Here is a 144,179-nt window from a genome sequence, read left to right as displayed (position 1 = left end):
AGCAAAAGAAAGTGGTCAGGACACTTTTGGGAGCATAGTGGGTGTTGGCAAAAACACTAGTGCTCTCTCTTTCTAATAGACATTGATCCCAAAAAAGGCTAAAACCAACGTAAGCAGTTCTAGGTTACGAGCAGTGTTCTTGCTCCCTTTACAACATTTATTATCAGAGTGCATATTGTCACTCCATGGAAATCCTCCAGCAATATTCAGATTAGTAAACAGTTTAATAAAGGATGAGCTCTCCTTCCTAGAAGGCAATGTGTTAGCAGTAGCAATTTTACTGATAGCAAATATTTTGAAAATTTAAATTCATGCAAACACATGGAGCAGGTAAAAACAAGTTATTAAATGTTTTTTCATGTGCTGTTCTTTGTACAGGAAAAACTATACATGAAAACTTCTGACATTCTTTCACTTTTTTAAAGCTTTTTTTAAAAGGAGAGGAAATAGAGTCTTTTTTCCCCCTGGATTTCTACCCTAAACATTTTGATGTGCTGTTTACTATAGCTTAAACCACACTAGCTACCCTTTGTGTGAACTTTCACTGGACTCAGATACAATCAGGAGGAACAATTAAATTCCTCTGAACTACAGATTAATTCTTATTGATTGCTCTAGTTTGAGAGCCCCTAAGGATTTACAGTCTTATCCTACAGACAATTATGTCCATGTATATCTTCACCTTCTGTGTGAAGTCATTTCGTCCTGTGGCTGGAAACAATGGTGATGCTCCTTACCAGCTGTGGCAGTGGCCCCTGTGGCTTCATTTTATCTATATATATTTTATCTGTATATTTAGCAGAGTGTAGGTTCTGCTCTCTGTTCTGGCAAAGGAAGCAGGGGAGGAAAGGTTTAAGAAATGAGCTTTAACCAGGCCACATACATGCTGTAGGCATTCACACCTCCCCGTTAGTTAGTTAGTTAGTCTGATCCAGATAGTGGAGAGACAGGGAGAGGTGTCAGCCTCTGCCAGGGTTAAACCACAAAATCCTCCCAGGCTCTTGTTGACAGGCTTCAAAGGTGGCTGAGATGCCCAAGCCAAGGAAACACAGAGGAGAGACAACCTGCAGACCTAGACTGGGCATGTTGGAGGAAATTTAAGACGAAGCTAAGGCTAGGCTTATTTAGATTAAGACCCGTGGAGCAGAATAAAGTGTTTTGGGTGTACTGAGGCAGAGCTTCTTAGTTGGTATTTCTTCATTACCTTCTTTCAATGGTTATAATATTGCAAGGTGATAAAGTAGCAAAAATGTAACCATCTGCGTTAAAGCAAATCATCTTAATTACTCGTCCCTTTTTCAGCATGATACACCTGCAGATTGCTGCTAGTGGTGGCTGCAGTATGATTAGCTGGCAAATTGGCTGTCCATATGCTGTTATGTTTGGCTGCATGCTAGTCACTGAAGAAATGCTACCATGGACTCCTCGTGTGTCACAGGAAAATATATATGTTTAATGGAAAGTTTTCAGAGTTACAGAATTTTGTCTTAATAATATGTAAGGAGATTTTGAATCCCTCACAAGGTTTGCAACTGTTACTTCCCTGAAAGTTTTAGTTGCAGTTCAAGTCATGACATATATAAACCGAGGAGAGAAAATAAAGAAACAGGTGAGGGGAAGGTAGGAATTCTTGAAGTAAGGGAAAAATTGCCTTTTTGTGTGTACAAACTCTTTATTTTGTTTTATTGCTAGTCATTTTTGTGACAAGCAGTTTTATAAGAAGCTCATCAGTGACGTGTTGTGCTGTAGGAATTGAGATGCTCAAGATGTTAGTAAGTAATGAAACACAGTGCAGCCCTGCAGCTGAAATCTTACTGGCCAGGTAAAAAACTGAGCTGGAAGTAGCTGTGTATGTTCAGATGCTTTACCTGGACTGGCCAGGTGGATGGTTTGGTGGTTATTAACACCAGCCTAGTGATCAGATAGGACATGCCACATAGCTTGTTATTTGTTTATAATGCTTTTCTCCATCAAACAAAGTCTGTAGTGTGAATAATGACTTCCAAATTAATCTCACTGGCCAGTTTGTCCAGATGTTTATCTGAAAAAAGGGCCAACACTTCAGTAATTTTTCTGTTACTAAAGCAGAACATGGACTGGTTCCAGCCGCACCCCCTGGTTTACTCAGCGTTGGGCTGCTTGCAGAATTTTCCATGCAGAAAGAACTCAAAGGAAGCAATGCTTTTTTTTCTTTTTCTAACGCCTGTCTTAATAGCCTTTTACGCTTAGGAACCACATATTAATCAAATATACGCTAGGGACAAATCTAAGTTTAAGACTGTTTTCAATAATACTTTTGCAGATATTGAGAATAAATACAAATTCTCCCCGAAAGAGTTTTCAATCTTCATATTATATTACTTGGGAAATCTAATTGCTGTAAATGTGTGACTGCAGTTGGCTGTGCAATCTGCAACTGATTGACAGTGCATTTAAAGGGGCTCTAAAAACGGTAAGGGCCACATGCACTTCTTTATGCATGTAAAAGAGGTGTATAATTATGAACAGTTAGTGCGAACACTGGGTTTCTTGCTTTCTGAGAGGACCTGAGAATAAATTTTGTGGTAAACATGTGATGTTACTATGAATTTTTCCAGTAATTGTTAACAGGAGATACCACAAATTAAATAATGTTTGAAATATTAAAACTAGTAATGTGTAAATCCTTCAATACAAATTTTTATACTCCTAGTTTTTGTACTTAGGTGGTACGCATGTTCTCGGTTTCCTTCTTAATTCCTTTACCTTCATGGGTTGATTGATTGTGTGTCAGATGATGACACATGGAAACTAACTTTTATGCAGGTTTCTTTCAGAGAAGTCCTACAGAAACTGGTTTTTTGAATGAAATCATTATAATGGGGTTGACATTTAGTAGGAATGTCATATGAATTTAGAATAAGTGTTGTTCTCTCCTAGAAATTTTAAACTTTTCTGAAGAAAATGCATTCATGCAACAGAATCCTATTACATTCTATAGAATAGTTTTGAAGTAATGCATAAAAACTATTATACTATTTTTTATTAAGTTTTGATAGCATACAACCCTCCAGGGTTTTGTACTGAAAAATTAAGAAAATTCAAAATTAACCATGTGTGTGATTGTCTTTTGAGTTCAATTTAGTATCTAATGTCTTTCTTGCCTTTTAGTGAAAGTAGCAGTACAGGAGCATGTTGCTTCAGCTTTAATTTTAACTAATATTAACAGAAAGGAAGGATTCTGTAAATATCTGTGCACTTGAGTCCCACTGGAAATTCATTTGTGGAGAATTCCTCAGGTAATGTTACTGTATGAAAAATTCAATGGAAGGGGAAAACAAATTAACTCCAGTCAGCAATTGTGCCAACAGCGCGCGCTTTTTTTTTTTTTTAACAGCGCATGGTGAACTTAAAAATTGTGGGTATATAGTTACATGACATAGTTTACTTATTTAAATATATTTTTAAAGGAATCTTGTAAATCTTTGTTTTTATGCTGTGGACTTTTTAATTTGCTTATACAAATGTTGAAAGTTTAGGCTCAGTTCAACTCAGTTCATCTGAAGGTGATGAAAGTTGTGGGTCTCTTGTAAAGCGCTTCCTTAATGGCCTCTTTTTTTATATGAAGTAGATATCTTTAAATTATTTAAGAATTCAATTTAAAGTGTTTCTTTAAAAAATTGGGAATGATATACTGTGGCACTGATTGTCTAATCTGGGATGCTATTGATTGTACCCTGATGCTGACAGAACTGTTTTTCTTCCCTTTGTGGCTTTTTCACCTTCAGAACTTGCACAAGGTGACTCTGATATCCACAGCCACATTCAGTGATATGTAAAATAGATGAATTAAAAATCTCCAAGCAGAGTCTTAAGTTATAATTAAAAAGAAATGTTTTTTTCACCCAAAGTTTGTAGATATTCATAGGTAGTCAAACATGTAGAAATTAAGTTCTCTGAGGTTTGCAATCCAAAGGTCTGTCTGTGCCGTGGTTCAGAGTCCACAAAGTAGGATCTCTTCTTTTATTATTAAGATACAAAATGAATATTAAAAAATCCAATCACATTTTGCTTAGTTGCAGGTGAACCCAATTTTCCCCTGACTCCCTCTTCTTCTTTTGTCCAAAACAACCACCTTAAACTGGTTCCTAATTTTATAGCAGGACCTTGCAATTCATGTTACTCACCACCATCTTGGTTTGAATAATCCCATGAATTTTCTTGTCTTTAAAGAATAAGCAAGGAAGTAAGCAAATGCTCAAACTTTTTCTTAGCCTGGGAGCAGTTAGAGATACTGTTCCCTGAAAAGTCCTCATTTGGATTTCTTAATATGTCAAAAGTGAGAAGAGTTATTTTTACCATTCCCATGTAGCTGCATGTTCTTTATTTCCATGATTCCTGCACTATTAAAGGTACTGTTTGAGCAGGTGTTTCACCCATCAAAATGGCTTATGTCTGTCAGGCCATTTCTGTGCCATCGACACAGTGTCAGCAGCGTCTCCTGACTCTAGCTTCGAGTGGCCCCTCCAAAGAGATGGGGAAGCAGGACGTGCTCCTGGACTCGATGAGTATCGCTTCCAGCCCTGGAGGAGCGTGGTGCAGAGCTGGACCTGGCTGGGCTCACGTTGGCCCTTGTGAGGTGGCCGGAGATGCCGCTCCTCTGATGCACCCTTGCAGCCCAGCATGGAAATGGGAGCTGCTGCCATCACTGTCGCTGTAGGTAACCAACCCTGCTGCCCTATTTGAGAACTTTGTCTCATATAGGAAGGTTATGCCACCAGTTTAGCTGTGTGCTTGGACCGTCTTATTAACTGCCTTTCAAGGCACTAACTCATTCTAAAGATTTGTTTTATTTGGTGTTTTTTTTCTATTTTTTAATCTGTCTTAGATTTTACAGGAACTTGCAATTCACAGAAATGCTAGGTATGGCATAATATAGAGTATACATAACTTAAAAAAACCCCAACTTCTGATGTTTATTTTGAGGCTTATGCCAATTACTATATGACATAAATGTATGCACTGTAACTAGCACAGACTGCAAATACACAACTGAAAATCCCTTATCTAGTTGTACTTTTGTGCTTGGGTAGGAATTGGTCCAAACTTGAAAACAACAAGCAAGTGGAAGAAGTAAACAAGAAAATGATCCAAACTCCTACAGCCATCTGCTTGGAATACTATATTTGAAGTCTGTGTAATGGGAACCACCGGTATTTGCTTTTCTGACTAAAATGCCATTGTAACACAGTGAATAAATTAGTAGTTGTGAATTAGTGAATTAGTTGTGGCTTTTTTATCTTTCTTTCTGCCCATTGTTCTCAAGCGATTGTGGGGAACTTCTTGTTTATTTTGGTTTTTGTTTGTTATTCACAGGTTATTTCAGCAAATCACTGCTAGTTGGCAAATCATTTGAGTCCTTGGCTGTGAAAACGTGCTATTCGTTTTATGATGGTTTGGGATTCTGTTCCACAATATGTTTCATACGTATAGGGTCTTCTTTAGTGTGATGCTCTTACCTGAAAACTTAGGAAGAGTCATATAGTGAAGTGAGAGTAGAAACAGAAATTAACATCTCAAAACTGTCAGAATCGAGGTATATTTTAATGTATGTTATGGGACCTTATATACGTATATATATACACCTACGTATAGTTCTTCAGAGAACTATAGTTCATGTAGCCTGTACAAAATCAGAGACAGAAGTTGTTAGGGCAAAGGAACTGATGCAATAAATTTTCCTATGTATTATTTTCATTCACTTATAGTCTGAACTACTTTGGAATCATAGGTTATTTTTAAACTGCAGAAATAAATTACACAAGTGAAAACGCAGAAATCTTGCCACACAACTTTTTTCTGATAATATTCTATTTAGAAATAGCAAGGGAAACTGCATCGCTGTGGCATGGATTTTACCCAGTATGTCAGCAAAGAGTGGGGCAGTTGGTACTCCAGGTGTTGTAACATAATGCTCCTTATTTCATAGTTACTGCTGCAGATTTGGGGATTTGGAGGGGGAAGGAAAGAGTTTGTACAGCTTGATGGAGCCTTAATAAGCATTACAATCTATGTTTTGTACTGTACTTATAATCAATAGATTTCTTTTTTTCTATAGCAGATGGGGCAGATGATCAATGGTCTTTACCTCTTTCAGGAATTTGTATTTTATGTTTTGATTTGCATTCTGCTTGCATGAAGCGGAGGAGTTTCTTTCGTTCACTTTTTAGATAGAAAAATGATTTAAATACTGTGGTGTTTTTTTTCCTTCTTTGCAGGAGGTGCAATTAAGACGTAGCTTGCTTTTTTCTGTTTAAGGTTTTTGCCAACTTATTGCCACCACTTTCAAAAGCCACCTGGAGAATAAAAAAGTGACCTCTCTTTAGTGCTTAGACGAAGTCTCTTAAATTAGTGGAGGTATTATAATCCACCCACTGGAGATGGTAGGAAAACACCATGGTAGTGGTACACTGCAGTGGGACTTGACATAGGGCTTATTGATTATACATGAAACGTCAAATGAAAAAAAGGATTACATCAGTCTTGCACTGACTTGGATGTCTCACTGCTTTGAAACTATTTTTAGACTTTTCCATCCTATACTCAGAGATTGGCCGATATAGAGCATTTTACTGACAGCATGTTTTCATGGCAGCTGTGTAACTTGCTTTTAATTGTACTCTGATTATGCTCTGCAGAGCTGGCGTGCTATTTCTTTTACTGCCTGAGCTGTCATAGAGCTAAATCCTGTGTTTGCCTTTCTGAACTAACCAGTGGTAAGATATCCTTTGCTTGGTATCTTCTCTTGCGTAGCTATTCTAGGTTTCACGCTCTTACCTGGGGTGTAACTGGTAGTGGAGTTTGCGTGCAAACTATGAAAATGTTTACATTTCTGAGGACTGAAAAAACTGCTTAAGACTAAGTGGCAGGAAAAGAAACTGGTTAATGCCTCTGCAAAGAGTCCTACGTTTTCTAAACATTTGAGAAATCAGGATTGTCAGCACTCGCACAGATGTTAAATAACATGTATGATTCACTGGCAGCTCACTATCGGAGGCAAAGCAGAAACTCACGTTGTTCAGCTAGTCTTTTGCTCTGCCCTTTCGACTCATCTGTTTGGACAGAGCAGCCATTGAATCCTTCACCTCTGATACTCCCACTTGCTTACAATTATGAAATTTATTTCCTTAAGATGAAACATCATGGTAATGTTTTAGAATATTATCTTGTTACATAGAGTCTTAGTGGTCAGTAGTTAACAGTTAGTACTACTGCTTATTAGTATTTAGTCTTACAGTCTTAGTGTATGTGTGCTGTTTTTTATAGTGTGGATATTTAATACATGATCCAGAAATAACATTTATTAAGTGTATTTACACTGGCGAGTAGCTTCTCTGGAGAGTAACAAACAGTCACTAATTTTCCATTCCACATAGAACTGCAGTAGCATCAGGTTGTAAGAAATACTTCTGGAGTAAAAGTAATCCTCTTTCTATGTCTGTCTTGATATTATGGAAATTAGCTTACTCAGAGCTTGCTTTGCATTAAAAAAGCCAAAACCTTTGGTCTGCTAGAAATGCCTGTTATTTGCATATGCTATTGATTTAAAATCTCTCAGTAGAATAACATGGATAGATTCTTGAGGAAACACAAATACTTGCCTGTGACAAGTTCACAAAGTCATGATGGTGAAGGTGAAACATTTGTCAATAGTATCTGCAAATGCTTCCCTCGTCTGAAGGTTATGTTACCATCACCAGGTGTGGCCAAATATGGTGAAACTTCTTTGGTTTCTCCTCTTTTGGTGTTGATATGGTATCAGTCCCATGTGTGAGGAGTGTCTGTCAGCAGTAAGTGTGGCACACAGAGGCCTCATTTACTTCTCAAGTAAACTAGATTGCCAGGTCTAACCTACTTGTGACTTTTATTTGATATGTCAGTTGTACATGTTATAGTCTCAGAAACTCTTGTGTGATTATGTGTTCTTGAGCGGAGGGTTAGATGAAGATTAGGGAGAACATCAAAGCTGCAGTTAAAATGAAGAAAGATGAGTTAAAGCCAAGTCATTAGAGATCCCTTTGAAGTGTTTACAGATTAAGCCCTGTCTCTTTTAAGTGGGATACTTATCTGCCTTTCAATACTTAAATAATAAGACATGACAGGCAGTGCTTTTCTGAAGGATTATTGTATGCCTATGCTGTGTTGTAAGGCATCAGGCCAAAGGCAAGTGACTTCAGTTGCGGAAAAACTGTAGTAATCCTTTAAATTCGCTGCTGGAGTATCTTTCTGCCAATGTTAAGCAGACATTTCGAAGGTGAGAAGACCACACAGTAATGCACTTTCAGATAAGTGTTGTAGATGATAATATGACACTGGCATTGGCTGGAGTTGGCTTTGAATGTGATGTTTATGTTTTAGGATAGATAATAGATCTTCCTGTAAGATGTTTTAATGACATTTTACAAGAAACAAATTTATGATCCCTAGATCAAATTGAAACACTGCCTATTCCTGCTACCTGTGCTAATCCATTTTGGCCTGCCAATCTTAATACAATTGTTAGAACAAGCACAGAAGACCTGGTGGACTGTAACCATGTATATGTTAATGCAAATGAAGGCAAACTGAGTCTGAGTGCTTTTCTGCATAGAAAGTGACAGGTGGCTTGTCATGTGTGTATCTACATGTTCAGAAAACTGTTAACATTTCCACTAATTCTACATATTCATAGCCATAGCCAGTATTATTATTTTTATAGTGTGAAATAAAAAGTAGCTTTTTGGTTTGGTCTCTGTACAAAGTGCTTTTTCCTCAGAGAACCTGTGGTACAAAAGTTCATGGAATCATAGAATAATTTATGTTGGAAGGAACTTCTGCAGGTCATCTGGTCTAGCTTCCCGAGATGAAATATAACAAGAAAGACAAATGGGAGGCAGGGATGGAATAATCAATATAAATACAGAAAGTATGCAATTCTCATCCAGGTCCGAATAGGTCCAGTCACTGCCTGTGAGCCAGTGGATGCAGTTATCCGTGTATTAACAAGTAGTGGTGAGTTTTAACAAGTCCTCTGAGGGACAGCTTGATTGGTAGGTGCACTGATAAATGAATGGCACTGATGGAGAAGGGGAGGGAAAGGTAGGCCTGTTTCTGCTTTCCACTGTAAAAAAACTATTCACTATTTTATAAAATTAAATTTACATTCTATTGAAAGGTTTCTGTGCTTGGTTTTAAAAGCGAGATACTACCTGTATGTCCTGGAATGAGACACACAGTTCTGTCAAGTAATGACATTTATTGGGAAAAAATAATCATAATAATGGCTTTGCATAATTGCAACTACATTTCATGTAAACATGGTACCCTAGACAAATATCTTCTGTGCAGTCTTATTACGGCGTGTGTATTCATCCTTTCCCTTGAGAGCTGTTGCCTATAATTTCTATTGAGTCACCTCATAGACTGTTGTAGATGGGAGTGTATTAATGGCTGGTAGTAGTTGGTCTGTCAGCAGGAGGTTGGCATTAGATAGGATGTTAACTTAATCTGAGGTGGAGGGAACACGTTTCAAAAATAGTAAAGTAAAGCTTCCTCTGTTTGAAAGAATCTTGAATACGTACGTGTGCCTATGATGGATACGAATCCATCCTGGCTGCTTGTCAGCAGAAACTTGATTTCATGAGAATCTCCTTTCCTAAGGATCAAAACATCTTTTTCCTGATGATGCAAAGACCAAGACCTGATAACAGAGATGTTGCTAAGCAGCTGGCATGCTTGCTTGGTTCCAGAAGTCTTTTTCAAGAGGATGAATACTACAAAATTATTACCTGTAGGTCTTCAGGACTCATTGGTTAGTCCCAGGCCTGCTAATGTGAGCTCAATATGTGTCTTGTTTTTTGTGGGTCACTTTCCATAAAAAACTCTGTATTCCACACCTTCATCTTCCTATTTAATTTTTTAGTGCCTTTTAAAGTACAAAAAGGCATTTTGGCTTTTAAGGAAGGAAAATATTTATTTTTAACATGGTGCCATTCAGTCCTGATGCCTTTTTAGTGTTTAAAATTTTACCATTAGAGCTACAGATCATTCATCTGCACTGATAATGATAGGAATATCAAACAACATTTATTAAGGTTGTCATTGCTGGAACTGAAGGTGTCTAATTGTAGTGCTTTTAGTATGATGAAGACTGGCTACCCCCTTCCGTGCTACATCACTGCCATTTTCTACAAAGATACCTGTGGAGTTATTGTCAGGGCTTGTTGAAGCAGCCTGCTAAATTCTGAGAAGCTGAATATTTTCCTTGCTTGACATTTTGTTCTGATACAAAGAAAAAGAAAAACTAAAAAAAAAAAAAGAGGTTACACAGCAATGTGACTAGCAAATTTGTATTAAATTTAATATGTATCTCTGATAATGCTAGAGCTGTCTAGGAAAAAGTGGTTTTTGATTTCCCAAACTTCACAGTCCAGTCAGAGCAACAGCCCCTGTCACCTAAAGGAGTACGTGAAATGTGTGGGCAGTGCCCGCTGCACATGCACAGGCTGAGTCAGTCGTGCTGAAGCAGGACCAGTGGTACCAGTCCCACCCTGGGAATCTCTCCCTAGGGATGCGTCGGTCTCCCTGTGCGTGTGGAAGCTGTTACATAGCATGTGTGTGCGTTTCCGCTTGTGCCAGAGCTCTGAGCCTGTGTGGCTGTAGTGATGGCAGTGTGGGTGTGTTTCCTTTTTGGGGGATATTTCAGTTTTGCTTAGAAGTAATATTTTTCAGTTTAGCAAATACTCTTTGCTGAAAGGTTCAAGTTAAATTTCAAACAAAATTGCTGTATCACAATGGAATCCCCTGTGGTTTATCCTGGCATAACTGTAGCTGCGCAACTGGCAAATACTTTCCTCTGCGCAGGTGGTCATTTTTTGGTAATGTGCACATGACACAATTTTCAAGTTAATGCAGTTTTCTACTTACAACAATTAAAGGCACAATATTTGGCAGCATTCCTGCTAAGAAATACAACCTTAGAAGGTTCCTTTTTAATGTTGTTGTTTTTTTTTTTTAAATTCAAAGATGTATTTGGATCACAAGTTAAAAAAATGGTAACTTTGTAACATACCTTTGGAAACTATACCCCGACACAAACTTCTGGCTTCTCCCTGTCAAACACAAAGGTGCAATGCAAGAGGTTCTGTTACGTGAGGGAAATAGATACAAGGAAATTACAGAATTCTCACAGATTTTTGAAGGGGAATTGAAAAGTCTCTGCTGTTTCAGACCCTTATGGGTATTGGATGTTGTATCATATCTTGTGTAAAATGTTTTCCCCTAACGTGGAGATAACCATCAGCATCACATAATATGAAATCTTATTAATCATTCATGAATCTTGTATTGACTATTTCTAAATGTACCTTAATATATTATCAAGAAGACACAGGCAAAATAATTCTGAAGAAGGCAGTCATTTATGGTGAGAATTCCTATTTTTGTCTGCTGCAGGTTTTAAGATTGCTATAAGCTCTCCTTGCTTGGGGGACAGCTGAGTGTCTCTCAAGCAGTTTCCTGACAAGTAGCATTTTCAGTTTCCATTCTTTTTGCCACTTCTCTCCAAAATTGTCAATTTATTATTACTATTATTATTTATTATTATTCAGTGGAAAGCAGGAAAGTGCTTGTATTTCATTACTAGGTTAGGTGGATTGGTAGATGAGTTGCTTATTATGTGTCAGGTGAGAAAAGTCCACACACCGTCTTCCTGGGCAACAAACCTGGAGAAGGAGCCTCCTGCTCTCGGGTCGGCGGCAGGGACTAATAGCTCAGGCCGAGAAGAGAAGGAAATAATTGCTTGATGAGTAGCTGTACTGCAGGGTGGGACAAGAGGGGCTTCCAAGTTGGTCTGCCCAAGGTGTTTGGGTGGGAGACCACTTCCTTGGAACGGTTATTAAAAGCTGGGGCTGTTGAGTTGGCTTCAACACAGAGTTTCTATTTTAACTTGCTCTGTTTTACTGTTCAGCTCTGTAACAGGATGTAAGTGAGGAATGCTGTCTGTCTGTATTCCAGTTCGCAATCTGTTTGGGATTTAGCTGTTCGGGGAATGTACAGTAGATGATGTTATTTAAATAGAAAGTTTTCCTCTTTTGGTGCCTTGTGTTACTCTCGTTGTTTTGGAACTAATGGAGGATGCCGCTTGCCTGTCTGGAGCTTTCTCTTCCAATTATATTTCTAAAAATGAGTTTCACAAACATGTCAGACTTCTTATATACACAGTAAAACTGTTCCCTCAAATTATAACTCATACTACTAAAATATGTGGCTCCCTCAGATATATTTCATCTGCCTGCCCTTTTTGTTTCACTTGGCAGACAGAAGGTGGTAAGAAAAGTCTTTAGGATAAATCTTTAGATTGGAGTTGTCAGAGCAGCCTAAGGGAATTCAGGTGTCCAAATCCCTGCCCCAGCCAGAGGCTTTAAAACAGTATTTTATTCCTGCCTATCAGCTCATCAGCAATGATGGGGCCAGATTAAGTCTTGCCATTCAATCAGTTTTTGTGGGCTAATGTTTACTAAGTGTTTGACACTGAGCCACTGGCTTTTTTCTACAGCACCTGCTGTTCCACCCCAGGGGTTTCCCTTTCAACCCGAGGGCTCTTCAGGCCCACGCTGGCTTCGCTGTAAGGTCAGGTATGTCCAGCCCAGTATGCGACTGTGTGTCTGTAAAATATCATTCGCCATAAATACTCTTTTTTTGTAAGATTGAATTTGCCACTATTGATTTTTCTTGTAATGAGGGATTATAGTATCTAACCAAAAACTGGTAGTGGTTAAAATAAACTAATTTTCATCTTGTTTCTGTCACTGAGGATTGTGCCTACAAAGATTTTTATTGGCTACAGCATTGTGGATGTCTCATTAAAAACATTCGTCATTGCATGCTGGCATCTTTGATTATGTCATAAAACTGCAATGCTACATAATGTCTGATTTTTCACCCTACCGTGGTGTAAAGCTAAATCCTCCTTTCCTTTCAAGAGGTAGATAGGTAGTTTTATACTAGCAAGATTAGTGTTAAATGTTACCAACCTCAGGCATATTCCTCAGGGGAGGATGAAACAAAATTCAGTGCGATGGTTTTGAGGTGGAATTCTTCTTTTTAATCATAGTCTCTACCATCCGATAGGTAGTGTAAGGCAGGAAGTCTGTTAACTGACTTAAAGAAAAAGAGCTGCCTGATTTAAATTTAAATTGTATTGTTCAACTATGTTGTGTAATTAGATGGGAAAGCAGGAAAGTCCTTTTATTAGAGATGTCTTTGTAGACAGTAGCCATGAAAGCCACAGTGGTTAATGCTAATTACCATATTTTGTTTAAACTTCCATCTAAATGAAAGGATCATTCAATTCAGAAGCTGCAGCCATACAAAAACCACAAGTGCAGTTGAATTGCTGCTGCCAAGCAGATGGGGCTTTGATCAGAGTAAGTTATGTGCAGCTTTATTGTCTGGCTGCCAGGGTGGGGCTTGTATTGAACCACCTCGCTCAGAAGACGGGGAAGGGGAGAAATGGGTCTTGCTGATCTGAGATAAATTCATGGGAGAATTTTCCCATTCTTAGATTATTTTTGCAGATGAAAATCCAGGCTTGAAAAGAACAGCAGTAAGGTACTCGATATTGGGCTACTCTAACATGTAAGATGGTTTTGGTAGGAATACGCTGGTATGTTTATTCTAGTTTTAGTATGACGGAAGAGGGGGAACAGAGAATGTTGAGCACAGCTGACTGCATATTTTTCCAAGGTCAACTCTGTCTAAAGCATATGAGTTAAAACTTGCACTACTATACCTTTTCGCTGATGTATTTCATACCATATGGGACGGACAAAAACTTAGCAGCTTCACACATCTGAGATGCTTTCTGCAAAGACAGTGTTGGAAACTGGTCGATTTACAGAGCCATCAAGAGAGTAGGATTGGGGTAAGTGAGAAAGAATGCAGGAGAAGGGACAACAGCGTGCTAAAAGTTTAGAGGTTTTTGAGGGGTTTGGTTTTTTCCAGTTATATAGCATTCCTGGGATGTATAAGGGGATCTTCTGTATCAGTAAATTGCTGTAATCAAAACTGATTTCCAACAATGAGTGGAGAAGGTAGGAAACATTACCTGGCACTGTGTGGATATGAGGTGGGAAATCTGTATAGATGCAGTATACTAAAGTATAAAAGTAGAAACGACCACTGTAGAACAGGACTATCCTGAGCAATACATGGCGAACCTATTTTCTATTTTTAAATTATATTTATTGTCCTTAGTCTTGTCTTCCAGTGAAAGTGAAAGCCTAAAAGTGAGAATTAACTATTGCTTCTGTGATCTTGTTAGTCAAAAAGGATAGCTATGAACATGGTCTTATTTTGACCTGTACCATAAACATCTACATTCAGGCATTGAAGCTTTCTCAAGCATAGAAAGTCTTTCACATGCAAAGACAGGAAGGAGAGGAGTGGGGGGTGGGGGAGAAGCCAAACCCAAAGCTGATAACTGAATTTCTTCAGTGTTGCACTGCAAATACTGTGGCAGAACAGTATCATTTCCAGGCAGTTACAATTGGGAATATTTGGAGGCCACTTCAGAATTATGGTTTTTTACTTTTTTTCTGAGATGATAATCCTGTTTGTGTGCATGTTAGTACATGCTGGTGCTCAGGGTGTTTGGGATTTGGCCTTCACCATGCATATGAAGCTTGATAATGGTTTACCCCCAAATAACAGCACATGGTCTTAAATTGGTCTAGATGTTGAGGTCTGTGTGATTAGTACGGTTGATGTGGATTCAAGATAAAGCTGTAGACTTGCTGAGTCTGACTTCCATTTTCACTTAGTCGATACAGAAACAAAACAAAAACCACAAAAAAACTCCAAAACCTGCAAACCCAATCATTTTGATATATTTTGCTTTTTTTTGTAAAGTCCTTTCTCTTTCTTTTACAATTTCACTTCTTGCCACCTCTCTGAAAACAGATCTCCATGGTGCTTTACACATAAGAGGGTTTCAAAAGAAAATGTTATAACAATCTAGTCTTTGTGTCAGACTGTCTTAAAAAAAGCATGAGAAAGTTTGAAGTCAAAGGGTAGTTCTTAGCACTTAGAAATTTTAATCACATTTTATAAGTCAGGCTTTGTTTTAGAAGCACAGCAACACAGATGTCTTTGTTCCAAGTAAATTGAGTGCTCCTCCTAAAATGAATAAATATGAAAACTATTTTTGTAGTAAAAAAGAAACCCAAATTTGAGATGCTGTGTTAAATCAAGCAGATTTTGGATGCAAATTCCTAAGCTTGTTTCAGAATTTTTACTCCCCCCTTGTCTCCCAAATGAAACCATAGTAGAGAATATGTTTCGGTAGCTTATGTGGTAGTGTTACATTAACATTAGCAATCTGCTTTTCTAAGTGTAGTGAACATAGAGTTAAAGGAATTTAAAAGGACGTCCCACTGTCATAAGTGGTATGGTAACACATGAATGAGACGCCCAACAAATCTCCAGCTCTTCTGCAGAGGTGACATGCCATAACTATACGCTTCTGAGTAAGGCATTCAAATACGTGTTCCAAGATTGCATTAATCTGATTTTCTGAAAGATCTTAGAGGAATTTGAAACCTCCCAGGACATAATTTTTGGAAAGTCTGTTAAACTGTAGGCCAGGCTTTTCCCTGCCCCCCCCCCCCCCCCCCCAGTGGTACTGGATAAGCAAAACCTTTTTGTCATATTTTTGGCAGTAACATAACTTTAAAGAAAAAAGGGGGGGAAATCCTTTAAAACCTACTTTCTCTAAGTTTTGGCTTTTCTCCAGGTACAGAAGGCATCGGTGGTGGTGGAGAAAGAAGGCATTGGTGGCAGGCAGAGAGCAGAGACTTTGGGGTTTTGGGTTGTTTTTTTTCATTGTGATGGGAGAGTTTTGATTTCACTCAGCTGTAGAATTTGGTCTAATGAGAAGGTATGGGTAAAAGGCTCATGTTTTGATCATACACAGCTCGAATTCAGTGTGCTGCCAGCGTAACGAAAGAGTTGTGTTGTCTTGCTCTTGAGAAATGTATGGTGGAGTACATGGATAAGCAGAGTCTGCTGAACACTCATGCTCAGGGTTGGATAGTAGGACACATTTGAATTGCTCCAAGAGATGAGCCTGCTGCTTCCCTCTCTGTTACTGCCTCATACCAGTGAAATAATTGGTATAGACTGGGGTATATGCAGGCAATCATGGCTGTTGGCTCTTGAGGATTTCACCACAATGTCAGAGAGCATTTCTTTGATCAGTAAAAACTTTTTATCAGTAAAATGTTCAGATCAGTCCTCAAACTGAATTTGCAGGTTACATGTTACTGCATAATTGAAATACTTTTTGCTATTGAAATAATCCTTGACATATAGTAAGATGCAGTTCTGAACTTTTCAAAAATGAGATCGAAATTTTTTTAATGTTGAACTTGTTGTGGTAAAGAATAGTATGTCTCCATATACTTTATTGTTTAAAGACCTGTGCAGATGGCTAGTCCTTCCATTGATCCTGTGCATGAAGCTAAGGGCAGATGTTGCAATTTGTTATCTTGACAGTACAATGAGTGTTGCAGTCTAATTTGCAGTTTTAAGAATTAATGGTGAAGTGATAAGAGGTGATAAAGATCATAATCGGTGTGAAGTAACGAGGACCAGGACAGAGTTGTGTCATTTACTTTGATGCAAATAAAGTATTTGTTCGGCATTGCTCTGGTAGATCAAATGAGGTGAAACAAATGCAGAAAATCTGGGAAAGCATGTTTATAAACAAGAGTATTTACCATAGATGTCCATTTCTCACCAAGTTATGCTAGAGACCAGTATATCTTTCTTGGCTGGTTTATATCTTTATATTTGGGTATTTTTATAAGAATAAAATAAGAAATTATTAGCTAAAGAGCACTACACTTACGTAACTTGTTTTCTTTTGGCTTTCTTTTTTGAAACTTCAAGGTATTTCATGAATCATTATCATAATGACCTTTTGATTCACAAGTTTCTGTTTTTATTAGTGGTTAATTAAAAAATACAAGGTGACAGCTTTGTGGCTGCTATAGTGATGGTTTGAAAATAAGAAATGCAGCCTTTTTTTAACCAGGAAGGAGTAAAAAGCAAACCAAATTCCTGATCATGTGTAAATAATCTAAAACTGGCTGCAATTCGGACAAGAACTTCCCAAATTGTTAAGCATGGATTACAGCCATTTGGCATGTTTTTCTCAGTTGTGCAATGTCATGTAATACAGTAGCTGGATGATTTTACCATATTTTGGGAGACTATGTAAGTACTTGAAAGCTTTCATGTAGTGACTTCAGTCTTTTCAGCCTCTCAGGAAATAGTTCTATTTTTGAGTATTCGGGTTTAATCGGTGTCTGTGAAAAGCATTAATGATTACTAAAGCAAAAAGCTCTCTGGGTTATGGATTTCTGTTCCTTAGTATCTGCAAAGCTGGTGGTGCATTTTGGGACATTTTCTGATTTATTTGGGGAAATGAGTGTTCCATAGGTTGAGGGTGAAATTACAGTGTATTCATGCTGTTGTACAGAGCTTCTATCTTTAGACTCCTAATCGAGGCTCAGAGGATTCCTGTATAGCTAAAAGTAAGATGTAGGTACCCCCAGCAGGTGATTTGTAACATAAGTCTAATTATAACATAACTCTAATTGCTCTCTGGAGGAGTACGCCCATATCCATGTAGGAGACACCCTACATGCGTCTTGGTATGGAGTTGTGAGGAGAAGAGACTCCTAACTTAGGTACATAAACATCTGAAGTAAGTACTACTATCCCCCTTTGTGTCTAGTGGGTATGACTGTACAGGGGCTCACAAATCAAGTTGCACACTGTAAATTCACACTGTTGCCTATTATGCGCTGTCTTCCATGGGCGAGCACTCAGTAAAAGGACGGAGCGCTGACTGTCCTGGTTTTGAACATGCTCAAACATTGTGGGCTCTTGACTTTCAGCCACACCTCGGCAGTTACGCTTCTTCAGACTTTCAGAGCTTTTGATGATCTCATTTTATAAACATACTTGTTAATGCCTCTGAATCACGACAATCTGAGAACCTGTTGATGTGCAAAGGTCGCTCCATACAAGATTTTAATCTCAATGACGTGCTTTAATGTAGATTTTGTTTATTCGATGGCTGTCAGTTGCCCTATGTGTAGTGAGTTATGATTACCTTCTGTTTTCTGCGTAGTAGAATCTTCATTACATAATGTTTGAAGAACAATACTTGTGCAAACAAATGTTCCTCATATTCATGGCAAATCTGCCACTCATTTCAAAGTGAGCCTACTTACAAAACAAGTCTAGGTGTAATTAAGGAAATAGTTTTAAAAATACCTGTCCTGACAGTTCGTCATAGTCTTGTAAACTTTCACCAAAACTTGAAAATTTTACAGGGAAAATTTGAGTAGGGCATCAGTAGAGCATTTGATCTGGATGTATGGTTGTGGGATAGATGTGCGAAAATGCATGTTAATCTAATTTAAAAATAAGAAATAAAACGTGAAATAACAGATCCTAATCTAAGAGGAAGGTTTTCCTGCATATTACTGAAATTAATGTATTTCAGAGTAGATTCGCTAGAACACTGAATAGTTTTAGTAAATTGATCCTTTTTGCTCTGCTATAAGAAAATCCACGTGGCGAGTTGCTTAAAGAATTGTAGTTAACTCATACATTGAGAATTACTTTCTTCTAGATAGAACCTGATTGTGCATTTAACCAATTTCAGGACAATTTCCTTATTTAGAGCAGAACTTTACTTTTGCAGAAGAGGCCTGGGGGGACAGACTGCAAAGGAAATGGGGAGAGCTTCCTCCGGGTTGTTTTGTTAAGATGGTTTTTCCCTTACAAGACTTTCTCCTCGCTATTGGCTCAAGGTCAGCAGTGACTTTCCTGGCTCGCTTGAAGCACAGCAGTAATGAGAACACACTTCTGGAAATGTCTTTGTTGTCTGTTGCCCTTGGAACTAGTCCTTAAAAAGGGTTTTGTCCTTAAAAGTGTGGAGGAGCAAAATTCAGCTAAATTACTTTTCATTAGATTCCTAGTTTGTAGGATGGGAGACTGCATATGTTACTTATGCTCCCTGAAGATTTCTTCCTCCTCTGTCCCCTCCCTTGCGGACGTTGGGGAGGTATTTGGCTGGAGCCAGAGCTGCAGTGGTGCTGGCTGACACGTGGGAATGGGAGAGGGGGAGATCCAAGCCTGAACTGCCCAACTATTAAAGCTGCTCTTCAGTGTTTGCCAACCATAATTCCACTGGAGTTTTACATTAATTAAGACTTGGGTACATTGTCTTGAAGATTAGTTAATCCTCTCATTGTTCTAGTGCTGTGTACTAATACAATTAACAGGTATTAATCCCTATGCTTTTTAAGAAATGAACAATAATAGAATTTCTGTATCAGCTCGTTTTTCGCAAGCATCTTTCCTGAGCTATACCTTTATGGCAAGATAGTACTAAATGTAGCTATCTGCAGTTCCACTAGGTTTAAAAAGTCCACCGTTTAATTTGAAATGGCTTAAGAGGCCCTAAAAATACATTTGAGTTATAGTCAGCTTCTTAACATATTTCAGGTACCTGTATGAAATATTGATTTTTAAATTTTTTTTTTAAATTTCCATATTCTCAAAGCAACACTACTTCAAATTACAAGTCAGTTGTCAGCAGCATGAATTAATGTTATCAATCTTCCTTCCTCCAGACAGTAATTTTCTAAAGCCTGCATTTTGCTATGTTGTAATGAAAATAAAGTTGATGCCTTATTTGGCTAAATGATGGTTGAGATTTTGTTATGTATATGGTTTGGCTATTTTTCTATTTCTTGTGGCTCAAATTGTTTTGAGCCTACACTTAATGTTTTTTAATTATTTCCCATCAACATTTTAAGCTACGTGTCTCGTGGTCTCCATGTTATATAACTAAATCAGATCTTAATAATAAATGGAATCTTAAAATTATTTAATTCAATTTTTAATATGTTTAGCATCTTCATTTTAGTAATCTCACAAAGAGATTATCTTTTACTGAGGAATCAAAAATGTTTCTGTTATTTTGTTCGTAAAAGTCTGGAGATTTGAATTGGGCTTTTTCTTAGCTGGAATTTTTGAGGGTGTCATTTTTTGTTCTTAGGATAATTTTTTTTTTTTTTAATGAGGACAAATATCAACCCTTTTTTTGTGTAGTGAACAAACTTTTTTTCTGTAGTGAAAATCTGTAAATATATGTAGTTGAACTAACATTTTGAAATGTTGGTTGAATTGTATTTAATTTTTTCAATTATCTGGATCCACATTGAGGAAAAAAACTGAAAACATTCTCAACAGTTCCTTATTCAAAGTAGAGTGTAACTATCTAGCAGTCCAGAGAGAGAAACACATTCACATGGAACCATGTCTCAATAGCAAGATTTCAAATGTTTCAAAAGCAAACAAGCAATTATTTAAATAATAAAACAAACACCTGCTCCTTAAAAGCCAAAAGAAAAGAAAATCCAACACCCCACACCCCCCCCCGCAAAACCCCAAATCCGGAAGCATACTCTTTGGAAGAAAATGAGTTACTGCCTTAGGAGTTTGCTGATGTGAAAGATGATTCCAAACTCAGCAGTTGAACAATATAGTCATGTTTATAGCATTCGCTTTAAATAAATGTTCTTTGGTGACTGCCTCTTTTACTGAACATGCTTTTTGTTGTTTTTAGGTTTTTTTGTAGCATCCTCCTCCTTTCATCTTCTAGATTTTGAATACATTTTTGACAAAGTGTGATTTACTTAAAAAAAGAAAAGAAAAAAGCTTTATGCATCTTGTATGTGGTACTTTTTTTTTTTAACCTAAGAAAATCGTAAGGGATCTTGTCAAAGTTGATTTCTTTGTGTTGATCTAAAGAACTCGAGTTAAAGGCTTTTTGAAGTGTGTAGCAACTGCAGCAGCAATTTATATAGATGGGAGATCAGAGCTATATAATAAATAGCTAGCTGCATATATGTAACTTCTAAAAGCCTGCTATCTTGTCCATTAAATAACTTTTTTTTTTTAATTAAAAAAAGTCTCTAACCATGTGGTAATATTGTGGTATGATTAAGGGAAGTTTTATTTGAACTAGAATTCATTTATTTGCCAGCGCGAACACAGTCTGGCAACATACTATTTAACTCCATCTCTGAATCGAGCTTTCTGCATTGTGGTAATATTACGTTTTAATGATAGAGCTGCTGACTTACAATTTAACTAGCAAGCAATTAGAAAGCTTCTTGAGCAGCCTGTTCTCATCCCCAGCTCCACTGTTAGAGACTTCCATGGATGACTGCCCCAGAGATGGGTGACACTCTCTGGTCATGGTTCACTTCAGCATCCCACGGCAAAATATTTGGGGGAGAGAGGCTTGTGCTCCTGAATTATTTCTGGAGGGGAGGATTGAATATTCCACCCCTACTCTATTGTATCAGGTTTTAACAGGGAACACTGAAGTTCTAAAACTAACAGGCAACAGTGAAATCTTCCTCCACACTCTCCACGATTGCCTCCTGTGACTGCGTGCTCAAACTTTGCTTTGCTTTCCTCCTGCGTAGCTTAGGGAAAGGGTATCCATGTTAAGATCATTCCCTGTCTAGGAATAGGTGGGTTGGTTTTCCTTCCTGCTTCACTTTCTCTGGGCCAGTGGGATGGAGGAGCTGCACTGACTCGCTAAAGCCCACTGGAAGTTAGTGTCTCATCAGAAGCATGTGTCCAGTTGTGCCTGCTCCTGCTGGAGGCACCTGGATGTTCCAGGGGAGCTCATGCCCAGCCAGTACCAAAAATATTGAGGATATGCTGCTAGGACAATCCCTCACACTGTCTCTGATGTCTAATGATATGCTGCTGAACACGAGTATTTCAAGTCATACTAAAACATGATTTTGTGATAAAGTACCCATTTAGTGTAGTAGACCTCTGAGCGTCATCTGAAACTTAGAAGTCACAGAAATTCTCTCACCGTGTGTTTTGGGATTGGACTGATTGCTGCAGGATGAGAGGGGGAACAAAATTCATTTGAACCTTTCTTCCAGAAAGTTTAATGCTAAACTTTAGTTTTCTAACCCGTGATTGAAATAGTTGTCTTTAATGCTCTCATGTGAAAAATCTATGGCAAAAGTAGTTAAGAATATGATCTCCAGTAACATAGAGGATATATAATTTTGATTTGGCTCATGATGATGGTGTTGATCTACTGTGTGAAAACAAGGAGAGGTGACAAGATGACAATCTTTCCTTCCCTTTTTCTGAACAAAGAGGATAGTTTTTCCATATATGTTTCATAATAAACATTTTAGGTCCCATGTCTTTTCTCATCAAATGTTCACTCCTGCTTTTTTTGTACATCTGAAATAGACTGCGTTTTTCATTTGTAAGGAGTGCAACTGACTGTACAGAAGAAGTAAGAAAATGTCTTTCTGGCAAAAATGTCCTAGAAATTGGGCTTACAACAGGAAAGTGCAGTTTTATATGTCTGTGTGTATATATATATATATATTTCGGTATCATCAGTGATGTATGTATGCTTTGAAAGGTCTGCTGTTTTGTTTTGCAAGTGTACGATATGGTGGGTAGCTAATGTAAGAGTTGAACGTGGTCTCGCTGGCCAAGAGGGCTGTCTCGGACGATGGCAGGAGAGGGCAGAGCCAGGTAAGTCAGCACCTTCTGTGGCACTGAATTGTAACTTGCTCTGTTTAGATCAAAACTCAGCAAACAAGCGTTTGGGAGTGTATTAGCATTTTTGGTGCCGAGTTTTTTTTCTAAATGGTACTTCATAAGCTTCTAATAAAACAGAAAGAGAGCCTGTTAAGTAGTATCAATTATCCCCAAATATGTTGCAGAGTTTGCTTTTTTGGAAGGTGATTCTGATGAGTTTTAGTATTCTGCGTGTATTCAAGACAGGTTTTATTGTTCTGGCAAACTATCAGCATGTCTGACCACTTGAATATGCTATCAGTTAACTTTCTGAACTCAGGCACTGAACAACACGAGATTGCTGTTACATTTTCTTTTTCTTTCTTGGCCAAATTGTTCTTCTACCATATGACAGAATTGGGAAGAAGTTACTGTTCAAACATACCCATTTTTCTTGACAGAACAATCCGCAAATGTAGATATTAAATGTTCCATCTCATAACATGTATATAGAATGCATAAGATATTCTATAATATATTTTGGAGTATAGCCTGAGGATATAGTTTATTAATAGAGCTAAATAATGACTAATTTGTTTCCATTAAAGATGTCTTTTGCTAAGTTTCTGATTAAAATAAAGAAAAAAAAGTAGCTTTAAAAAAGTGAAAACAGCTGAAATGCATACAATTCAGCATTACAAAATGCATAATACCATGCAATTATTATTTTAGATAGATACAAACCAGTTAATCTTTCAAAGGAAAGGAGTTCTTGGCATATCCAATTTCATGTACTGGCTGTGCTTCCCGGTGACACCAAGCGAGGTGCATGACAGCACTTCTTCCAAACAAGCAGTCCTCCTGTTAAAATGTTTGGATCATGGCATCCACGAAGAAATCAATTAGAGGTGAATAGCTTGTAGGTAGGAATGCTGTGTTGCAGACAATGTGTTGATCCAATTAACTGGGGGGGGGGGGAGAAGAAAATTAAAGTTTATGAAGTCCTTGTTTAACTTCCAGAACAGAAAAATGTTAATTTTTCCTCTCTCGCTCTCCACAGTTTCCATTAAATGTCCTTTCCTCCCAGTGAATTCAAGGAAACTCGGGCTGTTAACTAGCTTATTGGATGGTGTTTGTAGCATGTTGGAGTTTGTCTCAAGCTAAATGCAGGCTAAAATTTGGGAAGCAGGCTCACCTTAGAGATGAAATATACAGTAGTGTTAAATCCTAAGAAGAATAGGCTGATATAATGGAAATTCTGCCTAGCTCTTAGCTACGTCAGTATGAACAGGACCATTTGATTTATGACTTCATGTATAACTCCAAAGGTGGAAAAACAAAGCACATCTCCAACTGCACACACACTTCATTTTTACTTTTGAGGGTTGGAGCTCTGCTGTGATAGAGATACAAAAGAAATCCTGGGTCACAAGGTTGAGGGGCTTTTACACCAAAATTGCAGATAACAAAGGGGACTCTATATTAGTCCTGAATAGCTTTTCCTTCTTTCCCTAAATAAATTAACATAGTCTTGTTTGATTTCTTTTTTACATCTTAAAACTTGCATTGCGTCTTCTCTGTGCTGATATGGCAGTGACACATTTCTATATTTGCTCATCTTGATCTCATTGAAAATTCACATGCTTCCTGATTATTAGCTCTTCTCGCTTTACTCCTCATCCTTATTCTTCTGTGACCTGCTGTACTTGTCGGAGCAGCTGTTACTACGATACTACCTTTTCCCCCATCTGGAAGGCAGATGGGCTAATCCACAAAGAGCTACTATTTGTTCATGGATCAATTTTCAGAGCGTCTGAAGTGAACAACTGACAACCTTCCCAAAGATGCTGAACATGTCCACGCCTGGGCAATGTTCCACAAAACAAGAAAAGTCTTTCAAGATTTTTATATATTCCTCTCTCTCTATAGGAATAGGAAGAAAGACAGATCATGGTAATTTTTTTTTTAAATTAGGACATTGTTTTGCGCACCCCCTTATGCAAGTGCCTCTGCATTTTTTTATTTCATTCTATTTTTTAAGAGAGAAAATATTACAAAAGGAAAAAGGAAGGACTTATTCTCCTCTCCTAGACAACAGCAAGTGCAATAGTTTAAGTATTTTACAAATTCAGCAAGGATTGTGTCATATCGGAAGACTAATGCTTGTTTGTATTGACCTATGATCTCTTAGATTTTTCAGTTTTCCTGCTGGCATCCTGCTCTTTATTTAAATATTTGGGCTTTGTTGCCTGGAGAGTCACTATATCCTTGCTGTTTAAATATGATGTAAAACTATTTATCCTCTGTTTTCGGAAATTTTGGAGAAGTACAAGATGGGCTAGAAGTACACTTAATCTTTCAGAGTTTAGTTAGCAGGAGGATGTATGCCATAGTATATCTGACATCACGTAAACTGCATATACATTACCATAAGAAAAAGCTCTGTTGGAGGGCAACTTGTTACTGTATGAATCCTATTTTTAAATCAATCATAACAGATGGAAAAATAAGTGAATAATGGTTTTCAGGTGTATTTTTGGGGTGAGTTAAATGATGAGATTGTTTTCATTGCCTCAGACCTTGAGTTTCTATTCTAAAAGACAATCAGTGAGATGCATTCCCCTTGACAAACAATTATGCCAGACCAGTATCTCTACTGCAGTCAACTGTTTTCCTTCACAGAGATTGTGTCTCTCTTGTGAGCCCTGTGCGTTGTCCCAGGTAGGGTAGGCAATACTTCAGAGAAAATATTAACAGAGTCTGCATATACTGTAAGTTGCTGGAAAGTGGCCCTATAGGTGTGACAGTCCCATAAAGAAAACGATACATTTTCACTTCACAACATAGGATGTCACAAAAGTTGTAACACATTTTAATTGAGGAGTGGAACTGCTTTCTTGTATAAGCTGGCTCACGTGTATTGTGTGCTTTTCACCTTTGTTCACCATCTGTCCTTGCTGGAGCTGACGTCTGCCATCTGAGGCTGCCTCCCTGATGCTTAATTCTCTGATTAGATGCTTATGGCACCCTCAAAAAAAACCCAGAAAACCAAAGACAGTCGGGTGTCTTTGTATGGTACACACTTCCATATCCCCATGGTGCTTTTGTGCGTACGCCCTTACGAACAGCCTTTTGTGTGTCCAGACCCCAGATGGTTGCCTGCAGTCACAGCCTTTAGTAGAAGAATCATATTCAAATTGTCTAATGGATAATAAACTGTACTGACTTTGCTTTTGATGTGAATGGATGTTTTCAAGTTGAAGAAACAAAAGATCTCCTGGGGAAAATTGCCGAAGATATGTATCATTGTAAATCTTGAAGGGGGGGGCAAGCTGAATAAATTACAACTACTTACTGGGTTTGCTGAGGAAACAAGCGCTGCAGAAGTTGAAGATTAAAACCCAGAAAATATGGCAGAATTAGTAGAATACCTTTTAAATCCTGTTGTCTAGATTATTGCAGCTAAGCAACTAACACAGACTTCTTCATATGTTCTGAATTCACACAGGCCGTATTCGATACTTGGAATACTTAGCAGTTTAATTTTACTGAAACAAAATGCTTTCAAGAAGACGCCTTTACAGTTGCTAGAGTGTTCCCAGAAATTTGCAATGGCAATAACTGAAAACCTTTGAGGCTCTCTCCCCTCCCCTCTGCCCTTCAAATCAGGGAACAGAAAAATGTGACACATCCTGAGAGTTTCAGATGGAGTTTCCTGGAGTTTCAGATGTTGGTAATCAGTCTGAGCAAAAAAAGAGTCCACACGGATATTAATCAGGCTTGAGTGGTATTTTTCAGTAAGTATTTCAGGGCTAGGAAAACAAAGTTGTGGGGTTTTTTGTTTGTTTGTTTTGGTTGGTTGGTTTTTAACATGATGAAGAATGTATTAATGTAAACCTGTTTTTAGCTCTCTGAGGCATGTTGCTAAAACATGTTTTTCTAACAACTAAATAGGTTTTTTTATCTTTTTCGAAGTATTAATTAGCACCGGACTTTTTTTTAACATAGAAGGTAAGATTATGAAACAGTGAAACTCTTAGATATATCTAATATTCCTGGAATATTATGTACATATATATATATATATAAAAAAACCCCTGTAAAACAAAGGTGAATGTCTGGAATATGCTGGGTAACAGCCGTAGTGTATTTTTATAGGGAGGATTGGAATAAATCCATCTTTGGTACAGTTTCCACAAGTTTTGGAAAATGCAGGGGTTTTATTCCAGAAGCAAGGCAGAATGCAGGGTAAAATCTGCATTTTCAAAGAGAAGGATCTTTTTTGGACCTACTTCTTCATTTGTCTGATAGTTATATTTTGAAATCTCATGGAAATTATCCACTAAGCACTTTAGGAAAGCAGCTTTGAAACCAAAACCAGTCTGCTTCAGTTAAAAAATTTCTGGGCACTGTGTATGAGAGATACATTATTACTTATATTTCTAGAAATACATTGTGGGGAAATCTGGGTGACAGATCTACCCACATTAGCTCCTCATGACAGGATTTGAAAGAACAGCTAATCTATGGTTTTGCGTGCTCAAGTTGCCTGTGATCCAAAGTATGCATCTTGTGGCTTTCTACAAGTAATTATTTTGGGATGTCGTATTCACATTAAAAGATAGGAGAGAAAGATCATCGCAGTCACTTCTTGCTAACTATAAAGTCAAAACTTTTCCCATGGGAGGCCATAAAGACCTATTCTCTCACTTGACTGGCTCAATGGACAAGTACTGATATTATCAAAAGCATCAATAATATCTAATCTGAGTTTCCTTCACGTGTAGTAGCTGATGCAAGAGAATGAATACACAGTAACCTAATGATCCAGGGGGGTTGGATCATTCATGCATGATTCAGTCTAAATCAAGCTAAGATGATATTGATGCATTGAAGAGACTTAAGTGAGCTAATGAAAATCCACTTGCACCCCAAACTCATCAGTGTCACTGTCCTTTTGCAAAACAAGCACATTATGTACTGCAGCGTCAGCAGTCTTGTATACTGACTTGGTTTGAGGTGTTCCGGTAACAGCCATCGTCCCAGACTGTATCCATCTCTTCCTAGTGAAAATTTTGTATTTGATTTCTCTCCTGAAATGGACCTTCCTATAGCTGCATTTGATTGCTATAATGTACTCCGGGAAGTGCTATGTAGTAATACCGCTTGAAAATTAAAGCTAGTGCAAAATATGGTTATGTTCATTATTAGATTTCAAAGCAGAGACCACAGTGCCAGAGTCTTGTGATGTGAACTCGCTGCCAGTCAGGTTCTGATGGGATTTGTGGCATTGTAATGACTTGAAAGGGTCTAGTGTAGTTTCAAAGCAAGTTCTAAGAAAACACGTCTTTGTACTGGACTGCAGCAGCTAGTGGAGGTACGGGCTCTCTGGGCTTCCCAAACAGGAGTTACCTCCTCAGAGATCATTCTCAGACAGAGGTTTCTGTGTTGGAATTTAACCACTGGAATTTGCTCTTTAGGTTGTGCAGAACCCAAAATAAGTAAGTGGAATGAGTTTTAGATTGTTTTCAGTACTGTAATAACTATTGCCGTTGTTTATCAATTGATTCTGTTGCGTCCTCTGAGGTGTCCCTACCTTGTTTACTGCTGGCACAGGCCACGTAGTCATTACAAGCGTTTAAGAAAAAACTCTTCCCTAAAAACCTTGGTCTGTCTTGTTTCTGTGTTGGTGGAAACTTATGGCTGTCTATGTCCAACTAAATTTTGCATAAAGGAAAGACTTGAATGCCAACTCCACAGAGAAATCAGTTACTTCGGACAGTCTTTGAGACCATGAGCTCTGATGAAGATAATACACAAGCAAAACAAAAGGGGACTTGAGCTGCCGCCTTCTTACCTGAGAGTATTGTGTGTGTATAGTCTGAGTATTTATTATTTTTTCCTTATCTGGTGTGTTTGAGGAAGAGACTTGGCTATGTTATAGGATATGAAGTATATAGTAAGCTTTGGAAATACATCTGAGAGTGTGGGTAGCTCTGCTTTTGGATAGACAGACTTTTGACATTTTAAAATAAGCTACTTCTGCCATGTTAAGTATTTCTGAATGTCATCCTTATTTCTCAAATGGGGCATGAAGAATCTTTATCCTCTGTTTAGAATCCCTGAACTAATGAAACATTTATGCAAGTGCTGATTTCCTAATCTCTGTGCGTTCTCCTCGTTGTGGATATAGGGGGATGTACTCTAAGAAGGGAAATTCTAACTTCTGCCCAGTGGCCTATAGGAGCAGCTCTCAGTAGCAATTTTTCAATTCATTAAGAAATGCACGTATCCTAGCTTCCTGGTTAATGGTTTTGGTAGACTCCAGGTAGCAGTGGTAAAGTTTGAATTCACTGTTACAAGTACGTGGCCAGGTCAGAATGAAAACACTCGTGTAGAGAAGCTCTGTCACCAGATAATGCTTTGAATGGTTAGAGGACGGTGCATGCTTCAGTGTTTCTTTGGGTCCTTTGATACAAATGTTCAGCACTCATGGAAGCAGAGCTTTGGGACTGGAGCATTTTTAAGATTTAAACATCTTATGCGGGAATTTTGTGAATTTTAGACAATTATAGATAAGGTCTTGTCTTTTCATGTGGGTATCTAAAATTTGTGAAAACAAAGATTTTCGTCATAATTCTCAACTTTGATTCCTGTATAAGAATGATGATTGTAGTATTGCTGTACCTAAGACAGCTGTTATAAATAATACGGGTGGCTTAAGCACTTTAAATGGAAAATACGATGCAATGAAACATAGTTCTTACAATCCATAAATCTCAATTGTGTATTTGTGCTGTCTTGTGGACTTCAAGATGGGCTTTGTCCATACTGCCCATTCTGCTGATAACCTTATGTTTGCGGCCTCGCTCAACTCTCCCCTCTGCCCTTATCTGGAGCTTGCCCAAAACTCAGACCTGCATCCAGGCCTGCATCCAAACAGGAAGAATTCCAGGGATGTAGATACACGGGATATAGAAGCAGTGCCTAAGTGGTCTTTCGCTGTGAGCTGCCCCTGCCTGTGCTGCGAGGCAGCTCTGACCAGAAAGCTGGGCAGTTGCAGGGCAGGCAGCCTGGATGTCAGCAGAGCAGCTCAGCCTGGTACTAAAAACTAGAGTAGACGTTGCCACCTCGAGTATAGCAATGCCCGAAAACCAAGCGGGTAAAACAATAGTGAATTGATTTGTTATTTAGATGGATCGTAGGGTCAGGGCTCACTACTTTGTGTGTGTAGGAAATGTTTCCTAATTACTTTTGAGTGGAGTTGAGAGTGGATGAAGGTTCACCATGTGGTAAAAGTAGAACTTACCTTGAAGATGAGTCTGTACAAGAAGAACAAAGTGGGGCAGTTCACTCTTTTTGGTCTGTTTGCCAAGCTCAGATGCCAAGATACAACTTCAAACTATGATTCTCATGTGTGATACAAGCAGAAAGCAAGTTATTGCCTTCTTTCACCTAAATCAACTTTCTCTTTTCTCATCTCTTTTTTTCTTTACTGCGTTTACTCTTTTATGGGCAGCTTTTAGTCTCAACTGTCTGCCCAGCAATTCCAAGCAGATAGGAAAGGCAGAAGATTTCTCACCTGCCCCTTACCACCTAATAGTGGTGTTTCCCAGTTACGTAGAGAAATGTATATTATTCTTAAGATTTCCTTTCTGACTGTGATTTTTGTTTCGTGAGGTAAATCAAACCACTGGAAGATGTGGGGAATTTGAGTGATGCGCAATGCTTACGATACAGTCTGGGGTCTGCCCTTCGTGGCGCGCAGCTCCAGGAACTGTACCAAATGGTTGATTTTGCTGATTGTATGTGTCACTGAGTTTATCTTGAAAGGTTCATAATGTTTTTATACAAACATGCGCCTCTTTCTCACCTCCCCAGGTATTGTATGAGATCAGCTCGAAAGAACCAGCGGTATCTATACCATGTTCAAAGTCTGTTTTAAAATCGTGTTAATATTTTAAAATATGATTGTTTCCTATTCTTTTAATGAGCCCTGTGGAGAGGTGTATACATGCTCATCTATATACAAATAGCATGTTCTAGCTCTCATTAATCAAAATGACACTTTCTACACCCTCAAGTGTTTTCACATTTGCACATGAAGTGAGTTCCCAAAACTCTGTGCTGCCTGATTGATCTCTGCATTGTTCGATTTTCAGACCTAGGTGTCTAAAGCTGGCTGAAAAGATACAAAAGTTGACTTACAATGTGATTTCTTTAATCATCTTTTGTAGAATTAGTATTACAAACCATGTAGAAAGTCTTTCCAAGTTCGCTTTTTGCATCAAGCTTGGCACAGGCATGAAGGACCACATCCCATCTTACACTGAAAAACATACCACTTACTGCCAAAAAAAGTGCTAGGAGACACTGCTGCATGGGGAAAGTGTGTAAGAGAAATAAGTCTGTTTAAAAACTGAGGAAAAAAAAGCAAAACATCCTTCAAGGCGCAGGCTTTTCCAACTTACTCTTCAAACATTGCCCATTCTGGGGCTCCTCTCCCAAATGAGTGCCGTGGAACAGATATTAGCCAGTGCTCACATCCAAGAGGAGGATTTAAATTCAGTAACTTGTCTGCTAGTAAAGAGCACAGACGACTACTCATTTCAAGACTTCCACATGTGTATATATAAACCAGACAAAGACCGCCTGAGGGAATGGGAAGCAGTAGAAAGCCTTTTCTAGGCTTAAAGAACTGTGGAGCATATAGAAAACTGCCATTCATCCTTTGTCTTCTATTTACTGTACTTCTACTGGTTATCTCAAAGGCTGCAGGGACGGGTGTGTGTGCAGGGCCTGGAGGGGAACTTGAATTTAGTGCTGCTTTCTAAAATATTTCGGTAGGGTTCTGGAGTGTCTGACCCCTGGAGGCACCTCTAGGTCCCCCCAGAAGGGCTGCTGCCGTTATCTGATGCTTTTTTTGCCCACATGGCATGTGTGAAACACACGGCCAGTTTCAGTGCAACTTGTACTGAGGATTTCTTGACTGAAGACTCTCAAAGAATCTGTAGAATTTCCTCTCCATTTTTTTTATGGTCTAAGCGTATTTCTCTTGTCTGGCTTAGTTCTTTGCTAAAAGCTTGTCTGAAGACTTTAGTAAAAGAAATAAGAACAATGTAGAAATAAATACTGCCACGAAAGAGGGGAAAATCTTGCCCTTTCCATCCTCAGAAGTATGAAGCATAGGTAGAATGGAAGAATTTGAGGAAAAATACTTACTAATGCGAGTTCTTCACCTTTGTAAGTTTTTATTGTCTTGTCCTGCAAGGGACCGTTATTTTATGTCACCTTTACAGACTGCTCTAAAGTCTCTGAGAGGTTAATCTAGTTTTGGGGTGGGAAGTGCATAGATAGCGTGAGGAGCACCAGCATCTGTCACTTCTTGTCTTGAGCGCTGACCCAAGCGCTGTGTGTGTGAAAGGGAAACTGCAACATCTGTGTAAACCTATGCTGGTGTTCCTGGTGGTGGGGGATTTAGAGCCAGAGATTATTAAGATTAGAAAACACTGATTTTTCAGGTTGGTATTTACTGATACTAATGAGTAGTGATGGAAGCGCTCGCCTTTTGGCTGTTTTGTAACCTGCGCTGGTTTGACAGGACTTGCCTTGCCTGTAGCCTTGTAGAAGACTCGAAGCTTACCTGGAAGTGTGGGTTTGGTTTTGGCATCCAAAAGTGTAATTAGAGCTTCACCTGCATGTATATGGCCTAGAGAGATCAAATAATGCAACCCCCCCGCGAACCCAAAGAACACACACGCTTAGTTTTCATGGCAGTGCCAAGTGTGCAATACTAAGCCCGTGTGCAATCTGTGCCCAGTCCCCAGCAGGGACTCCGGCTCTCCCTTGCAGACCGTGAGGGGCCAGCAGGAACCCACTAGCAGGAATCTCGGCGTTCTCCTGTCGCTTCCTCTTCAGAGAGGCGGGCTGGAAGGCTGACTGTGGCGGCGTCTTTTCCCGGAGGTGCTAAGCAGGCTCCCGGGCCGCGCAGCGCCGCGCACCTCGCCCGCTCCCCCTGGCCCGAAGGGCTTCGGCGGCGGCGCGGAGGGCGCAGGGCGGAGGCGCCCCGCGCTGTCTTTGAGGAAAAGTTCGTAGGTGCCCGAGGGCGAGTTTCACGCGTGGGCGGCGGCGGGGGCTCGCGGGGCGGCCCGGCCGCGCTGCGGGGAGCGGGCGGGCGCTGCCCGGCTCGGCGGGCGGCGGGCGCCGGCTCGTGCGCGGCTCTGCGCCCGCGGGGGCCGGGGCGGGCCGGGGCGGGGGGAAGGGGCGTCGCCATCTGTTGTTAATTCCCCGGTCATTGGATTAGTAACCCGCGGTGATGAGATCAGCGGGATCGGCTTTCGCGAGGGGGCACGGCGCTCGCCGCGCTCCCCAGCTGCGCCGGCTCTCGCATGAGGCGGCGGCAGGCGGCCCAGGGGGAGGCAGCGCGCACAAAGCCCGGTAGCCGCCACAGGCCGCTCACCGCCGCCCCCGGGCACCGGGCACCGGGCGGGGCTGCCGGGTGGCCCGGCCCAGCCGAGCGGAGCCGAGCCGAGCGGGGCTGCGCCGCCCCGAGCCCCGGAGCCGCCCGCAGCGCCCCCCCCGCCCCGGGCGCGGCGCCCGCCTCGGTGCCGGGCCGCGGCGCCTCCCGGCTCCCCCCCGCCTCCCCGGGGCAGTGGCTCGCCCTGGCGCGGCGGCAGTTGCTGGAAGTCGGGGGCTGGGATTAGCCTCTCTCCCGGGGAGAGTACCGTGTGAAGGAGATACTCCTGCAAGTCACGGCGACTGGGGTTTTTGAGTTTGTTTACTTATGATTCGCGTCTCTTCCCCTGGATTCTCCTTCTGCTCGCATAACGGATCGATAGAGGTGCTTTGATGGGTTTTTATGGTAAGTTTGCGATGGGTGGGTTCTTCTGTTCGTGGGATTCTGTGTTTTGTTGCACAGTCTGTAGAGACGAGGGTTGTTTTTTTTTTTTTTTAAACAGTGCTGTTTTTCAAGCTGGTGTTTAAAGAAATACACTTTTGAACTGCTTTCTGGTTTATAGTGAAACGTTTTACAATATAAATTAGTTTCCTGAGCTATAAAAGAGAATTATTTCTAGATGTTAGATAGCTAGAGATTTACGTTTGTTATAAACTGAACTTACTTGACTTTGCCCTGGTGAAAGCAAAACCCCTCGCCTGATGACTGCCACAAGCTAATATTTTACAGTGGTTACTTGGTGCTTTTTCAGGCAGTAAAAGGCAGACCTCAGTTCAACTGTTTAGACATCTGAAATACTAAACTATCTTCTCAGCAAGGGTAAGAGGCAAGCTGAACCTTTGTCAAGTCAAGCCTGAATTTGCATGCGAGACTTGGGTTTCAACAAAGAAAGGTATTGACTGAATTTGCCCTCACGTTACTTCTGAAAACTCCCAGCCAGGCAGCTGGGTTTGCTGTCGTTGGTAGGTAGCTATTCCTGCAGAAGGACCCGGGGCTGGGGAGCTGAAGGCTGCCCTCGCAGTCCCATTCATTCCTGAAGAGAGGGCTTTGGTGTAAGGGCAGCGAAGGAAGTTGATGTGGCAGCGTCCATGCTGGCAGCAAATCATTTTTACTTCTTTGTCTCTAGGACTTACAGTGTAGACTGCTACGGGGGGGGAAGCGTCCTATATGGAGAGATGGCCAGCTACTGCTTCGGTCGCTGGTTTGCTTTGGCTCCAGCCCTTCGGTGCTTAAGTCATACCTGATATTTTCGCAGTGCTCTGTTTGCCTTCGGTGACAGAAGCAATCCCTGATAAGATACCTCCACGTTGCGAAAGAGCTTATCCTCCTGGGAAAAAAACAGCCCCAAAGAGTTACTCTTGATGCTTGTGGCTGAAACTGGCCTGGCTTGTGCGGCATATCTCAAAGGATGCTACATTTTTAATGTTGTTTCTGTAACTAGAGCAGCCCGTCAGGGACGTGAATATCAAATTGCCGTTAGATTATTTGGTGCTGCTGACAGAGTAATGCCAGATACCGTATGCTCTCTTAATAACAGGCGGAAGTTTTATAACTGGCCTTGGTAATGGAAGTCTGGTTTTCTTGATAGCTAATATGCCTCAGTGTCTTGCTGCAGACTCTGGATGTCCTTGGATGACCGTCCTGTGCCTCAGTGTCCCTGCCAGGGCTGCCCGGTACTTCCCTGCGTCACAAGGATGATGAAACTTCACATTTCCGTGCCTTCCTGAGGCCCTCGTGGGTGTTGCTCTGGAAGTGCATGCTGGCACTGTTAGGCTCGGAGGGCCCTGTGTTCACACGGATACCATCCTACCAACATGCTCTCTGGACTTCTGTTTGTCTTTGCAAATGTCACTTCAGACAGCTTTTGAAACACAAGCCTTCCTGTTCAACAGGCTTTGGGGCTTGGGAGTAATAAAGCAATGCCACCTTTTTGCAAGGAGCTTTTCAGAGTTCTGAGACTTTTGGTTTTTTTCATAGAAGCATTAAAAAAAACCCTAGTGAAGTACTAATTGAATATCTTGCTTCTTGAAAGGATCAGAACTTCTGGTTTTTGCTTTGACCAAATTACAGTCATCTTTATGACTCACGTTTGTGCAGCATAGGAATTTCTGAATGATGGACCATCTCTCCTGCGACTCCACAAGCAGCAGCTCAGTAACTTGTCAGGCTTCATTGTTGCTGTATAAACTTCTGTAATGGATTTTCCATGTACCAAGAAAAATCGCGCAAGCTACTTTTCTCTCTTTTTCCTTCACAATCATTCTGTGCCCCTCTTCTGTGTATAGGTCACTGTCCCCTTTTTGTGGGGAAAAAAAATAATTTTCACAGTCGCACTCGATGTCGTGTCGCAGTACTCCATGTGATAGTTACTTTGAGTTGGCTTTTTTTTAATTCAGACAGCTGGAGACTTTTCCTTTGAGGAGCTGTTTTGCCTACACATTTGAGGCATAGTGACAGCAGTCGAGGAGGAAAGCTGAGCATGGTTTTCTGAGATGTTAATTGTTAAAAATACTTGATTAAAGTGATTAGCAACATCATGTTAGATACTCAGCTGTCCCATCCCCGTAATTCTTCTTGGCCAAGAAGAGGAGGGTAGAAAGCGGGATGCCTTTACCAGATTCAAGTTCTGTAAGCCATGCTGCGTTTTAGCTGTCTTCTCTCTTTAGCCTGCTTGGCTGCTTACTACTACTGCACCGACGTCCTTTACTCGATTCTTTTTGTGCTGGGGCAACATCACTTCAGTGCAAATTTGAGGCTTTCAGAGTGCTTCCAGGCATGGTAAATCCCAGCTTGAATAATGGTAACGCAGAGCGGCCTTGATACTCACTTCCATTTCCTCCCTCGGTTAGTGAGGATAAGTGCACTCTTAACAGAGTATCTGCGTAAAGGAAATCTGGACGTATTTTCTTTTTAGCAGGTTTCCCAGGATAGAGGTTTGACGTAAATGTTGTTGGACTTCATAAATCCTGGCTTAAGGCCAAGGCAAGACTGATGGTAGAGAGGAGCAGAGGCTGGTATTGCGGGGGTGCCTACCTTCCTGACACCATCCAGGAAGCAAACCTGGGCTCGTGGCTGGAGCGGTGAAGGGCTCCATGCTGGCAAAACTCTGTTTAGATGGACGCGGCTAACTTAGTGTAGTCTCACTGAGCTATACAGTATGCAGCTTGAGGCTAGCGGAGATGTAGGCTACACATGTTGCCCTGGGGACTTAAAGTATTAAGCCAGTATAGATCCATTTTCTGTGATGAAGGCAATGCTTAAGGCTGCCCATTGAACAGTTAACCAATTTTTTGAAGTCAAAACTTAATGTAAGATTGCTATGAGTAGCTAGATATTTGCTAATAATACTAGCAGTTAGTGTTGTTGGAGTTACTGTTTGAAAATAAACATGTGCTGTGGACTGAAACTTGCCAGACCAGATAGCTACCTCGCCCACACGTATTTTTCGTGGGATTGTGTACATGCTAGTGAATCTGCGTCACTCCCTGCAGCACACACATCCTTCAGGGGTGGCTTTAAGCTGTCCTTGTAACGTGCAATTTAGGCAGCTGAGACCTGTGTGAGTTGATATACAATTGTGCTGTAGGACAAGATGTTTATGCATCACACGCTTCCTGGAAGAGTAGTCTGTGTCTTCAGACTTCTTTAACTTTACTGAACTTTTGCTGAGGTCATTTGTGGGGGTTGGTTGGTTGGGGCATTTTGCTTTGAAAAGGTGCGCGTGAATCACTAACACAGTTGGTAGACCATATCCTACAAATATGCTAGAGTGTGCCACTCCAAAAGGGCTGAATTCAGAGTTTACCGATAACGAACAATCAGCTGTTGTCCTTTGAGAAAGTTACTTTGTTACACTGTCCAAGCTACTGTTCCTTGAAGACAGCTGTGTACTTGACCTGTGCTCTCTCCAGGGTAAAAGTATTTGAAATGGTGGGTGCTATCTGAATCCCGCTTTAATGTGATGTCCGGTATGATGTCAGGAAATGCCTTTGCTTCGCCTCAGCTGCTTGTACTGCTTTACAGCTCACAGTCCTTTAGATTGTATGGTGATAAAATTGGGTTTGGGTTTTTTTTTTTGTGTTTGGAAAGCTGACAGTGTAATCGGTAGCATTCACGACCTATCAAGGAAAAATCCTTGCCCTGAAGAGATTTAATTTTAAAGCAAAGCTTAAAGAAAACAGTGTGCCCCAGTAGCCTTGGTGCATTTTTCCATGCTGCCACCAAAGAGGAGAGCAAGAAAACGTGGCTTATGTTTTGGGAGCAGTGCTGCATAAGAGACAGCAGTGCTCGTGAGGTGCCGTGACTTTGAGTTAAGAACTGCAGTTGCAATTTGACTGGCAATATTTGATTAAAACTTGATGGCTATATTTGGCTACCTCTGCTCTATTAAAGACGGCCTGCCCATCAGGAGTGCTGGGTAGAGCTCACTACTTTCCTTCCTTTGGCTCCTTTTCCAGCAAAAATGGAGTAGTGACAGGTACTAACCTATTTAAATTTATGTGTATGTATATTTATATTTTTGGGGGGGGTGTCTTTTTTTAAATGGATGTCATCTTTGCCTCAGAGGCCAATGCAGTGCAGCTCCTAACTTGTATAGCAATTGAAATGCAGAAATATAATGTAATTTGCTGTGTTTTGGCCATAGCAAAGAAACACATGAGGGAGAGTTTATATCTATTTTCTTCCTTAGTAAGAGGCGAGGTGCCTAGGCTAAACATGGGTGCTCAGCTGTGACCTAAATCTGTTCATACTGAAGTCACTTGAACTTAGACCAATGCTGAGCAGTATTTGGTATAATTTTTTGCTTCTCTCTGCTTCTTTTGTGTATCTTTGGGTTGAACATCATGGAGTAATCCTGCTCATGACTGGTGTCAGATGACAATTTTTATTGTGTTGCACTGGAGAGTGGGGGTGACTTAGCAACTTTATCTTTGAGGATTTGTCAGAGGCTGAAGTGACAAGTAAGCTTTGGTGTGCAGCACGAAGCGCAGCAGTGTATGAAATCCATCTTTGAGCTGATTGCAGACTAATTCTTTCAGAGCCGTACAGCAGACTCTTTAGTTGAGTTTGCTTTCTCGATTTAAATATGTGCATTTCCAAAAGCTCGTTCTAATACTGCCTTTCTCATTTTACCTTATCGCCAAAGTCTGGCATGCACTTGTCTTCTGTTAGACTGGGTTGTCCCTTTCTGTGTTAACAATTTGCAAAGAAGATCTCGCAAAGGGATTTTGAGAGAGAGAAAAGATTGCCCGTGTTTACGCTGTCTTGTCAGAAGGATGAGGATTTCCTTCCTGCAGAAGAGGTCCGTGCCCTGGGACCTAACCAGGGTCCAGACTGCAGCAGCTCTGTCTCCTGACACCTCCCCTTGGTGGGGTAGCTGCTGAGCTTCCTGCGGGTGGGCTGCGCAGCCTGGAACTCCTCTGTCTCCAGGCTGCGATAAAGGGCTGCAGTAAGGACTGCTGACTTGCACTTTGCTATTGTATGTCTTCAGTAGTTTTTCTACTTGGTATCTGAATATAGCAAAGCTCGGGGGGGGGGGGAGGGAGGAGGGAGGGAGGCCGTTATCTAGAGACCATTCAAGCTCCTTCTACACCTAGCAGCAGCAGCAGCTACCTCGTGGGACTTTCAGTTCTTCTTGTGATTGGACTGTGATGTTCAGTAGTCTGAGCAATGCTGTTTCCATTTTTTTTTTCTTAAATTCAGTAGCCTTTGTTAAAAATGGTGTTTCTTGAATATTTAAAAATCAGTATATTTAGACTTGCTCTTTGAAGGGGGTGTTAATCATGTGAGAGCACTTGCATGGCTTTAGGCACGGAAAATGGTGGGATTTTTCAAAACTGCTGGAAGGTTTAGGTACTCAATTGTCATTTGATTTTAACTGCTTCTCCTCCATCTCTTCTTCAATGAATACAAAACCAAATTGCTTCCAGTGGAAGGATACGTTTTTTTCATTAGATATTGAAGGTCATCATTTTAAAAGAAAGCGTTGTTGCACAAAGTATTTACATCAGTGGTACACTTCATACTGAGAATATGCTGTCCACAGAAATCCCGAAGTGGTGATTGTAGGCATAGTCATGATCTATGTGTTTGGTTTTTTGTTTTCCTTTAAGAATATTCTGAAAAATAGTTTTATTAGGGAAGGACAAAAATGGCTTGGAAGAAAGTTGCCTTTTGTTGTCTTTGAACACTGAACTAATTCCCCAAAATCTTGAGTTTATTTCCTAATTAAAGAAACTATTTTATGGTAGAAGCCACACAAAATTAAACAATAAATGCACAATGTTGTCAACGAGGACTGTATTACTTCACAGGTAAGGAAATGCTGTGACAGTCAGACCGATGTATAGCCAAGGAAATAGTTGGATTAAGTGTTGGGTAAAGGGAATTTTGAATTCGGAGCTTTGACTGTTTTGTAAGTTACTAGCTAAATTATAAAAGGTTTCTTGTTTTGAGAATTACTTTAAGGGTAGCTTGGACATACAGAATAATCTGTACTGATACTTTTGAAACTTTGTTTTCCAAGTTAAATATTTTAGACTCCTTTTCCAGAATAAGCTCTGCTACGTTCCTCGCCAAAGGCTGTCATGTGCTTTTGGCAGCAGAATCATTGTAGTGTTTTGAAGTGAATAGTTGCTTTAAAATAAAGTTCAAATATCAATTTGTTCATGCTAGTATTCCTTGCTTAGTGATGCCATTACATATAATTTTGTAGTGTATCCTGTATTTGACTTCATTTGGGTGAATTGTTGGCTCAAGTTAAAAATGATCCCAAAATTCAGAGTAGCTAACCTGGGGATTTAAGAGTTAAAACTGAAACCTGGTCTTTATGGCATTGTTTGTGTTGTATTATTTACTTTTCTGGCTGAGACACTTAGTTGAGGTTAAAATAGCCCATTAAAATTTAACTACTCCATTTGTTTGGTTATCTTAAAAGTTTATCCTTATTTAACCTGTAAAAAGATGTAGATATTTTTTCAGATTTGTGTAACATATTTGCATGGGGAATTGAGTATCTGTTCCCCATGGTTTATCACTAGTCTCCTTGGACTTAAATTGAGGATCTCGGCGTCTGATACTAGCACTTGCTGAATTTTTTCAAGGCCCTGGGAATGTTTTGGGGCTCCAGCTAGTTCATTTGGGCAGGGCCATTATTTTATCCTTTGCATAGGAAAGAAGCAGCAGCAGTATGCCCTTTGGGCACGTGTTAAACCTGAGACACTTGATAAATTAAATTCTGAGCTTTGATGGTTTCATCCCATGCTTTAGTGAAGTCCCTGTCTGTGGAGCACAGCAGCTAGGTGGTTATTTTGGGGATGTGACCCCGCAAGGAGGTTTAGGTGCATTATGTCATCTTGCTTTCATAAATTATTATGCAGCATAAAGAAACCAAAATACTATTTTCCCTATTGTTCTTGAAAACTGTTGTCAGGCATGTCAGAGATGCTAGAAGTTGTTTGAACTAAAGATGATGACATATCAAAGTGTATAAAAGACTGCAAATGTTGCCATCCTGACCTCATTTTGACTGTGTTGCTGCATATTAGTATTACACCTGGTTTGTGCCAGCGATTAACTGTGTCCCTGCACTTCAGTATTGTCAGTCTCTGATGCTGTTAACATCTAGGCAATACTTAGTGTGATATTCTTACTTCTAATTCAGAGTGTACTGATCATTCACTAAATATTTATATAGTCCTTTGGTTTTGATGTTGCAAGATAAAAAGGGTGTGTTTTCTATCATCTTTCGTATTCAAAGGCAAATAATGCATTGAGGCTGCTGATTGTTTAAAATGATTAAAACAGAAAATAAAGAGGTGCCTTTGTACTTTGGTCAGCGCTGACGTAACTGTTTCCAGTAGTCTAGAAAATCTTACACGTAGTTCATTGATGGCTTGTTTAGACTAAGATGCAGTGTTGTAAGTGCAATGATCATCTACCAAAGATGTGAGACTGTGCTCAGGAAGGATTTGTTACAACATGTATCGTATCTTATCCTTTGAGGTTTAAATATAACAAGATATATTAAACAAGCATGAGCATGAGACCTGGAATATGTACTGGTTGTTCTTCAGTTTCTTAACGTTCGTATTAATGATATTTGAAGCAAAATGTGTGGGTGGAGAGAAGGAAGAGAGGCTCGCCTGTGCAGTAACTCTCTTGGTGGCCGTGTACTGAAGCGCGGACGTAGCAGGAGGAGGGAAGGTGAGGAACGTTCAACAGCACAAGTTCTTGGAGGCGCACCTGGAGAAAAGGTGATTAATTTGTCAAAGGGACTAAGGCTCAGTATTCGTCAGGATTTAAAAATGAAATGGGGAGTGAAAAGAGACTTCATAGGCGGGGTGCACAAATGAAACTGTCAGAGTTGCTGCAATATACTTCTGTGATGCTCAGACTCCTGTGAGGAGTCAGCACTGACGTGGTAACATACCTTCCATCGCCTCAGTAAGCTGCAGTGGGATGGGAGAAAGTGCACGAGGCTGCTGCCTCGAATTCATGTCTAGGGATACAGTGGTCTTTTGGTTTAGAATTATTTTTTTTCAGTGAGCCACGTACAGCATTGATAATTGGCTTGCATTTCCTACTCTTAGACCCTGTAACAAGAATCAACAGTTTATTTTTACTCATATACACCTCTTTCTAGCAATGTTGAATGATAGTGCAAGAGAAGAAGAAATCCATATGTGCCAGGCCATCGCAGTCTGACTGCTGGAAGAAGACACCAAAGGGAAATTCAAGCTGAAACGTATCAACACTCCAGGGATGCGAGAGTGACTGATGAGCTAGCTTTTAATGCTGTATTCCATCCACATCCTGCTAATAGAGGACGTTGGAGCAGGAAGTCTTAATGAATACAGAAGCCAACCCTCTCCCTTTACTGCCTTTATTTTTAGATTTTATGTTTTCCCTGTGGTAAAATAGTTTGGAACTTGGGGGAGCTATGCCCAAGGTTGGGCAGAAATGTGACTTAGTAGTGAACTCTGCCTGGTGTGCAATTATTTGGGAGATGAAGGGAGACTATTCCTCTTTCCCTGTAGCTAGAGGTTGCTGCGATAGATTGGAATTACGTTACACCAACAACCAACCAGTGTGTGGAGGCCTGACATCCTGTTCGCTTCTGCAAATGGATGCAGATAGTGAATTAATGCAGAAGTGTTTTTCTTTTCATTTTGGGTATTGGAAAGAGTGGGAAAACCACTGCCTAACTCTGGCGTCTAAATTTAGATGTCTGAATTAGCAATGCAGGAAACATAGTAGTGAGTGTAGCAAGCAGCTCAGTTCCTCCGGAGCGCTGCTGGCAGTATAGACAACTTGGGCACTTAACTCATGCAGGCATCTAAACTGTGCAGAGCAGGCATCTCTTTACACCCATTGTGAAAAATGCGTGTGGGATGCTTCCTCTGGGTATCCTTACACCAAGGCATAACTGACATTTTAATATAACTTTCATCACAGAGTTCCCACTGAAGTGGTCTTCACAAGGGATTTTCTGCTTGTACTTTTTTTGATCTGAATATTTGCATATAGTGGGTTTTGCTTCCACAGCTGTTCTGTGTTTGGTTTCCTAAGTAGTAAGAAATGTGATATGCTGAAATCAAAGCTGAGCCTGATAGTCTATTGTATAAATATAATTGTAAGGGAAAATTCAAGCAGTTACTGTATTACAGCAAAGATGTGTGGGTTGATGGTCTTGGTAGAATTCAGTTCTTGCATTTAGGTCTCGTATGGTGCAAGAAGAATTTTTTATTATACATAATAATTGGCTTTTGAAATAAAGGGGATTATCTTTCATTTTAATCACTTTGCCTTAATAGCAGGGAAGAAAAATCATCGTTTTGTAGGAGTCCCAACTCTGTTCTCAGTGTTTACTAGAATGACATTGTAATTGAATTTTATATTTATGGGACTGATACTTAAAACTTGTCATTCTTGTGGGTTCTTACCTCTTCCCCCACTGTATATTAATCAGTTGTATTTTTAAAGAGTGTAAGCTTCTGTCCTGCTCGTCTTACCAAACAAAAATTCAGTAAACAATTTTTTGTGAAGAGAATTATTACTTCTATTGTAATTTTAAATGTGTAAATCTAATATTCAGCTATACTTCTCTTGTTAACATGAAGCATTATATAGTTGTTTCATATCCAGTATGTGAATAGCTTGTAAATAAATAACAAAAGTAGGTTTAAATTTCATGCCTGTACTTAGCAAAACTAATGGATGGTAATCAGCGTAATGGCTGATGATAGATTGTACTGTGCCAGCAGGGGAACTCGCGCCCAGAAAAAGTAACACGAGATCAGGAATGGCTAGAGACTGGTTGGTGAATGTGTTCTTCTCCAGATGCTTTCTTAATTCCTTCAATTAACTTGATTAAGCAGCTTAGCTTAAATAAGCAGAATTTGTGACTTGGAAGGTCTCCCATGTAGTATTTTCCCATTGCCTTAGGAATTAATTCCTTTAATATTTTTGTCTGTGTAAAGCAGGCAGCCTTGGTTGCTCCTGTGTCTTGCAGAGACATGAGATGGTGTATGCTTAGTATGAGAGGCACACACAGGGGTGTTTTTTTCCTCTCTGCAAGTGGATCTAGGCAGAAGTCATAAATCATAGTGATTTCCGCACAGTGCAATTGAATGGAGACTGAATACCTTATTTTTTATTAGTATTGGAAGCTCCCCCCTGCTTAGATCACTATGAATCCTTTGTCAACAGAGAAGAGCATGCCCTCTTTTCCCTTTGCCTTTTACTCTGCTTTGGAGCTGTGTTTTGTAGTGCAAGGTTAGCTCCGAATGCTGTCCTCTGATACCTGAGCTAGGTAGATGGTATATCTATGGTAGAGCCTGGCCAAAGCAGTGACTGAGAAGATTTTATACATGGGATTCTTTTTTCAAGAACGCTGTGTGCTGTGTTCCAGTTATAGCACGTTAAGGTGCATTTTCTCATTGCTCTTGGGTGTCTGTGTTGGCTGCAGCAGTGGCACAGTTCAACAAATATTTTTCCTCCTACACTCACCAGTCAAGTGGTTGCTCTCGTATTCTGACCACTGTTTTAAGGCAGCGGTTCCCAAGCAAGGGAATTCTCTTGGGGACCGCTTTAGAATATAATTACATTTCCTAATTGTACCACCAATGTCCTTACCGGGTAACCTGGTACATCCTCTTTCCTACCCAAAGGCTGTATCTTTACTGTGGTGTCATTAGATAGGGAATAGGGATAGGGATGTGTCGTGGTTTAACCGCAGCCGGCAACTAAGCACCACACAGCTGCTCGCTCACTCCCCTTGCCCCCCCCCCGCAGTGCGATGGGGGAGAGAATCAGGGGGGGGGGAAAAAAAGTAAAACTTGTGGGTTGAGATAAAGACAGTTTAATAGGACAGAAAAGGAAAGGAAAATAATAATAATAATAATAGAACATACAAAACAAGTGACGCACAATACAATTGCTTACCACCCGCTGACCGGTGCCCAGCCAATCCCTGAGCCGCAGAGTCCTCCAGCCAACCTCCCCAGTTTACATACTGGGTATGGTGTTGTATGGTATGGAATACCCCTTTGGCTTGTTTGGGTCAGCTGTCCTGACCTGTCCTGGTCACCAGCTCCCAGCTTCTGGTGCATTCCCAGCCTCCGCTGGTAGGGCAGCATGAGAAGCTGAAAAGTTCTTGACTTAGTATAAACACTGCTTAGCAACAACTAAAACATCAGTGTGTTATCAACGTTATTCTCATCCTGAATCCAAAACACAGCACTATACCAGCTACTAGGAAGAAAATTAACTTTATTCCAGCCGAAACCAGGACAAGATGTTAGGTAGGGAAGTTAGATGCACAGGGTTCCTGTCCATCTCTCTCTATTTGTTCTCCTTGAGGATGTCTTCTCCATTTCCAGTAAGGATGATGGTTATGTTGTAGTATCCTGTATTTTTCAGAGTACAGAAAAGTGGTCTCAGATGGAACCAATTTCTGTGTATCCTAGAGACCCTGATGGTTCTAGGGAACCCACCCATTAGTAACTACTGTAGCGCAAAAAGGATTGACTTCTGGGTATTGGGGTAGCCTGGAGCTCTGTGTGGCTCATCTCTCGTGTTTCCAGCTGCTGGCCCAACAAATTGTTGATTTCCAAATTATAGGTCTTTCAATCTGGTTCTGGCTTGCCCTCCAAGCAGGAATATGCCCTCAGCTCCACTGGTACATGGCCACAGGTTATTTTAAACAGTTTTCTGAATAAATACAAGTATTTCTGCAGTATTAGAATTTGCAATGTCTCACATAGATTGTCATTAAATCCATGCAGTAGCTTCAGAAATTGGGATCTATGTTTATAAGTATTTTTTTCTCACAAGGATTTCAGAGAGGACCCTGACACTACTTCTACCTTTTCTCCTTCCCTTGATAATACTGTTTTAATCAAAAGTGATGCCATGTTTTGATAATTACTGGTGAGTCTAAATTGGCATTGAACCAGGTATGTGCTACCTAATCAATGAAAGGTGGTGGTTGAGTGTGCTTCCATGATCTTTCTCTTTCCAGCAGTGCCAGGTGTGGGCTGCACTAGCCTTAAGAGCCTGTGCTGTGGAGTTGGAGGTAAATGTCTTAAAAGGATACGAAAACATGGGAAAAATATTAGAATGTTTTGGTGGTCTTCATGTATGCATTGGTTTCTTCCCCTTTCTCTATGTTGATTATGAGGGGAACATTAAAGGAGTTAGTGTGTTGGTTCTGGAAGTGTATGAGATGAATTCCTTCCTCTTCTTTCTCCTCTAATTTTGGACAAGATTCACTTTTATGTCCATTGCAAAAATGGGCATTTACTAGCCTTAATCTTATCCCAGTAATGAGCTCATCTGCATCATAGAATCTAAATTTAGTCAGGCAAATCCCACCTGTGGGGCCTGGTTAGTATTTGCAGTTGACTTTTATAATTTGGAAACAAATGGTCTTTCAGGAATCAAAGTGGACCAGTGCCTGTAGAGAAAATAGAAGCAGTGTCTACTGGTGATTAGTTGCAACAATGAGGCCTCTGGAGTGAGGTCAAGATGACTCACGTGGAAAAGAGCTCTGAAGGTGGGGAAGAGTCAAAGCCTTAATTCTTAAGAAGGGAAAACCCAACAGGGACACACAGATAAGGTCTTCCCTTCTGTTATGCAATGAGATGAGTTTGGTGTAGAATCTTGTGTGTTGATGACTAATGAAAGCTGGTTAGCTTTTATAAACCGGTCTTGCCTAACTATTTTGGGGATGTTTTGGCTTTTTGTGAATAGTTGAGTACTACTATGAGAGCGGATTTAAGTCTATGAGGAAGGCTTCATGATTAAGCAAGCCATATGTGGCTTCCAAGTGTTAAAGAAGCTAACAATGGGATGTACAGGGAAAGGAGGAATGGAAGGGGTGGAAAGGAGAGGGAGACTGGAAAGACCGGGATTGTAACAGAAAGCCCTTTACCATAAATCTGTGATGAAGATTATATGCAGGGCAATTGAAAATACCTGTTTTTCATTCCTTCCCTCACTGTGGAGGAAGATCTCTGTTCATGAGAGAGATTCTTCAGGTAGTTAGAAGCGTTAATAAACTTCTGGATTTTAACACTCCATTTAACTTCCATACTGTGTAAATTACTTTCTTCAAACTTGGCTCTATTTTTGATCTGTCTTTTCTGTAAATTGTAACAAAGTTAATGGTAAATATAAAAATGCATAACTGCTCTTGATCCCATGATTCTAGTAGCAATTTCCATGTCTGCACAATGCTTCTGGGAAATGTGTATGTCAGTTTGTCTTTGAAAGAATGGTTGGAACTTAAAATCCCTCAGATTTCTAGTATCTTTAGATACTCTGTTTTCTTAACCTGTTGGCCAAAGGGCTTGCTTTCCTCTACTGAAACTATTTGTAGTGTTTGTGCAGTATCCGATGTGGTTTTACATTCAACAGAGTGGCGTGGGTTGTATGTGACTTCCAGGTCTTTTGCAATAGTAAACCATAATTTGCTTGATAAATGCAAATTTGCATTTATGCTCATGTGGATACCTTGGTTAGATGTCAAATGATTCTGGAAGGATGTTTGTATTAATCAACTCAATTCTATCTGCCTGTGCTGTTCTTGAGGATGTGGTAACAAAAACAAGTCTAGCTCTGATAAAGTTGAAAAAAGAATAATTTTCCCAGTATTTCTTCAGGAATGCAGGACATATTGAGTGTGTTATGGTTTTATAACTCAATGGGAAAATTATTTTTTTTTTTTTTCTCCCTGGAGGTAGTCCCTTACTTTTAAAGATATTTCTAAATGTTACTTTTATTCTTTATTATGCTGGAAATCAAGGTGGTCTGTATATCCCAATGCAATCTAGCGTTTCACTTGTTTTTCCAGAATTAAAAACTCTGAAGAATTTTTTTTATATATATATTACACCTGTTGATGGAGCTCAGCTTGTGTTTACTGATGTGCTTTCTCTTTGTGTATAGGGCTGTTGATCCAAATTTAGACTGAGCATATTTTTCTTTAGGGCAAAGCAGGGGCCTGCCTGAGTTATTGGAGAATTGGCGTCTGGCAAATTTAGATGATGTCTTGAAGATTCTTTGCAATAATATCAAATATGGCTTTTTTGTGCAACGATTAATTGGAGCATGCTTTCTCAAGGCTTCCAGAATGTAATGCTAGTTATTTCAGTGACGGTACACCTTGAGGTTGAGTACCAGAATCTTTTTATTCCCATCAAAACTTGTATCCTGGTACAATTTTCTTCCAAATAATTTTCAATCTTTTTTTTTTTCCCTCTTTTCCCCCAATGCATTAAAGAATGAAATATAATTAGTAATTAATTGTTACAAATAAAATGCCGCTTGAAAGAAAATTCTCTGTGGAAGACTGCTTAGCAGTGGGAACTAAAGTGTGAAGTTATTTTGAGAAATACAGACCTTTCGTTTGAGCTTATAGATCATAGTCTGTGTTGAGACTCCTGTAGGTAGGCACAAAGCTGATTTATTTTTATCCATACCTCTATTAGGAAGTCTAGTGTGGGTTTTTAAAGTACTTCCCTGTGGTCAAAAATACCTGGAATTGTTGGCACTTGTAACATGAAATTCTTCTAGGATGTACACTGTTAGGTCAGTAGTAAAGAAATGTAAGTGCTATTCAGAGTAGCAACTTCTTTCACCGTGGCTTTTTCTAGTTGGAGGCCCTCTCTGATTTTAACACTGGAAACAGTCTGGGATACTTCTCTGTAGAACAGTATTTGTTTGAAAAGGCAGACTTTCTGCTTAATCTGGCTCTATGGCAATGAAAGATCCAGAAAGAAAATAACATTCCATGTCGCCTTCACCACTGCGAGACCCATCCTGGGTTCTCACCAAGGTGTCCCTTGTGTCTTCAGGAGGAGTCACAGACTTTTGACCTGGGGACATAACTGGCTGTAAATCTTCAACTCCTTAAAGCCCTGTGGCCTTTCCCAGCCTCTCCTGCATTACCAAGTGCCCTATTTCCTAAATTAATAGCAAACACAAACGAAAATACTACTCTTTAAAATGTGCGTAAGGAAAATCAATTTTGTTGCTTAGAGCTCAGGCGGTTTGTTTCTATGATATTACTTTCTCCATCATCTCCATTTGTCTGTGCCATTTTTCTCTACTGACAGATGGGCTTTGGCAGAGGTGTGTGTTTAAGACAGATGAAATTCATTGCTATTGCTTAAAAAATGTGTTGAGTTTTTTTGAGAAATTATTTATTTAACAGGAAGTTGATTTGTCTTTTTGTTAGCTCTCAAAAGCTGTTCGTTTGTCACCTCACCTGGGAAATACAAAATCATCTGCACAATCTGAATTTGTGATGATGCTCCCTTAACATATGTAAAGTGTGTTTAGTTTCTGTTCTTTGAAAGAAGTCACTTTAGAAACTGCAGGACTGATGAAGCATTGCTTCCTGGATTTGTGTCTTGTGGCTGACTTGACGTGAAATCTTTAGGACACTTTGCTTGCAGTTACAGCTTTGAAGTGAGCTCATTCTCTTCTGGGTTCCTTGGCAAGATGTGAACTCACAGCCCAGCCTGGTCTTCCGTGTGGTCACTTCCAAGATGTCTGTCCTCTCCCCAGCTGCCTTTCCTGTAGGAACATAGTTATCTTTGAGCCTGCTGCTGTTCCGTCAGATTTGGCTGATGGTGGCTATTGACTGAAATAGTTAGGGGGGAAGGGTTAGGAGGGATGCAGATGGTGTGATTGTGTAAGCCTATTTTCCTATTAAACAAAAGAATACGCTTTTGTTCAGGATCAAACTTGTTCTCGTGTATTCATCTCCTACATGTTTGTGCAAGTACAATGGCTGGGTTCCCTCCAACCCTGCCCTCCCCCTCTTCCAATGCAATCCTGAGTGGAGGGAATGGGCCTAAGCCCCGTGTGCGTTTGTGGCTTCCCTACAACAGATCACCCACGGTTTGTCCAAGACGGCCTTTTTGGGTGTCTATTCTGCATCAGTCTGTTCAACTCACTGTAGGGGGAAGAGTATCTTCAACTCTTGTCTGTTGTGTTTGGCCAGAGGCACTGTATGTTTTTGTCACTGGAGTTTGGCAGCACTGTTGGAAGTATTAAAGTCATCCATGTCAGATCAGCAGCTGCCTCTAATGGGCTGCTTCGGATGGAGCGTCCGATGGGTTTGCTTCTGGCCCACCAACAATGAGAGCATCGGACAGGTATTGTCTGTATGCTGCTGCTTCAATTCAAATTAGAATTAAACAAATTAAGGCTTAGAAGCAAAAGAAGACGACAAAAGTATTCTGCCCATTCCAGGAGCATTGCAAATTTTAAGCTGTTAGTGAATGTCTTTTTATAAATGGTACAGAGGCTAAGCACTAGAATCATCCACTGCAAAACTTATAGACAGGCACTGTGAGAGTGGAGCCATCTCTTGTAGAGTCTGGTAAGTCTGCAACAGCCTTGTGATGCTGTAGATGCCTGCAGAGCTGCTGTTAGTGGGTGTTTCTCCTTACCCCCATCCTCATCATGATACTGCCCCTAGAAAACCAGTGGTAGACCTAGGCTCCATCATGATTTACAGAGACTCACAAGGCTTGGAAAACGTTGACACACATAATATGCTAAGACTGAAGCTTGAGCTAAGGGGCCAGATTTTCACTAGAGCATGTTATTACAGTTTCTGCAGTTGCAATAAAACTCTGGTGAACAATTGTGTCAAGCTAGAGGAGCTCTCGTCTGTCTGATTGTCACTTTCTACCATCTTTGGACCTTCCCTCAGTCCGCTCAGGGATCATCTCTGGCATGTCCCCTGGGATGTGCTGCTGGCTAGACTGAGGGATGGTACTTTCCAAGAGTCTTTTTCTCATCTATGGCTTTCTAACTTTTCTTTCGTTTTAAAGGCCGACTGGCTCCACTGTACATTACAGCAAAAGGAACTGCAGCAAAAGAAAGGTAGTGGGAAGGTATTCGGCCACATCCAAGGTCATCGTTTAATTAATGTTCTGTTTTTGAAATTGAAGCTGTAGGGGTATTGATCCTCTACAAAGCTGTGGAAGTAAAATGTAAAATAAATTGTCTAAAAAAGTGTTAGGCTAGTGAAAAGTAGTAATGACTGGAGAGAAATTGCAATATTAAAACTTAATTATTCCTTGGGCTTTAAATCTCACATAGTCTGACACCTATTGGTATTACTTACTTGGTGAAGCATGGCTGAGTAGAAATGTAAAATGGCAAATGATCCTGTAAAATGCAAAGTGGAGCTGAAAACATAATTCTCAATTTAGTGTTAAGCCTTTTTCATGTGTTAATTTGCTCTTTTAATATAACCCTGATACTTGAATATTCAAAATGGCTACATCAGCCATTCGGGAAAGACAGGAAAGTATTCACTGTAACAGAAGGGTGGCTGAAGGATGAAAGGTGCGTGATTTTGTGCCAGAAGGGTGAGGAAGATGGAGGCAGAAGCTCATGACTGTACTGAATTTAGACATGAAGTTCAGCTGTGCCCCTTAGGGCAGCTTGAAGTGGCTGTGGAAACTTGCTCCATAGTTTGGGCTGCTGCCTAAATAGATGGTTCTGCCTTTCAGATTTTTATTTTTTTTCTCTCTCTTTCTTTATGCCAGAGCAAGTGTTTACATGACTGTCTGATGTGCCAGATCAGAGGGCTTAACCACCTGAAAATAACCTGGCAAAATAAAATACTAGATTTTGCCCACTTTAGTTTTCTGAGGCAGACCCATCTCAAAGCCATTTGAATGCCGGTGGCTGCAAGACAAAAGGGAAGAATGAATAGGAAGGGGTGGTAGAAGGGATGTAGCAGCTTGAACATCTGTAAGCTTATGGTAATTGTTGAATCACGTGGGTATTCCTGTTAAATACCCTGAAAAGAACGTAAATGTTTCCTTTCAGTAACTTTAGAAATGGAATGTTGCTGTCGTAAAAAGTACTTGCATAGTAAAAAAAGTAATTTTTATTGTATTATGTTACTATATTTGTTTTTCAAATTACATTGCTGTATTCTACCTGAGAAGTCATTATGCAAAAAACCTGTTTACAGAATTGAAGTGGTTTTTTATCATCTTCCGTGTTTCTTCAGAGTATAAGTGTTTGCATCTAAAACCAACTTTCAGTACCAGAGAGGCGAATTCCAGAAACACATGCAGAGAGACACGGAAGGCGTAAAACCAACCCAAAACCTCAAATCAGCTCTGTTCCAAAGTACAGTAGATGGAAGTATTTAAAAATATACATTCTGCTGTATTCATAGCTACTCAAGATTCTTTCTGAATTCTTCATCATATGACTAAACTGCTTCTAACTCTGGTGCTACAGATGGTGTGGTATTTCAGATTATTCTAATTCCAAGCAGCTAAATGCACAGTCTGTTTTAATAACAAGCTTATCTTGAATTTTGAAACAATTACATTTTTGTAACATTACAAAACAAGTTACTCTTTACGGAGGAATGTTCTTGGGATTTTCAGGATTTGCATTCCTTTCAGGAATTGAAGAAGTCCTGACTTACTGCTGCATTGTTCATCCCACACGTTAAATGTCATTTGCTAAGTGTGCATGCAGCGTAAAATTTTATCTGTAGCACAGGATAGTTTAGAGTATCCAAGCATTTTTGGCTCGTTACATTGTTACAGTATATTCCCAGTTTGACAAAGGAAGCCAACATTGTTGATTTATTGCCCATTTTGAACGATGTTGGATACCAGGATCTGTAGTTTAATCCAAACTGGCCAATCTTTTTAGGGTGCCAAAAATGTGCTTAATTCATTGTCACCCTCAAAACAGCGTTGTCATGGTTATGTAGCTGTTTGCACACTGGGAACATAGTTGATAGACACTGGGCCTCATGCCTTTGCATTGTCTGGGTGGAGGTAAAAGTCCGTGTTCTTGAACTTACAAACCCTTCTTCATCAACTTGCCCAGCACAGCAGAGCTGGTGTTTTTCTTCTTCCTATTCCTCCTGTAGAGACGTTAGGACCAGGGTTAGATTCAAACACTTAAGGTATCCGTTCTGTTCAGGCATTTGGGGAATGAACAATTTTGCCCATGGAGAAGAGGCCTTGGTTCAGAGCCTCCTGTTGCAACTCTCTTAGCATACAGGAGTCCTTGCTTGCTGGTGACAAAGCCCAGGTCGTCAGGGGAGGTGGCAGTGAGGTCTGGCTGCAGGAAGGAAAAAACCCAACGGGGGTCAATAGCAAAAAGGGTGGGAACTGCTGTGTAGAAGTTTGAAATGCTGGTAGATAGAGGCATCACCTTCCCAGATTTTTCTGATAGACAATTTCACTGGTCGGTATCGTCAGTTGGGACTCACCTAGCTTCTTCTCACTTTTTTGGTAAGTGTCAATTTAGCAGAATTAACTTAAGCCTTAGCACGTTCTTTCTGTAGTTTTGAATTGCGTTTATGTGGTGTCATTTCTCATGTATGTTTTTCAAGCTTTCTGCATGTCTAGTTCATAATCCAGAGGGAAATATAACTATGAATGCTGAAAGCTGACTTTGCAGAAAGCATGTTTCTTTTATCAGCAGTTATGTTCTACTGATGCCAACATACTGAATTGTTAAAAAACGCACCCTATTTAATTACAGCAAAGTGATGTCCCAGCAAGCCTTTCTCTGTTAAGTATAATTTGTGTTTTTATTGTGAATAATTTCCCTAAATATTTTGGCAGTCTGCATGAGGACACTGCTAAGCGACGTTGACACACTTTTCCTGTTTGGAGTTGGCTTGTTCTTATACAGTATGTTTAATTTAATCATCATATCCTGACAAAGCATGGCATGAATGTGAAACTGTGAGACGGAAATAATTTAGGTTACAAAAACTAACAGTCTTCTCAACCAGAAATTTCCAGTTGCTGAAGAAGTGTACTCATGTGGTGGTGGTTCTCTTCCCATGAAAATGCTACTTTATTTTCCACTTTATCACAGGAATAACAGATGAAATTTAGTGTTTCAGTTGTAGTCACTAAACAGGTATAACGGAGAGGCTATATATTAAGCCAGATTGAAATATTTTCCTATTTCCTAACTCTTGTAGTGGTCTGAAATTACTGGAAGAGCAAAGCTTTGGGAAAACCTTCAAAGGAAAACTATACAGTGAAAATGCATGTTCTTTTAATTTCAGAATATTTATGTGTCTAGTGAGAAGATACAGGCATGGAAATCTAAGTTTCTCTAAGTATTATAAGATTACACAAACTCGCAGCAGTTGAATGACAGTGCTGTGCTTTGGCAAGTTTTTGTTAATTCAGGAGATGGTAAGAAGGTTTTACAACCAAATATTTCTGTAAATGGATTGAATAGTACATAATCTGAAAGGAACAATCTTCCATCCTTTCAGGTCGACCCACAGCTTTTAGTAATCCTGTGTGGTGTAGCCATCCAGTCCTGCAGACAGGAAGCCAGTTCGGGGCACCTTTGCCAGATGAATGGATAGTCGTTCCGCTTCCCCTTGTGAGCATTGGGCTCGGCTTTCCCGACAGCCTCTGGTGTGCGGTGACTGTGCAGCTCCGTGGGGAGAAGCTGCCTGGACATCCTGACAGTAGTGGTGTGAGTGTGACGTTTCCGAGGCTTCTGCATTGGAAATGTGATGTTACCTGTGGAAGTAGGGAGGGAATGTTTGTCAGTGGAGGCGCCCTGGGCCCTGGTAAGCTGCGCTCCTCCAACAGCAGCTTCTGACGGGGTGAAGGATAAGGTGATGCCTCTGCTGCCATTCCTGGCCTCAGTGTGGGTCTCTGCCATCTGCTTGGTGTAAATGGACAGGATGCAGGCAAGAAAAGGGAATAGATGATCTTGGCTTTGAGACAGGTCGCTCCTGCAAGCAACCGACGGGACCGTTGTGAGCTGCCAGGAGGACTTTCTGCTTGAGTCGCTCCCTGTGGAGCTCACGTTAATGTTGCATGGGTTGTGAGCAGGAGGCATGCATTGCAACCCCTCGCTGCCTGCTCATATAAAGTTTTCATGTCAGCTACTACTAAGCATCAGCAATCAGAGCTGTTAGATCACAGCCAGCACGAGGTTACAGCTTTATTGCTGTACTGGTACAAATGATTAAATGTTGACTTTTTTTTTTTTTGCATTTACTTGTTTAAGTCCACTGATACTTGAATGAGATTAGTATGGCTATAGTTGGCCTTCTAGTAGAAGCTGAGAACAACTACTAGCTGCACAGAACTGAGATGCAAGAAAGTGTAATATGGTGGGTAGGAGAAAGTATTTGATGAAAAGTAGCTTTTGAGCTGTACCGCTGCTTAGGAACTGCTGCATCTTGAATGCATCAGTAACTGTAAGATTTTTACACTGTTGTTCAGTCCTATGTCCATACAAAGCTACTTGGCAAAATGTTACATTACATGATTAAATTATGTGTTGCCCATGTATGAAGAAAGACCTAATATTGTAAGATACAGTTTAAACTGAAGTAGTTACTAAGCACATCCCAGAGTAAAGGCACAGTTGTGCCTGTATCAAGGTACTTATAACGATGCATTTTACTCCTCTGAATTACTGATCTATTAGCAGTCTATTTATGTTACAGTTTGGCGCACATTAGGAGGAATGTCTGTGGCTTGCCAAGTGAGTCGCTTCAGTGTTTATAATCTCTTGGTGATTTGCCAGGTAAACGTCTGGGCCAAGTTTAGTTTCTCGTGATCAGGAAGCGATACAGGAGGATGCACTGAGGACTTCCTCGGCCGTCTCCCCTCAGCGCTCTGACAGGAATGTGGCAATTGTCTTGTGCTTTAAAGAGGAAATTTTCAAAGGCATGTAGAGCTAAATCTCATATAGAAATCACTGAGGTTCCCTTTGAATGTCTGACATTTTCCCTTTTCATATCCTTCTTTCAAGCTCAAATAATCAAGTACCTGTTTAAAAGGAACTTACCCAATCCCTGAGCATGTGTCCTCCTAGGAAAGCTTGCTTACCTGATGACATTTGTTCCCTGTTGCTTCCCTGTGTGTATATTAGCGTCACTATTTCATTTCCCCCAGGATTATTAGTGTGGAATAAAGTATTGAACTTGCGTCGGTGGGCCAAATTTGCTGTTGTACCTTTGAAACAACCTGGAAATGGCAAGCATCAACTTAAATGTAATTACTGTTTAAACTTTCAGATTCCTTTTACGTGGTTTGGAAAGAAGGAAGGAGGATCATTCAAGCTGATCTCACATGGGGAGCTCCTGTGAATCATTCTGAATCCTCCTGCAAGTGTGATACGAGTGGCTTGGGGGCTTATGTTTAATTTTGATTTTTAAAGATTAAAATCAGGTGCAAAGAGGTGGTTGTTTTCTGCTCAGGTGTGTGCATATACCCATGTGGGACCAGCCATCAGAAAATAGTATTTTTATACAGTAACTTGATTGTCAAATCCATGTGACAGTTAACTTTTTACTTTCTTTTTTTTTTGGAAAGAAAACTTTCACATAACACAAGCGTTGTTTCATTTCTGTATTTAATACATGCAGAAAACACTTTAGATGGTATTGGCCATTGTAAATAATATAAGGACTTCATTCACTTCTAAAACATGGTTGGATGGTAAATTTTACAGGTGTTCTTTTCCTAGTCTTCTCTTTTTATTTCCTTCTATTGTGAGTACGTGTTTCTTACTCATCTTCTTTCAGAAATGATCTTTGCAATGGGACAGTATATCTGGGGTGGAAGTTCTTTAAAAGGAAGAACATGGACTTGTGACTTGCCAAGTAAAGTCTTGCAAGACATTTTTTGCAAGACATTTATGCCCCTGTCTGCTGTTTGGTGCTTTATGAAAACCAACTGTCACCTAGGCTCCTCAGGCTTTTGAGAGTCTGGTGATTTTTGCTGCTGCTTGAAACACTTCATCACTCTGTCAGTAAATAAACAGAGTGGGTCTACTCAGCTATGTTCGAGCATTCCTGGACTTGGCACTTATCTTGCTAGAAGACAGAAGTATGCCTGCTGGTGCAGATACTTTATTTGATCCCATGTCAATCATCTACTTGAATTTATAGGACTTTGTCTACATTTTTATTCCTTTACTACTTTTAGAGGTTCTTGGCTTCCCTTTGCACGCTACCTGAGCTCTAAAATGTGAATGAACCTAACTTATCCAGGCTGCAAAGAATCTTTCCTGGGTGCTTTTGACCACTTCCAGCTAAATTCCCATGTTTGTCTATGGAAGCACAGAAATAATACATTTCAAAATCATGTATTCCCCTTAATGTGTCTTACTGTGTTCCAGTCCTTCTCATCAGCCTAATACTGAAATACAGAAAACATGGATTAGCCAGCTGTCCAGTAGCATGAAGAACATATCCAGTTGTAGTAGCTGCCCATAAGAAAAGTCTGCCAAAGAACTGAAACTGCCATTCTTCATTTGTCCTTCCGTGGCTCCTCTTCCCTCATTCCTTCTCTCTCTTTTCTTTTTTTTTTTTTTTAGCTCCTTTATAAAAAAACTAAAACTTGATGAATTTTTTGTTTTTCTCTTTTATTTAAGGACAGGGTATGTTAAAAGGAAACATTTACATCTTGCAGCCATTTGCTGTTGGCTGCATTTGTTTTAATAATGGCACAGAAGCTGAAGCCCTCTGTCGCCAGGGCCCAGGGAAGAGAACAGCTAGAAATAAAAGGAGATTCTGACATAGTGCGTATTTCTAAGACTACGAAACAAAAGCGTAAGTGAAAGTGAAGCTACTGCTGAACGTGAAGTTTATCACTGTTGCTGGAGGATAGTGTACGCCTGCTTCAGGACCGCTGTGAACTTGGCCAGACAAAATAGGTGGAAGGGCAGAAGGTGGGGAATGTCTGCATCCTATTATGAATTGGAGGAAATGACTGTCTGCACTCTGTACGCTGGTGGGCTCCGTATCCTGCTGGCAGGCTGGTTAGTGCTGTAGGATACTGAACAAAAAGTGGTGAATTGTCAGCTTTGGTGTTTAAAATAACTGCTAGGGATGAGAAGTTGTTCTTTAAAAATGTGCTGTGGGTTTTCTGTTGGCTTTCTTAAACTAACTGGAAACTTTCTGCTTTCTTTCAGGAGCATTTTTTCTCTGAAAACATTGCTGCTAAAAAGCTCCAAACAGGAGAAGTAAATCCAGTCAGCTTGTCAGGTCACTGGCTCAGTGTAAAAGTGCTTTCATGAGGTAACGTTGGGCCAAAGTCAACTTTTCTTTCTCCTTTGTAAATCTGCAGCCAAGCAATGGGCCAGAAAATCTCAGGGAGCATAAAGTCTGTGGATGTGAGGGAGCCCCCTTATAGACCTGTTAAACGAGAGCTGAGAGGCCCGGATTTTTGCAAGCCAGCGCGACTGGACATGCTGTTGGATATGCCCCCTGCCAAGCTGGAGGTCCAGTATAAACATGCTTGGAACAATGAAGATCGCTCCTTAAATATATTTGTAAAGGAGGATGATAAACTGACATTTCATAGACACCCAGTTGCCCAAAGCACAGATTGCATCCGGGGCAAAGTCGGCTACACGAGAGGCCTGCATGTCTGGCAAATTCACTGGCCCACGAGGCAACGGGGAACTCATGCTGTCGTGGGCGTCTCCACGGCCGAAGCTCCGCTGCATTCAGTGGGATACACGTCATTGGTTGGTAGCAATAGTGAATCGTGGGGCTGGGATCTGGGACGCAACAAACTCTACCACAATTGTAAAAACCAGCCTGGGGTCACGTATCCTGTCTTTTTGGAACCGGATGAGTCTTTTGTACTCCCAGACTCCTTACTGGTGGTTTTGGATATGGATGAAGGGACGCTTAGCTTCATGGTAGATGGACAGTATCTTGGAGTGGCCTTCAGGGGACTAAAAGGGAAAAAACTTTACCCCATAGTCAGTGCAGTTTGGGGGCACTGTGAAATTACGATGAGATACATCAACGGACTTGACCGTAAGTGTTACCATATTTCTCCATTACACTGTCTTTCTACTTTTCTCATGTAGGATTTTTTTTCTTTATCCTTTTGTTGTGAACAGAGTGTGCTGGCGGGGAGTGGACTGTCCACTGTGAGTAGATTGCATCCCATAGTTACTGCCCACAACTAATATCTGTCAGTTGTGTCTTGTAATGATGGTATGGGTTGTATCAAAATATCTTCCCTTTTGGCAAGCAGAGTGGCAAGAAGTCTGTGTCCAAAGAAAGTGAACAGGCTGAGAAAAAAGATCTTGAGAAACTTCCTGGGTATATTTAACAGTGAAACTCTTGTTTACTGGAGGATATGTTTTAAATCTGTGGTTTTCAAATGGGATTTGTGGATACTGTAAAAATTTCCTGTAGTAGTGGGAACTCTTACATGGTGTGCATAAACATACTTGAAGTCAGGCCAGTAGGCTTTCTTTCCATAGTTGCCTTTCCAGGACCCTCAGAAGCAGCTGTGGATCCCCAAGAATCCGGGAGCTCAGGTCGAATACTGCTTTCAGCAGTTTTTCTGAAAGAGAGCTCTGTTCCTTAGTTCATTTCAGAAGGTGCTCTCTCAGGGTATTTTCTTCTCCAGAAATACGGGTTTTTGGATACGCATTAGCTATTTTTAATCTAAAAGGGCAATATGAAATTAAATCGTTATGTAGTAAGGAGCAGCATGTTGCTGCTGTCACCTTGAAGTAGTAGCCCACCAGAAGATGAGTTGCAGAACTGGGTCTTGTCCAGTTCTTCTCACTGCTCAGGAAGACGTGTGCTCTGCCAGGTCCGTACACAGCACAGCATATGTTCAGTCATGCCCCGTTATCTACAGTCAGCTTATTGGCTGCTGTGAATTGGGGAATGGAAGGCTGAACAAGGTAGCAAGTGGAATTTTGTTCTTGTTTAAGGCTATATTATCTGAGCCATAGGAGGAACCATGAATATAAACATATAGATTTAACAAAAATAGATGACTGAACAAAATTTTCATGGTTTTGGGGCTTTATGAATGGAACTTGGTCTTGTGTGGTCTTGTATTATTCTAGAGAATAATAGCAAGTGTACAACACCTGCCTTTCAATTAGTAATTTCTAAAGGAATTTACTATTCTTTTCAATTAGGATGGGGTGGTCTAATTTTTTCCTGTCAAAAATTAATTCTCTGCTCATTAGCCTTACATCTGACATCCAAAGTAGAAACATAATTAAATAATTTGACCCTGTTTAAGATTGCCTTTTCATAAACATTTGTAATGAGCACTGGGGGAAAGAATCTTTGTCCACAGAAGCCCTGCAGGTTATTACAGCCAGATGCTAAATGGCAGCTTCCTGAGTGTTTTCATGCAGGGGAGCATTGGAGGATCGTAAGTATTTTGCAATTACTCTGACATTGCAAAGAGTGGTGTGCTGACAGCTTTTTTTTTTTTTTTTTTCCCCTTCTTTGGAGAGTGGTGGGGGAGAGATACTTTTGCAAACTGAATATTTGTGTGCTAAAGCAGTTTGTATAATACTGGGAATATCTGCCAAATGAAGCAAAGTACAGCTCGGCTTGGTCCACCACGTCCACACAAGAGATCGTTCTGCATTCCTTTTGTAGCCTTCACAGGGCTGCTCAAGGGAGCTCTAGAAAGATGAAAACACAGGAGGAGGATGTGAATGAGTATGGTAGAAATTATAAAATAAAAGGGGCTAAGTAGAGAAGGATAGCTGTGGTCTGTGAGATGGCAGAGGGAAAAATTCCCATCCGGTTTCTCGTGGGATAATTTTGCTGGAAGAGGCAGGATAGCTTCCTAAACTATCCCTGAGAAAGTCGAAGTAGTAGGGTTTTTTTTTAAGCGTGAACCCATGGCTAAAAGTAAACTTGTAAACAAAACTTTTATGTAGGCCTGAGTGTTAATCTGATCGTGTGAAGGGGAGGTTTAAAGCCACTTTGCTGTGGGGCAGTTTGACATCCTGGAATCACATCATTTGTTATCACATGTTCACTGATCCATTACTGTCCTGCAACAAAAACAGCATTCAAGACACCGAAGTAGCTTGTTTAGCTAGTGCTCTAAAGCAAACACCTTCTCTGCTCTGCTAAAAATTTCTATCCAGCCAGCCTTTGTGTAGCAGTGCAAGTTTGGTCGTGGCACTCTTCATGTTCACTCTCATAGCACTTAATATTACAGGTTTTTATAATTGTTTGTTCTTGGGAAAATCGGAGTAGATCTTGAAGAACAGTGAGATGCTCATGTTGCATTCACAAATTTAAATACATTTGAACATACATATGGGGGGGGAGTTTTGTTGTTTGCTTGCTGTTTAACCTTACAAATTCTCTTTTTTTTTTTTTTTTTTTTTTTTTTTCCTTCCCTAGAAGTATCTCCTACTGCTCATTGCAGCTTTTAGTAGATCTGGCAATAGTAACTTAGCTGTTCTTGAAACTGTGCTGTCAAACAGTGACTTGTAACTTGCTGTTTAGTGATTGATTGTTATGGCTCAGAATGCATACCACAGCTTGCAATGGTTGTTTATGTGGTGTCTTACAGAGCAAATGGAGACCTCAACTGCAGGGATTTCTAGTGTTTTCAATAGTTGCTGTTTAAATAGAAGATCTCTGAATACTTTAAAGGCCCGTGTATTTCAGTTGCCTGGCAAAGAGTGAAAGGCTTGCAGGAATGGAAGAGTGAAAGGATCAAATGATGGGCTTGTGCAGCTGCAATGAACTTAAACATATGTCGTAGTGGTATAGAGACGATGCAGACTTTGAAGTATGTTAATTACTGCATAGATGGCAGAATCATAGAAGGATAAGGCTGCAGGTCAAAGATCAAGAACCTGTGTGCCCCTGGGCTCTGGATATTGCTCCTAGAATAATGCTGTAATTAAAATCAATTGTAGTTCTTCCAGCTGCATCTGATACCCAGAGTATTCTGCTTCAGAAGCTACTTTGAGCATCACACGATGATGTGCTGTGACTTTCACAAGACAGTTTTTTCACTCACATTTGAGAGACTCAGAGTTGCAAATATTTGTCAGGGTTTGGGAGGGAAGGCAGGGGGACAGGATGGAGAGTGCCCATCATAAGCACATTGAGTTCTTCCCAGACAAACTTCTTTGATCAAATGCTATCAGTATTTACCACACTGATGTTTGCCCAGTGCCTAAGTTTTACAGAATTTTACATCAGACATCTGACTCATTGCCTATTGCAATAATTAAAAAACCCAAATAACATAAATGCCGTATATGTTATTTTTCAGATGCTCTTTTCATCAGGGTACGTGCATGTTTAAAAAAAGCTAGGCTATTTATATCTGTTGTCTGATGAGGAGTCCTGAAGACTATTTATAGACTGGAACAGAGAAATAGCGAAACACTTTTGTGTAAATGTACATTGCAGATCATGACTGATACATTAGTACTTGTGTGTTTAAACAAAGCGGTGGGAGGACAATGTAACAGTGCCGTGGTGGAAAACTTGGTCATTGAGTAGGTGAGTTGAATGCAGTGATTTATTTTGATCTTTAAAAATACCTGACAGAATAGTCAGTGTTTTGACTTCCAGAAGTCAAAATACTTTTTATAAGCGTGCATTACAGGTCCAGCTCTGCCCTGTTCTGAATAGGTGTGGAAGAGCAAAGCAGATGGTCTGTGTTCTGTATATAATAATAGGTGATCCATAGACATGGAATTTGATAATACAACTCATAGGTACAAAATTTAGAATTTAATATCTTCCTAGGCGGGGAGAAGGCAGGAGGAGGCTGCAGAAAGATTTTTCCAGCCATCCTTGTGTTGTGATAGCGTAGAGTTGGTTGAAATGAAATACTGAGTGCTGGCAGGAGGATTTGTGAGGCTCTGCTGGTCTTGAGAATATGCATACATGCATACATCAGCACAGCATGCTCTCGCTAGTGTCCTGAAGAAACATCTGCAGGTGTGCATCAGCACTGGCCTTCTGGCCATCTCTAAGAATGCCTGCTGGTAGTGCTTTCGAATTTCTTCATCCTGTAACATGCACTCTCACTGAAGGTGCAGGGCTGGCTGCTACAGCTGCTGCCTTAAAGTGAAGCATCTGGTTGGGATACATTGTGGGATGCAGCCTAATTAGAGACACTGTCTCCATGTGATCGTGACAATTTTAAAGAAAGCTACAACTTGCCAAACTCTTGCCTGAAGTCTTGACTGTTGTGCATTTGCATGAAGGAAGGATAAGTCAATGTTTAAATGAGCTCTAAAAGTCTTGAAATTGCATGTGAAAGAACTCTGAATTCTGTATTACGACATGTTGAGTAGACTACAATAACTGAAGATTAAAAAATCACACCCCACTGCTGCCAATTTATATGTTTCTGGTTATAAATCCCGAAGCTATCTCTTAGAGATGAGTAAATTTGGCAAGATTTTGGGGTAATGCTGCCCAACCAGCTTTTCAGTAATAATGTCTGATGTCCAGCACAGCCATGTTTTACTCTTAGAATTTCTTTTGCCTTTTTAAGTTCCAAAAAGAATAACTCCTATTTTGGTTGAAAACAGACTGTAAGACTTTTTAAGATAAACAATAGTATCCCATTAGCTTCCATATTCTCTTCCATTCAGAATTTAGCCATCTTGTCTTAAACTGATGTTTTCTTAGATCCAAGAATTACATTTATGAAACATTTGGGACACTGGCTGATCTTTATGCCTGAATCTCTTCCTCCTAAAATGAGGAATGTTGATTTCAAAATAGTAACTTTCAATTTCCCTTATATAATAGTACAACTATTTTGGAATATTCTATAACAGGCTGTTTATTTCCTTTTGTGTGGTATTTATGGTTCTTTTTGCTGTTTAGGTGCGAAAGAATGCTTCTTGAGCTTGATATTGATAGCCCATTGCTGTTCTTGTGCTAAACTTTGCATAGCCCTTGCACAATTTTGAAAATAAGCCTAATTGTCAAGTTCAAGGAGCTAGTAGCATTTGTCTCAAAAGAGAAGGCTTTACTTACAAATGTAATTTATGGAAAACATTTGTGTGTACTAGTTCATGTTTTAACCTACAGGTCCTTCTTGTAGTATTTGGTACTTATCGACAAGAGTCCTAGGCTCTCTGTCAGCTGTTACTGACCACTGCCCTGCAGCGTATAGCCTGTTTTTAACATCTGTACCTATTTACATCTCCAAATGAAACAGAAGTATTATTCAAAGTACGTGCTTCAAACTTAGCTACGATGAATGAATAGGTGGATTAAAGCAATCATCCAAACAGAAATTCTGGGGTCCTGTTTTTCTGTGCCAGCAGCCTGTTTGCTGTGCCTGCAGTGAGCTGGTGCAAACATAAAACTGAGGATGTTTGGAGAACATTGGCTCGGTTCAGGGAGCCGTATCTGCTCCTGCTTAGGGTCCCAGGAACAGTAGTTCATGTTTCTGGATCCTGTGCTGCTCCTCCGCCCGTGGGGTTGCCTGGGGGAAGAGTGATCCCTTTGGCTCCTGCCTCTCCGAGGCTGCCCATGCGCCTGCAGCCCACCGGGAAGAAGCCTTGGGGTTGTTCTGTGTCGCAGGTATGGGGAAGGAGGGAGGAGGGGGCTCAGGGCGCATCCCCTCTGTTTGCTGATACAGCTACAGAAGTTTTGGGATGTGGGGCCTGTTTGAACCTTTTGCTCTTAGCCTTGCAGAAGACCACAACTTAACCCTTGAATCACTTTCAGGCCTTAAGTTGCATGTGTCTACCATTGTGAAATAAGGATGATGTTTCTAAGCTAAAACAACAAATTTGGAGCTATGGAGCTAAGCACAACTTCTTTCCTCTTTCCTACTGTTCTCAGTTTATTTTAATTCTCATTGGTCTGTCTCTAATGTACCACAAATGCTAGTTATAAATATAGATTCTTCCCCTTGGAGGCCTTTTTACCATAAAGAAATCTTAAGTCAAAGTTGCAGAATTGTTAACTGTCAGGAGAAATATGTAATCTCTCATCAGACTCTGGGTTTTCCCCCAAATGGTTTTCAATTCAAATTTTTAAATGGATATGGTTTTTTGTTTATCTAAACCTGTTTGTTTTATATGATATTTATGTAATACATTACTCTGAAGGTTGCAATGGAAATAATGTACTCTGAAAATCCAGCATTGCTAAAATTTAGGAAGAATTTTCTCTACAGACATGCAATCAGAGGATGAAGCGGTACTAATTAAGCAGCTAATGTGGTGAAGAAGCAATCTTTAGCTTTTGAGATAATTTAACAGGAAACAACATTTTCAGTTCCTACTTCAGGAACCAGATAGCTTATTGTTGGGGGTTTTTTTGTCTTCCTCCACATGCACCCCCCTTCCCTGGGTTAAGTGTGTTTCTTGTCCTTTGATCCTAATTTGTTGACACTTTCTAATTAATTCTCAGCCTTTTCTCAGCAGGTTGAAACCAGTACATTGTCACTAGCATATGCCACTCGGTTAATTGGCTTTTTGCCCCGGCCAGCTCCTGCCCCTTCCCGGTGGTCTCTGCATTACAACTCTCTCCAAGATAGTTGTCTTTTTTTTCAGTCCTCCTGCTTCTTTCCTCTCTTCCCCAGCTGAGTTTCTCTTCTTTTATGTTACCACACTCTTATTAGTAATAAATTGTTACCAAACTTTTTTTTTCTCATCCTTAACTTCAGATAGGGTGGGTTTTGTTACTGATAACAGTAGAACATTAGGTGCACTGTCACTCTTCCAGAGGAAGGACATGTCAGATTTAAGGGTGTGACTTTAGCTGTAATGGTGAATGGTCTTTGTAATGGTCTTTTGGGGTGAATGTTGAATATGTATATTTTTTCATTTGTAAAATTAATTGTAATCATGCAGAGAATCATCTGATTACCTCAGGATGGTAGCAAATAGTTGCTTATGAAAGTACGTAGCTAGAAATTGCTTCTCAAGCTCCTACACTTGTAAGATTAGCCTTGTCCTGTTTTATACACCTTTGACCTATTAAGACCTCCAGCAACAGAGGCTCCTCAGGTAATCTAAGGCACTCATTAGCTTTACAAATAACAGGTTTTTTTCCCCTTACAAGCTAGTCTAGTTTGTTTATTTAGCAGGGAATCCAGTTATCGTTGACCTAAAACGTAAGAAGGTGCTGGCATACTTTATTTTAAGTTCAGTAGCTCCTAAGGCTAACAACAAGCATCAGTAGTCCACAGCTATGTTACGGTTTATTTGCATCCTGACATACCTGTGCTTTTTCTTCCTGCTCTGGTTCATGAAGGTGCCATGGCAACTGCGAAATCTGACAGTTTTAAGGAAAAAACGCATTTTAGTGTGTTCTGATCATGTTTCCACTAATTTCCCATGTATCGTGTTTTTAAGAACCTTGAAGAGCAACAACTACACCTCTGTTCTCAAAATTTAAGTGAATGTTGTAATCTAAAGTTACACGTTGAATATTATATTTGTTACTCTAAAATAGCAATTAGAAATTTGATAGTCTTGCTTAATCCTTTTATGAATTTGCTTGAGCTGCAATGCTGGATTTGCTCAGCAATGCGAACTAATTCTCACAGGTTTGTATTAGAAATGGAAATTTGTAAAGGGTATTTATTTTTGGATTTGCTCTATCTGTATTGCTGTTGGGCATTGTACAGCGTAAATCCAAGCTTCAGTGCAAATAATGATGCTTCTGCAATACATTATCCAGTGATATATTTACTTTATTGCCAAAAATGTGTGTGCTTTGTCCATTTCGACTATGATTTCATACAAGTTTCCTCATAAGTTTTATTTCTCCTTAAGATACTACTTTATTTGTCTCTCCAGCCATGGAAGTTTCTTCCCTTCTTTAATCACAAGCTCTTTCTGCAGACGGCCTCTTTTTCTTCCCTTAAAGACAGTGCAGCTTCTCTATTAGGAGAGGCAGATAGCAACCTAATTTCTAGGTTGGGCCCAGAGCAAATTCCACTTTAAAAAGATAAATGTGAGAAGACCCTGATCTGCTTGGAGTATATTGTGGTGAGTGGCAATTTATATACCGCTCTTCAGATTATAGCAAAACCCATATTTTTATGGTTAATCTACAGGCAATGTGCCTGAAAACGAGCACGTCCAGAAATGCTGCCATGTTCTGCAGATGTTTCCACTGCAAGTAGTGACGGTGCTGCCTACTTCCCTGTGTAAACAAGAGGAAAGCTGCCCTAGCAGTAACACTGTGTTAAAATAGTGCTGAGGCTGTGAAGTCAAACACTCAGAAGTTGGCAAGTGGCAGAACAGGATTTGGTTTTTGCAGCTGTAATTCTGAGCTCGGCAGCCTTCAACTGCACTGTGTACCACTTTCTCCCAGGTAGTGTTTCACTCTGGTAAAAGGTGGTAAGTTCGGCTGGAAGTCATCCTTTTGTGTTCCTTTTCTGCCAGCATTTTTTCCGTGACTCTTATCTCCCCAGTCCTCTGTGTCTGTGAGCTAGTGTATTTTGTAGTTTCCCCGGGATAGCCAGTGGGGAAACCTGACAGAGCACGACAGTCCCTGTGTTCTCAGATTCAGTTTTGTGTTGCCCTTTGAAGATAACAAATGAAAAGTCCTGCTAGCGAGGACAGGACTGGATCAAAGCTCCCCCTCATCTTGTTTGATTCATGCATATACAGAGAATTTAAATAACTTTAGTCTTACACATTAAACTGTTTTGGGGTGGGATTGATGATCAGATCTGTCTTCAGGCCTGTTATCAAACCTGATATTTGCTGAAAAACCTCCAACACCAGCAGTGTGAGATGGGGCATTTCAACCTTCAGCGCTGAAACTCAGGGTTGAGGCAGAGGAGATGTTAAGTTAGAAGTTACTGACACAACTGAACTTCGTGTACAAGAACTATGAGGACTCTTTCAGTTCTTTAAACGTTATTTTTAAATGTTAGTTGGTGGTGAAATACAGAAGATAAAACGACGACACTCCTAACAGGATTTCTGTTGGTAATTTGAAACAAACTGAGCCTTTTGTATAGCCTTCTGCGCATTGGCCAGGATTCTGCATGATTGGTTTGGAGTTCCACATCTTCAGCGTTGGGGCTTAGAGTGTCTGTTGCAATGGAATGATTATTCACTAGGAGCATTGGATAAAATATTTTTCATAATGCTTGTTCAGAGTGGGCTTAGCAGGCAGTAATTGAGTGAGGCAGGCGTCCAGTGTTACCTCAGAGCAATTAGTCAAAGCTATACCTGTATTTTCCATGGACATGCCTAAGAAAATACAAATTTCATAGATGTGTCGAACTTGTATGATGAATAATAACATAAGAGAATCTCCCTGCCTTATGTGAACATTTCTTTCTGAAAGTAATGAACTTCCAGACCTGGCATATCTTTGAGCTGTGTGGTTGGTTGTTTTTTTTTTTTTTAAAAGAGAAGATTACTTATTAGCTCTGTCTCTGCCAATTTTTTATCGCTGGTTGGCCAAACAAATTACCTTATTCCAGAAAAGTGATTTGTATGAAACCAAAATGTATTTTGAGCAAGAAAGTCGATAACATTAAAAAAAAATTGTTTGAAAATTTTTGTTTGAGATTCACAGTTGCATTTTCTCACAACAGACATTTTTATTTCTACAGCATGCTGCATCTCCATTGCAAATGGGAGTTCATGTCTACATGTATTGTTTGGACATCAAATTTAAAGATGTGCTTCTGCTTTTCAATAAAGAGTAACTATAATTGTTTAATAATGCTGCTCTTGTGTATGCCATGTATCTGTATGCCTATTCAGTATGCCACTGAACAGGCCACAAAGCCTTAATACAGCATCTTGAAGCTAAACAAAAATTGCTTCCTTTTCTCTGTGGTTTCAGCAAGCTTGACAGCTATGGTATATATAACCAAGACAAAGTGGTTAGTTTCTTTTAGATCCTGGTGCTTTTCCTCACTTCTTGTAGTGTTTATCTTTTATTTTTTGGCATGCTCTTGAGCAGAGAACCTGTAATTACTCTGAAAAATACGCTCTTCTGTCCATCAAAACAAAACAGAGTGTGGGGTTATATTAGTACCCCATTCACATTTCCAAAATTGAAATGCTATATGCTTCTGAAAATGCCTTGTTTCCAAGTAATTCGTATTATGTCAAATAAGTTGTTTAGAGAGGCTTTTTAAAAGATCTTTGTAAAGGTTAAAATAATTTTTGAAGGCTTAGGAATTAGGTTTTTTTAAGCACTTAATGATTTTTTTTTAAATAGCAAATTTTAGTTTTAAAGCTAGCGTAAGTATTATGAAAATAATGTATTTTCACTGAACAAAGAACTTCTCCCCAGTAAGTTGCCTCTGGTGAAATGCATCATCCAGCCATGGGCACCATATCAGAATCTGGTGTTCAAACAAACGCAGCCCAGCAACGTGCTTGGAGTTCGTGTACCTTCAGTGACAGCTTCTCTTCCAGCTTCGCTTTGTAAACTTATGTTCTTTGCAGTAGTAACTGCCACAGTGCTGAATTAGCACTTGCACTTAACAATTTGTAAGATTTTGACACTGATGATGTCAAAGACTGCCACTTTTTGTGAAACAAGCACTGTTACAGTGAGTGACTTGGGTTAGACTGGACTGGAAGGTATGCATTGGCTTCTGAAGAAATGGCAATGAATTTCTTAGTTCATACTGAGTTTCAGTGCACTGGAAGGTCTCCTCATCACGTATGTGGACTCACTGTATCTTTGTTATTTTAACTAAAGCAATTGCTTTAATGTGCTGTGTATGGTTGTAGCCATGACTACTGCTCCATGCGTGCTTGCCATATGTGTAAACAATTTGCTGATTTTAGTGGTATGACCTATTGGCCTCTGCCTGTATAAACAAATGAAGGCCAAAGTTCAGAGAGATCAGAGGGAAACTTTAAACATCCTGCAAAATCTGCAGTCCATTAAGTGTACGTTAGTATTTGGTTACAGCCAGTCCTTTTGTACTTCTAAACAATTTGTTCATGACACATTTGGGAAAGGAGGATAGCTTCACCTGGTGCATGGAGACTTCAGGGAATATAATTGCGTTGGTTTTATGTTAAGAAACCAGCTTCAGTGGTATTTTCTTGTCTCAGGAAGGGAAGTAATGCTTTACTTTTCATTTAGATTGAGATTTAAATGTTAAAGTTGTGGGGACAGGCCGTTGGAAAAAGGGCTATAGCGTACAAAGAATGAACAATATCATGAGAGACAGATGACCCACAGGCAACAGAATGAAATGTGTCAAGGGAGGAGGAAAAGTAAGAGGTAAGGTTAGAAGTGCCAGCGAGATCTAGGAAGATATACTTGAAAGAGCAAATGTGAAGAAGACACTAGTGTCTAAAAGGAAGAGGGAATGCAGAAAGTATGGTAAGAGGGTTAAAAAAGGAAAGATGCTGAGATTTTGACAGAAGGAAATAAGCCTTGATGTAGTAAGCCAAGTAGCACACAGAAAAGAAAGGTCAGGACTATCTAAGCTCCTGAATGACCAAACATCCCTACTTTACTTTTTTTACTTTCATCAGCAGTTTTTCTGGCAGGAGCACAGGAGCTCAGACTCCAACCCCTAGCTGTATGGTAGGGAGTGAAAATTCACCTGGCTGCTCCTGGTGTTAAGCACAGCCATGCTGGGCTTTGCTGACCTCTGGTAACTGCTTGTTTTTGTAAGTCTAACTAAGAGCCTGTGTAAGGCAAAGAACTTGACAAATGTTTTTCTGTGTCTTCAGTATGAACTTTACAGGAATCATTGTGATGATATCGGCATTTCACAGGGTTTTTTGTCCTTCATGACTTTACAACTGAACTTTTCGATTTGAGTAGAAATGAGTGAACTGTTGATATTTCTGGATCCGAGAGGCTGAATTAACCCTGTAGCTTTTTGTGACTGAAATATTCTTAATTAATTTCTGATGGGCTTTTATGTTTCTAAAATTCTTTTTTTCTTAACTTTCTGAAGACTTAGTAAAAATTTAAATCTGTTATTTCTACGTAACAGATCTTGCGTCCTCTAAAAGAATTTTATTAACTTCCAGGTATAACTGATCACCAGTAAGAAGTTTAAGGCATTTTATAATTTCATTGACCAAGAATAAAGCAGCAGCTAAGTCATCTATGATGCAGATGTTTTCAAAATCCAGCATGTAACTTCATATACTTGAAATACTGGAGTTACAGCCTTTTATAGTCATCCTGGGCAACATTTCCGAAATTAAACTCTGATAAATTGGTAACATGAACAATGATAGCATCCGTATGCAAACAGCAGCTTCCTGAGAATGCAATTTTTTTCCTAAATCACTTATGCAGAGGAACTTCCAGGCTTCCTCCGGCCCATTTTTTCAAACACCTTTAATACATAATGCATATATAAGCTATAATCTTAAAATATTAATGAAAATAAGTTTGTCTTTAAAACAGAATGGAGACAGAACGAAACAGAATGATGGTTTGGACTTTGTACCAAAGGCGGTTATGCCTTCAGCAGCTTCTCTGGCTGTGGAGCAGCAGCAGTTCTGTACTTCTGCTTCTTACCCACATACTGCTTCTCTGGTTCTCTAGACGGCCAGGGTCTGGTGTGGTGTTGAGATACTAGATGTGAGAACCTACCTGGTTGAGGGGTGTATACGAGATGCTGCACACATGAGTAGTTAGCGGGTGAAAGCTCACTGCTGAGAAGGAGTTGCAGTAGAAATTGGCTAGAGATTGAGTATTTCCACAACTGTCTAAAAAGCATGCCTTTTGGGGCCGGGGGAGTTGGGGTGGGGGAGGGGGGGGTGTCTGTCCACGTAGAGGGGCCTCCCCTGCTATGTTTTGCTGTTGTCATTAGAGATTTTCTATTGGGGAATACAGTATTGTGGAAGTGGGCCATCATTTTTGTGTATAGTGCTACTTTCAGAGCAAGAAAAACCCTTAGGCTGCGGTGGCGGATGGGTTTCTCGGCAACCCACTTGAACATGCCAGTCAACAAATCCCGGAGCTCCAAGTAACTTCTCATCAGACTAGTCGGCTGGAACCACCATCTGCTTTCTGTTCCCCAGATTTCTGTGTTGATAGAAACTTCCTTAAAATGCAAGTACCAAGAAACATTTTGCGTATGAAACATGAGTGGGCATAAAATCTAACTGTCACTTTTACCGTAGTATACTAAATCACTTATTCCCCATTATTCTGAATTATTGTCATTTTGCTTTAACAGAAATTCACTTTAAGTGTACCTGTTTAATTTATAAAACATCTTAATAAACTGTTACAGTAAGCATGTTACATTAAATAGGGAAAAGGTTTGCTTTCCTAGGTAGAAAATAACAAAATACTGTATCTGGTAACAATGTCAGTTTTCCTTCATATGCTCTGAAGAGAACAACTTACTTGCAAATGTAAATATTCAGAACTCAGTATGAGCTCTACCATTAAGTGGTATTTACATACGTACATTTTATATTCACAGATCCTAACTGACCCACAGATAACATTCTGATTTCTAAGAATTTTTGGTAGCGTCATGAAGATGAAGTCCTTTGCAGATGGAGGAAGACTACTATATGAAAATAGAAAAAGCGTGCTAATAATCCTTAGGCAGGAGGGAATTGAGTTAACGTTTTGTACAATTGTTTATTTTTCTATTGTCGACAATTACTTGCAATAACAAATGTCATTATTTGCTATTTTTCCCGTTGTATGTTTAGTCACTCTTATAAGCAGGACAAGCTGTAGATCCAAACCCCATTAATTTTAACATCATCTAGGTGCGTTCTCTCTTCAGTGCACAACTGCCTTTGCAGTGTTAATTTTTAAAAAAGAGGTTAGGCTTTTAAACTAGAGCTTTTGGCTAACTCTATATGGTTAGTATTTGAAGTAATACATGAAAGTAGGTGTTTGATAGGAACTGACATGCTCTTAGAGCAGGTGAGAATGGTCATCAAATGTTCTCTCTACTTGGGAAGTTGCTCAGTACTAAGAAAAGAAGAAAACCTCATTTATATAATCAATATGAGAACACACATTAAGAGTAAAAAAACCCTTGTTTTTCAAGCTTTTAGGATTAAGATTTTGAGGCAAAAAGGCAGATGGTAAATCCATTTCCCAATGCTAATCTGACAATAATGTTCCGATCCTCTGTGGAGCTCAGTAACGCTGTGTGCTTGTCTGAAATCCACAGGCTGCTGGTAAATGGGATCTCCTCATGCAGAAAGTCTTCTGTGTTGATTTAGCTGGTGATGGAGGAGTGCCTCCTGCTAGCGAGCAGGTACGGGTAATGCTGCTTCTCTAGTTTCTCTGCAGTAAGTATTATAAAATACTGTTTTTTCAGGAGGCAGGGAAGAAGAGTGCTATGTTGTCCTTTTCTGACTGGACAGCTGAAAGCCATCTTTTACTCATTCTTTTTTTTCTTTCTTTAATCTGCAAATGATACTGTCTCTATTCCTACAGATTTGAAAAATGGGCTCTGTTCAGCTGATTCTGCCAGTTGTTTTGCGGAAACAGTGTTTTAAAATAGTCTTTTGAAGTAAAAAGTGAGAAATTACCTTTGAAGAAATTGGGGTAAGCCAAGTGAGTCAGTTGTAAAAATGCAGTTTGCAAAGCCGTCTAGATGTGTCTTGAACGCATCTAAATTTAAATTAATCCCCTGAATAAACTGTAAAATGTTTTATTTTTTGTTTGTTTTTTTTAAAGAACAATTTTCTCTGACTGTCAAGAAGCCATTAGTTTTGTTTAATATCAAAAATCACGATAAAACTGATTCAGTTGTAGAGCACTCCTTTAACCTTAACCTTGCAGAATAAGAAGCTGCCAAAGAGATGGGTTTTCAGCTGGTAGGTGGGGGAGGCACTAACTAAAGGCCCTTCTGGACCTTCTTAGTGCCAATGCTGGGAAGGGCCTGTTTTGCTTCTTTTTCTATGTCAAAGTTGGTCTCAGTCACAGGGTTTCTTAAGGGCTCTTTGACTTGATGTGGCAGCTTGCTTTTCTGTTTTACCTGGAGTGCAATAAATTGGTAAGCAAATGGAGCCTTTTTCACATGAGGGCTGATGTTCTGTATTAGATGACACTTTCAAAGAATGAAATGTTCTGGATTAAGCAGGATTAGACCTGTAATTTTTAGGTAAAGACTTCCACATTTGGCTGCATTATAATTTTACAAATAAGCTTCTGCAGACAGAGCCAAAGTATCCATGCCCCATATGGGCCATCCATGATGAATTAATAGATATATTTCATTCTTATCCATTTTAGGGCCTATCTTGAAATTCTTATAAAACACTTTCAGCTATTTTTGAAAAAGTGAAACCAACTGCTTCATTAAACGGGTAATTGTGTGGTGCAGACAGCAGTCTCCAAAGATGTTACTACCCTTTTTGCTAGGTAATTGTAGTAGGGAATTCAATGCCCTCTGGGGCACTTCTCCTGCCATCAGTCTCCAGTTGTTTCCTGCCTCACAGGAAAAACAGCGAAGAGTAAATGATTTCTGGTTTTAATTAGGCTGACAAAGATGCGTGCCCTGAAGTACATTAGAAGGTGTAGTCATTAAGTGTAGTGTCCCTAGAGGCATTTCCTGGATGTCCCTTACAGTCGCGTGTGCCCAGGGATTTGCTGTTGGGCAGGCTGTGAGGTTACGCGTGCATCTCTGACTTGTTTCTCAAACTTGCACTAAACCGCCGTCTCTGGTGGTGTGTGTTGCCTGGTGCTGGCTGTCGCTCTGATTGCCGAACCTCCCGGCCCACCACCGGCTGGGTTGCTCTTGGCCTCCGCTCCTCCTTGCTGTTCAGATGCAGCCAGCCGAGCCTCTGAATTCAGTGCAGCTACAGAAAAGCAGTGAGTGTGTAACACACGGCTCTACCAGGCTCTGCAGTGCGAGACTTTATTAGCCGCTATGTGCTGTTGGTCCTGAAAGCAGTGTTAAATTGACCTCCTGTTGGCTATTGAGAGACCAGGGATTCATTTTTATTGCCTATTTGCTGCTAAAATTTGTAATCAAATGATAGTTTTGAACAAAATAACTGGCAGCAGTGGTGGTCTTGATGAATGCTTATTTAGACTCTTCCTATAGAGGGATTTAGGTGTCTCTTCAGTCATTACGATTGGAGTTCAGTCCCTTTTTAATAATAAGAGTATGAAACTAGAACTTCCACCACTGGAATGGTGACTCTGCAGCACTTCAACTGGCATTTTTCTGTTCAGACTACAGAAATTTTCATGTTGCTCCCGTTGAGGCCTCAGACCTACTTCTGCAGTGCTTTTCAATTTATCTAGATGTTCCAGTTGAGAAAACAAGTATGTTTTCAATTATCTGGTCAACATTGTGTACAATAGATTCCATTACAGAGGGAAGGTCATACAGTTTTTGCTTCTTGTTGATCCAGGCTGGAGATCTAGCATTCAGATAAAGATTAAATTAAAAATTTAAGAATTAGGGCTTCTGCTATTAGAAACTGTAATAAAGAATAGAATTATTAGGCAGGTGAATATATATGATGATAATTGTGATCGTTTCATGGAAGGGAGTTAGTGTAGTGCTTTTAAGAGTTCTCTGAAGGTGGTAAAACATGTAGGAGTAAGGGCAATCCACTAGGTTTTGAAATTCCAGATACTTCAGAGAACCTGACAAAAGCATCCCTTCTGAGAAATTTGTACATTGTTGAAGTTGGAACAGTTCTTTAGGGAACTTTTTTTTAAAAGATAGGCAACAAAAGATAGAAGCAAATGGTCAGATTTTAAGTTGGACGGAGATTATTAGTGGGATCTCTGCTGGGATCTACTCTGCGCAGTACATTAATGATGAACTGGAAAATAAGGTGAAGTAATAATTTACCCAAAGTTTTTCGAGGTGGATAAATCTAAATTGGACTCCAAGAAGAGTTGTAGAAGCATCCCGCAATACTTAACAACTGGATAATAAAGTGGTAGGTGAAATTCAGTGATGTTATGTGCCCAGAAATGCATAGTGGCGGACAGGGGTGAGGGGAGCAAATCTGCCTGTACGTAGTGTGAGAAGAGTTCCTGTGCACACTGAATTGTTACCACCTGGAAAGAGATCCTGGAGGCATTGTGCATAATATTATGAAAATATCAATAATGAGTGATCCAAAGGGTGAATATGATGATGTGAGTTGGAACAGAACAGGAAACCTGGTTATGTTATTGTGGCCAGCTTGTATCCTGAGTACTGTGTGCTCTTGTCCATATTTGTCCTCCTCTACCCCTTCTCCCCAGCTGTAAAAATAAGTAAATAAATACTAAACTAAATAAATACTAAAACTTAATAGGCTGGATAAGAAGGAAAGTTTGGCTGCTGCACAAGGAAAGAATAAATAAACCTGAATCTGACCGATGGTCCACCTAGCTTGGTATCTAGTCTTCAATAATGAGAATTAATAGCTGGCTAAGGGAGAGTATGGGAACTGAGGAAGCTTATAAGGTGTTCCCTATTCTTTCACTGATTCCTATGAAGCTTATTTTGTCTGGGTGATCCCTTAGCCTCTAATCATCTGGATTTCAGTGACTTACTTAGCCAGATGTATATGTGTTTAGAAACCCTTAATAGTTAGTTTCCTAAACTCTCTAGTCTCCTTTTGTGGAACTGTGTAAGCTTTTTGCATCCAGAGCATGTTGTGGCAGCTTACATATGTGTTATGTGACAAACCACCTCCTTTGGTTTCTTTTGGCTTAACTTTTAAGCCTGAAAAAGAAATAACTGCAGAGAATATTAAGAAAATGTCTATGCATTCATAAATGGCACAGAAAAAGTGACTATGGAAGGTCTTGTGTCAAAATCTGATGACTGAGGTGTTGCAGTGAGATACCAGGTGCCTTATTTTGAAAAAATATAAAATTTTCATACATTGAAAAGATCAATCCTGTGAATCATTGCAGTGAGATTATGTGGAAATCAAAAGTATAAATGGGTTCAAAAAGGGATTAAATATATTCATAAAGGATCTCCTGATACGGGTTGAACGTGGCAGTCCAGTTACATCCTTCAGCACAGGAAATGTCAGAAAATGGAAAACAAAATAGCGTTAGGTAAACTATAATAAAATTATCTGCTCATAAAAAAAGTTGACATTTCACACAGTGCTTCCTTGTATATTAAAATAAATATAAGATTTAGCTATATGTTTACTAAAACTAAGATGCCGAAAGGTAACAGAAGTGAATTTGTGGCTCTACATACAATGATCTATGATAGGAGAGAGAGCGTAACTTGATTTTTTTGTAAAATGTCAAGTAATTCTGAAGAGCGCTGAAGCTGTTATAGGAGTTACAGCAGGGATTACAGGACTGGTTTGTCTGGTCATATAAGGTGAATTTCATTTCCACTTTGCCTCTATGAATAAGATTAAAATAAGGTATGGAAATACTACTGTTAGAATTATTTGATATTCTGTTTCTCACATGTGTTTTCCATTACCAACTAAATGCTTAAAATAGTTCCAGGAGACTTAAAAACAAATTTTTGTCAGACACAGTTTATAAAATAGTTTCAACAACTTAAAATGGAAACAGCTTAAAACGGATTATTATAGGTAAGCCTAAAAACTGCCCTCAATAAAAATTAGACCATGGCAGAATTCCTGCTATTGCTTGATAGTGGAGTGAATTCCACCTTTTTTCTTGAGCTGAATATGGGCATCTGTTCATATTTAGGTAACCTTTAAACCTAAAAGGAAGCTGTACATGTTGTTTGCAGGTATCCTTATAGCCACTCACCAATCGTTCATTCAGAACTGGTCATCACAAACACATTGTAAATGTACAACCTTCCCTGCTGAGGAAAAGCAGCAATTATTTTGCCTTCTCTCTCTCTCTAGAAAGTAGATGCAGCCCAACCTGTGAAGAAGGAAAATGTTCTATTTAGAATGAAGTACCTTATCAGGTCTGATCTAAAAATCCAGCCGTTACTCAAACCCATCACCAGTGCTTCAGGATAACAAGGGAAGCAAAAGCTGCCTCCTGACTAGTTTTATGTCTTCTTGATTAGACACAACTTTATGAGAGTTATGTTAGCAGGTTAGCACTGATCAAGTAACTGGTACAGCATCTGAAATAGAAGTTGTATTCAGAAAATAGGTAGAAACGGATATTGCTAAAATTGCTGATATGTACCCTTGAAATGGTTCACTTTGAGTGAGTTTTGTCTGAGTTCAAGGCAAATTTGCCCTTTCTGGTTTGCTTCCACTATATATATGTGGATCGATTCCTTTTAAAGATTGTGTATTTATATCCTAAACATTTGGCAACTGACGCTAGCCTGCTCTGTCTTGTTTGTGCTTACATTTGGAGATTGATGCTCTATAACATATCCTTAAAGCATTTTGCAGCATGTGACAAAAGCTGCCTCTTGCCTCGTGTTGCATGCTGTTACTGTAAGTGTTGGCGCAAGTCTGGTCTCAGTGGGCTGGTTGTGGAACTTAATTGCTACTGAATCTGAAGGCAGGGAGTAAAGCATCAGGATACCTTTTTGGCAGTTGGTGAAGTTGGTATGACTCTGTCTTTGTTGCAAATCTTCACCTCCCCCAAAACATCACTAACAAATACATCACTGAAATAGTGTCCCAGTCAAGCTGTCTATTAGCAATACTTTGCTATCTAAAAAAGATGGATTTTAAGAAGAAAAAAGCATTCATTTTTAACTTCTCTCTTTTTTTAACCCTGAGAATTTTATTTAAAAAGATAACAAGTTTTAAGAAAAATTAATTACAGATATCTTGAATCATTGAACAACCTTGGAGTAGTTCATTTGCAGATTGACTTCTCTGCCAGTAAGCTTAATCTGTTTGACATGCATTGATCCAGTCCATTAAAGAAGGTCACTTTCTCATTATTCTCTGAATTGGAGCTCAAGATCCCAAACTGCTCAACTTTGGCAAGGTCTTATATTAGGTAACCAAGTCTTCTCCCAGCCCAGAATGACACCACCACCACCCCACCACCCCCACCACCTTGTTTCTTCCATGTTTTATCCTTCAATAGCACCACATGTCCTACAAGCTTCTGTTTTCAGCAAACCTCCTGGGCCTGTTTGTTGTTGGGCAGTTGCACTGGAGAGTGTTGGGGAGGTCAGCAGTTGACCTATTTAAAAAAAAAAAAGTAATTTATTTCAGAGGAAAATTAAATGCCTTAAGTGACATGTGAAAGCAGTGTGCATTTTTAATGTTGTGTGAGAGAGTGAGTGAACCAGGGCTGTTTTGTTGTTGGCACCTAGTGATAAGTTCTTTTAAAAAAAAAAAAAAAAAAACAAAACCAAAACCAAAAAACAAAAAACCACCAAACAAAAAAACAAACGAACAAAAAAAAACCCAAATCAAACTGTGGCTTTTAATTCATTGAGCAGGAAAACTTGTAGTAGCTTCTGCGCAATGGTTTAAAACCATACCAGAAGCTTGGTATTTTTAAATTTTTATTTATTTATTTATTTATTTATTTTAATTCAGTGCTCTGTTCACTTCCACTTGGGAGGTTTTCTGTTTGAGCTACAGATGCAGTGGGCCATCCCCTCACTTGCTGTAAATCAGTGCAGTACCGATGCAGCCTGTGCACTGGGCCAGCCTGTGTGTTAGGTGAGAATTTGAGCAGCTGTCTGTCCTCTCTGACTAGTTTCTCTATTTGCTGAGGTTTGCAGAGCGTTATACAGGCCAGTACGTCAAGACAAATTCTACTTGGTATCTGGTTCACCCTTCTGGCTTTTCCACTCTTCAGTTAAACTCATAAATTCAGCATTAAGATCTATTTTGGAGCCATGTGTGTGTTCTTCTAAAGGAGTTACCTGAACTCCGTACCTTTTCTATTTTATTATTTTTGTGTCTCTTAAACGCTCTTTTCTTCCAAGTGTTATTTTAAATATGGAGTGTAACTTGACAGTATGGTCTGCGCAATCCTCCCTGTACGCTCCCTGCTGCTGTTTTACTGAGAGAAATTGACCTCTTCAAAAATTATAACTCAACAGTGCTGTGATGATGTTAGGGCTTTGAAACACTTCATGTTCTTTCCTGATATTAAAGTCCCATTAAAGTGCCAAAAGTACCAAGGAAGGGAGTTGGTAACACGTTGTGCACATCACACAAAGGACTCGGCCATGGAAAACGTTGCATTTCTTTTAATGTTGATGTTTTGGGTTTATTGTCAGTTGTCCTAGTAATTGTCTTCAGTAGTCTTGATTGGTAAGCCCAAGAGGGGTGCACTTGAAGAAAAAGGTGATCTTCCTCTTTTTTCCCCCTCTTCCCCCACTCACCCCATCTGTGCTACATGTACTTTGGAGTTAGTTTTGGTGTTCTAGCCATAGTTTGTGGTTTTCATCCTTCACAAGCATAAAATTTGCTTTCCCTTGGGAAAATGAAAATATTGAAAGCAAGCAAACTTTGACTGCAGTCGCAAGATAAGAAGAGACTGACTGGGTCAGTATTGTCCGATGACATTTAATACTTGACTAGATTGCTTACGGGGCATAGGAGCCAAGTTTAGTTACTGGTGCTGTGTTGAGCATACTGAGTTAAGCTTCAAGGGGGAAGAAGAGCATGTAAAATCGCACAGCATAATTCTTTGCCTTACTTCAGAACAAGAGCTTTATAAATATCTGGGTAGTGTAATGTATAATATTTTATTGAAACTGTAATAAATCCTGGACTGAAAAGAGAGGAGGGTAACGTGATAGTACGGTCACTTTTGGGTACAGGATGATTTGGGGGATAGGCTTATTAAATGTGATTTCATTAAGAAAATTATTTGAGCTTCACGTTGGGATTGACTCCAATTCAAATGGACATCAGCATGTTTAAAAAATAAGTCCTGTAAGAAACATGGAAAATGGACATAAGAGGCTTTTGTATAAGAATCAGTTTTATCAGATGCTTATTTTTGTTGGTGTGCTTTCATGTACTTTTTTATTTTTGAAGCATTTATTTGTTGCATAAGCTCTTCGTGCAAATTTTTATTTGCTATTAAATTTTATTACAAAAATCTTTTGACTAGAGTACTACTGTATTAGAAACACAGACTCCATTATTTCACTTCCTGCTTGACGTTGCTTTATTACAAAGAAACTTTTTGTGGAGAAAATGGTTCCGTCTGTCTTGCTTTAGGTAGCTATGATTACTGTAGAGTTAATGTGGCCATGTGCTCCTAGAAAGTTCATAAGGCAAGGAAAAAAAGCTTGGCACTTCTTTAGCTAAAAAGCTTGTGTTGGGATGAGGCCAAACTAAACACCAGTACCTCTCCGGGTTTGTGATTTGCATCTCTCTCTTCAGCTGTTGGGGTTCCTTGGGGTTTGTATCATTGCTCAGGGTCTGCCTGCAGGCACTATGGACCCCATTATCGTATAGAACAAATACAAGGAGTGCACCTGGGGAAAAATAAAATTTCTATTCTTTGACTTTTTTAAGAGAAATTTTACTGCATCTCCCTTGACAAACAGTTCCTGTAGGGGAGTAATTACTGTTTTCCATGAGGGGAAACACTGAAAAATGTGTGGGTGAATCCACACATTTTTCCATTACAGTTTAAATGTGTGCCTTCAATGTTAGATTTTAAAAGTATGTGTAAACCAACCGGCAAACCATAAATCCTCATTAAAACTTACTGAAATTATTGAAATGCCTATTTTTCTTAAAATCACACTCGGGCCTTGTTTGTTTGTTTTTTGTTTAGAAAAGTTCAGAAACACTTGTTATTCAGAAAACTCCACATCAACTCCTATATCAGATTTTTCTCTCTCTCATGCATCTGCATATCTATGTAGATATAAATAAATTTAAAAAAAGCAACGTTCTTAAGCTTGGAAGAACTGTCTTCTGTCTTTGTCTGTCAGAGATGAGGTTGCCCTCTGTACTGCAGCTGCCTTGCTCCCTTCCCTGCATGGTTCACTTCTCCTCGCCGAATGCTCCTTCAGCCAGAAACTGCATCGTGGTTTAGGAGTTTGTATTGAAGGTGAAAAATGATGAGAAAGAGCTCTTTCAGTTAACATGCACAGGGCCCAGAAGGATCTGCTGGTTAGAAGGAAAGTATGAACTGGAAGTAAGTTGCATGTTTTAATAGTGAGGGTAATTTATTATCCTGTGGAACACTTTATCAGGGGATATGCAGTAAATTCCCCTAGTTGCTGGGTTTTTTTTAATTTAAGTTCAGCTACCTTGGTAAAACTGTATTCCATTTATTGGGTCTGATGAGGGGGTTGCAGGGTGAGATTGTGGCTGTCGCTATGCAGGGTTGAAATTGGGTGATTTTGATTCTTCTGGCTGAACAGGAGCTGCTGAGATTCATTCAGTCTCAGCAGCAGCAGATGCTGATTTGGCTTTGTTCTGCCACAGCCAGGGCAGCTCTGCTCCTGATTTTTCGGTGGGAGTACAATTGAGTACCTCTGAAAATGCCGCCCGTAGTCACTTGCGTAGTTTGTAGCTATGGCAGCCAAGGTTGTTCACCTGTTGCTACTCAGAGCAGGCTTGTAACTGTGACAAGTAACATCATGTGGCCATTGCATTCCCCATTTTAGAAATGGAAAGTCAGCACAGGCTGATGTTCCTTCGGCTCTTGGGCACAGCAAGGCAGCCACTAGTCTTTCCCTCCGTATGAGATCTGGAAGTTAAAGGTTTTCAGCAACATGTGTTGCAAAGTAACCTTTAATACTGGGTGATTTACATGGTTGGCTGGATAAGGCACAAAAGATGTGACAGTTTTTTGGTCTGCAAAGCCTATGAGGCCCTTGAATAATGCATGGCTGGCTGACCGACAGCTGGTTTAATAGACTCCTTGTCAGGAACAGGGGTTGGCTGTTGTGAGCTGGCTCACCCCCGAGGGTGGCACCACAGGATTCTTGTCTTTTTGTCATTAAACATCATGTACTTACTAACATTTCCTTTAGACAGCAGCTAATATTGTATGTCATCTCTACATCAATAATGCAATATGGGGCACATAAAGAATTGATTTTGTTGTTGTTGTTGTTGGTTTTTTTGAGGGGGGAAGTGGAAAGATAATTTAACTCTTGGCAGTAAGAGATTTCTTTTAGTAATTCCAGTTTGATGTAGATTCTAGTTGTGACCTTGAAGTCACATCTAGAAGCAAGGAGGCTAATTAGTAAAATTTTATAATTACTTTGGATGACTCCCTAAATTACAGCCATGCAGTGAAATCAATATCCCCTGGAGCAAAGCAAGTTGTACTACAAAGACAGGTTAGTGCTTAGGACTATACTGGTTGTATTGCTGTGCTAAATAGGTTGTAATATCAGTATTTTATTGTGTCTGGAAACTAGGTTGTTGGTTGGGTTTTGTTGGTTTTGTTTTTGTTTTTTTTTTCTCCATGAGGTAGCCTGTGAGAAGAATTGTTAATTCTTCTATGTGCTATATCCACGCCTGTTCTCCTTCAGTCAGAGAAAATCAGTACTTTTGTTTGCTGGTGCCAAGTTTGCGGTGTCCTTTAAGAGGATCAGTGGAGTCCTCTAAGCTGCCTTCAGAAAGGAGGAATAACTTTAGCTTGCCTGTGCCTTTGCAGATGGCAAGGAAATGCCATGACTTAGCAGAAATGATCCAAGTCAGGAGCCTATTCAAAAGGAAATGGTGATTCCATGGTGCTGTAGAAAGCGCTGGGAATGTTTGCCACTTGTAGATAAGCAAGGAATGGACTTCATAAGTTGCAGTTTGGTTGACAAAACTTCCCCTGAAGGCTGACAGTAAGCATTTAATTCGGTATTCAAAATTTCAGAAGTCTGGATTTTGTATGCATGAGTTAACATACACCTGCTTGGTTTTGTTTACTCTGGGTATTAAGTATTGAAAAAACAGTATTGATGTGTTTATTTCTATAATTTCTTTTTTTTTCTTTTGCACACTGTAAATATATATTCAAACATTGGTAGCAAACATGCATTTGGGGAGATGATGTGCAAGAACTGGAGTTTTTAACATATAATTGCTTTTTTTTTTTTTTAAAGAGAAAAAGATTTCAGATGAAGCTTTTGCTCATCTCTATGGTACTGGAAGCTTTCTGTTCAAGATGCAGCATTCCTATATAGCTAATACTTCAGAAGTGTTATTGCCATTACTGTTAATCCATAGTTCTAATACAGATTAATCTGGATTTGATATTCCTAACATAAATTAGATAGTGATTTGTACATAAAAGATAGGGATTTATAGATGTGGTCTTCACCTAAAACTGCTAAAGAGAAGCCCTTTGGACACTTGTTCTCTTCAATTTATTAATTTTTATAAAAATATTTTTTCTTAGACTCAAGATTAACCCTTTTTTTCTTTGCCACTTCGGTTCCTTACAGTATGAAGGAAAGTAACACATTTATGAAATCTTCTTTTATTTTAGGCTTCTAGGCTGACAAGTAGGATTCCTGCAGCTGATGAAATATGAGTGTAGCTTTGTCCAGCAAAACACAGGGCCAAGTGGATAATTAGTTGGGAAAAAGTTCAAGCATGTCATTCTACCCAGCAGGTCACTGTGGAGTGTATGAAAGAATGAGATGGCTAAATACGTGTTTAAACTCCCATTTTGTTGATGGAAGGTATGCTTCAGGTAGCATTTCCAGATTAAATACCTTGCTTCTTTCTTTGTTTTATATGGCAAGGTGGTAAAGCTAAGTGAGATTTCTCTTCCATGCTGTTTTCTAGTGGTTTCTGAGTAATTCCTTGAGCTGGCAAATGGGGTACTAAGAAATGAGGAAAGCCATTTTGGTGCTGAAAATCCCCCCATGTATATCCTTCATTTCAAGAGAAGTTTTTTTAGTAGGCTAAATCTTGTGTCTTGGTGGAGTAGCTTAGCTCCATTTTGACTTCAGACAAGGGCTTAAACCATAAACAAGCAAACTTACAACTGAAGAACCATGCAATCAATATGAATGTGTTGGATGCCTTTTACATAGCACACAATATTGTATTTTATTCAGTATTAAAGATTCTAGTTCTGTGTTATGCTGCAAACCACTCCAGGGCTTCCTTGTATTGCTCAAGACATTCATACAGAAACTATTTGTATGTTTACCCAGAAGCTATTCACCCAATGCTTATGGGCACCAGTATAGTACAGCAGTCAAACTTCAGTGTCCTCATGTTTAGTTCAGCAAAGGCATGTTTGGATAATGAGAAATGCTGAAAGTGCTAATGCTGTGGCTGTGTACTGAGCACCAATCCCAGCTCAGGGCATCATCTCTATTTAGCAAATTCTTCAAACGTGTGCTTAAATTAATATGAAGTCAAAGGCATGTAGGCACATGCTCAACTGTACTTGAGGACTTCCCGGTGCCTGGCCCAAATCTGTAGAAAGAGACCAACCTACCCATGGCAGAAGTTGGTTACTGAGCCAGCTGATTCATTAGTACTGACGGAGCTTACGAAAGCCTTGCTCTTCTGTTGGTACACCATACATTAAGATAACCAGCTGTGATTATAAACTGACTTATCCGGTTTAAAAAAAAAAACAAAACAAACCACAAACTCTTTTCAGTGTTTCATCAAATATTATTTTGCTGATGCTGACAGAAATGAGAGGCAGGCATGCTATGAATACACTTACCATCTTTTAAATTTGTCTGTGATAATGAAAACTCACATCCTTCCCCATTGACACAAAGAGCAGACGTGCTTTTTGCCTGCAGACTTGCTGAGTTGACAGTCTCTGTCACTCAGTCTGTGCTATCAGCCCAATCGTCTGGTCATATTTTTTATTCTGCTGGCAAATCTGCGCCATCTAGATAGTTGATGGAAAAAGTCCAGTTTTTGTTTCTACTGACACTTCATCTTCCTGTGATGTATTTGCATTTATGATCATTCATTTTTTTATTTCTTGTATTCTGTTTAATGTGCACGACAAGGGGACGTGCACTCATGGTGTTGGGTTGTTAGCCTTTGCAAGCACATGGATACTGGAACTTCGGAAATAAATACCTGTTTATTGGTGGGTTTACATATACTGAAATCTTAAAAATGATAAATTTGCTAGGATTATTTTTGTCATTGCATACACAGGTAAAGACTTATGTTCTAATGTATTTTAAACACAGAGCAAGATCTTTGTAGCTCATCTCTCCTCGTGCAAGAATCTCCTGTGGCAGGAGAGGGGAGCAGGGGCAGGCGGGAAGCGATCCTCACTTCCCGCTGGCTGTCACTCTGCCTCATCTTACTTTTAGTGATTTCAGCTGAAGGGGGAAAAGGATGAGTCATCCATCAGCTTATTGTAAGACAGTGTAGACAGCTGTAAATATATCCTGTCTGGAGATTTGATTCCAGTAATCAGCACAAAATAACTGTTGACATCACACAGGGTAACTCTGAGCCCGTCCTGCAGGAAAAAAGCTGGGGGAGGAGGGAAGGGATTAATGGTGCTGAATAGCAAAGGGTAATATTCCTTCTTGCGTAGACTGTGTGTGTGTTCCTGTGGTGTTTGTTGCCTTCACAAACTACATGGAAACAATTAACTTTCAGACTGTTGCTCTGGGCTAGTATCTTAATACGGCTTTCTTTTAAAAAATAATAATACTAAAAATCTAAACACGAGGGTACAGCAGTTTCTGTGCCTGGGGCTAAACTTGTGGCATGGGGAACAGGTTTCTCATAGTACATTTCTTAATTGTAGACAACTTGGGTTGAAATCTTGAATTTAGCTTGCAGAAATATTTGAGAAGGATGTGGCTGAAATAGGATGTGTATTTAATTTTTATAAGCATGGCTTTTTGTATTTCTGTGGTTAAAGGCTTATGAATTACATGTCTCCATTTGAACTTCGAAATAAGTGGAAGTGTGTGAAGTGAACCAGTTTCCCCTGCATACCTTGCATTTGTTTATTTGGAGTGCTTAAATCTACCAAGGCATTAAAGCAATATAGCTGCTTCCAAAGGCAGATTAGAAACATGGCCAAAAGCAAGGAATAGCATGAAGATTATTTTCTCTCTGGCTGCACAACAGCCATACAGACAACAAATATCCAGGATAGACTGAGTGAGTAAGAGATTGCAATCTCTCCATGTGCCTATGGCCAGCTGTAGCTTTCCTTCAGGAATAGTATTTTAGCAGTATGAGTGTTTATTAAAGCCCCTTTTTCTTTCTGAAGCCACTAATGTGGTTAGGATCACTCCATAATAACCCTGTCCAAAACAGCAGTTGCAATTGATATATTTTCTTTTATCCAATATTATGAATTTCATAATATGTTAGATATGTGCACAGAGTAAATTAGGGATTTTGCATTCATTAGAAGAAAGCTAATCTGTAATGCCTCATGCAAATCAACTCTTTAGCAAAAAGCCCCAGGAAGCATATGTATACTTTGTTTTCATGCCTTTATCGAATGGATCTGTAGGTTGGAAGCTTTCACAGTGCAGAACAGAAGAAGCAGGTTACTTCTCTGCTTGGCATATGGAAATGAGATTTAAGAAATCATTCAAACAGTGATGTCTAGATTTGCTGCTTTGAAATGGAAATTGGTTGCAAAACAGAGATGCTGCTTTTATATGGGTCTCTGATAGTTTTGCTAGTACTGCTACAGGAGGCAGGACTGAAGTGTAAGATATGAAAATAACAAAACCACCAAATCCTCTTTTTTTTTTTCTTTCAACCAAGCTGTATATAGTCCATGTTCAAAGAGTTGTTGTTTCTGTCAAAATCTTCTCAAATTAACATAAAGTCTATAATTCTGCTGAACAAATGTTTAAAATGTTCACATCAAATGTACGCACAGTAGGAGCCTCACACATGGGTCTGGAAGTGGGTAGCCTGAAAATCCTGCCTGGCTTGTGGCTCCCAAGGCTCCTGTGCCTTCACGAGCCCCTGAATTCAGCGTTTAAGTACTGACAGTCCTGGGCCCCAAGTGCTGTGTGTGGTTCAAGACAAGCAGGAAACTGAGGTCCTAGACTGGGGTTTTAAGCTGCTTAATGTCCTGGAAATAATTAGTGTCTGTATGGGAGCATATATGAGTTAATCAGTGCTACTATGGTTTTTCTTCTCTTTGTTTTCCTCCAAGTTTTTGGAACCTAACATTATAAAATGTAGTTTTAGATATTTCAGTGTGTGTATTCCTCCTTGAAGCAGGAGCAGGTCTGAAGCGGCCCTGCCGTGCATGCTGTTGCTGGGGGCAAAGTACAGGTGACTGCAGCCAACACAATGCTGTTAATAAGAACAGGACTTGAACTGGCCAGAGCATCAGTCCTCTCTCATACATAAAGTACAAATAATGAAAAGTTTCCTCTTCTGACTCATGACTGAGTATTTTTCATGCATTAAAAATTTAAAAATAAGAGGAGGGTGGTGATTGTGTGTGGTCTGAGGAAGGAGATTGACCAGTTTAATATTGAAAGATGTGCATTAACTGCTGAATCATCCTCTTGGGGATCCTTTGAACTTTAATGTAGCTGAAACCATTCTATGATTCTATGAAAAGAAGTGAACATACTTCTTCTGTGCAGTATATCATAAATATGGTATCTTTCTCTTAGGGCTTAGTATTTAACATGAATTTAGTTATTTGTTTTTAAAAATTTATTTAGAAGTTTATAAATAAGCAGCACCTACCGGTTAATTGTTAGAATTAGCATGTGAAAAATGCATGCTCTTTCCCAGAGGAAATTCTGGATGAGCACTTTGAAGTTTATTCTTTGTGCAGCTACCTAATTTTTTTCAGATGACTTGAAAGGCTGCCAGCTTCTCTGCTGATTCAGAACACGCTGATAGTGTTCTCGCTCTCTGCTGCAGAGATATCTGTGTCTTCCGTGACTGGCCTGAATGAATTAATGCAATGTTTGTGGGGTAGAGTCCATGAAGCCAGTGCAGAATAATTTTTAGAGAGCAGTGATCTCTCCTTTCATGTAAATTCAAACAAACAAAATAGAAGTATATTTCATATACTTGTAATTAGGAAATTTCAGTGGGGTGTATGGTGAGCGTTACTGCTAAGAACGGTCATAACCAGGTGGAGATCAAGAGCTTAGTATTTCTGTGTGTTTTCTAGTGATTCATACATCAGCTTGTGCTGTCAGCACAAGTGGTGTTGTGGCGTGTGCTTCTTATGGCTGTTGATAGAATCAGTATTCTTGTATCAATGTCTCATTTTATTTTGGAAAAAGCTTTGACTTGAATACTATTAAGTTTATTGAAGGTAATGGAGAATATGCAAAAAGTTATTGTAAACAATTGTATGCAATTTGAAACAGTCAATTCTATTCTTATTTCTTTTTCTGGGCTGAGATGACTGTTTTACTGTATTGTGGTCTACTTTTTTAAAAACCTGGGTATGAGTTGCAATCAAAAGCACAGCAAAATTTGTGTGGTTTTGATTCCTAGTGGTGTAACGTGGGAGGTAATCCTGCTTACTTCCAGTAGTTATTTCACCGGCTCTGGGCCTGGCATCTCCTCTTCCTTGAGGCATGTTGCCCTTTTTCTTAACATTTCTAACCCCTCAACTTTTTAGTTTCAGCTGAAGTATTGTAGCTCCACGTATTTGGAGTAGTGGTTATATTGTAGCTCTCCAGGTGTGTTGCCGTAACTGTGGGTAACTTTCATCCTTCTCATAACCAAGGAAACAAGTTCAGAAACTTGCAATTGTGTCACTCTGCAATTTAAAAAAGATAAATTATCAGAGTAGGATTTACAGGATGTTTTTTGAAACATGTTTCTTTCAGCTTTATTTCTCCTTTATTAAAAAGAAATCTATCACCATAAGATTTTCATTGATGACTTTGTATTTAATTGTTGTAGGTTTTGAAATTTATGATTAGACAGCTTGCATTGAAAATGTCTAGTGTTTAATTTGATGTCAGTGTGCAATTGTGTGCATGCAATATAGGTGGTATATATTTAGTATTGGATTTGGATTTTTAGTATTGCAAAATAACATTTGCTTCAACAGTAGAGCTATGCCCTACAAAATGCTTTTGTATAGATAAGTGATACAGAGTGATAGAAGTATTGCAAGATTTGTTTTCTGCTTTTTTTCTATTAAAATGCAGCCCTTAACATTGTGTCCACATAGTCTGATAATGATTCAGGATACTTTTGCAGCAAGTTTGAGGAAAGAAATAAAGTCAGCGAAATGCAACAGATGAAGAAGCAGGTGCAGTCTGTGCAGAGAAGACGTGCTGGTTTCCAGGGAGAGTGGTGTTCTTAGAGACTGGCTCCGTCCCTGGCTAGTTGTGATTCAAGATGGTGAAAGCCCATTGGCATATGGTTGCAGACTATCAGATTTTTTTCTTAAAATCCTGGGAATGAGAGTATGAGGAGAAGGAATCCAATCCAGGCCACATGTGTGTCTGTGCATAACGGTCCTCAGGAAGACAGTCTCGGAGAATAAATCTGGTTTTTATGAATGAGCACCTGTTGCTTTTCATGGAAGCGATAATCCTGGAGCAGCTGCTGGTTAGGACTAGTAGTATCAACTCTTGGGCCCCACTGTTAGCACGAAGTGTTTAAGAGCCCGTGTGTGGACTCACTGATCTGCTTTATGATAAACACAGGCAATACTTGGACAGATGGAAAGTTATAGAAGGCTGCTTGTTGCAGCTGGGCATAAGTTTCTTTGCCCACTTCAAGAGGCAACATTAGTCATCTGCAAGTGCTAGATGAAATGGATCTGTGCTTGCTTTTCTTTGACACTGCAGGGTGCAGCAGCTCTCCCACACTGCCCTAGACACTGCCTACTTCTGTCTTTCCCTTCCAGCCTCTCTAGAGGACAAAAAGGCCCACAGTGTTTTAAAGTGAATAAATGTGTATATTTCTGTTTCTTGAATCTGATTTTTAAAATGTCACAACATAGAAAATTACCAAGTTGTGAAAGGCTTCATGTTGCGGGTTGTACATCTTCTCTTGTGGCCTGAACTGGCACTGGCAGGAAGACAGGACTTCAGGAGGTCCTGATTTAACAGGGGCTTGGCAGCCTGGTGGCACTGATAAGCCCTTTAAAACCCATTTTTAGACTAGAAATACTGAGGAAAGACCAACACTGTAGTCTTTTGGGGTCAGTCTTTTCGCATTTTTCTCTTTATGCCAGCCCAATGGCTGTTGTGTTTGCGGAATGATTGCATAAAATGAGGAAAAAACCAAACCCACAACATTTTAAGCTTTTATAAAATCTAATAAAAGCACAGAGTTATTTCTGTGTAATCATGGGGAGCGTGCTTCTGAAATGAGTCGTGTTTTTTCCTGTATCTTTTTCCTCCCCTTGAAGTGCCTGAAGGCACTGATGTTCTGAAGATGCAATTATCCTCACAAGGGTTGTGCAAGTTCTTGTTAATGTCATTTGTATAAACTCACGTGGCTGCTATCTTTCAGTTATTTTATTTGAAAGAATTGGACTGCTAAGTCCCAGGTCAGATCCACCAGCCAGGATCAACCCTGGTCAGCTTCTCATGGTCACTGCCCCTTAGCGAAATGCAATGGGGGAAAGAGGCAGCCGGTCATAATGTCTCTGCTGCCACAGTTTGCCTGCGTTTCCCAGGAGCTGATACTCGGCCACCTGCGGGAAGCTGTACTTACAGGATGCTGTTCTTACAACCGCAGCAACATGGTCTGTCTCTCTTCCATTCCTATATCTGTGGAGAGGTCTAAAATTGTGTGGCTTATGTAAGCAGATGTGTATTTATAAGCAGAAAATCAGAGGATACTACTTCATAATTGACTACTGCCTTTTTTTATGTGCCTTTTGAAGAAAATTCCATATGCATATGTATATATGCAAATACACACACAGAGTGTATATATGTGTAGGTATGCATATGCACACCCTCTCAGTATAGATACCATAAAACTTTAGTTGGGGTCCAGGACAAACAGAGATATCCCACAGTGCCCCCAGAAGAGACACTTTATTCTCGGAAAAGTCTTCCCAGCCCTGGTGTAGCTCACAAGGAAGCATTTCTTATTAGTAAGAGAGCTATGGCTTTCTCAGTCATCTAAAGATCACAAAGCATGTCATAGTCATGTGAAAGAAGAGATTAAAAACTCCTTTCCCCTCCTCCTTCTCTCCCCACTATCTCTACTTCTCTTTTTGTCTGTTTTGGTGTGTGTCTGTGTAACCAAGATCTATTTAAAATTTTTGAGGGGCAGGGAAGTTTGGGGTTTTTTGTCAGGATACTCCTTCAATGTATTGGAAATCACTTTTTTTTTTTTTTTTTTTTTTTCCTACATTTGTCACAGCATTTCTTGGAAGCTGGAAGGAGGAAAAGACAAGAGGAACAGGAGTTGCATGTTAGATGGTTACAGCCTATAGCGCACAACTAGCTCTTGAAATGACCAGACATTTATTCATGCTTCAACTTCTTTCTATTTAAAATACAAAAGACAAATTTTTTAAAATTCTTTTTGTTCTAGCTTTTGTTGTTGTTGTTAAGGTATCATTTGTCAAGATCAAGCAAGCGTGGTAAATCCATTGGCAGAGGCCTGTACTGGACTGCTGTGCAGTGCCTGCAGCATGCTGAGCCCTGGGCCCAGGCGGGGCGCTTGGCCAACCCAGATAAGTTGATAAATCTTGATAACGCAATGGACAGTGGGTCAACTTTCTGTATTTGTCAAGGCATTAAATATGTTTGTGGCAGAAAGTGTAATTACAGTATTTTTAGGCATGCAATACGTGCTGCCAGTTGTACTAATTTTCTTATGCCACATTCACTCATTTTGGGTTTTATTTGCAAACTGTCAGAGAAATCGAGCTAGGTCGCACAGCAGTGTAAATTGGGCTTTCAGGGTGCAATTTAAAATTTATGCATGTCTAAGTTCCCTATATTGCTTTGAAAATGGGGTGATCGACAATCTGTTCATTGATTTGGTTAGCAAGCATCAGGCACCATAAATAAAACTGTGTAAATGCTATTTAGATAGCTAAGGAATACATAGCAGCTCCATAAATAAATACACTTCACTCGTATTTTCAAATGTCAGATTTTTTTTGGTTATGTTTCATCTGATGAGCTTCTGACATGCAGGCGTTGTATGGCTCAGAGAATTGTTTATTGATCCTCAACGTTTAATGAACGTTGTGGCTGTTCCACTGCAAGAACAGGGACTAGCGTTCAAAAAAACCTAAAGCAGCGTGTGGCTTTCCTACAGAGTTCACGGCGATGTTTCCTTCCATGCTGGAACACATCAGTGACATCGACTCAGAAGGCTCCTCTTTTTGTAAAACATGAGCTGAAAGCTGTTGCCTGCCCAGGTCTATCCCAAAGGATGGGTTGTGTCCTAGCAGAGCTAAGTGCCACAGACTCTGGAATAGTCTCTACCCCTGATGTGTCTTGAGGTGAAGAGTGTTTTTCCATGGGGGTTTTCTTTCGTCCAAGGTCAGTTATTACTCTGAACCATAAGCAGAAGGTATGTAAGTACTGTTAGAAATAAATACACTGTTTCTTCAGTCTAAGTTAGATGGAAATCCTCATGTGGAGGTTTTCCATTATTCCTCCTTTCAGAAGTTCTGGTGAACTGCAGTGTTTCTGTAACTTGGGATATAGCATATTTGTTAGTTTTTCAAGATAAAACATTTATCACAGTCTCATTAGCCCCAGTGATTGAAACAATACACTTTGGAATGTGCATAGATGAATAATTGTGAGTGATGCTCAGATTATATCTGCAGCAAGTAAAATAAGATTCATAGTTCAGATAATGGAGTACCCATTACACAGTACGCAGTCTTTCAGGAGCGATCCGTGTGTCTTGTGCTGCCCAGTACGAGAACACCTGGCCTTGACAGAGAGGACATCTCTTGTTGGACAGAGCAAGGTAAGCTGGTGGATGCATCTCCTGAGCCTGAGAAGTGATGGAAAGATGAGGTGACTTTTCAGAGAGCTTTTTTTAGAGCATTCTGGATGTTTGCCTGCAGAGGATAAGCCTTTGTCAGTAAGTGTCTACTGTCATGAAATGCAGTGGCGTTCTGCTGCTGACTTCAATAGCAGCAGATCAAGCCCTGTCATGTTCATAACAGCTGAAGCTCTGTTTTCTACCTCGCTTCCCGGTCTGGTGGCATCTGGTGAGCATCTGCGCGCTTTGGGTTGGAGCCACAGCAATGAGGCTTTTGTCGCATCGCGTATTTTGGGAGAGGAGGAGGCTGTGTGAAAGTTAGTTTTGGGTGGTAGCTCATCACTGTTAGCATGTTTCCTGTCACCCTTTGGTTGATGCTGCTGATGCAGTGATGTGTTGCCTGGTAAGGAAAACATGAGCAACTTTTTCACAATGGAAATTAAACCATGTAGAGGAAATAATTTTCTGGAGCTGTTTGTGATCCCCTTAATGAGTGGGAGTTGGGATTTGGGCAAACTATAGAAATAGGGCTGATGAAGTGGAGCTCTTCCTGCCTGTCATCTCTGGTAGCTTATGATTCAACTGTTGTTTTTTGCATTCAGTTATCTCATTTGGTCTCCTACTGCAGCCAGGTTTGGAGACACATGCTGATTAAATTATTTAGTAGTAATAGGTCTGAAGCACTCGCATATAAATTTACAAGAATAATAAAGAAGTCAAATGCTATTCCAGGTCGGAAATAATATGTTGAGTAGATGATTCATTAATAACATGAGCTCTTAGAACCTTCTCAGAATTGGGGGAGGGGAGGTAGTTTGGAAACACAAACTGTAAATGTCAAGTTTATTGCTTGTTGTTGTTAATATTTATATATTATTGATAGTAAGGTATCCCATAACTGTGCTGTGCAGCCAAGTTCTTTTTTTCCAGTTAAGCAAAAGGGTTTAGTACATGTCGGTATCAAAAAGCAGGGCACAAAGGCAAACCATTAAAAGTCCGTGTTTGTGTTCGCTCTCAGCCTGTTCCTTATTACAGAGATAGCCCAAAGCTGTGATGGTACCTCTTTGGGGGGGTGGGTGGGTTAGGTGGTTTTTTTGTTGTTTTTTCCAGATCTTATAGTGGAAGTGTCTAATGACTGAGAGTGGGGACTCCTGTCACTGGATTGCCAGAGGGCCTTTCTGCTGGTCACGCTGCTGTCCCCTGTCCTCCCTCTGTGTCCCTGTACGTGATACAGGAGCGGGCACAGTCTGTGGCCACCAGATCTCCTCCTAGTCCAGTGCTTAGTTACAGATTTCTTTTTTCATGCATGTCGAAACGTACTCTACTTTAATGCAGCTTTTAAGCAGTCAATAAGATTTCTACATTTAAATGTTGTTAACAAAGTCAGAACAGACAAATATTGGGTTTATGGTGAAGGCTGAGCAAATTCTACCAAAAGCTAAGAAGGTACGATGGGTGATAAAACTGCTTAATGCATTTATTCCCTATTTACTGAATGTTAACAGATGTTGTGGTTTTTTAAAAAATGGAGTGACTGGGCAGCCAGCATGAGGACTGTTTTGTTTGATCCTGGGGTTGCGCCCCGCTGTTACGTGGGACCCTGGGGAGGAAAGGAGTGACAGTTCCTTCCTAGAAAGCAGCCCCGTCTGCTCGTCCAAGGGGGTGGAAGGCGGTGGGAGACAGAAGCCCAGAGGTGAGCTCGAGCTCCGCAGGACCCGGGCAGGTGCTGGGAGGAGCAGGAAGCTGATGCATGGCCAAGGTCTGTGTGTCCGAGGTAATGGAAGAAATAGCTTCTCTGTGGATGTGCTAGGGGGAATTTGTTCCAATCCAGAAAAGTGCTGAGTTGATCGGCGAAAGGCAAGCCAGAAATAAAGGACCTCCACTGCCAGACCATGGCAGGAGTTTTTTTAACAAACCTTTTAACTTGAATTGTTTTACCTATGGGAGCCAAATTTCTTTATTTAACATTACCTTGTTCTAGTTTGTTCTGATGAAATGAGGCTTTGAGAATGAGTTTTTCTGTGGTGTTTCTGGGATGCTTACTTTAGGGTAAAGGAAGATTTTTCCCAAAGTATTTGCGGACTTGCACATCCTTTTCTGTGGGTGACCATATCTATTCTAGTGTACCTGTCCAAGGGTTTTGTCCATTTAGTCTTGAAATTAATGTTCCTAGCGGAGGAGGAACTTCTGGGTTCTATCTGAAAAGTGCCTGGATGAAGTCCTCATACTGTTAAGCTCTGTGGGAGTTATCTTGGGACTACAATTTGTCCCCTGGTTGTTTTTTTAGAAGACTTTTTTCTCTTTCACACGCTGCATATTTTACTGCATTCTCACACAACCCAGTACTTTGGTAGTGCAAGTGCCTTTTCCTGAGATAAACTGAAGAATTTTTTTCCTATAATTTTTTTTTCTAAATAATAGTGGAAGATAAACTCTCCATGTGAGCTAATTGTGGATATTACCATTCAGCTTAGAATATATACTGCCTTTCCACTCCTTTTAACATGGCATCAGTTGAGACTAGAACAGGCATCCAAGAGAAAAACTTGAGATATAAGCAGAAAGAGATGAGGGGGTGGTTGTATTTCCATAGTTCTTACGGAAAGGATGAGGCTATACTGCCTGCTAAGCTATACAATATGTGGCCGTTAAGTTTTATCTGCAGGTAAAGATGACAGCAATGTACGCATAGTTAATTTTACTCCATTTTACAATTTGGCTCCATTACCACTTCTGTGGGACCACACTAGCACATAGTATTTTTCATGTGATAAAAGCAGAGCTTAAAAAAAAAAGAAAGGCTTTAAAAATATTTCACAATAAGTAACAAACAAAACTTAGGAATGACTGGTGTTTATACTTCTGTTCTTATGACAGTAGTTATTTTTGAGAGAAAAGCTTCTAGTGAGGAACCAGTTGGTATTTTCATTCCTCAAAAAATAGAGGGTTTTTTCCAAGCTTGGTTGCCAATATTTGGGCATTAGGTATTACTCAGAGTCTGTACAGAACATATTCTTTCCTTAATGATCCTAAGTCTCCAACTGTTAAGGAACGAGTAATTTTTTTAAACTAGAATGCAATTGGAAAAAGAATGCTTTTGTAAGTGTCACCAACCTTAGCAACTTCTTGTTTCATATTTAAATTCTATTATTTCCATAAATAGAATAACAAGCCAAAGATAAAGGATTTACTCCAAATATTTGAGATCTGCAGAACTGGTGTGTGTATGTGATGAAGCAGTTGGCTTTAGTTGGTTTATGGTGAATATTACAGAAGATACTGCAAGTAAGGTATTTGACTGAGGTCACACTCGCTAATAAGTTCAAAGCAGAGCTTTGTCATGAGATTTAACGTCTGTATCCTCCAGAGAGGAGGGTAGGGATTTGTGAAAGGAAAGCAGGCTGCATAGAGCAATGAAAAGGTCTGTGGTGGTGCTGTAATGAAGTAGTAATTCATCAGCCTGGTGGCCAGCAAAGAGAGGGCGTGTGGGGGAAAACTCTTGGCTGATGAAATTATGTTTGATGTATGATAAGTGCAGCTTCTCCATAAATTTAGAAAATAATAGACAAATTTTACTTGAAAACTAACTCTTTACTTTTATAGTCTTAAACTTCCATTATGGCAGATCTGTCTGGAACAGCCAAGTACTTTGCTCTTCTCTGTTCCCATCTCTGCGCTGTGTGGGGCTGGGGAGACTCTCTCCTCGCTTGCCCTGCCTGCAGAGAAGCTCTCAACAGTAAAGGAAAGGATTCAGTGGGGGAAAGTACACCTAAATCTCTTGTAAACAGTGAAACTGCAAATACTCTGTCTTTGTCATGAGGTTCTGGAGGTTAAAGCCGTAACCGGCTGGCTGGCTGTGTTATGCCTTGGTGTGGCTGTGCTGTGCAGGACGGTGTGTGGGGCTGGAGCTGTGGGGAACTCATAGCACCCTGGCAGCCTCCATAGCAGAAGAAGAAGGGAGCTGTTATGGATAGAAAGATGAACAAGCAAAGAGGTTTGGACAGTCTCAGTGAGAATTAAATATTTTCCTTATGGGAAGGGTTGGGCTCAGAGTTTTTGTTTTTTAAGGAATCAGAGAAATCACTTGGAGTTTATTTGCAGAGCACAGTAAATACTACCATTGACTTGCAAAACAAGCAAGAGCTGGGATGAAATTTTCCACGGCAGCTGGGCTTTCTCTGGGGCACCTGGATTGTACCAACCCCCTCAGAAAGCAAGGAGGGTCCTCTTGTGTTGAACTGTGCAGAAGGGGCGAGGAGGATGGAGCGAGCAAAGGTAGCTCTCCCACCTCGCTTCACTGGCAGCATCGACCCCAGGGTAGTATGGTGGTTTTCATGGCTGCAGGATCAGGCCTCGTGGAGGGCAGGAGGTGGCAGGTACGTACTGCAGCAGCTCCAGCGTGCAGTAGGACAACGGACGGTGGGGTGGAGAACCAGCTCCTTTGCAATGCTCTTCCATTGCTGAGCACAGCTCACCATGCAATCCTGTATTTCTGACTTCAGAGTTTTGCTGTCAGATGCCCACCGCGGGACAGACCAGCAGCTATTCAGATACAGAAAGGCACGGCGGAAATGGAGGAGGATGAGCTCGTGCCCTGCCTAAGGCTGTACAGAAAAGGAGATTTAGACAGTGGAGGAGGGGCACGCATAGCCACAGCAGAAGATGAGGGAAGGAGGAAAGAATCAATAGTTCATTAGATTTGTAGAGTAGAAGAAGGAGAAAAAGGATCGATAGTTCATCAGATCTGGAGACTCTGCTTGTGAGATGTGGTTGGTTAACGCAAGAATATTTTAGTGGAGTCATTGTTCATGTTCCGTCTTTTAACTAGTGCACATCGTGTAACAGCTCATATCAGTATTTGTAAAAGAAAAAAGGAGAAGTAGAAATTAGGGGTAGTCAGCTTGCAAAGCCTAGTTTAGTGGAAGGCACCCCCTTAAAGGGAGTTTGACAAATATGAAATAATTCTTTGAGGTTCTTCAGCCCTCCTTCACCAATGCTGTCTTCGCCATGAACAGCATTGCTCAAAATTCTGCAGTTTGCAATTAGGATTTCAGTGAATGTGAGTTTTGTCTGCAAGATTTGGCGTTGTGGTTTTAATAGTTTACAGCCCAGGTGAAAAGTAAATATTGTATTATAACAGACAGATTTCAGACGTGGGTGTGAAATTTCCTACAAAATGAGCTCACTTATTTAACACATATGGGCTAGAAGTAATGCAGTCATGCAGTTTCCATGATTATACTGTAGAGAAATAATAGCTACTATACTATAAAGGTGTATTTTTAGAAAGAAGGTTGCAAACATGCAATATTAGTTTGGACTGGCACTTCATAGTGGATGTCAATAGTTTAAGTGAAAAGGGCTACTTTCAGTATAAAGTAGCTATTTTTCTGTGGTTTTATTAATTTAAAAGATTGTGTATTGGCTGGCATTAAATGCTGATGGTCTCATTAGGGCCCATGAAAGCATGCTGTATAATAGCCACATGCTCTGACATCTTCTAGTAACACAAGAATTCTTTCTCGCATTTAGGAGTATCAGTTGGCTTAAATACTCCTCCGTGTTCCCTTGCTGCGTCCAGGCGACAACAGTCAAGTTCTCATGTTAGCTCTGCAACAGGAACTCCAGCAGTGTCTGTGAGAACTGGAAGCAATCCCTTTACCTACATGTGGCTCTGTAAGAAATGCAGCAGTTAACTGTCACTGCTTTCAGATAAAATAATGCAGCTAGCCTTTTTAATGGCTACAAATTATGAGAGGTTCAGACTCAGAGTTCCCTATAGCCTTCTAAGCTGATGAGTGTACTCCTGTCCTCCATGCATGAATAATGCATGACCTTGCTAGCTTTAGTAAGATACAGTTAATTCTCTTGGCCTTTAAGGGTTTTTTCTCCCCCTATTATTACTTAGCTGCCATCCTGCTTGAAGGGAACGAATTAACCGCAAGTCTACAAACGCTGGTGAATTTAGGAGACAATTGCATTATATGGATAAAGCAACTCCAGTGTTCAAATTCTTCAGCAGAGATCTGTCTCTCTAGACTTACTAAATGTCTCTCTTGTGGCGGGGACATAGTTGGTATACCAATATTCAGATAATTTTGTCTGTAGAGTTTTATTAGATCTCAGTGAAACCCTCTGGGTGTTGCTGTACGAGGGAGGGGAGCACCCGGCGCAGTAGGTAGGGCAGAGCCTGGAAGGTGCAGAGTTTGGGGCAGGTGACATGTTGGGAAACATCTGCAGCTAGTTCCACATGTGCTCCCACTCAGGCCTGACCCCGATGGTTAGCGTGGCACAGAGGTACCGGCAGGGCTGCCATTTGCAGTCCTTTTTGTATTTGCATTTTGTATGTTTGATACCATTTCTGAAGGTCACAAGATGGTTGAAACACTGATGCACCCTTCCTAGGATGGCTAGGGAATAGAGACTTGCCTTTCTGTCTTTGTTTATCCGGATGGAATATCCTTTTGAATGTCTTAATTAAAGCTTAAATCTGTTCTTCTCTGCTTTACCCAGAACAGCTGTGGAGAGATTTTTGGCGTGCTCTGTTAATTTTAGCAACATATTCTCTCGACATTGAGTAGGTAAGGCAAAACTTGAGAATGGCAGAGACTGACACTGCACCTGCTAAACCAGACTACTCTTTATAATCGGTAATTCAAATGTTTATTTTAAAAGGAAATACTGTGGTTGGCAGGCTATGAAGTGTGTGATGATAGCTGAGTAAGCCTAAGCCTATCTGGATAGCAGGAGGTAGAACCAGGTCGAGAGACGTTGTGCTTTTTCTCAAGGTGCTATATTCAACAATTTTTCAGCTAGTTCACTTGATTTGCTGACCCCTGTAAAGAATAACTGAACCCTAACAAAATGATTTTTGATTCATGAAAAGCTGTAGCTGGACTGCAACATTAAAATTCTTTTGTAGTATCTAGTGACATTTACATACAATCCTAAAATAGTTGAGAATAGGTGAGATTTATTGGCGTAACATGCTAACAGCTCAATGCTGGATCTTAGTTTTTATTCATTATATACTATATTGCATAAATTTATCATTATTACTGTTATTGGCAGGCCGGAGGTGGAGGGCTGGATTCTCTGTTGGTGTGCAACAGCCCAGCTTTGGCTTGATCACATTGCTACAACAAATGGTTAGGCGGTAAAACTAAGGAGTTCACACCATGTAGTCAGACCCTCTGTGTTGCATCCAATAGGTCTGAATAGTTTTCTTGCTAAGAAAGTGTTCTACCTGCATCGCTGCTGCCTTCCTTTCCACTGCCGCGTTTCCATTACCTCCAGGGTCAAATCGCTTATTTCTGCTGTTTGCTCTCAAGTTGAGAAGTATTTATAGACATCGCTCCATGCAGAAAGGCCACATCACATCAGGAGCGCGCGCAGGATTTTATTAAGGGCACTGGATGGGATGAATTGGCATTGAGGGTGCTGCGCTGCCTAAACTGCCCTTACCCGTGTGGTGCCAGGGGTCTGTGCAGGCAGAAGGCCCTGTAGAAAGCAGATACGATAACCAGCTGAAGTGGGACTACTCTGTTGGATTCCTTAGTTCATTGCTTTTCAGGTTGGAAACAGTCATGCTTCTTCCAGACTCATTTCATGTTGAGCTTCAAAAATATTTATTTTCTTTTTCTCTCTCAGAAGCTGAGACTCATCCAGGCATTTGTATGTTTTTCTATATATACATATACACACATGCATATATATATATTTCAATTATAGTTATCAAAATAAGTTTCTAAATGTGGTATATAATTCAATCATTTTGTAATATTCATCACTATCATGCTAAAAGCATGTAAATGGCAAGAAATTATGGCACCAGCTAATTTAATAGTTCATAGCTGGTTTATTCCTTGGATATCTGGCTCACTTTATTAAGCATTGCCATAGATGAAATGAGAAAGGGAGGCCACTTACATTATTTAATAGCACAGGAGGAACATTGGAGAAAGACATTTGGTGGTGGTAGAAGCGGTAATTTAGGCTGACAAAATTGTGTGTTATTTGCTATGCTTAATTGATATTTTCTTATAGAAGAAAAGTGGTATTGTTAGATAAGATTATAAATCCACAGGTGCTGCATGTTATGTGCCGTATTTGTCTGGTTTAAATTTTTGCAAGTTCTAACAATTGTTTAATTGTGGTGCATAAATTACTTATGTTTCTTGTTCTTCTCCCTGACAATCTTCCACTGAATTTTGTAAAGACTAATTACTGTCATCCCCAGTAGAGTTGCTCTTTTACATCAATAATCATTCACAACTTGCTAGATGCCTGCAGCTACAAATCAGTCATTTAAGCAACCCTGGGAAGTGTTTTGTAATTTATTTTTCACGTTACACAGCCCATCTGGTAATGGAAGAAGCTAATAGTTATAAGCATATTATCAACTTGAAATCAAGCCATTTCTGAAACATTATAATTACCAGTTACTTCAGCCACTGCGATGACTCCGAGTGTGCACACGTGTGCTGCTGTGTGTGTATAGAGGACAGGGGCTTCTTCCTCTTTCTTTTTTGCTGCATAAAAGACTTTCAGGAGGACAAAAAGTCTCCTAATAGTGGCCTTTCTACACTTGGGCAGCGCAGTGCAGTTTTCTTGCTGTGCCAGCCGCAGTTTGTAGCCGCAGCCTCTCATGCACCGCTGATGGTGCCTCGTGGTGGGGTCAGGGCATCGGTCTGTACCCCCGAGAGCGGGCAGGGGCTGCCGGCTGGGCTCACACTTGTGCTCGGAGAGGCTGCACTGTGTGATGTGCCATCATCCAGCGCAGCACAGCACTCCTGCAGCCTGGCGTTTCAGAGGAAAAGAAATGGTAGGTTGAGAACTGATCTGAAGACGGGTCATATGTACAAAATTTAAACCAAAGGCCACAGCTTGCTTTAACTGACCAGGCAATTTCTGAAGGGAATTAAAGGTTCCCAAGAAAAACAGTTTATACCTTGAGACCTGCCTTCTTTGAATGACCTTTCTCTGTGGAACAGGTTAGCGGCAAGCTTTAATTTGGGAGGTAGTCACTCATCCATAAGCTTAAGAGCCAGGGGAAGGGGTCATGGAGCCGACTTCCAGGAGCGGGAGTCAGATCTAGCCGGGAAGAGGAGCTGCCTCTCTGGGCAGCCCTGCGTTACCCACCTTACTCTGCCCTCGCCGCAGCACTCTTACCTGCGCTCTGGTCGGAGCATGCATGGGTGCTGCAAACCAACACGAACACAACATGAAACCTGTTTGAAAGGAATGTTTTGCATTGGTCCATAGTAATAGCGGGTACATTTTACAGCAGTTAACAGAGTAAATTTAAAAGAAAAAAAATAAATTAATTAAAAAGGTGCATTTTGTTAGGTTTCACTGTTCATCAGTGATCTTTTCAAAAAGTTTAATTTAAATGGACTTTGAACAGAAGCCAATCAGAAGTTTACTGCAGAAATGCAGAGTAACTTTTCTGTAAGTCAGATAATATTTCTCTTTAGATTATAGCTGTATATTTGGTGTTTAGTTTTCCAGTGCTAGTTTGAGTAATAAAAGAGAATAGAAAATAAAAATTTTTGCTTATCCCTCTTCCAATTTACCCAATCTAATTACAGATGTTAGGGCTGACCTTTTGCTACTCTTTCTAATACTTGGAAAAGAAACTTAGGCTGCTCTAAGATAAGGCTCAGTCAGTTAACGAAATAATCTATATTGCATTATTTACAGTAGCAAGACAGTAAACTCAATATCCCAGGTTGTTGTTATTTTTTTTAAATGGCTTCTGTTCATCTGCCAGAAGACTTAGTTGTTCTGGGCTGGATGGTTTTAGCATCTTCCCCCCCCCACCCTTCGTATTCTACAAGTATCAAATGATGAAACTCCCATGCTCTGGCTTGGCAGGTTATTCCACAGCTCATTTCTGATATTCATCTTAGACCACTTTTGTTTCCAAAGTTGTATGATTTCCTAAGCTGTTGCTTTCATGCTGAGAGCTGTGACATTTGATTTTTGTCTGTCCCATCATCTCCTCATTACAGTTTTCATTTTAACAAGTTCTGTGGTGTGAGTTCTCTTAATCTCTCCTTCCAAGCTAAATTTAGTCAATCTTAAATCAGGCTTAAATGTTGAATTATTGCATACAAATGTTAGAACATTAGAAGTGTACTAATGTAATCCATTCATATACCTTATACTACAATTTAATGGTTCTGCACTAGGAAACTGGATTAGGGATTTCATTTTACACCGAATCTGAGAAACAGAAGACTGTTTTTTGTTCTTGTTACAAACTGGAAGGAGCTGGGGTATGGCTGAGCTTTGCCTTTGACTCACGCTCCATAATTCGCTGCTGAAAGACACTTTCTGTGTCCATCCCCTTGACATGTTTTGCTGCCCATTTTCAGAACAAGCCATCTGTTATGCTCTCAGTATATTTCACAATCACTTTTATTCAAATATGCTGAAAGCTGCTGAAGGAAGAGATTTTTTTCAGGCGCTTAAGTCTGACTAAGTGGAATGAGTGATGTCTAGCTTCACTTCTCAAGACTGAATGGTTTAATAATGGAATTAGGCTGGGCACATCCAAACCGGAGCGCTCCGATGTCGTTCCTGCCTGCATGAACAGCCACTGTGATTCCTTCCAGCTTGTCATGATAAACCAAACTAAGAAGAGAGTATTCATCATATGAAAAATTCATTTGACAGGCATTTTTGCTACTAAGTTAGCACTAAAAATTTTGCCAGCAGTACTCAGGCTAGCTCTTGGTGCTGGCAAGTGAGTAACCTCATCTCTGGGCTTATTTGCAGGAACTACTGGGACTTAGGTGAGCCCTTTTCTTTTAATCTACTTCAGAAGAATGCTCCAAAGACAGTCTTTTTTAAATTTGGTGGTTGTACTTCAAAGACAGGGATGCTGACAGAGCAATGGAGCGCTGTTGGTAAATAATTTAGACCATGGTTGCCACTGGCTTGTTGAATACTGTTTTCATATTTTACCTTTTATGAGCAGTGATTGAGTGTAAGTGAAGGTGAAGCTTTATTTCGGATTAGAGAGACTTGCAGTGAGTCAAGCTGTGCTGGTTTGTAGCTGCTGTTCCCAGCTTTCCTTCACCGCTCTGCAGCAGGACAGGCAGGTCGGGCACGTGTGTCGCCAGAGGAGGAGGGGAGCCGGGTGTTCCCAGGGTTCGCACCCCGGGATGTTCCCAAAGCCCTCATGCCCTCCCTCTGTGCAGAACGAGGTGGTTCCACAGTGTGCTCACTGTGGGCACGTCACTTCTGTCCCGGTAACCTCTGTTGTGCGTAACCCAAATGAATGGCCCACAGGATAAACATAGTAAACTCTGTAGCTCTTCAAGAGGCAATCAGATGTTACAGTTCATTTATCCAGCTTAGATATCGTAGTATCTCTTCTGTATTCTTGAAAAATAAAGAAGTATTTGGGTCTCAATCACTCATTTTTATTGGTAGAAAGAAAGAAACAAGCATGTGATTTAACGCATTAAGTGCCTCCCTCCCCGTTTCTCCCAAGTGGCACAACTGGTTTCTTTTCAGAACTACTTTCCTTGGTATTGTTTTTAGCTGAGCAAACTTCATTTCATGGAGGAGGCACTGCAAGTGCTCGTTCTGTTAATATCTTTAGAGATTTTCCTCACCGTGTGAAAACTGCTGTAATGGAAGCCAGTCTGGCAGAAAGGTCACCTCCTTTTAATGACTTGCTTTTTACTTTCCTTTCTCAGTAATAGCAATAGGAGAACCTAAAAGTCTTTGGATATTGGTCTTTAACATATGTGCTTTGGAAAGGAAATGTTTTTTTTTTCCGGTGAGGAAGGCAGATAATGGCGATGCATTGTCAAATGTGGCTAATAGGACAGAGGTCCACTCTGAGCTGTGCTTGTCTCCTGCCAGAATCTGTTATGCTACATTGCTGTACCACAGTGTGAATTTTCTGAAGGAAAAAAAAACCCAAACAAACCTTCTCTAAAATTGAAAGTACAAGATTTCATTCATTAAAATGTGGCTTTGTGAAGTAAAAATTGCATTAAAAACAAAATCAGGGGTGTAAAGACTAGTACACCTCTCGTCGTCATCTGACCATCTCTTCACTGTTATAATTTACCAGCAAAAGGAGCCGCACCGAGCCCCTGGGAGGCAGAGCAGCTTGCCTCCTTGGCACGTGGCTGTTGGCTTGCCTATACCAAACGGGTTGCAAATGCTAAGGGCAAATACCCGCTTCCCTTTGGACTGGAGTGGCTTCTCTGGTGCTTGTGCTGGGTGAAACCCTTGCGTGGTTCTGTGAGGGTGTTTGCTTCTGGACAAGACTCTGGACCTATTTAATGTCAGTTGAGTTTATTGTGGTAATATGTACTTGTGGCCTTTCATTCACACAGGGGGATTTCTCAGCTATTCAGGCCTGTACTATGTACATGCAATATATGGCAGGGTTGTCTGCCGGTTTTTACCATATCTTATGTCCAGCACATTCCAAACATGAGCCGTGACAAGACAAACATTGCACCTAGCTCAGCCTCTTCAGCTGGATCTTTGCTGCTTCAGCAGTTGAAACATAGGGCACAGACAGAAGCCTACATCTAAATGTTCTCTTACAAAACGTTTTTAAGACACAGCAAAGCAATATAGCACTCCTCTAAATTCCAAAGCAGAAGGCCCCGCAGGGACATGTCAGGTCAGAAGTGGCTCGATGTTGCTCTGCAGTGTGATGAACACAGCTCCTCTCCATACGTACATGCAGCAGAGCTAACTCGGTTACAGTAACCTAAGTGGTTTGGCCAACGTGGTGTAGGAAATGTGTCAGAGCTAGGAGTAAGTCCTCTGTGACTGCCATGTTTTCACGTGTGCGGTGGTTTGGTATTCACAAAGCCTCCAGATTCCCAAAAAACACTGTGGTGGTTCTTACAGTGTTGAAATAATGATTTTTGTAGTGTTTTGTAGGCCCTGGTTAACCAACCCTGACATGTGCATTTACAATGGATGCCCACAATCTTAAAGTGATGCAAGATGATAATTTCTTTCTCTGATGTTGGTTTTTATTAGTTAGATCTATAGTTTTAAGTTGATGACACTGTATTTTGCTCTCCCTACAGATGTGAGCAATAACTTCTCAGTGCTATTTCATTATACATCTAATATCCAAAGTTAGATACCTGAAAATTTGCTGAAGTGCAAATAAAACGATCAGTGGACCTGAGTGAATGTGGCACGCTCTGTCCCGTGCCTTTCATGTTATTCCTAATTTCTGTCGCCACATACAGGAAAGTAAAATGCCCCTCGGGTGTGTAAATCATCCTTTAGTGATAAAGAAAACAGTCCATCAGTTGATGCCAGTTTGATCAGTTGCGTCTCTGCTGGTTTAGGAACTCTGCTCCCAGGCTGACATCCTGTCAAAATGCTCAGCTTCTGCGGAAGCTTCCATTAGTGATGCACAGTCTCAGTTGTACTTAAGCTATTCCTTCCTACAACATCTTTCTATAAATACTTTGAAAGCATTTTAATGCATTATTCTTAACCTACAGTGACCTTCCTGAACAAAAGATTTGATTAGGAGATTGTTAATAAAGGAATGAATACTCACAGGCCAAAATTGGAGGATGTATGTGTAGGAGAAGCTCTTGTGAGGGAGAAGGCGTACCTGCTGTCTTGTACTTGAAAGGTACTGCCTGTTGTCTGACCACAGGTCAGATGCTCTTATATTCAAATTTAAAAAAATATTTTGCTGTTATTTGACAAGCCATTTCGGAGCCAAGCGAACTAATCTTTGCATAGCATTTCGATGCATTCCCCAAAGCTTTGTTCAACCCTTGTGATATTTGTTCTGTTTCAGATAGAGCAGTTTTCCATAATAAGGGCTAAGTTTACCTTGCTGTTACTATGGCCGTTAATCTGTGTAACATATAATTAATATAGAGAAAGCAATATATAATTTGCTTCTGCAGATGGACCACACTATTTTATTTTAAGGAGTCTAATAAAACTTGATGGTTTACCACTTAGGAACATAACTTAAACGTTCAGAGTCCATGGTATTTCTCCAGAGTGATTTATAATACAGCAAGAAAAGGAAAGCTTAAGAAAAGGGAGGAGGGTTTGGATGGGAACGCTTAAAATTTCTTGGCAGATGCTTACTGCTAGGGAAGCTTAGGTTTTTTTCTCTTTTCTTCTGGGAATGAGAAGTTTCAAGGAGGAAATGGCTGATCTGGGTTCCTGAGAGTGCTTTCTGAAGGCAAGCTTAGAGAGCAGCCTCATTTACATCGCAGACCATATCTCTGTGAAAAATGTGGCATGCACTCTTAACCTGCTGAGGTTGGCTGGTGCTTTTGGGAACGGAGCCACAGCTGACTGACAAAGGCGGCTGGCACCACTGCCTGACTGGGGCTCCCTGCACTGCAGAAAGCTTGCAGTTGAGCGGTAATAAATAGCCTTTTTCTGTGGGAGAGAATGGAGTCACATAGGTGCAACTAGAAACTTATGTTCTTGATTCTGAAAGCCAAGGTTAAAGACTTGCATAAGATTTAAAGTATTCTGGCATTGCGTGAACGGTGCCATTTTGCTCTTATCAGATGAACTTCAGGTTTTTTAAGTGATATTTTAAATTCTCACAAATGGTAGATGCAGAGGGGCATCATAGTTGTTACATTTAAAAAAAATACTGAATTTCCAGCATCATGAATTGTTTATGGTACTTGGAGGAATCATCATTATTTGAATTTCTGATAACAGCTCTTAGTGTTACTTTCTTTTGAGCAGAGCTTCCCAAAGACCTGGTTTAATGCTATGGTAGGCAGAGCTTTACTGAGGTTCTGTAGGATTAAGATCATACACTGCATTACATCTGCAGAGCGCAACTTGCATGGAGCGAGAGGCAGTTTTCAGGGATCCTGATAAGAGTCGGAGGCATCAGAGAGCTGCTGGTTTGCTTACTTTTTGTATTCTGTGTCGTTCCTTCAACTTCTCTGCTTCATGGGCTCTAGATTACTTTGTGCATACAAATATAGTTAGTTTGGACATCAATACTAAAGTTTTAGTGATGGATTGGAAATTTATTATAGGCGTGTTTCATCTGGATGGCAATGGGTTTAGCTGTATCGTAGCAGTGTATTTGTGGCCCTCATTGTAATTATTGTGTGTCTAATGTACCCAGGAGGCGCGTTTTGGAAAAATAGGAAAGGCAAAGCATGGCAGGTGTCAGTGTGGCTACCTTTCAACCAAAAATAAATCTGGCATTGCCCTCTAAGGACAATTTTTCATTTTCTCTGAAGCTCAGCTTTGGCCTGTATAGGCAATGGGAAAGAAATGCCAAAAACCAGAACTTTGAGTCTGAAATGGGTTTTCAGGAATAAGACAGGCAGTAGCTATTTGGAAGAACAGCACTGAACCGCAGAAGTCTGTTGAAAGCCATCAGCACCAGAGGGTCACTAAGCGTTAGGAACTTACGGAAGATAGAAGTGTGTGTAGGCTTGTTCTAAAGTCCTTCTTCTCTAAATGTTTTGTTACTACTGATAAATCCCCTACTGTCCCTCTTTCTTCCCCCTCTGGTGCATTTGTCCTCAGAGGAACCGCAAGTCCCAGGCTTGGTCCGAATTCTGGTGGGAAGTGGCATGGTTTAACTCCAGTAGCTCAGGGAAGACCTGCGTCACTGCTGCCAAGAGCAGGGTGAAACCTGGAACGAGGCAAAAGTCCATGCAGATTAGTATCTTAGTGTGAACAATTGGAAATACCTTGCTATTATGAAGCAAAAAAAAATTTTTAAAAGTTAAAAGTTAGGTGAATAGCTTTTAGGAACAGAATTTGCAGAGACAAAATTTCAGAGCAGGCCTTTAGAAGAGATATGGTAGTTGCCAGAGGGTGGCAGTTGTATATGAAGATGACTTTGTTCTGTTCTGTTCTCGTTTTGTGACTAACAGGCAACTCAACCTTTTGAACTTTCTAGATTTGTGGGGTTTTTTTAGTCCATGCACTATTATATGGGAACATGTTCTCATTTCAGGACTCCTTGAAAATGGTTTTCCATTAACAAAATTCTGTAACCAGGATGTCCATAAAGTGCTTCCCAAAAGTAAGAGAGATTTCATTCAGATATTCTAAATAGCCTCAAAGGAAATCGGTTTTTGTGAGACATCCATGTTTGCATGGACCAAGGTGAATCTTTAATCAAAATTGGTCAAAGCCCATAAGGAAAAATGCACATAAAATTAATTGAGCTTTACATATTTGAAAGCAAGGATTCAGTCCTGCTGTGACTACTGAGCACAGAAGAGGAACAGACGGGTTTGGAACAGGAAAAATTTTGTGACCTTTTCTGTCAATGGTAATTGCTAAATCCACATGGATCATCCCAAGCATGAATTTGATGAAATGAGAAGTACTATGCACAACTGGCTTCTAAAAAATGTGATGCATCTAAGAAACAAGTAGATGAAATGCTTTTATTGGGACACAAGGGCTTGTGGTCTGCTTTCGCCGGAGGGTGACTTTTGCTCTTCTGTGAGATCTTCAAGCAATGATACAAGTTGCTCTCTATGAAGTTTGCTTTTGCTCAAGCATAGAAGTTCTTGTTCAGAGCTGTATGGGAGAGAGGTCCAGAAGTTTTGAGCAATTGTCATCTGGCTTTGATGTTTTAAAGGGAAGATATGTCCTGGAAGGTCAGTTTTAATTGATGTTACCTCACAAGGGAAAAGCAGTGATGAATAATATATAGTCCTGCTTTTGTCTTTGGGAGGTATGTCAATAAAGCAAATAATAGGAAAACATGGCCCTTTTTTACTAAGCTGGAAAGTTACCTTAGAGACAGTGAAATGCATATTTCAGTTGGTACCAGGATCCCGAATATACAAACTCCAGAATTCTGATTTTGCGTCAGTAAATAAAATTAAAGTATATATTATAAAAAGATTTCATTCAGAATACGAAATGCATGACATCAACATACAAATATGTCATTAATAGCAGAGATTATGTACAATATAAGGTTTGTATTGAAAACAATACACTAAACCGTAACACAGAGAAAGGAAAGAAGCCTTTATTTTTCTTTTTCCTTTGTTCATTGACATTTTTCTACTGATCTTGGTGTAGTGCTCACCACTCCCAAGTTGCTTTTGTCTTTGTCAATTAGTAAGGTTTTCCTTAGTCTCCTGATCTCCCAGTCTTCCCAGGCAGGGGACGGGCAGGAGGGAGCATGCCCTGCCTCCCTCCCTGCCTGCAGTCCTGGGAATGTCTGTAAAGGAAACCAGGAGGTGCAGGTGATGGAGGGCTCCGGTCTCCGCTCCATCGCTAGCAGTGTGGAAGTACCGAGTGAGCAGCACACACGAGAGCTGCACTTTTGAGTTCCCGGGGAAGTACTCTGGATGGACGCTGCCAATCTCCCCTCGTCTCTTGAGCTCGGAGATGCTTGGAAGGATAAAGTCAGTCCATTTCTCGTTGCTGCGATGCCCCAGGTCTTTGTGTCTCTGCTTTGGTATTGTTTGACTGTTTCTGTCTCACAACTCTGAAGGAGAGTATCTTCCTTGATTTATTAACCCTGCTTTTTGAAGAAGTTTTTCTGATTTTTGAAAGGACAAGAAGATGCAAAAGAAGTATCAGCACTTTGGGAAATGGGATACATGAGTGGGTTAGGTTACCCTAAACTCTTAAGTTTTCTTGCTCCTAGTGCTTGACTACAGGCTTCTTTAGGGTTGCAGGTTTGATTCTATGTATGGTTGAATAAGATTTAAAACAAGCACAAGGTCTTGATCTCTCCTCCTGGACAGGGGAGTAAAAGCATAACCAAAGTAAACAACTAACTAGTGCGATGGGTTTGGAGGATGGGTTAAATTGAACGCTCCCCAGGAAGTCTGGTCTGGGTGGCTGTTCCCACCCCTATGAAGGATGATTTTGGAAAGCTGTGTTAGTCATTAACTTAATTAGTTAAGAAATATACAAGACATCAAAATGGCATGGGCATATTCTTGTGCCTGAGGGGTCAGTGTTTATCTCAAAACTGTGAGTACTTGGAAAAAAAAGAATCCATTTCATCTTACAGGCAGATTAACATCAGAAATGACTTGGCAACAGGGGAAAAGTGAAATATCTATGGATGGGGGACCCCATTTAGCAGTATTTACCCTGGCAAAGTTCCCTTTGGCTTTGCTGACAATGCTGGTGGAGTGAAAAAGGCTGAGTCGACAGGGAACAGAAGGAATTCGGTGGGAAGCATTCTTTTGTGCTGTGTGTAATTCTGAATGTGCTAGTAATATTTTGGGGGTTTGTACTTTGGATTAAGTACCAAGTTGAAGAATTTGTTTTGATAATTTAGCATTTCATCTGTTGCACCAATGTAACCTAGATTTTAGATTAAAAAAGGCAAAATATACTGTGCCTGATGTTTACAGACCCACAGGTAGAAGGGCTTTTCATTTTTAAACCTCAGTTCACTGAGTGACACTGTTTGCTTTGAGAGTAGGAGCACAGAAGAAGGGGGAAGAGACGGCTGATAAGAGGAGAAAATAAGACATACTTAATAGGTCAGAAGATTTGGTTGAAAAGAAAACAGTCATAGTGGAGTTTTATATATATATATAAATGTTCATAAATGCCCCACAAGCATAAAATGGGATTGATATTTGTCTCTCACCTTTTCTCTTCTTTTTGTAATCACATTAAGAAAAAGATAAAATTAGTATTCAAAATATGAGGCTGATAGTAAAGGAGTCTGTCCAGAATCTAACATAATGGAAATTTAGCATCAAACTGATATTCCACTAATTAAAAAAAAAAAAAAAAAAACAAACCAAAAAACAACCCCACAATTCTTCCCATTAAAGAACTTAATATGTAACTTTGAAATTGTCATATCCCAAACTGTAAATAAAATATCAAAGAAAAAGTTGACAAAAAATGCCATCTCTTTTTTTGGGCTGGAAATGGCCTTATTGTCGTCACTAAGCTCTGCTGCCTGCTTGACACTGTAATGAATCAAGTCATTTATTGTGATATCTAAGTATGGGCTTGCATAAACTCACTTATTCTTGAAAACCTGAACCTGCGTATTTACCAATGCCTAGATAAGAAAATGTATCCTCTTGTAGCTAAAACCATGTTGAAATTAGCTTATATTTTGTACCAAGAAATTATTGTATATCTGCCCAAATTGTAGAATTCTAGAAATACTTTGTCTGTGCTATTAATCACAGCATTGTCCTTAATATAAGTAGAATAATATTAATTCCAGCTCATAGCTTCATCTCTTTTGTCTATTTCCCTTTGTTTAAATCTAAAATCAAATAGTAATAGCTATTTTGTGTCACTAAACTCCATGGGTGTGTTACTGCCACTAAAATAAGTAAGTCAAGTATGTGTGTAGGAAGGAAGGGAGGGTGGTTCAAATGTTTCCCTCATGTTCATACCTTTTTATGTTCTTGTGCGTGTGTGTATGTATGTGTTTTATATATACATGTGTATATACACACATACAGTAGTGAGCTGAGTGCCTCAAGCTACTACCTGAATCTCTTCAGGAATCTGAAAACACAAACACATAGAAATTGTTATAAGGATTTTAGTACATACTCAATTTCTTTCATTCTAGTTTTTTATTTGAAATCAGCTGTGTTAGTGGGTTGATGGGATTCCCTTTCCTACAGAAATAAGGCATGCAAGTACATTAAAGAGGTGAGTGAATTGCTCAGCTTTGCTTTGTTGTTCCCAGATGCAATTTTTTAATTGCCAGCCTTACAGATTGACTTTGGGATCTGAAGATCTAGATAAATCTTTGTTCATAATAGCTTTTCTGCAGGCCAAATGATGCTTTCATTTGCACCTGTGCAACTGCATTAGCCAGCTGGCAGCTGGGGCAGAGAGGGCTGGAAAAGGCTGTTTATGGACAAAGCGTATTTGATAGTGAATCGGTAAGAAGCAATAAACCCAGACCCTTCGTGGTGTTTTATAGTTCCTTCAGAGTGCAGCCACACTGCTTGGTGGTTCAGATGCACTTGGTTTTCTCCTCATCTTGTTTGACATCAATGACGTCCTATGCAGATGGTGATCATAAAACCGTGAGTGGATAACACAAAGCATGAGGACAGAAGGACCAAGTGTAAAGCTGGGAGGTGTGTGAGGAGGAGAGGGCTGGGGTAAAAGCCCCCCTGGTCCCTTCTTGCTGTCCTCCCCTTTGTGTCTGAATTCATTGGAACAGCAAGCAAGCACCACTGAGGGAGGAGTCGTCGCGTGTAGTTTGAGAGGTCCAGAGAAAATGTGTTAGCTGGATCTGCCGAGCTGGAGGAGGACAGGGAAGAAGGCATGAGTGGTATGCTGCTGCAGGCCTAGTTCTCCAAATATATTACGCAGCATTGTGAGGAGTAGGATGACGGATGGATGGAGAATGGCAGCAGGTTCCATCACAACTGCCACCTCCCCTTTCAGCTGTTCAGGCCGGAGAAGACAGCTCAGAGAGGGCTCCTGCTGTCCATGTATCCAGTAGTACCAAGTACAGGAAAGTTTTGCCCAGTGATGCTGCCCTGGAGGTGAAGAAATTCAGTGTGAGCAAAACTCAAGCTGGCAATCAGATTCTAGTAATCCCATGTGAAATTCCAGATTTTTTTATTTGTGAGCGTTAATGTTTTTCGTCATGTTGGATCCACCCCATGTGCCCAGGAACAGGAAAAGTCACTTTAGTGGCAAGCCACTCTCCCTAGCCCACCTACCCCCTCACCTCTCCCTTCCAATCAGTGGGTTTTATGCTGGTGCTTCAGAGGCTCGGGGTATGATAACACATCACATAGAGTGGCTGTAGGAATGCATAGTATGGAAATCATCTTTCCACACTCTATTTCTCACAAAATGACCAGACCATTCGTAAGACAACATGCCAGGAGTGCCGGTTGTAGGCAGTGTGAAATTTCAGACAGAGCTTTGCCAAGGTTGAAAGATGGTAACAGGAGCTTGTGATGAGAAGAGGTGAGCAATGGTGCATACAGGCAGCCCTGTGTGCTCTACCTGTGATATGTCAGTGCATTTGTGTTCAAAATGAATGCTTTAGAAATGTCGTCAGAGAGCATCAGCTGTGTTTGCATACCAGGAACAATGATGAATCCTAAATTCACTATGAAAATAATTCAGATCGTCTCCAGTACCCATTTTCTGCTGATAAAGATTATAGTACTTCAGAAAAAAAAATCACTCTCAAGAAATCGGAAATACAAATGGTACTAAACTAACAGGATCAAATTCATTATATTGAGACTAATTGCAACTTAATTGCTGCAGATTTATTCCAATGTAATTCTATTAATATCAAAACTAGAGTAACAAAATGATGAGTCAGGTCTGTGTTTGCAGATCCCCTCTAGAGATCATTAGCTTGTATACAATTGCATTAAAATTTAAATGACACGCTGCTGCCGTTTTTTCGCTTGGTTTGAGGAAATCTGCATATGTTGGAGCCTCCGGGTAATTTAAATTGAGGCAGTTGAGGAAATGTCGTGTAACAATGATACGAGGAATGTAGTCAAATATTTATTGTCTTAAACAGCTCAGCACAATTTGTATTAATATAAGTAGAAGAGTCATCAGTTCTGTTGCCGTGTCAATATGGTGAAACTTTGAAGAAAGCTGCAATGTGGTGCAATGTGATGTAGAAGACGCTTTGAATCAATTTAATTGCTAACTAGAGTAAATAACTTTATTATTGAGTATAATACTAAACACCCGTACAGAAAACTACTGTGATAGGTTCCAGCTGAGAATATATGAGTTATAAGCAATGGAAATCTTGCATAAGCATGTGTTATTTTAGTATGGTAGTATTTAGAATTTCTTGTGAGGCTCCAGCATGCTGGGCACAGTACAAGAAAAGATAACAGGGTGTACTTTATCATCCCACACAATGAACATGTCGTACAAAATGCAACAGGTAGATAAAATAGGCTAGTGGGCGAAGAGCAGATGGGGCAGTCAGGCAACCAGGTACCCACCCGGTTCAGCACGTAGTTCCAACATTTTGTCTTTTTGCATGCATCTTTCATTCATTGATTCTCTCTCTCTCTCTCAAAAGTGTACTTGATTAGCTTAACCCAAAATAAAAAACATGCTTAAGAACAGCTGTGAAAACGTACAGTTTTGAATTCTAGAATATTTTAATCAGTACGATTAGGTTTCCCACCAAGAAATCTCATCATCTGCTGTAATACTATTAAGGCAGAAATGTGCCAATGAATTGAGGGACAGTAAAAGATTCACCTAAAATCTCTTTGATTCCAGCCCCTCATCCCCCCACCCCCCCGAACAATAAAGACTTGTTCACAGCCGTAAAGCTTGTTATAGGTGTGTACTTGTGCATGGGTGTTTTATTTGCCCATTTCTGAAGCACATTTCATGAAGAGATAAAATGCAAGAAATGGTTTCATCATATTTCAGTCATCATGTTGCATATTGTTTGCAGTGTGTGAATTCCTGTTGCAATAGTTGTCTGCAGTGGTTCATCCTTGAAACCTGAACTTTCCTTCAACTTTCTCAGTTATTACTTTGCCTATAAATCTGTCCATAACCCCTGAACAACATTGTCTTTGAACTCCAATGCATCTACTCAGTGAAATTCTCATCCAAGCTTTAATCTTCTCTCACCTTGATATATTTTAACTTCCCTCTTTATGGCCTGGCACACAAGCTGAATTTAATGGTGATAAATGTGTTCCTAAGAGTAAAAGCTATAAATTATAGATTAGAGATTAATCTAAGACAAATCCTCATTCCCAGCATGTTAAACTTGGGGAAGTTTGAGCTGGGAGGAGCTAAGGAGCCAACGGTTGTAGCTTAGGCTCATCTCTGACATCAAGCACTTAATCTTTTTTGTTTGTTGGTTTTAAAGAACGTGTATTTATGTTACATGTCTTTTCTACTACATAACATTTAGATCATCACTGAAGTAACTGTCTCAATTTACCTTCGTATTATTTTCAAGAACAAAGCAAAGAGTTGTTTCGTGGAAGTATTTGAGGGGAGGAGAACAACGAACAAATCAAGACCAGAAAGCAAATCTTCCCAGCTCATTCTTCCTATTTGCATTTTCCTGATGCACACAGGGAATGAAATCATACGTACGCTTCCTCTTTCAGAAGGGAAGTGGCCACCGTTCTCGCTCATGCTCTCTGGCAGCATGCAAATCTATCAAGCTGTAAAAAAGCAGCTTATTACAGGGCTTTGCTCCTTTTTAAAAAAGCCACTCATTTGCTGGTAAAATTCATTATTATCTGGCTCTGTCTTGCAGCTTCTGAATTATGTAGAGCAGTACAATTTAGTAATCTGTAGATTGGAGAAATAGTGTGTTAAAAAGTTTTCAAACATGAATCATAGCTGTGATTTTTTTGTTGCTGTTGTTGTTACTGGAAATTGAAGAATTATAATGCATATATACATTTAAATTATCTGTTGTAATTCAGAAAATGAAGGGTTTTAGGAAAGTTTCCAGAGGGAAGTTTGCTTGTGGATTTTGCCTGGGCCAGACTTTGTATTGCTCCTGTTCTACATATTAAATGTGCTTGATCTAGAGCCCTTTTTAGGTGGATCGTAAACTCACTTAGAGGGTAAGAACTGTAGAGCACATTAAGCCTCTCAGAAGAGGGTTTCTACAGATATATATGTATATGACTCTATATATACAGCCTTCCTACAAATGTACACAAACAAATTACTTTTCTAGGAAGAAGACTCCTATAACCAATATGATACAAAAAAAAAGTGTTTAGGCATATGCTGAAGTCTACTAAATTGAAATCTTTAAGAATAAATTTTAAGCCTGCATTGAATTCATTGGATTTAGGCATGTGCTCTGGTGCTTATGAGTCAGGACCAGTTGTCTAAGTCTTGTGCCTTCATAGGAGATTGCAAACACTGAAATGCAAAAAAGAAATTGCAAGATACGTACTTGTGCTCAAATGACAGATTCTTTATTGAACCCCTACCAAGAGGCCACTGGCTTTTGGGATTGGTTTTGGTTTGTTTTCATTCTGTTCTGCTTTTCAACTCTTTTCCTCTCAAGAAAGCATAGCTGGAGAGTATTAACTGAAAACAAATGATGCTGCAGAATATCTGCTTGTTCATTGCTGCTTTTTCAGCTTAATTCTGCTAAATGATGCCTGATTGAAGTTTTAAACTGTGCTTAACTGCATTTAACACTTAAAAGCCAAAGGTATCTGTAAAAAAATTCCCCCTGCCCAGCACAAGACATGCAGAGGAGGAGGGAGGTTTACCCCTGAGCCCTTCCCTCTATTCAAGCTTTCTTGCCTTCCTTTCTCCCTTTAACATATTTAATTTCAAGTACCAAACTGTTGTGGGATGTGGGTTAGCTCAGATACAGGGGGTGTTTGTGGTATTTTTGTATTTTTATTTCCCCACTCTGTCTGCTAAAAGCAAGGTGCTGATGTGGTACAACATAAAGCTTTATTTGTCCTAGTAGACAACTGCTGGAGACAGCGGCTGTTTATCAGCCTTGACTGATAACAAAAAATCTCACCATCTGCCACCCGTTATGCTTTTGAAGAAGTGAGTGTGATAGCTTCCAGCTGTATAGGAACAAGCTGCATGGGTGGGAGGGCGATGTCGGAGGGGCTGAAGGGGGGTGTGCATGTGCTCTGCCTGTAGTAACAGCATCAGCTGCTACAGGGGAGCTCGGGGCTCTGTAGCATGCGACTTTTGCAAAGCCAGCCGAAGTTTGGTAGTAGTCTGCCAGAGCCCGGTGCTCTCGGCTAGATAAACATGGGAGTTAGAGAAAAATGACAGTGCTCTTTTGAAAAACCACGGTGTTCCCTTTTGAATTGCAGAATTCTTGAGAGTGGTGATTCCTCTGGATTGCCTGAGCTGTAATTAAAATGTGATGTTCTAAGGTGCTTCGTTTGTACGGTTTGCTGGGTTAGGCTGCAGAGCTTAGGCATCTGTGGGAAAAATAGATAAGTGATTTCTTTTATCCTGTTATCCTTTGACTGAATTTTCATTGCTGTTAGGAGATTTATTAGCATTTTTTATGACTGGTCATATCTTGGGTTCTTGAATATATTATTTGCAATTTCCTTTCTCTAGATTGTGCCATTTAAGGAACACAACTCAAATTTTCCATCAGTTGCATCAGGGAAGCCATAAATATGTCACAGGGGGTGTATTTATGTACTGTATTATCTGGGGGAAAGAATTTGGCCTGTACTGCGTAAAATTAAAACAATAATTAAGCTTTGGCAGAAAGGTTGGAAGGAAAACTCCTGGCTTACATATATTTGTATGTTTATTGTATGTGATAATTAAATGGTAGTTACAGATTTCTGTATACCGTAAATCACCCTAATGGAAACTTAGGCCATTTAACACTTAGTGGCCACTTAGGCCACGTTACCCCTTAGCAGGTGTTTTAATACCTGGAAGAAGGGGGAAATTTCAAGAAAAAGGATTAAAATAAAAGCGTGCTGCAGTCTGGAGTATGGCGGGCACTCAGGTGCTCTGATGGGGGCAGAGGATTGTCCATCAGAACAGGTAGGCATCAGGTAGCAGAGTGGTGACAAGCTGTGGAGAGAACTTTCTCTTCCCGCCTGGTTTATGGGAGGCCCACCAGAACAGGGACAGTCTAAGAATGTCATCTCGTGTCCGTATTGGATCCCCTTTCCATGACAAAGGGTTAATCTTTTGGCGACATCATCCCTCTAAAGATGATGATGATCATCATTGATCTTGGCAAAGTATGAGATTAAAATTGAGCGGTGAAAAGAAGTGCAGGGCGGGAACCTGAGTGATGCTGACTTACTGGTGGCAAAGAGGAGAGGGCAGAAAGGGGCACGGGACAATAGCCACCAAGTATGTAACATGTATAGAAAACCTTATGCCCAGTTAGGATACGAACAGAGGCATCATGCATTTTCTGAGTTTCCAAGACTGCTCTCCGCACCAGGCATATATTACTTTTGCAGGAGGTTGGTTACTTTCCTGTTCTTGAGGTGGTGCTGCTTCACCTCGCTCTTCTGCCAGGTGATGGGCGTTCCGGGGCAAGAAAGGTTATGCCACCGTTGCCTCACTAATGAACTGGCTCTTCCCTCGTGGCACTGTTGTTAGCACAGCACAGTTAGGACTGGGGAGATGTCATCCACTTATTTTATGATGTGCGATTGCATCTCTGTCTCGTAACACTGTATTTTTTTCTTTTTTTAAAGCTGACTTTAAGGCTGCCTTACAGCAGTTGGAAACAGTAACATGAATCACTGAATATAAGTGCTTTTTAATAAGTTTAAGGCCAAAAATATCAAAATATAAGATAATTTGGTATCTTAGACCTATAAAATAACTAAAAAAATTCCTTAATTTTTGGTGACGATGGTTCTCACAAAAACTTCGTTTTTCAACTAGCTTTAATTTTGCTTTGATTGTGGTGGGTTTTTTCCCAGACAGCTCTGATTTTATAAAATGAGATGAAAATATGTTCTTCATAGATTAGTGAAAGCCATGAACATTATGTGCTGTTTGAACTTTAAAAATTTCTTTAAAAAATTAGTATTGTCATTTGGCAAATAATTGTTGTGTGCTAAAAGCTGCTTTTTTGTATAAGCCTTATGTGACATTGCAGTTAATAACATTTAGTGTTATTGGATGCTAAATGACTTTAGTATCTCAACTACAAAAGCCTGTTTACAAAGATGAGACAGTTGTTGGAGTGCCAGATTGTTAAATAACTACAGGTTGCCAAAACTAAATGAACTTTTCAGCTGGTAATGATGTGCAAATTGCTATCGCAGATGCGTATTTATTGGAGAAATGCTCACAAGCACATAGTTGTTTCAAGTTACAAATGTTTCTTTGCCTTTGTCCTTAAACCGTCAGCGATACTATTAGAACGAATATATCTAGATATCTAAACACAGCTATTTTGTGTTATTAATAGCTAAATGGCTACTAAATAGCTATTATTATTTAATTAATTTAATTTATTGAATAGGTATTTAAGCTGTTTTTAAGCTATGAGCCATTATGTTAAATAGCTATTTAAGCTGTTCTGTACACCACTTGATGAAATGCAGCTCTGCGTGAGAAGAGGGGCTGTTGTTGTGCCTTACCCCCAGGTCCCAGGTGTTCAGGTGTCGGCATGCACGTAACTGTAGTGTAGGGAAAGGAAGGTTTGCGATGGAGTACCCTGTCCTGCGACCCATGGTGGGCCTGTTGCAGATACACTTCGGAGAAGGAGTGGAAGCAAAGGTCTGTTTCTCAGCTGTTTGGTTTTTTTTTTTTTTAACGGGCCTTCTTGTAAACTACTGGTACAAAATTGGGAGACACAGGAATTACACTCTGACACAAAAATTAAGCAGTATTATTTTTTCACTGTTTTTTTTCTCTTGAAAAATAGTTTTCTGTAATGTGACAGTTATGAGGAGCTACCTTTGGGTGAAGAGGTTTCATAGTAAACTTTAAACGAGAAGACGATTCCTTAAAGTATGTTCAGGAAGGTGATGGGAGTTGGCCCGAGGCTCAGTGCGTGTGTTACCCAACAAGCTGTAGCTGCACTTTTCTCTCCGAGTTCTGCTGGAGCCTGAGAGGAAGCGCTGGGTTTCCTGTGCAAAGCTTGCTCCCTTGCCCTGGAGTGTCTCGCTTTGAATTTCTTAGCCTGGTTGGGAATTTAATACAAAGAGCCATTCTTGTGAATCATGTTTTCTTTACAATTTTGCATTCCAGCTCAGCAATTCATTCCTCCTTTTTCTAATGGCAAGAACATTACTGGAGTCCACATAACTTCGGCAAAATGTTCATGTTTTTCTGGGGAGCTTGAATGCTCCATTTCCATTCCTTTGTAGGTTATTCTGAAAATACAACACTTACAATGCATGCTAGGTATACTAAGTAGTGAGATGTTCTGACAGTCAGTTAATGTACCTGAATTTAAAAGTTTTTCAAAGGTAAATATTTAATGTTGTGAAAGAAAGACTTTTTCAGTAGCCAAACTTACAACTAACCACATGGCTTCAGAATATTCATCTTCCCACCTCTTCCATTATTAGAATATTCTCTTCTCAGCATTATTTGTATGATCTCAAATGAAAGTAGCATTTTGGAAATACTGTTTTGAACGTTTGAATGTGCTGTTGAGTGTTTTGGATTCATCAAGTCTGTGTGTGTGTTTTAGGTGGGGTGCATAGCAATATATACTCAGGATTGTAGAACTTTTCCTTTCCAAAAGGACTGAGTTACTTGTGATACTTTTTATTTCTGACTGAATTTCCCTGAAAACCTGAGGCACTTTTGATGTTTGCATGTGTGTGAAAGAGACAGTTCAGCCATTACAGCAGATGACGAGCAACCTCTTTGCAGCGGTCCGTTTCCTTGCCGGCACGCTGTGTTGTGCTAACATCATCCCAGTTCCCTCTCCCCGAGCTCCAGCGCAGGAAATGCCTCGCAGCTGGTGAACCATCGGAGCTGCGGTGGGGGCACGGCAGAGCCTGGGCTTGGCACCCAGCGTGAACGCCAGACAGTGGCAGCCAGGCTGTACGCCAGATATTGGCACCTGATGAATGTTAAAGCATCTCTGAAATTACCACTTGCTTCTGTCTAGGCTGCAGGGCAGTGGCACTCTGGCGTGCCTTTGCTCTGCCAGTTCCCAAGGTGGGGGACCTGCTGGGGCACATGGTGGCACCCATCTAGCCTGCTGGGGCACATGGTGGCACCCATCTAGCCCAGGGCCCGGTGTGCTGGAGAAGGGTGCATGGCTGAGTCTGTCTTCTCAGCTTCAGGGCAGGGTGCTGCTGAGGGATGCACCCAGATGCCAGAGTTGAGAAGCACTCCCAGCTGCCGTACAGCACAGGGCCAAAGGTCTGCACAATCTTTATACAAGCTTTTGTCTGTCTCTTCCCCATATTAATACAAATGCCCCCCCTCGCCCCCCCCGAACTTGCCCAGTTTTCAGAACCTAACTTGTGCTTCTTAAAACCCAAATTTTTTCCAAATGATCCTCCTTTGTAAAATATGTGGTAAAAACATGAGATGTGATGGACGGGAGAGTGCTTGCATTAAGGTACATACCAAATGTTTGATAATAGTTCTGTTGAATTAGGCTGTCAAAAAATTGTTGGTCTTTAATTTTAAACAGTTTTACTTTTATCCCATAAACTATTTTGAAACCTAAAGTGATTTCTTTTCCTGAATTTAATTTTTGATCATTTAGGACTATTCACAACTGTGAAAAGTTTTTACTTAAAATGCTATTACTACAATTTTTCATCAAGTTCTTACAGCCAGCATCCCAGAAAGCATACCTTTTATTTAGTATTGTGGGACAAACCTGTTCTAATTTTGTTGTAGGTTTGAACTGCTGTTGGATAGAAAGGAGAATAAAAAGAGTATAGTTAAATTTTCAAGTTGCAAAAACACATTCAGTATGTGTAATTTAGCAGCTGTTTCAAACACTTGGGGGCATTTTCTTTAGCATTTGAAAATTCCCTGTAGAAGTGAGACAGGAGACATTCATTTAGCATTTCAAGCTTGAAAAATGTTTTAACCTTTCCTTAAATTGTGTTTTGAAGTTTAGGATTAACTCTGTGCCTGGCTGCACAGATGGCTACATTTTACATATTCCTTTGTCTAGGAAAAAAAAGAGAACACATGGTCAGTTAATGGCTTTAAACACTCTTAGACTTTATTTTACATCTTCTTAATGGGACCTCAGAGATTCTGGGAAGATACTTAGAAAATTGTTGTTTATGGTGTAAGACTTGTAAGATGTGCTGTATTCTGTGTCCTGGAACTTATGAGCTATTTTTGCTCCTACTTATTAATCCTGGTTAATTAATTTTACAGCTTCATCCCTTAAGATTTAACGTTCATAATTCTGGTATGTAAAAATAAAAACTAAGATCACTGATGTATAGAAATACTACTTTATTACTGGAATGTGAGGGCTCTTATTTTTCAATCTTTTAATAGCCAAAATTACAGATGAAGTGGATTTTTAAGAAGTAGACTCCATATCAGAGTCACTGAAGTGGTTATAAAGTTAAATAAGCTTTTTCATCTTTCAGAGCACAACAGAATGCTTTCTAAGCTTTTTCCCTAAACACTGTTGGGAAACACCACAGTGAATTGTGAACTATATAAATCAAATGTGATGCTGGGATAAATGATGGAAAATCCATTAAGTCAGTGGTGTGTCACCAGAGCAGACAATTATAGCATATAAAACCAATCCTTAAATCAGATATTTTGTGCTTTGCAATGATTTTTTTTCAAGTAGGTTTTAAAATAATGTCAGCTAAAGGATTGGTAGATTAACATAGTTTGTGCGAATGTACATGTGGCACATAAAAGAGCTCTTGATAAAACCACTGAGTGCTGTACAATGTTGAGCACTCCTAAGTAATCTGTCAAGTTTATAAAAGGTTATCACTATAATATAGGGACGTGACATTTTTTTTTCTCCATTTGAAAGTACGCGTAAGGTTTTAAAGGCTACTACTATTTTATCACGTAAAGAGGAAGAGTTTCCTGTAGTCTTTTAAGCTCTTACCCTTTTAAACCAACGTGTGCAACCAAATCCGTCTGGTTAAAGTTGTTCTCGAAGATAGAGGTAACTGGTTAAAGACATTATGGCTTTATTCCAGTTCCTGCTGCAAAAAGATTTCCATTGCAAACTCTGCCATCACAGAGATCATTCATGCTACTATTGGATGGAAATTCCATGATGTTCCTGCAATTCTGTGCAAGTCTTGCAGGCCAGGATGGGATATAGGGGTGAGGAGGTTTGAGCTGCTGCAGATCACTGTGTTCGGGTCTCCCATCTTAAGTGCTATCAGCCAGGCATTTCTGACAGATACTTAATTCATTTATATTAAATTAAACTAAGAGCATCCTCAGATGTTGTTTGTATATTTTGGGGGTGTTTGTGTATATACATATGAGAACACCCACCCTGCCTTCTAGTCAGCTGAATCCTCCTCCCCTAATGTATTCATGGAGGAAAAGGTTAAATTTCCTCTAGATTTTTGAGGGTGTTTTGTTTAGTTTTTTGCTTCCAATGAACTTCCTAGAAAGAAAGGCTAAGCGAGTGTTGCAGAAAAAGCAGTGTTTGCTGAGAAGTTTGGTTACCCTTAAGTACCATTTCTAGTTCCTAAGACGCAGAAGGAACTGGTATGTAAAGGTCAGAAGTTGCCAGTGTAGTTCACGTTAACACAACGTGACAAATGTTGTGTTCTAAACAGAGTAGAAGCTCTTTGTCTTGTTAGAAATCTGGAAATGTAATAACTTCCTATGCTGCAACTTGGTAAGCCTGAAGAGTGGTTTTGGATTAGTATTTTAAGCCTTATAGATAAGGAAGCTCAGCCTGAAACTTCACAATCACTTATTATGGGTGAAATGCATAGAATTCTGTCTTTGCTTTTATTGATTATCTTAATTGTCTCATGGTCATCAGGTTTTTCACAATGCCATTACTATCTTTATGACTGTTTAATACAATACAGAATCTATGTTAATAAATAAAACATTGCCTGTAAATGGAGATGCTGAAAAATTAACTCCTTATTTTCTGTCTTCTATTTGTTTCAGCGGAACCCCTGCCTTTAATGGACTTGTGCCGAAGATCAATTCGTTTTGCTCTTGGCAGAGACCGCCTGCATGACATAGAAATTCTACCTTTGCCTCTGTCTCTGAAAAATTATTTACAGTACCAATAAGACATCTAGAACCCTCTGGCCTCACGTTGGACTACATCAATGCAAATGGCAGAAAATTGTTTACAGCAAAATATAAATCTTCGTGATGGACACTTAAGTGTTATTTAATTTTTAATATATATTTTTTTCTGAATCAGTGAAAGCAGATCACTGTGGGGGACTATTAAAGAATGTGAAAACATTGATTTGATTGAGATTCGTGTATTATCTGTTGCCTGTTGTGTTTACAGTCCTGAAGGCCATTATTCTCATCTCTTATATATTGGTTTATCTTTGTTGCCTCTGGTAAATGCCAATAGAAAATCTGACCTGCAAGATCCACTGTCATGCAGGACAGAGCATTCTTCAATAATGTGATTCCCCCCCCCCCCCCGCCTCTCTCTCTCTCTCCTACACCTCACCCCAATAGATTACAATAAATTAGCAAAGGAAAAATCTTGACAGTAACTTTTGAAAAATATTTAAACCTTGCCTTTGGTATCCAGAGTTGTTGAGAGCTTTGAGTGTTCAGCACTCAACATAATCAGGCCTATAATATCTAAAAGTTCCAACATTTAAAAAAGCAGATTATTGTCTAGAAGAAGAGTATGTGATTTAAAAACATGAGAGGAAAAAAAACTAGTATGTGTGTCAGAGATCAATTTTTGGATGTGGTAACAGTAAGATGCAGTCCATTGTTTTCAAGACCAAATCTAGTCCCTCCAAAGTTCTGCAGTTTATAACAAAGTGTTCACTATCTCAAGAATTTAGGATATTCGTATTTTAGAAAGCTTGTCACTTTTTATTTGAACAAATTTATAATTTTTATGTGGTATGAACTCTAAGTACTTGGTTCTCTTTTTAATGTATGTGTGGTTATAATGTTTATTTATCTGTTTAGAGTCTGTGGAGTTCTCATTTAACTATTTCCCATCTTGGGGTGACTGATTTTGGTTTTTTCCCCAACTCCACCTGAAATGTATTAATTTTTCAGGCTCATCCCATTTTTTAAGATGCTGCTTTCTATTTGCATTTCTTACATGTTTCAAGTTATCTGCCTGATCAGTTATCTAGTTTTTAAACTGGAAGTTGTTGTTATGGCAGGATGTCAAATGTTTAGACTGAGCTGCCTTCAGCATATTTTAATGTGAATTTACTGATGAATGAGGAGAAAATTTCTAATAAAGTCTACTGTCCAAAATAAAACTCATGTCTCCTTTGATGAAGTGTTAAATAATACAGCACTGCGTACAGAGTTGAAGTTCAGTTCCTCCTGCAGCTTTGCGAATGTTTCTGTTCAGCACTTCTTTGGAATTGCTGCTTTGGGTTCATGTGCGAGAGAGATTGCAGGCAATGTCATGTCCTGTTCCTGATTTATCCCGCTCACTCTGAATATAGCTGTGCTCTTGCTTTTAACACAATTCTGGCCAGATTCCTCTAAACAAAACCTCAGTTTTGTGCGAAGTTGCACTTTGAGACTCCGTGCTTTTGAGGTAGGTTGAAGTTTGACCGCTGTGCACTGATGATACAGGCAAAACCAGTGAACCGGAGGTGGTTGCCCTTCTCTCAGTCACCCCAAGGAACAGAATTACAGTCTCACTCGGAAGAGAGAGACGTGAGATAAACAAGATACAACAACAGGAGCAAGAGTGGAAGCAACAAGGCCAAGGTAACACAGGGATGTAAAAAATTAAATAACAAGTATTTGCTTCTCTGAGCTTAACTGTGTAAGTTGATGCTTGCTTCAGCATCAACTTATTTTCAGACCTGCTTTCACTTAAGGTGAGAGGTACAGACTGTATTCCTTACCTTAGTCTTGCAAAGGGTGAAGAAATTACAGCTGTGATCTGTATTTCTTACTTTTCCCACTTGCTTTGTTTAATTTAAACCTTTTGTCTCAATAGATACGTAGGAAGGAGGAGATAGGAAGGAGATATAAAGGTATAACAACTTACTCAAAAGGAAAAATACAGCTGTGTCAAATGATCTTTCATAAGCAAGGTAAGCAGCTGTTCGGGAATGGCATAGTAATCCTGGTAGACCTTATTTTTCCACCACTGAAGTCCATTTTAGGTAAGCATTTCCTAAAATTAGTGTTTTACTGTGTGTAACTGGACTTCGTGTTCCTTTGAATAACTGCAGTGACACAACTGTTAAGTGTTGTCTTCCCTGTTCTGAAGCTTGACCGAGGCCGACAGCTTTGTAATGTGATAGTAAAGTGGGAAGTGATATCATGAGACAAGTTAATGGTGCCTCTGTATGTTAATTAACCTAATTATTTTACAGTTGGATTGGAATTTCAGTTGGTGCCCCTTCTGTGATGATTCCTCTAAACCAAACGTCCTTATTTTAACTTTCAAACATTTTTTTTTCTAACAGTTAGCTGTCTTCCAGGAGTGCTAGTTTTACAGGAATGATAGTTTTATTCTTTTACTGTTCCTTAGTTGCGTGTTGTGATGCTGTGGATGGTAGATACACCCGTTCATGTGGGATTAGGGCCGTGGTTTTGGGGGTCAAAGTCTTTTTGATACCGTTTTCTTGGTCCACAGAAGTCTTGTAAGGAGGATGTACCGTGGAGAATATTAACGACTCTTCAGTGTTCCTGCTAACCATCCCTTTGCAAATAGATTCTCTTCCAAGGTGGCTTATAGGGAAGCCAGAGTGCCCATCTGTGTTGCTAAGAACGAGTCGAGCATTGAGGCTAAGCAAATAGTCAGAGTACCTCCTCACAAAATGTACCAAAAAGTGTCTCCTCTCTGTTGCTGAACTCCAGCCTGGGTGGTACGTTCCTCACATTGATTCTCAAGGCTCACTTTACTGGAATGCAAACATTGTTTACTGTCTGCTTGAGGAGTTAATTGAGCGATAATTTATAAGGTGACAATGCATTGGCTTTTGCCCAAAACAGAGGTCAAACACTAAGTTATAATCATTCTTCAACCAATGAAGTTGAAACTTCTCAGTCTCTCTATCCTGGAAGCCTAAATGCAGCAAGATGCCTACCCAGAAGTCCACTCTCGGGCATATCTAACAGAGAGGATGATTGCTTACTACAAAGCTGTACTACTTTGAGTTTTGCAGTAAGATCTCTCTTGTATCTGTATTTTTAATTTCCAGGCACTTTTGGCTTTCATCACAGGAAGAAAAATAGACAATAGATGTGATGGTTTTCAGCTTTTGTGTGCCTGTGTCTGAGCAAAAGGAGTATAGCTTTTCTAGGCGTGATCTGGAAGTGTTCCCATGGCTGGTAAACTAAGTCTAATAGAAACTCTTTAAAGCAAAACACAGGAGTCTTTATTGTAGTCTTTAAAGGATAAGGGCACATGCCTGGAAGCTGCAACCAAATTGCAACCTTGGTGATGGGTACCTGCTAATCAGTGAGTTGCAATAGGAACTATTTCACCTACTCTTTGGGATTTGGATCTCTAATATGGCCCCTTCCTAGGAAGTATTGAAGGTGCAGAATCCCTTCTGTTGTAACTGTGGTTAAGGCTTGTGGATACATGCATCGTAGCTTCTCTTCATTATTTTCTCAGTATTGCCGTTCTTCATCCTTCTGCAGCTCTTGTGAGGGAGGGGGCTTGATTTATCCACCTAGAGGTGCTGCTTTTGTGATCATGATTCGCAAGTGCTATAACCTCAGTGACAATCTTAGCTTTTAGAATTGGTAAAGCTGTAATTTTATAACACCTAAATTTGGGGTCAAATTTGAGAAGCCATTGTCCTTGGGTATAGCACCTGTCACACACACATCTCTACTACTAGGCTGACAAAGTTAGTGCTATGAAGGCTTTATTTCTGCTTCAGATTGGACCAAGGGAAATGTATTGAAGTGTCTGCATTCTCATCCAGAGGTAATGTAATACAATCTGTAGAGAAATTGTGAAGTCTTATTTTAAGCCTCACATGTAGTCTTTCTGGTGTTCAAGTTTTTATCTCAACAGATTGACTCAAACTGTTCCTGTTGAAGTAGGATCTAACTTTGCAAGTTTCTCAGTGTTCACTTGAAGCTGGGAAAAACTGTTACAGAAGCAGATATGTACGAATCATTCGAGTGTTTCTGATAGTTATAAAAGAGCAGCAAGCCAGAAATGCTATAAAATTTCCTTCTCATCTCCATTACAGTTGGTGTGGTTATAGTTTAACAATATGTTCTCACGTCAGCCAGCGGCAATCACTACGCAGCAAGCTTTGTATCAGATCCAGCAGTACTCATTCAGGTACAATTCCCACTGACATCAGCGGGAGATCTGCCTGAGTCAGCACTGCTGCTTTTGGTTCCCATGTAAAGATCTCCAAACATTTCCAATACATTGTATTGAGCAATACTTTATTATATGTAAGCAATGTCAAGCAGATGGTTTCTGCAGCAGTTTTTCGAATTTGGCAAAACATGCTGGCAAGTGTAGTTAGGTAAATGTTGTGAGAAAGCTGAACGAAAAATCGCGTCTAGTTGAGGCTGAGGGCGATATTCAAAGGGGAAGCTAGACTTTTTGGCTCCTTGATGATGGCTTTCAAAAGCTTTTTAGTTTATAAACCTTTAAAATCTCACAGTGGTTTTTATTCTGTATACTTAAAGGAATGTAGGATCTTTATTAATTCCTGTTTATCTCACAAAAGAATGTCTGGTGATCATAAAGTGGAAATCCTTTGTTTGCTTGATTCAAAAAGACACCAAAAAAACCTCCTTCCTCCTTGGGAAACGTTCTCTGTAGACATAGAGCCATGAGAAATACACAATGCATCAGCTTGAATCCCCCCCCCCCCCCCCTTTTTTTTCTTGAGATTGCAACTGTTCCTTCAGAGAAGAACTCAGTGTGTTCTGCAGGCAGTGTCTAAAATAAAAATGTTTTGAAGCGTCTGCTACAAAGCAGAACACGCTACTGAAGGTATATTGAAGCAAATTTGAGTGTGCTATGGTGGGGGCAGAGACCAAAGGACCAGAGCTCTAGAGAACAGCATTTCCCTAAGGGATTACCTTCTTTTTTTTAGCCCCGCTATTAGAGTACAAGTAAATTCAGGGGGGAAGAAAAAAAGAAAAGTTATGCATGCATCCACCACCACCAGATGTTTAGTGTTGATGTTTAATGTTTAAGCAATAGCATCTTTTTCCCAGTAAACTCTTGTTGCACAGCCTTAACATCCCAAAGCTCTACCACTGACTGCATGTGCTTCAAAAGCCTCTGAAGGACTCTGAGCTCTGCAGTCGTATGAAGTAGCACCCTATTCCACATATTGTCCCGTTGGAACTTAATGAATTAACTTCTAGGCAAAGAGCACAGCTGCTCTGTCATTATTGCTATAACTGCAGTAACATATGGGAGTACCCAAACTAGCTTAAATACTAGGCAAATAGAAGCCCAGTAATTGGCAGAACAGAGCTCAGTATGGGGTAGTTTACTGTGCCGAGCAGCAGTGAGACAGCAGTGTCAGCGTATCTGAAGCAATTAATAAATGACTGAGCTTAAGAGAGTCTACATTTTAATTTGGAGGCATCTTTGCAAATCCTGTTTAAAATAGGTGTCAGGATCTGATACTTCTAGTTTAATTTGTGTAGCTGTGAAAATTTGTAAGTTATATAGCCTCTAATCTCTCCAGGTGACAGTAGATGTAAAAGTAGAGCTGATGTTTTTAATAACTTTAACATATTAGGGGTACTTAAGAGTTGAGACAGCTATGTTCTTGGATATTAATATATTGTTTCTCTGGCTTTTGAAACCTACAGCACAAAAGGCAGGTATCTTCAGACTCTAAGGAAAAGCAAACAAAACAAAAATGAGCTGATGTTTCTGACAGTCCTCATGTACAACGAATGCTACTGACAGTTTCAAATACCACTTATAAGCCATCATTATAGAGGCACTTAGTCGAGGTCAGCATCTGTTCAGTGGTGCCTGGATCAGTTTTCTCCATATTTATTTATTTTTTTAAAAAGAAAAAGGTATTAAATAAGGTTATTCAAATTGCAAGCTCCACTTGAAAATTCAGTCTTTTAATGAATAAAATGTTCATATTACACTTAAGGCTTTATTAACAGAGACACAAGTAACTGCTGCACACATACCTGGGAAACTAATGCATGGTTTTAATGGCAAAATGTTTCAGCCTTTTTTCTCTTCACTAAGAAAATCAGTTTGGCAAGTGCGTTGCTTCTCGTGTAGCAAAATGTGAACAGCTCTAAGGCATGGGGCCAGAATTTCAATATACGCATTTGGAAGTGACTTCTCAAGCACAGTAAAGGTGCCTGTGGCATTATTTTGGGGACTGGAGTTTTACCTTATTTATAGATAAATTTTAACTGCATATCATTCTTGGGAATTAATAGGATATGGATCCTCCTGAGCTAAGTATTCTATCAAGGCTTGTCTAGAGATGGAACAAACCAAAACCAAACTCCCCCACAAATTAAGCTACCTGGGTAAACATAGCCTGGCATCAGGTGCTGTTGCTATTTAAATGTTTCCCAAGTCCTACCATCTAATTGCATAAATAAACCTCCATTGGAAAAATCCCTCTAAAAAAGGAAAAGATGTTTTGAGTATTAAATTGGCCTCCAGAAGATCAAAGTTGAAGTCCAGGTTCTGCCAGAAACTCTTATCACCTTGATGATTTGCCCATTAATTTTTTTTTTCCTTCATCATTTCCTTGTGTACATCCAAAACAGCAGTCATTGTTTTCCATCTTTAATAGTTAGTGTCTGTGTAGGTTCTAATTCCTTTGTAGGACTGTTGTTTTATATCTAATACTCTAATTACTTCTGCAGTGCTGCTGTAATGCAGATAACATCTCCAGTTGCATAGTCACTGGTACCAAATAGCTACGAACTTGTTGGTTTATCTGTGGCTGGCATAGCAGAACAAAGACTTCTCTTTCCATGACAGTTGTTACGTAGGAGCAGGCTCACTGCTAGTCTTGGCTACCTCATGGGTAACAGTACTGAACTATGGACAACATCAGACTTGTCTCTTTCAGAAAACTTGCACCATAGTGTAAGTGGCTTTGTCTGCAAGAAACAAATGTTGCCCATAACCCAGTTTAGTTTTCGTGGGTCTAATGCAGGAACTCTCATAACAGCCAGCGTGTTACCCTTTAGGTAGAAGAGTTGCATCTCTTGTGTAGATAGATGCAGTTTAATCCACCAGCTGCCTCCTAGTCTATAATAAAGACTGGTGTAAGCCCTGAAACATGGCTTCGTAACTTTTCCAATTTTCCTTTGTCCCAAAGTTTTCATGATACAAACTAAAACAACCAACTCATTCATTGTTTTTAATCTTACTGCATTTTTTACCTCGCTGGTATTTGGGAATCAGACTGTTTCCCAAGCTAAGCTTCATGAAAATACAATTTCTTGTCAAATGTTTGATATTTTCCAGTGGCAGTGTGTGCCATGCCATGTCTGAAGAAAAGTGTTTCTTTTTGTTTATTTTGATTTTTCTACCGTGTAATTTCTTTCCTTTCCTCACCATCCACATTGGGGAGAGCATCTTTACTGTTGAACTTAACTGTTCATGACCCCAAGAGCCTGCTCAAAAGCATGTTGAGTCACATGTCATGTTAGTGGCTTTCTGTTGAATGGACCTCATTTGTTTTTAATTTAATAACTGTCCAGTTAATAACTGTCCAGTGCCCCCAAATGGCCTCATTCTGCACATCTACACAATTACAGAAGAGACCACTGCTAGTTTGCAGTTTACAGCTAACATGCCTTTCGTCTTGTGCATCTTGTTTGCCTGTTATATGCAACTTCTCTTGGCCCTTCTACTGGGACCTCACTCTGGGAAAACCACTGTGGGTGCTTTAACCTTCAGTGAGCTTAGTTTAATTTGTCTTCTCAGAAGGATCAGCAGTAGTTCAAGTTAGAATTTGTTTTAGATCAAAGTTCTTTGAGCTGTCACAAGAGCATTGCAGAAGATTGGAATAAATATGAATTTTAATAATAGAGCTGCTTATTGTTGAGGTTTAAAACTCCACACTTTAGTTCCTCTTCACTTCTTTAACTCTCCCCCACTAAGGAATCTTATACAGAACTTTACTATCAATGATCACTCTGACAAATTAATCTGTAGTTGTAATTCAGAAACTTCCTCCTCGCTGAGATCCATGACCTCCAGCTTCCTGCTGAATCTAAGCTGGAAGAGAGAGATCTGGAGAGCCTGGTTTCTTGCGTTACTTGGTATTCCCATCCTCCACAGAAGTGGGAACAAACGTTTTTAGTTGTCAAATAATGGGTGATAAATGGACAGCAGTGATAGAAAGCTCTCCTAGGATGTTGAGTCTTCTGCATTAAAAGCTGAAATGAGTGATTTTTTTTTTTTTTTTTTCCCCCAAAAAACTTTATCTCTCCAGAAAGATGTCCTAAACATTTATCTTCTAAACATGCATCTGATTGAGCATAAGGAGATGCTCCTAAACATTTTGAAATACTAGCCTTTTGGATCAGGGAACTTTCTGACTTGGAAAAAGGAAGGACGCTTTAGATCATGCCCTCTTTTTATTTCTTTGATTATTTAATTAAGGCTTTAAAGTTTTGATTGCTTTCTGGTTTTCAAATTTACTTATAGAAATATAAAAATACTCTTCTTTTGTGAGTTTCCTTACTTGAACCTATATGTTTTTGTGATCTTGCTATAATTAAGGAATCCAGAGGGACAAATGACGTCTTTTATGAGACCAACTGATTGAAATTCAAAAAAAGAGACACTTTGAGGCACAGAAATTCTTCTTCTCTGCTGAAATACAAATGCCAGTTTTCAAAGTTAAATTCAGATTAAGAACTCTTTAAACTTGGTTCTGCTACACAGAAATTTTAGAGTCAATAAATATATTGGTTCTGTGCCCTATTATAATTTTTCACATTCTGGAACCACCAGCAATTGCTCTGTTTTCTGACAAACCCGCCTTTCCCCTCTCTAAGAGGACCTAATGACTTACTGAGTTTCTTCTTTTTAATATTCTTCCCTCTCCACAGTTGCAGGTACAAACTTCTTTGATGATGTAATTGATTAACTTGTGTAAGTTAAACTTGTATCACTAGTTTAAAGGTGTATTTTGTTTTGAGGATCAAAGCTTCAGCCTGCATATCCTGAAAGCTGGTCTGGTTTTTAGAGCATAGCATTAGTCTCATTAAAGATACTATCTTTGTACATTTGCTCCTGTTTATATCCTGCAGTAATCACGCCCACATTCACACCATCACTTCTACATAGAAGATAACCAAAAAGAGTAGATACATATTTAATCAAGATCTTTCCCTTTCAGGATTTTCCTGTTTAAAGAAAAAAAAAAAGGTAAATGAGTTCTGAGAGTTTAAGTTCTCTGCTGTTTGCACAGAGCTCCCTTTTGAATGTTTTCTAGGTCTACACATACTCTGCTCTCATGGAAAAACATGGTAGGAGCTTGCTATGAATTTCTATAATGCAGTAAAAAGAAGAAAAAAGACTTCCAAAGCTCTCTTTTTCCTCCACTCTACTGTATTTAAAAGCAGACAAAGCAGAATTGCCCCTCTTCTGGTTTTACCAGTTAGAAGGCTAATAGTGAACTTACAATTTGAGTGCAATAGTTTTATTTTCTATTCTGCCAGTCATCCCATCCAAACACTTCCAGTTTGCTTGTCACACAGTTCCCTGGTTTGCCCACAGATGTAAAAACAGTCAAAGGCACTTTTCTACATCGCAGTCAGCCTTGTTCCTGCTAAAGCAGTCTGAAGTCTTGGCTTCCCTTGGCCAACACCTTCTGTAGGCCAACACCATCAACCTATGGCTATGTTACTTGGCTGAAAGCTCTCTCTGTTGGTCTGTAATGGAAATGGGAGCCCTTCCCCTACAGGTCCTTGTGACTAGAGGTAATTTCTAACTCCATGAAGTCTCCAGAACCTGTTGCAAAAGTTCATCTGGGAGGTACTTCTAGATTTATGATTGTTCATTAGAACATGCAATACTGAAAGCAACTTTTCCATGAGTTTAGCAAGGGTTTCTAAAAAGTTACTCCTCACTTTGGGTAGCGCAAAAGTAGTATAGAGACAGACAAAACAAATGAAAACTTAGGTGTATTTCCAGGCCTTACTTTCCTTCCCATCATCAACTATGAATAGGAGGGTTTTTTGTTAGTTTAGGCTGGAGTGTTTAGGATGCCCTGACATGTGCATATCAAAGCTTTTATTTCAAATTGCAGAATTTTTTTCACTTTTCTTTGTCCAGCACCTTAGCTTTTAGTCAGAAACTGCGTCTCGTGGCACAGAAGTATGCCCTCTGTGTTCCTCTCTTATGCTGTCAGTTCCTGGAATTTATAAGTTATTTCACAATGATTTGTTTTCTTTTGTTCTGGAGGAACTCCTTTGCTCTAATCTTTTTCTGCAAGAAAGCAGTACAAACTGTTGCCTCCAGACTTACCTGGAAGTGCTACTTCCTCTATTAGCAGAAGAGGTGCGTAAAGGTAAGGAGAATGCAAATAAAGCAGAATTTATAAATTACAGAGATGGGTTCTTCAAATCACAAAACCTACATGTCTTGGCAGGCTAAGTTGGATCAAAAGTCCAATTTCATTCTTAACAGGAATTGCTAAGCAATGCATGGGAAACACAGCTCCAGCACACGTCTCTGAGTTCCTCTGTCAAACTCAAAGCAGATTTTCAGCTGTCAGTGGTTCCTAACTCAAGAAATTCTAGGCAAGCAAAGCTGCTCTTGGCCACCTGTAGCTGTCCCAAGGTCCCTATGCCAGATGTTTGCTCTGTCTCTGCAGCACAAGCAGAGCAAGGAGGTCCCAGAACATCGTTATCTGCAATACACATTAAGCAATGCAAAGAAAATTTGTGTTTCTTTGGCAAGCTGTGCTGCTTACCCTTGCTGGTGAAGGGAGGGAAAATGATGAAGGAAGATTTTCTCGAGAACAGGTTTTTTCCGTAGCACCCACATGGGAATTGAAGGGGGAAAGAAATCAGGTGTTTTCACAGATTTTTTTTAAGTCTAGAAGAAACTGTTAGCTCATTTAATCTAATAGTTTCATAAAGAAGGTCATAACATCTCACTTTAGCAAGTCAAAACCCTTCTATTGGACTATGATGCTTAGCTAGAAGAAAGTAAATGTGTCATTCATGATTTCTTATTATAGCTTGTTCCAATTGTGCATAACAACAACAATTAATGCTGAGAATTAAGGTTTTTTTCCCCCCACCTAAAATTATCTACCTTGAGCTGCTAGCCACTGGTGGTTCTTTTTGTATGAAATTAAAGAACAATGTAGCACTCAGTATTGTCTTACTAGGCTGATACATACACACTGTAAATGAGCCATAACTTGATCATCTTTTGATGATCTAACCATACAGTTAAATTCTAAGGAAACACCTCTAACTTTTGATAAAAGACACATCTCTTTCTATGTGCCAGATTCTACCTTCTCTTAAAACTGGTTTTGTCAGTCAATGGTCTACAGCCAGGTAAAAAAATTCTGTCTCTGGCCCTGTCCCCCACTTCATTATTGATGTGAGAAACAGATTATCCTTTCTTTCTTTCACTTTCTTTCCTTCTTTGTTTCATTCGCTATGGCATTGCTTTGAAAACTCATATTTTAGCTGCATGTCTATTGTGACCCTCATGTTTTTTAGCTGCTACTTCCTGAAATAGTCTCTCTTCTCATAATTAAAACCTGATGTCTTGTTCTTTGATACCTAACTTTGTTTGGCTTTTTCATTAACATTGTGTTTGAATGGGTCTAATTCTCGGGTGATCCAAATTTTTCTGTGCAACTGCCCTGTTCTCCCTCATTATCTATCACCCCATCAGTCCTTTTGTAGTCTGTAAATTTGATAAACCATGATTTGATAGTTGCAAACAAATTGCCAAGGAAGCTTCAAACAGCACTGAACTCAACTGGAAATACTTTTCAGTAATGATTGCCTGTGGATAACCTTTTCGGGAGCTGTCAGCAGCCAGTGCTTATCCACTCAATGCGCACTTTGCTGAGGGTGCCGTCATTTTCTAAAATAAGGCATCAGGTACTAGGTCAAGTTATTCACCAAAGCAAAAATAGTGCTTTTTCTTTTGCAGCTTAAAACGAAGTTCAAAAGAAGTATGTGAGGGAGAGGTGGAGAAGACTGGCAAACAAAAGTGCGTAGTTGAGGAAAGGAACCAAAAGAGAGAAGGTAATGGGGGGAAAAAAGAGAAGAGGAGCTTTGTTACTAAGTAGAAGTATAGTACAGTCCCCTGCTGACCCAATGATTTAATGCAGTCATTATGACAATCTCTGAAAAATATTGAGCAGGTTCTTCAAGGCTAAATGGCAAATTTAAAATTTTGGTTTCCTAGCAGGTTTTTTTTTTACAAATTTTCTTTTTATTTCAGTCATGATCTTGCTGTTACCGTGCAGTCTCCAGTTGTTGATTGCATTGATTTATTTCTATTTGTGCGTGTGTCTTCTGACTAAAACATTGAGGCATTGTCAATTCACTTCTATTTGACTATATTTCATGAATACATTTACAAGCACTATACCAGAAAGCTAATATTAGTACTCTGATTTTGTTCCACCTTCCTCATGTCTTATATTACCAAATCTGTAGCGGGTGTTGCAGGTTGGAAGGATGATTGTAAAGAGTTAATGCTTTACAAGTGGTTGCCTCAAAAGACAGTGTGTTGAACTGAAAAGCAGTTCCTGCAATGCATGTCATATAGAAAACATAATCGCTTGCTAAAAACACAATGAGGCGAGTTTGCTTTCTAGCTTTGCCACAGACTTCTTGTACCTGGCTCAAGCCTGTACCTTGGTCACTCCTGCATTTAGAGGTGTTTATACACAGTCACTATTTCCAAGGAATTAATAGGTGAAAATAGTTTTTCTAAAGGTGTACCAACCTGTGGTGCCCCAAAAGTACTTTGAAAGATAAAAGGATGGCTGGTGAACAGGATAATGAGGTATTTGAGGTTACAAAGCACTGCTGGGGTAGCTTCCATTAAGCATCAGTTTCTTGCTCCTATAGAGGCTGATGCTACCATGCTAATGGATTTATAGTAATGACACTGTATCAAGATACTATATGAGTTTACTGATAGGATGCTATGACTGACTTCTGTGCACACAGGTTCTTGGGAGATGCCTAGTTCTTACAGCTTGGCAGCCTCACACATATCTGTTCAGGAAGGAAGGTTATATGTTTTAGCACCTTGGCAGGGTTACCCGATGCTTTGTTAGCAGCACAAATTGAAAATATGCTTGGCCAGATGAAGTTTGGCTCGGCACAGGCGACGAGGGAGGGCTCAGGGAGCAATGCTCTGTGAATCACTGCATACCAGCTGGCCGCAAGCTCACTGGCGAGCACTCATTCCTGCCTGCCTCACTGGCGAGCACTCATTCCTGCCTGCCACAGTGGGAGGCAGGAGGAGACTGAGATGGGCTTGTGACCGTATGCCTCTCCACAGCAGCTACAAGTGAAGCTTGCCTCTGAAAGATCCTAGTTGCTCCCTGCCCTTCTGTATTAGCGCACTCATGTTATGATTTAATTTATTTCCAGTCAGATATAACCACTACTTAAAAATAGATCAGGAAATGCAAAACCAAACAAAAGCCATCATTATCCTTACTTCCTCTTAAAGAGACTGTTCTTCAACTCTTTGGGGATAAGCTTAAAAAGTACGTCTGTCTTTTCTGTCTTAAAGTTTCTGCTTAGTTCTGCATTTTATATTTTGTTTCTTCCACTTGATGCTACCAAAAAATCATTGAAGTGCGGCAGGTCACTAGGTAAAGCCTTTAGCTATCTCAGCACCACCCCATAAATTTACAGAGCTCCATCTCTGGTGAATTTTTGGTTTCTGCCTCCATGTCATATAACAAAATGCTGTTCCATAAAACCTACAAACTGTGCTTGTTTTAAAGCTTACAAAATGCATTCATATTCAGTCTATTTTGTATCTAGGCCAAAGGGTGACTGTTCTTCTGTGTCATTTTCCCATGGTATGGTTACAGACAGCAACAGCATCCCCTCGCCTGTCTGCTGTTGTGCTCGCAGGTGATGTTGTTCAGACATCCTCCCTGAGCGAGGGAGTCCATTCCCCTCGCAGCCCTTTCTTGGGCATGGACAACCACAGCTGTTGATAGGGCTCTGGGTGAAGTCCCATGAGGGCTCGATACAATCCCATTTCTAGGTCTGTTTTTAGATTGCACTTGCCTTATTCACGGGTCTGTTATATTGGCAACTCACGATCACAAACGTGAGCTGTTCCTCGTGCCCTTTTCCCCTTGGGTATATTTCTAGACTACAAAATACAGAGTCAAGGATTATTCTCTAGCCCTAAGGCGGAGCAACACAGACTGGCCAAGGTCAAACTGTACAGCAGTCATGTCTTTGTAGGTCCTTCTGTTGAAAATGTCTGAAACGATGAGGAGAAGTCATAGCTTGAAATTGGGGCCTGCGAAGGCACCAGAGGCACCAAGCTGCCGGGGTGGCGGCGCAGGGCGATGCGGCCTGGAGGAGCCAAACCCGCAGCAGTGTTGTCCCCTGCCTGCTGCAGCCGTCTCTGGTGTGCTGCCTCCCAGGCCCTGTCTGAGGAAAGCCGTGCCTGGAAACTTCCTAACAAATAACTCCTCATCTTCGGAGGTATTAGTGGGAGGGAGGCGCTGTGGTAGTGACCAAATCACAATGGAGTTTAATGCTGCGGCAAGGGGAAAGCAGGCTGTATAGATTCAGTGTGTCAATATTCAAATTTAGGAAAGGGAGTTAAATGGATTCCCCCCCACCTCAGCAGCTTCCCACCTGCCGGCACAGCCCGCCTATCTCCACGCCCGGCTGGCCACTGTGGCAGGGGCACTCCGTGCTTCCCCACACAGCCTTGCTGGGTCAGTAGTGGCTGGGAACCATCATCCCCTGGCCCCACCAGCACCCGGAGGGTAAACGTGTTTGTGGGCTGCCGACCTGAGAGGACTGTGGGCCACAGGGCTGCAGGCCAGGGCTCAAATGCGTTTTGTCCTTGCTTGAGGGGCGGTTGTTTTTTCTCCTGAGGAGGGAAAGCTGGTGGAGGTGAGAGGCAGGGAGGAAGGAAGGGCGGGGTTTGATTCAGGTGTGTTGGGGGGGGGGGGGGCGGCCCAGATGGTGGTGGAAAAGAAGTTGGGCCTGAATCTTGCAAAACACAAACCCCCGGTTGGGGGGAGCCCCCCTGAAGTGCCAAAGAGGGGCAGTGCGAGTGTAACACACATGCCAGGGAGGGAAATGCAGCTTTTAAGGTGAAGAAGAGAAATACATGTTTTCCCAGTGAAGAGTAACACAGCGGATAGTCCTGAGGTGGGAATGGGCCGGCCTTCTCCTCAGGGGCAATGGTGGTGGTGCCAGTGAGGTGAGAGGCCGCCCCTCAAACCCAAAACACCGAGCTGGGGGGATGCAGATGCCCCTGTAATGTGCTTGGTGATGTTTGGCCTCTCTGGGTAACTGCATGGTGGGTTTGATGGTCTGTCCTGAACCATGGGAAGGATTTGGCTGAGCAATGGCTCAAGCAGCATAAACCGCTTTTAAGTTTTGGGTGTAATTCATCCCTGCAGTCTGGTCACTCTTGCCAGATGTAAGTCAAAATTGGCGGAGAAATTCAAAAGTCATTCTCTGCCCCTCAGCTCAGGCCAGGCACAGTTTTCATCTGTGCTTTTCCACAGCTGTATTTAACTTCTCTGCTCAGCTTCTGGCCTTAACTGCATTGTAGGAGAGAGGGAAATGGGGCAATTGTTTTGGTATACTTAATGATATTGCTGTATTTTTCTGGCATGTCTGTAGGTACATGTATAAAGTCAGGAATCCAACTTGGATTGTGGCTGGTGACATTGTCTTCAGACTTTTTTTCCTGAGTGAAATCATGAGTTGCTGTTAAATAATTCAGGCTTTATTCAAATTGATACATTTTAGTGTGTAAGACCTGAAGAGATCGTATGATACGGCAAGAGGCCATGAGCTCATCAGTTACTATAGAGGGGAGATACCCATGTTGGCGCACACAGTCAGCTGTCAGCAATTCTAATAACCCAGCACAGCCCACTCAGGCAGACTGACAAAAATGTGGGTTTTTCTTCTTTTTCTTTTTTTTCTTATGGTGTCCTATTCCAATTTCACATAAGAGGCTATGCTATGATAATTGTGTGTTATTAACTTTTGCCTGATTGCATCAGTATTCTGTATTTGGCTTCAAGTTTTACAACACCCTATTGATAAATTATTACATCATGATTCATGTCCTGTTATGTCTGTTGCTTAATTAACTCCAAAGAGTGAAATACAGCATATATTCAGCACTTTTTGCACAGAAAGTTTGTGAATGCACTGAGCTGCCTGTCTTGGAAGACTGCCTCCTGATGCTAGGTGGCTTGTGGTGTACTTCATTGCAGCTCTTCTGGCTGGGTGTTTCAGGTTTCTCATAATTTGGAGTAATAGGAAAGATTAGAAAAATGTGGTTATTCTATGATCTTACTTTCCCAGGTTTACTGTCATACATCACCCTAAGAGCCTATAGCTGCTGCTGAAAAGGGCAATCCAATCTTTTCCTCTCATCCACAGAAATGATTGTGCACGGCCTTCCCTGTGTTGGTGCTAGCAGTTGTGTGGCCATGCAGGCAGCAGAAGAGGAAGAAAACAAATTAACTTTCAGCTGTATCAGCAAGTTGGTCTGACTTGCCACGTACCAATGATTGCTGGTGGTGACACAAACAAGGGCAGGAGCATACAGACGTGAGTGTGGGTTCAGATGGGTTTAAGCTGAAGATGAAACCACATCTTAAGCAGCAGCATAAAGGGAGGAAGCATTCATCTTTTGTGCAGATATACTGTATCTTGAAAGAGACTTCTGTGTTGCTTTCATCTTTCTAGCCTATAGACTATTGCACCCAGCCATCTGTTACCACCTTTCTGCGTGCAGTGCAATGCAATGCAACATCTCTTCCTCACTTTCCCATTTTACTTTTTTTTCCAAATTAGCTATTTGCAAATAAGAAACATTTTCTCAGTTTTCATGTGCAATTTTTAAAGCTTCCTCTTGTGCTGCTTATCCCATATTCCTCAAAACAGCAGAGTATTTACTGAGCAGAGGGAAGTGCACTAGCTGAGGAATCAGATTGTATGTGAAATCGTTTTAGTAACACTAGTATTTCATCCCAGCATATTTTTGTTCTCTTTCTGACTTCTGTTGATCTTAAAAGCTAGGTAGACAGCTGTTACTAGATTATGAATAGTAGCCCATTACGTCTTTTTCAGGCTCTCATAAGTCAATCTTAGTGCAAGTACTTACTTACCTATTAGCTTGGTTGAAGTTTTCTTCTGAGTTTTTTTATTTTACTTGAAGTTTGCTCTGTGTTTCAGGTATTTATAGCGTTCTCTGTTTCAGAAAGCTTGTTGGGTTTGGTTTTTTTTTTTTTTTTTATAGTGTTACTGGAAAGCAACTCAAGGTTACTGTTTTAGGCAATTGTTCTTATTAGAGCTGTGTAGGTCACAATACATTTTGTAGATTTTCCTCAATTCCAGACCGTTCCTCAGGAAGGTTTTATTTTCATTATTTTCTGAATATTCACTTGATAATAAATGCAGTGGAGGTTTTTCTGGTTTGTTTTCACAATATGCATCTTACTGACAAATTGATTTATAGTCCTTCTGCTTTTAGGGCAAAGTCCTATAGAATCTAGCAGACAACCACAACCTTTCTCTGAATTTTCTTAAAGAAGCCTAAGGATTTTCTAATCCTCTCTTAAACATGGTACGTATTTGAGATACAGATGCAGAATCCTTACTAAATGCTTCATATAGGAAATACTGTAAACAGCTAACATGGCCAGGACGCAGTATGGCACATCAGCGAGTGTTCTCTGATAAAATGTCTCTCTCCTAATGGGGATGTTTTGTTTGAATGTTCAGGTAGTTTCTGTGATGATATGGATTCAGTGAAAGACGACAAGGATTTTCACTATGTTTATTTTTGGCTTTGTTTTCCTTACACTGCCACTCAGCGGTCAGTAATGTTGTGTCATCAGGAGATTCCAGCTTCCGATAGCTGAAAAATTGCTATCCCAAATGTTCAGCTCTTTGTTTTGGGAGTTCTTATTTCACAGTGGGATCACACTAGAGCTAAGTCTCAGCGTTCAGAGTAAGCCTTGCTATGTCGCCAGATGAAATCTTGTTTAACCACAAAGTTTTCAAGCAGTGTGATTGAATCCCATGCCAAGAACTTGCTGTTCTGCCGTAGAGAAACAAGATTGCATTTCCATTTAGAGAAATGAGAATCACGTAAGAGAAAAAAGTTTTGCTTCGTTTTTTTTAATTCTCTTCCTATTGATGTTGTATATGCGTCTTGAGATCTTGTCTAACTTAGATGATTCATCTTTCCAAAGGCCAGTAAAGAAATGGGAACATCTAGAGGGCAATTCATCCTAGCCTGAAGTCATTCCAGTGAAATGAAAAAGAAAGGTGTTTGGGAAGGGAAATGAAACATTTTTCATGTCCAAAAATATAGTCATGTAATTTAAATTGTGATGTTTTAAAATTTAAAAGTATTCTAATTACATTTAGAGAATTGAATACATTTAAATGCAAAGTATTGTTTTACAGGTAATCTAATTATTTAAATTGTAATGTTTTCTTAATTGTTTTAATTTTTTGACTAAATGCATTGCAAATTGATCAATGGTTTTGATCAAGTAACCATCTGGAAAATTTTGCTCCTCTTTGTTTTCCAGAACCATTTCATCTTCCATGTGCATTTGGTATTTGGTATCCTTTCACAGGATGCTGCAAAACAATGGAGCAATTTAGTTTTAAGGGAAAAATCACAAATGAGGCACTATTCATCCTTTTCTAGGAATGAGTGAAGAGAACAGTGGGACCTATCTGTGATCCGTTTTTGAGCTGAACATACCTGTGTATTCTCCAGTACTTTTCTATGATTATTTTTCAAACTCTAAACTTACTGAGACAACTGCATTTTGTCATTTGAATTCCTATTCTTTGATTATCTACATCTGATGAAATAATTTTCCAATCTCTGATTGCATAATAGTGGCATCTTCCAGCATATAAATTATTAGGTAGATAACTTGGATATCAAACATATGTTGTTATAAAATGTTAGTGCAATTAAGGATGCTTGTGAAAATAAGCACTTGTAAGTGCAGGAGACTCATCAGACTGGTGCAAAAGTAGGGCATACAGCATGCATAGTCACCAGTGAATTGTGCCAGGACCTAAATTCTGCCGGTATTTTTCAATTAGGAAAGTTTATAGATGCTTGGAGATGAGAAAGCTTAATTTCTTTATGATAAAAGGTGCAGGAATGTCAAAATTGTTCTCTCTAGAGCTAAAGGGGCAGTTTGAATGCTTCCTTCTCACTACACGTCCTTTACTGGCTGCATTTCGCTGACGGAGTTTGCAGGGTAGGGATGTGAAAGGCTCAATAAACAGATATTTGGGGTGAAATCAGAAGGTAACTTTCTGCCTGTGTCCTGACAGCTAGAAGCATCTG

At 40.0% G+C, this 144,179-nt stretch overlaps 1 protein-coding gene across 1 annotated transcript; it reads left to right on the top strand.

The window, feature by feature from the left end:
* Window positions 1-33,254: 33,254 nt before the first annotated feature.
* Window positions 33,255-125,908, top strand: SPSB4 (splA/ryanodine receptor domain and SOCS box containing 4). The gene is made up of 3 exons (XM_050902518.1): window positions 33,255-33,535; window positions 57,608-58,463; window positions 124,604-125,908. Exons 2-3 carry the CDS (start codon window positions 57,770-57,772, stop codon window positions 124,729-124,731), a joined length of 822 nt encoding a protein of 273 aa, XP_050758475.1. The 5' UTR covers window positions 33,255-33,535; window positions 57,608-57,769; the 3' UTR covers window positions 124,732-125,908.
* Window positions 125,909-144,179: the final 18,271 nt, after the last annotated feature.

Source organism: Gymnogyps californianus, chromosome 10 (assembly GCF_018139145.2).
Source record: "Gymnogyps californianus isolate 813 chromosome 10, ASM1813914v2, whole genome shotgun sequence".
NCBI lineage: Eukaryota > Metazoa > Chordata > Aves > Accipitriformes > Cathartidae > Gymnogyps > Gymnogyps californianus.
Note: the sequence above shows the minus strand (reverse complement) of the source record. Positions and strands in the feature narration are given on the sequence as shown.

What these genes read in the sequence shown, in the direction of transcription:
- SPSB4 (XM_050902518.1), top strand. Translation starts at nt 57,770, where the DNA reads ATGGGCCAGAAAATCTCAGGGAGCATAAAGTCTGTGGATGTGAGGGAG. An exon ending in ATACATCAACGGACTTGACC is followed by an intron (nt 58,464 to 124,603) that starts GTAAGTGTTACC and finishes TATTTGTTTCAG; the next exon opens with CGGAACCCCTGCCTTTAATG.